This window comes from Artemia franciscana, chromosome 10, assembly GCF_032884065.1.
Source record: "Artemia franciscana chromosome 10, ASM3288406v1, whole genome shotgun sequence".
Lineage (NCBI taxonomy): Eukaryota > Metazoa > Arthropoda > Branchiopoda > Anostraca > Artemiidae > Artemia > Artemia franciscana.
In genome coordinates, this window is record NC_088872.1 from 3,570,279 (window position 1) to 3,714,457 (window position 144,179).

General features: G+C 35.2%; 2 protein-coding genes across 3 annotated transcripts; one reads left to right on the forward strand and one right to left on the reverse strand.

Annotated features, from left to right (window-relative positions):
- Window positions 1-14,840: 14,840 nt before the first annotated feature.
- LOC136031663 (cell division cycle and apoptosis regulator protein 1-like) lies at window positions 14,841-96,894 on the forward strand. Of its 2 annotated transcripts, XM_065711335.1 has the most exons (18): window positions 14,841-14,926; window positions 31,764-31,846; window positions 33,534-33,622; window positions 36,806-36,995; window positions 40,931-41,103; window positions 43,618-43,843; window positions 53,103-53,374; window positions 65,232-65,463; window positions 65,883-66,020; window positions 68,832-69,089; window positions 73,016-73,195; window positions 76,343-76,465; window positions 79,188-79,343; window positions 86,614-86,916; window positions 88,734-88,863; window positions 90,860-91,029; window positions 93,990-94,121; window positions 96,705-96,894. In XM_065711335.1, exons 1-18 carry the CDS (start codon window positions 14,902-14,904, stop codon window positions 96,804-96,806), a joined length of 2,982 nt encoding a protein of 993 aa, XP_065567407.1. In that variant the 5' UTR covers window positions 14,841-14,901; the 3' UTR covers window positions 96,807-96,894. The 2 variants fall into 2 exon arrangements, with proteins under 2 accessions (XP_065567407.1, XP_065567408.1); XM_065711336.1 differs by lacking the exons at window positions 33,534-33,622; window positions 36,806-36,995.
- Window positions 96,895-103,370: 6,476 nt separating this feature from the next.
- LOC136031664 (neurotrophin 1-like) lies at window positions 103,371-109,432 on the reverse strand. The gene is made up of 3 exons (XM_065711337.1): window positions 109,292-109,432; window positions 106,335-106,709; window positions 103,371-104,054 (listed from the first exon to the last, which is right to left on the reverse strand). Exons 1-3 carry the CDS (start codon window positions 109,304-109,306, stop codon window positions 103,590-103,592), a joined length of 855 nt encoding a protein of 284 aa, XP_065567409.1. The 5' UTR covers window positions 109,307-109,432; the 3' UTR covers window positions 103,371-103,589.
- Between the last annotated feature and the right edge of the window lie 34,747 nt (window positions 109,433-144,179).

The window sequence follows — 144,179 nt, forward strand, 5'->3', positions numbered from 1 at the left end:
GAATGTGAAGGCCTAAAGTGTTTTTGTTTTTATAGTTGAAAAAAGTTTTGAAATATAGGAAGATAAGTCTATGAACCAAGATTAGAATACTGAAAGCTACAGTGACAACAGTGGTCAAGCATGGTTCTGCGACATGGGTGCTTTGGAAGACAGAGAAGAATTTGTAACATGCTTTCTAGAAGAATTGACAATATAGTTTTGGGTACCCATTTGACTGACAGCAGGCTATTTCAAACAAGAAGCTCTACAAAACTGTGATTCTAACCCATTTTTATGGACTGTAATGAAAGAAAAATTGAGGTGGTTAGGACACATTTTGCAGATGAAGGATGACAGATTGCCAAAATATCATGCTTGTTGGCCATTCACCAACAACCAAACAAAAAGCATGTTATACCTAAATAGAGTAAGAAGAGGTTTCAAGGAAGGATTTAAAGGAAATTGAAACTTTTTGGGAGGGGATAAAGAGAAAATCTTTTAATTGACTGGGATATAGGAGGAGCATGTACAACTGTACTGGCCTTGGGCAGCTTGGGGCTGTCGTGAGGTGTTAATACTACTGGAAGAAGTGAATATAAAAACAAACTGGATAAATTAGAAATAGGTACAACCAGAGGATCATTTGAAAGAAACCCTAAAAAAATCTGAAGACTAGTAAATGGAAAAATTCAAGATTAGGCCCAGGGCATTTTGCATAGCCTATCTTGGAATATAGTAGAGTTAGGTGAATACAGCTGTCAGGAATGGATACACAGCCTTAATGATCTCCGGGGATGGTATTCCTACTCCTTCCTGCTTTCAAAGAACACTAATCTTTGATGACCTTTTACAATCTTTGTTTATAAAAGCAAAAACTTAAGAAATAGATCTAGGCTACTGCACAGATGAGACATAAGGAAGTGTTTTGAGCCTTATGCCATGGCTTAATCCTGATTTACTAAGAAAAATTATGGGTAAGGGCCTTCTCAGAAGGAGGCATGGTAAAATTCTAGTTTAGCTAATTTTTGCTATCTTGGAAAGGGGTTATTTTACGGGAAAATGCAGCTTTCAGTAATGAATCCAGGGCAGAAACATACCCTGGGGAGGTATTGCTAAGCTTCTATGTTAACCTTCTTCGGATTTTTAACCAGGGGCATAATCTGTCGAGGGGCAGAGGGGGAGGGGGTATTACTTAGTACTAAATATTACAAAATAGCTCATTTTTCAGTATTTACAGTGATTTCACTTGATTTGGGAAAATTAGCTCCCACTTTGTCCCCCCCAAGACTTCGACAAAATCACTCCACTGCTTCAAGTCTTAGAAATTTGCCTACCTGGCAGGCTTACAACCATTAAAATTTTAATTTTACCTCATTCAAGGGTGCCAGCAGGAAATTTTCCAAGGGGAGGAGACCAGACACCAAAATAGCAGTGGTGGTAGGTGATACTACTACTACTAATAATAATAACTCACAGCAGCACCAAGCCGCCTGAGGCCAACACAGCTACGCACGCTCCTCTTCCAAACTAGGGGATAGGGAATATATTTTAGGATTAAATTTTAAACAACAAGGATTCTGATAAAGGGATAAATTTGTTTAATCAGTAATGTCTTTAATTATTATGCATTTAATCTTAAAGGAAACTCAAACCAAATTTACCAAAAGATTTATAGCTTCTGTATACTATAACAGATGTAAACTTGTCTTTATGCAATTAACTAATCCTTAGAATAGTTTACAGAAGTAGTAATCCCTGCCTGGATAGATACCACGTTTTGATTTTGTAACGGCCATGTAGAATATATCATTTTCATAACAAAATAATTCCCCCCCTGAACAAAAATCCTTTATATGTTCAGACATTAAAAGAAAACAACAGAATAGCAAAAAAAAAAAACAAATTAAAAGTAATATTCAGCTTTCAAATTGACCCTCTTTCTTTTTATTGTTTTATTTGACCAAATAAGATGTACAGATTCTATAAAATTTGTCACAAGAGAATCTTATCAAATAGTTTGTGATAAAAAAAAAGAAGTAAAAAGTGACTAGGACCAATATTCACCAAAACGAAAAATGGAATTCTCCTGACAATTGATACACCAGTAGTATTGGTTTTTAATGTTGATTTAATAAATAAAAAAGTTTTTTTTTAAATGAAAGTAAGGAGAAACATTAAAAATTAAACAAACAAAAATTACTCCATAAATGAAAGGGGCTTTTCCTCCTCAACGCCCCGCTCTGTACGCTAAAGTTCCTTACTGTTTTAAAAAGTAGAGTAAAGAGAAAGAGTCAAACTTTAGCGTAAAGAGTGGGGCGTTGAGGAAGAAAAGTCCCTTTCATATACAGAGTAATTTCTGTTCGTTTTAAGTTTTAATGTTGCTCCTTACTTTCATTTAAAAAACCTTGTTTTTTTATATAATTTCTGGGCGTTTTTGAATTAATGCATGTTTTGATCTTGGCTCTCTGCACATAAATAATTAAAAAGAAATTTACATATTAATTAATTGCAATTAATCAGAAGATTTTGAGAAAAAAGGAGCAAGAGAGGAGGCCTAGTTGCCCTCCAATTTTTTGCAAACGTTTTCATTGGTAAAAAATATATGTAACTTACTAATCAATTTACGTTAAGAACTTCTATATTCGTATGTTTTTATTGCGTGTACGGGGAGGTTCAACCCTCGTCGAGACCTCGCTCTTTACCCTAAATTTTAAATGTTGTCCCAATTCCTTAAGAATGAGCTCTAAATCACAAAGGCCGTAAAATAAAAAGTTGAAATTACTAAAAATACTTTTGCGTAAAGAGTGAGGTATAACGAGGAGGTAAGCCCCTCATCTAAGTAATAATTTTTGTTCGTTTTAAGTTTTAATGCTGCTCCTTATTTACAGTAGAAAAAAACTTTTCATATTTATTTTTTCATTGTTTTTTCAAATAATGCTAGAAAATCCTGCACCCCCTTCATTGAAATTATCTTCCCCCAAGACAAGTTTCTCCATGGAAATATCCTCCCACGTACCCCCCTGAACAAAAAAAAAACCTGAGAACGTCTGTACACCTCCCAATAACCATTACTAAATGTAAACACAGGTGAAAGTTTATAACTTGCAGCCCCTCCAACGGGGACTGCGGGGGAGTAAGTTGTCCCTAAAGACATTAGGTTTTTCGACTATGGTGAATAAAATGGCTATCTCAGAATTTTGATCAGGTGACTTTTGGGGAAAATGAGCGTGGGAGGGGGCCTACGTGCCCTCCACTTTTTTGGTCGCTTAAAAAGGGCACTAGAACTTTTAATTTCCGTTAGAATGAGCCCTCTCACGACATTCTAGGACCACTTGGTCGATATGATCACCCCTAGGAAAAAAAAACAAACAAACAAAAAAACAAATAAACACACATCTGTGATCTGTCTTCTGGCAAAAAATGCGAAATTCCACATTCTTGTAGATAGGGGCTTGAAACTTCTACAAAAAGGTTCTCTGATACGCTGAATCTGATGGTGTGATTTTCGTTAAGATTGTATGACTTTTAGAGGGTGTTTTCCCCTATTTCCTAAAATGAGGCAAATTTCTCAGGCTCATAACTTTTGATGGGTATAACTGATCTTGATGAACCTTATATATTTAAAATCAGCATTAAAATATGATTCTTTTAATGTAACTATTGGTATCAAAATTCCATTTTGTAGAGTTTTGGTTATTATTGAGCCGGGTTGCTCCTTACTACAGTTCGTTACCACGAACTGATTGATTCTAAATATATAAAACTCTTTCAGTTTATTGTTACCCAGCAAAAACCAAAACCTGAAAAAATTTGCCAGATTTTTGAAAAAAGGGGAAACACCCCCCCCCCAAAAAAAAAAGTAAGCAATCTTAGTGAAAATACTTTTCTTAGATACATCATATCAGAAAACCCTACTGTAGAGGTTTCAAGCTTGAATTTTTAAAACGTGGAATTTTTCTTTTTTCAGAAGAAACATCATTGATGCATGTTTGTTTTGCTTTGTCCTGCAGGTGATTGTATCAAACTGAAGCTCTAGATAACTGGGAGGGAGCTCATTTAACATAAATTTAAAGATCTTTTTTAAGTGACCATACAGAATGGGACAGGAGAAAGTATTGTTTTCTGCCATTTTAGGGCACAAAACTGTAAATTTGCCCCAAAGAGGACAAATTTGCAATCAATTAAAAATTCTAAAAAGCTAATTTATTTAGCTTGATACTAAAAGTATCAATAACTAAAATTTAGGCAACCCAGTAGCAAAAGAAGTAACACAACATGGAGCCAGTATTGGATTCAACCAAGTTGACTCACTTTATTTGTAATGAAATTAGGCTATTTTTGGTGATCTGTAATTGTTTATCAGCTACAATGAGAGGGGCGAGTAATTGTTTAGGTGGGTAGAGTAGACTCCTCGAAAATCATCATAATGGATTAACTGCTTACTCTTCATGAGGTTTTAGATAAATGTTGAAAGAAGTAGGGGGGGGAGTAGGAATTAATTAAAATGTAACTCAATACTGTTAAAATGTTACATCCCCATATGTACCAGAAGAGAGCTGGAAAAGGCAAGGAAGGTTATCATTAGCCCCACCAGGAAATTTCTTTGGGGTGGCAAATAGTACTAGGAACTTAGTTTTCAGCAATTACATATGGTAATACTTTTCTTCTTCTATTTATATGAGGTATTTTAAATGTATGTAATGTATTTATAAACAAACAATTCTAATGTAGAGGTTTTGATGCCTTCAGTTATGTAGAAGATCAAAAGTCTCACAGAATTTCAATCCATACAAACAATAATACTCCTTTTCCTCCAACCAAAATTCTATAGTAGTAATATTAATAAGGACCTTTTACTGAAATTACTACTCATTGCAAATTTTTTAAGCATAGGCCTATTCAAATTTTATCCAAAACTAAAATTGCAAATTTAAACTTAGGATGGCACTAATCAATGGTTAAATTACAATAAATAACAAATAAATGGTTAAGTGACTGGTACCTCAAATTATTTGGTTAAACTTGAATATGATTTGGAAAACAATCAAATTAACTAGAAAAAAAAGAGCTTTTCAACTGAAAACATGGAACAGATTTGATATCTGTTTGAACAAATTATTCTTTGTATGAAGAGGATTGTCTCCTTCTTAGCTCCTTACTCTTTCCTGTGAAGTTTAACATTTTTCCAATTTTTAAAGAAATTTGCAATTGAAAAAAAAAGATTTTTCAAAGCACAAAAAAACTTTTGTTTAATGAGCAAGGTGCTAAGGAGGGGGCAATGCCCATTACATACAGTGTAATTTAAATTTGTTTGAAATTTTAAACTTGCTCCTTACTTTAGTTGAAAAATCTTTTCTATTTGTTTAATTAAATTTCATGAAACTGTAAAGTTTTATGAATAAAATACTTTTGGTAATTCAGAAAAAATGATCAATATTTCAATGATCTCTGTTTGGATCTTAAGGGGTAATCAAACAGTTTGTGGTAACAATATGTAAGTAAGGAGCAAACTGGCTCAATAGTAACCAAAACTCTAAACAACAGAATTTTGATGCCAACAGATATATCAAATGAATTGCCTTATTATGGTGATTCCTAATACATAGGTTATATTAAGTTTAGTGATATAAATCAAAAGCTACAAGCCTGAGATAACTCATCGGATTTTAGAAAAAAAAGGGGAAAGACCTCCTTGAAGTCATAGAATTTTAATGAAAATCACACCATAAAATTCAGCATATCAAAGAATCCAACACTAGAGGTTTCAAGCTTATATCTGCAAAAATGAGGAATTTTGTAATTTTTGCAAGAAGAAAAATTATGGATGTATGTTTATTTGTTGTTTTTTTCCCAAGGTGATTGTATCAACCCAGTTAACCTAGAACGTCGAGAAAGGACTTATTCTGGCAGAAATGAAAAGTACAGGTACCCTTTTTAAGTGACCCAAAAACTGGAGGGCAACTAGGCCCCCTCCTATACCACTTTTTTCCCAAAATTGTCTGATCAAAATTTTGAGAATTTTTTTGTGTTTAGCATAGTTAAAAGGCCTAATAACTATGTCCTTGGGGATAAAAGGACCCTCTACAACTCCTGGCAAAAGATTTTTGAGTTAAAAAAATTTGCCTATTGTTTTATTTGTTATTGGGAAGTATGCATACATTTTTTGGGTGGGGAGAGGAGGACAAATTTTCTGCTGGGAGGATTTTACATAAGGAGAATTCTCCCTGGAGAGGAAGGTTTCCAGGGGAATTTTACACTTGGCAAATTTGCCCAAGTTTCTCTACAAATGTTCTTTATATGTCTTGCTTTCTTTTTACCAATTCAATTTTACACATAGAGATGTTAAGGGTATTGTCTGGGGTGATTTTTTTCCAGGATTGAATTGTCCAGAGGATACTTTTTAAAGGAGGGGATTTTTCCATGGAGGTGGAGCCAGGAGTCCTGGCATTATTTAAAAAAAAACAATTGGAAATTAAATTAAAAAAAAGTTTTTCAACTGCAAGTAAGGAGCAACATTAAAACTTAAAATAAACAGAATTATTGTGTATACAAGGGGGGTTCCCCTCCTCAATACATCACTGTCAACACTCAGGTTTAAATTTTGTCCCAATTTTTTAAAAATGACTCTTGAAACACAATTACATAAGGGTCATTTAATTAGAACAATAATTAATTTTTTAAATGCTGAAAAACTGTAGTGTAAAGAGCAAGGTGTTGAGGAGGGGGACAACCTTTTAATATACATAATAATTTTAGTTTGTTTTAAGTTTTAATGTTGCTTCTTACTTTCAATTGAAAAAACTTGTTATTTTATCTGAGAAAGCTTAGAGACAAACACTTTTTCTGAAGGCAATGGTAACTTTTCTGTTGGTGAAGGCACTGGCCTTTAGACCCAGTTTCTATAAAAAGTACCATACTATCAAAGTAGTTTGATCAAAATAAGACATTAAAACTAATATTAAGAAAATAAAATAAAAGTTTTCAATTCAATATATTCAATTCAATTTTGAATGCTACAAATCAATATATTTGACACCTTTATACTTCATAATTGTAAAAAACTAAATCTTTTACAAAGTGACAACTAGATAAATACAATCACTCCTGAAAAAATTTAATAAAAAACACAAAAAAACATATCCATTCAGGGGGAAAATACAGAAAATCCCAGCATTCTGTTCAGGAGAAACATTTGTGACTATAGTGGCTTCATATATCAGCTCATGGGTACTCTTACAATGTAAGCAAAAGTTGATAGAGCATCTTTACCAAAATTACCCCTTAGTTCTATAATTACCAAAATTTCTATAATTATACAAACTCTCTTCTGTACTAATAACTGCAATAATTTCTAATACAAAAATGAATATTTGGAATCACCATAAAAAGCTGATTCTTTGATTGAATGTTATCAATAGTTAGGCTCTTATACTTTGTTATTGACAAGGATCATTACTTACTTACCATTCATTACTATGAAGAATTGATCTTTTTTTGTGTGTGTGTGTGTTACTCCAACCAAATCATATAGAGAAAATATTTGTGGAAAACTGGAAAGGGGTCACTCAGTTACAAATTAGAGCTTACATTATCCTTATTAAGGGTCAAAATCTATTAGCAGGCAGTCAACAATAGGGCAACATATATTTTTTCTACAGTTTTTCCCTATTCTGGCCTCTTTCCTTTGGTTTCCATATAATTATCTTATAGTCCCAAATTTTGCCCCTTCCAGTGCCCATGGTCTTAATTATTGGTTATCACTTTCTTTTTTCTAGTTTTATTTCTGAAAAAGCAATCCCTGTTATTTGAGTAGGATTTTAAGCTGTATCAATAGGCTTTGTCTAAATTTGTAAAATGTAGGCCTACTTGCAGTAAAATTCTAGTTTAGTGACTTCTTACTATCTTGGAAAAGGGTTAGGTTAGGAAAATGAAATTTTCAAGGATGAATCTATAGACTAAAGTAGGCCTATATCCCAGGAAGGTATTTTAAAGTACCCACCTCTACTCCTTCTCTCTCTAGAGGGCCCTGAAATTTGCCTACATGACAGGTCTATACCAATTGAAATTTTGACAAAACAATATTTACCTTAATTTTCGGTTACCAGTTGCTTTTTCTCTGCCTTTAGTTCTGAAAATGCAATTCCTGTTATTTGAGTAGAATTCTGAGCCATATCAATGTTGTTGTTTTTTTCAAAATTTAGGAAATGTATTTGCATATCTTTAAAACCTTGTAAATTGAGGTTAAGCAAAGTTTGAAGCTGAAAACAATTTTGTTGTAGGCCTACTTCATTTGAGCAGAAGATCTATTTTGCAAGGTATCACTTTCACACTTCACACATATATTTTTAAAGGTCATCAAGCATCAGGACCCTCTAGAGGGAGAGGGAGTGCATGTAGGTACTTCAAAATACCTCCCCAGGACATACTTTAGCATTTAGTTGTAGATCCATCCCTGAAAATTTCATTTTCCTAACCTAACTGCTTTCCAAGATGGCAAGAAGTCCCTAAACTAGAATTTTACCCAACTTGCATATCTATAAAACCTTGTAAATTAGGATAGAGCAAAACTGTGAAGCTGAAAACAGGTTTGTTGTGTAGAAGTGTGTTTAAGCCTATTCAAGTGTGTTTAAGCAAAGATCTATTTTGTAAGGTTTTACTTTTAAAACAAAGATTTAAAGGTCACCAAAGGTCACTACCCCCCTATATAAAGAAGGAGTGGAGGTAGGTACTTCAAAATAGGCCTAGCCTACCATCCCAGAGCATACTTTAGTCTGTAGACCCATCCCTAAAAATTTTGTTTTTACAACCCTAACCCCTTTTCCATATAGCAAAAAGTGGCTAAAGTAGAGTTTTATTGGAGACATCTTGGCATAAGCTTAGAGCTGGTGCTGTTGAGAAAAAAATTCTTAGTCTAGGCCTAGGCTGCTTCATAATAGCCTATATAGAATAACCTAATTGTAGTTCATAGTTTTACTGCAATTCTGCCATACTTTACTCCAAAACATCCCTCCCCTTCTCCTCAATAGACCTAATTCCAGGCTAATATTGAGATATTTCCTTCTGAAAAGGCCCTGGCCCAGAATTTGTTTCTTCTTTTTAAAGTGTTAGGCTATAGCCTTTAGAATTTAGAGATCTTCAAGTAGTCCCTTAAACTTAGGCAACTATCATTTAGAAACCTTTGCTGATATAAATGCAGCAGTTTCCTGATTTTATTTTATTGTAGGCTAGTTTACAAAATTTTGCCTTGACACAATATTACCAAAAATTCTAATCAGAAACTCACCCCACCATCATTCCTAATAAAAAATGCCCTCGTTATTCTTAAAAATGTCTTTCGTTTTTATATTCTGTCAGGACATAGCTAAGAATCTGCGGTTGCCTACCTTGAACTTGACCAAAGACCTCAAATTTCGATTTCACAAATCCAGAAACCATGTCTTTTGTTTTCGTAATTTAATTACTTCTTGTTTTTAGATGGCAGTGAAGTTCATTTTGTTAAGTGTACACCAACCCTATTAAATGGCCACTCTCTATGAAGAAGAGACAGTGTTCTTCTTCAGGGAGCTATTTTGATCATCTTCTTTCCAACATAGATGTATCAGAAATCTAAGTATCAACGTTTGGTCTTTGCGCTGACTATCTGACTGTTTGGAAATCTGGGAAGGAGATTGATATCTAGAGATTCCTTTCGGATTTTGGTCTCCCTGTCACAATTATTGCTACTAACTTTACCTTGTTTACTAATGTAGACAAGGGTGGATCCAAGGGGATAGCCCCCCCCCCACCCAAGATTTTCTGGCACCATCCTTCCGTTTTTGTTTTTTATATTTTTGTTTAATTAAATTGGTCAATTTATCGTTGCTTATTCACCCAACTAACTAAAAAAACACAACACAGTTTTTTGATGAAAGTTAAGAGCGAAGTTAAAACTTAAAACGAAACAAAAATAACCGTCTTCAGCCCGTTCAGTATCTATGCGTAAAATTGGCGAACAAAGGTTTGATTTTTGCAGGTTTCCTGTTTGAAGTTACTGAACTAATTTTTTTTATTGTTTTAAAAATTAGAATTGGGAGAAAAAAAGAAAAAAAGCAATAAACACGCATCCGTGAGCTTTCTTCTGGCAATAGTTACAAAATTCCGCATTTTAGCAGATAGGAGCTTGAAACCTATTTAGTAGGGTTTTCTGATACACTGAATCTGATGGTATGATTTTCATTAAGATTTTACAGCTTTTGGGGGGTGTTTCCTTCTTTGTTCCAAAATAAGGCAGCATTTCTCAGGCTCGTAACTTTTGATGGATTAGGCTAAACTTGATAAAACTTATATATTCAAAATCAAAATGAAAATTCAATTCTTTGATGTATATATTGGTATCAAGATTCCGTTTTCTAGAGTTTCGGCCATTATTGAGTCGGGTCACTCTTTACTTACAGTTTATTACTATGCATATTTTGAAACACCAAGCAAGCAGATAATACTGCAAATGCAGGAAAACGATCGATCAATCAATCGATTTATTATCAAACACCCTATATGGTCTTGTCGACGAGGGGCAGTTCTTGTCACAAAATATAGAGCACAAAAGATAAATAATAGTTATAGTCATAGCAATCGTCATGCAAATTTATGCGCACATGAACAAGAAATATTAAATAAATACAAAACTTTGAAATAAAATAAACCAAGTCAAACTAAAACCCAATATATTTGAAATTCAAAATTTGTGAAAAAATATGAACCAACTAAGATGCATAAAACATTTTAAAACTAACTATTTAAAGAAATTTGAATTCAAAGTAAAAAGAAATTTAAAATCAAAAACGACTAAAAAAGATAATAAACTGAAACAAATATATAGGTAAAATTATTGACAAGGGTCAAACTTTAGGATAAAGAGTGGCGCATTAAAGAGGGAACTGCCCCTTTCATAAACAGAGTAATTTCTGTTCGCTTTGAGTTTCATATTGCTCCTTAATTATAGTTTAAAAACTTGTTTTTTTTATTTAATGACCCTTAATAAGCCCCGGGACGATGGTAAACTCGATTGCCGATGCTGTAATTTAGTCGCAGGACAAAATACTGGAAATTTCCGTCACCTAATTTGGTGTCGGGGTCAGGGGGCGATTTGCTGCTTCAAGAACTTTTAACTACTGCACTTCAAAACGCAAAATATACTCGTATGTAGAACCAAAATGAACTAATCGGGAGGATTCAAGAACTTATAAAATTCTAAGCAATCAAAAAAGCAAACACAGCGAGAGCTCGGCGTCTCCTTGCTGACAAATCCAACAATATACAGACAAGGGAAGTCATGGTAGATGTTTGGCGTTATGTATACAAATCAGAAAAAGGTTACGTACAACATTTGACAATATTTTCAAAGGAAGGCTAGATGCTAAAAGCTTCAGCAAGCTAGTTTTAAGGGAAGTCACCAAATCCGGCTTACACATGACAAATGACACATGACACATGACAAAGTATGTTGGCCATGGTTATAACAAAGTAGCTAGCAGGTAAAGCTTGGAAAATTGCACTTATTGTGAAATTGAATGTGTCATAGTAAAATTATTTGATTATTTTCATTGTCCGAGCCATACCACCAATCTTTTGCGCTCGAAGAGAGTTTCCTTCCCGATTCTACGGATGCGCAAGATATCGTATGAGACAAAATCTCTCATTTCAATTTGAGTACTAAACAAACATGGCTTCTGAAGAAACATCTGATGTCAGACGATAACAAAGATAAGATAAGAAGATAATATTTATTTTCAAAAGACTATGTCAAGCTCTATAGAGCCAAATTTGCTTTATATGTCAGAAAAAGTTAAGAAAAAAATCGAATCAGTACATTAAGTTGAACACTTAAAATTAAAAAAAAATTTAAAAGGTAAAATCATCAAAGATAAAGGGCAAATCAGTAAACTGGACAATTAAGTTACAAAAACATTACAGTAAATCAACAATAAAAACGGCAATAGAGGAAAAGGGGAATTTGGCAAGTACATAATCACGAATTATTATTATTAAGGTGTTCCAGAATAAAGGGGATAAAACTTTTACGAAACCTCTCTGTAACAGCATGAATCGGAAAGTAAGTTGGGATTGCAAAGGAGGCTGACCGGGGAAGTCGGAGTCTAATGAGATTGTGAAAATCAAGGAGTAGGTCCTTAGTATGTGGATTGGAAATGACTGATTTAGCGAAAAGCAGGCAAGTTTTTTCCCTCCTGTCTTTTAGGGTGGTAATGCGTGCAGCTTTAAGGAGGAAGGAGTATGGGATTTTGCCTTCTCTGTAAATGATCCTGAGCAAACGCTTTTGGACCGACTCGATTTTGCACTAAGTTCATTTGAAAATTGTGTATGCCAGACCGGACATGCATATTCCAATAACTGCCTGATAAACGATAAGTAAACACGGAGGGAATGTATCTCAGGACAATTAAATTTGTTTAGCAGCTTAAACATGGATAGTGAAACATTTGCTTGTTTAACAATGTTGGAAACATATGTGTCCCACTTAAGATCATTAGAAATTGTAACACCAAGGAGCTTAGCAAGTTTCACTAGCATTTTGCGTGGGATCGGGTCGCAAAAAAAAACAGGAGTAGATTTCAAGAAGTTGATCGTCGTTATCTGTGATTTAGTGGGATTTACTGTCAAATGTAAATTCTTAGATTCATCCGAACATTGGGTTAGGATTTTAACGGGGTCACTTTTAATATTCCTATGACAAGCTTCAAGGATCGACAAATCATCCACATATTTTCATTTTTGGAGGAATTCCTTGCCAATTTCGTTAATATGGACAATAAATAAGAGGGGTCCCAATAAGGTTCCTTGAGGTATTCTACAGTACCTAGGGAGGGGTTAGCGTAAGTATTTTTTTTATTTTACAACTTGTGATCTGTTTGAAAGGAACGATGTAACAATGTTTACTAATAGTGGGTCGATTTCAAAGTTTTCCTGTTGTAAATGGATTACGATATTGTGGTCAACTAAGTCAAACGCTTTCATCCTTACTAGCAGGACAATAAATTTTTTAGGTTTTCCAGTACAAACAGCAGTACCAACTTTCGTGCATTTTTAACTGTTGAGCCAGAAAGCAACTTAAGATGTTTAATGATTGTTGATTAAAGGTTTTCTTTGTACTTTTTAAATTGTAAGTTTTTAAGTTATGATTTTTAATTTGTAAATTGTATTTTTAAATTGTAACTTTTTGATTGTACAATTTGCCTTTGCTTTCATTCACGCGACTTTTCCTTTAATGCCTACAATGTTGTTTTGCTCACTAATGTACCCTAGTTCATTTACTTGACCCACATAATAGTATTATTTAACCAGGTCAGAGAGATGACACATTGCAATGTAGTACTATCCGTTTCTGACCAAGCTACCTTCATTTAAACTACCGGTTCTAAACGATCTCAGTGTGGATAATAGATCAAAAGGTGGTGGGATGATAAAATTATTTTGAAAAGAGCCTTCATTTTATTGGTTCATTATTAAAATTCAATGAATGGGAAGAACACAACATTGAAATGACAACCACTGAAATTTCAAACTGCCAACATCTTGTTGTCAGTCTACAAATACAGTAATTTTGCCAAGTGAATTTCTAGATTAGTGAAAAAGACGATTTTGATACATTGTATGACGCTATTGTTTAAAATATATGACAATAATGACAAAGTGTTTACTATTATATAGACAAAATTCAGCAATTACAGAGGATTAGCTTAACAAAACACACCTAGTGATTCTGTAATGAAATAATTTCATGTTCATGTGCTTATCCGCTCTATGTGACGCTTAAAGATTTAAGTTATTTTTTCTGGGTCCCAAAATTAGAAGATGCGTAGGTAAAAATTAACTGTGTTACCATAATCAGAGGATGAATCAGATGGCTGCGTGGAAAATAGAACAATTTTTTTCAAGGATGATTCCATAATATAAAGGCAAATCACTGAAACTCATCTATGTTGTTTAACTCTGTAGTGTCCTCAGAATCATATTAGGAAATGGTATGGATGATGAAATCCAAAATGATCCCTTTCTTCTGGTGTCATCATACTATTGGAAAAAGTGTATTGTTTAAAATAGGTGATAGCTGTGAAAACTTTTCCTCAATATTAAAGTTATTTACGCAAAAAGGTCTGAATCTTCCAGAAATTAGACATCTTGTTCATACTTGCAAAGACTAGACATTATCTTTAATCTATATTCTGTAAGAATGTAGAAAAACAACACAATTCGTTAAGCTTCAAGGTTTTTTGACAAAATCAAAGGTTTTTCTACACAGTACATAAGGGTCAACAACTATCCAGTACTATATAAATAACCCTTCCTAGGTGACTAAATAGTTGTGCAAATAATTTTTACGATAAGCAGTTAATAAACCATATTCTAGGTTATAAGGTATGAAGATTATATGACATAATTTAACATTATGTGAGTTACAGACTGAACAAAACTAGTCGGTAAAAATGACCGTAAAGCAGGCAGAATGTTTTGCCCCACCCTGAAAGATTTTAAATAGTCATGTGTTACATAGAGCTGCAATATTATCGACATATATCACATCCTACTGAGGTGATGATTTCTGTATCTCTCTTTGTCCCCCAGTCGAAGGATTTTTTGCAAAGGACGGCATCACCATCGACGGCATAATTTTCTATCTTATGTGGAAAACATCCTAAATCCAAAAAAAAATTTGCCTCAAAGTTGTTTCAAAGACTAATATAATAAAAAAAATACACCTTTTTTAATATGTTGGAGAGTATAGCAGTCAAATTTCAAATTTAGGGATTTCTCGCTTACTTAGGGATTGTTTCCCAAGCTGTTAGCGATTTTATTTTTCCTTCATTCTCAGCCTTGCACACCTTTTCTACCTAAAGAAGAAAAGAAGAAATTAAAAATCAATTCGAAATGTATCAGGGTGGAAACATACATGGTAATGATGCCTATTCTTTCTCAACATTTATTAAAATGTGTTAAATAAATTATCGTGTAACTACAGGGTTAGTCAATTTCATATGAAAACATGTTAATCAAACAATTTTCATTTCATAATAGCCTATGCAGAATAATCCTGTTAACATAGGCCTATTTTGGAGGGGGGGAACCTTTTTTTTCACTATTTTCCTTTTATTTCCAGTAAATTATAATTTGTGAAACTAGTTAGATTGATAGGCTATGATATTTACCTAGGCTTGTTGACAAGTCTAGCCAATAGGCTTAGGACAAGTCAGAAGTTCTTCAGGGGGTTGCCTCCCTAAAAGGAAACATGTTAGTAGAAAGGTTAAATATCTAGAATAATGGCTCTTCAGAACAAGACATGCTAGAGCAACAAGAGAAATAGCCTAGGCTGTTTTAGTTTGCTAATTTCATGTTCATTTTTATGGTTTTGTTTATGTTTTTGACAAATCATCCTCAACCCCCTTCTAAGGGCCTAATATAGATCTAAACTATTTGAAAATAAAAAAATATGAATCACTTTTGGTCTTTCCCATTTCTCTGTTTTAAATCAGTTGTTGTCAATTATTATGATAGGGTAAACCCACCGGTTGTCGGTCACAGACTAAATCCCGGGCAGAATCTTTGATTGGATTGCAACATGCCCAATACTCGGTCTCTGAGCACCCAATACTCGGTCTCTCAAGTCAAGAGACTTGCTATTTCTGAGTCACTTCCGAAAAACCTGTTTAGATATTCTTTGCTGAGATCTATGACTCAGGCTCTTTGTCTGGTTATTAGACATTTTAATGTCTTGAAATTTGTTATTTTAAATTCGATTTTCAGAGAGAAAATAGTGGATCCAGGATTTTCTTTGGGGGAGGGCATAATAGGTTGCTTAGATAAACTTGCAAACAAAAAAATGCCCGCAAAATAAAGGGAACCTCAACAATTATGCGTTGTAGGGTAGAGAAATAGTCTAAAGTATTAAAGAGTTTGGCCTTTATTTTAATGTTTTAAGATGAACAGAGGAGGTGATATGTTGTATAATGCGGAGCTTTGATTAGATGAAAATAGGCAGTAAAGTGGCCATCATTTCTCACAAAAACTTAAATTAATAAATTTTGCGCTTCTCGTGCATTTATTTTCTATTATACAAATTCGCTAAAAAACTACTAGGCTGTGTTGTAAAAGCCATCCCTCTTTGCAAAACAAGCAAACCCAAAAAACCAAAACAGACTACCAAAAAAGTAATGATAGGCCTATCAATTTCTTTGCCTTAGTGCCATAGCAAGACAGACTCAAAAACAAATTTTTGACAGTAAAAAGAAGTTATGATTTTAATTTCTCCTCCTTGTTACTACAAAATGAAGATCTTCGCCTTGCAGTTGGCTTTTGTAGTAATACGGACAGATTCCGTTGATAAACCTAAATTTAATTAAATAATTTTTGGCGGTATGCAACATTAGTAAAACTTAACAAAGACTGAAGGACTTTTCAACTGAAAGTAATGAGGAGCATTAAAACTTAAAACGAACAGAAATTATTACGCATATGAGGGGTTCACTTCCTTCTAATACCTCGGTCTTTACGCTAAAGTATTTTTAGTATTTTCAACTATTTATTCTACGGTCTTTGTGATTCAGGGGCCATTCTTAAGGAATTGGGACACAATATAAGCTTTAGTATGAAGAGCGAGGTATTCACGAGGGGGCGAACCCCCTCATATAAGTAGTAAAAACATACGAATATAGAAGTTCGTTACGTAAGTTAATTCGTAAGTTACAAAAACGTTCATAAATAATTAAAAGTTCTAGTTGCCTTTTTAAGTAGCCGCAAATTGGAGGATAACTAGGCCTCCTCTGCTCCTTTTTCTCTAAAATTATCCGATCAAAACTATGAGAAAAACATTTAGCCCAAAAAAAAATATATAGGCAAATTTCGTTTTAATTATTCCAGTGTGGAGAGCCAAAATCAAAACATGCTGTAATTCAAAAACGTTCAGAAATTAAATAAATAAAAAACAAGTTTTTTTTAACCAAAAGTAAGGAGCGACATTAAAACTTAAAACGGACAGAAATTACTCTGTATATGAAAGGGGCTGTTCTCTCTTCAACACCCCGCTCTTTACGCTAAAGCTTTTTAATGTTTTAAAAAATGGAGTGGAGAGAAAGCGTCAAACTTTAGCGTAAAGAGCGGGATATTGAAGAGAGAACAGCCCCTTTCATATATGGAGTAATTTCTGTTCGTTTTAAGTTTTAATGTCGCTCCTTACTTTCAGTAAAAAAAAATGTTTTTTTATTTAATATATCTTAAAACCATATAACAAATGTATCTTCACAAATTTAGGAAACATCCAATGCGCTAATTCAGCCACATCAAGGAGTTCTCACCACCTGCCAATGATCTATCTTGAAGATGCAATTAAAGAGATTTAAACGAGAAATAAAACCTAGTAAGAGCTGGCTCGACAACTTATGGTTGATAGTATATCTTCCAACTTAAAAAGAACAGAAAATATTCTGTATATGAAAGGGATTGTCCCTCCCTCATCGCCCTGCTTTTTACGGTAAAACTTCGTATAAGAATTCTAGCAAATTCCCTTGGTGTTAAATTTCTCCTGAAAATTTCACCCCCTAGAAACTTCCCTCTCATTGGAAATTCTCCCCGTGAAAAATTTTACTAGCAGAAAATCTCCCCCACTCATAAAATGTATGTATACTTCCCTATAAAAGACTACGTAAGCAACAGACAAAAGGTATGACTTAGACATATTCCCAGGAGGATCGTGGTGTTACGGCAAAACTTCGTGTAAGAATTCTAGCAAATTCCCCTGGTGTAAAATTTTGTCATGAGAAATTTACCCCCTAGTAACTTACCTGCCATGGGAAATTCTCGTAAAAAATTTCACTTGCAGAAAATACTCCCGCATTCAAAAAATGTATGTATACTTCCCTGTAATAGGCTACGTAAGCGACGGGCAAATTTAATAACTTAGACCTATTCCCAGAAGGATCGTGGTATCTCGAAAGGTATAATTGTTCGGCCTTTCAACTATTCTGAACAAAAAAATACTTCTACTACTAACAAATTACCGCAGCACCAAGCCCTCTGAGGCCAACACGGCTAAGCTCAGTCCTCTTCCAATCCAATATATTCAAAACTTCCCTCTTTACACTCTCCCAGAAAATTCCCATTTCGTTTAAAGCTTTCTTTATGAAATCCTCCCACCCCAACCGTGGATGACCAGCTTTCTGTTTAGCCCTAGACCGCTGGTCAAAAAGGACAATCGTCGGTAATTTGTCATCCTTCTTCCGCAAAGCGTGCCCTAGCCATCTTAACCTTTCTCTCATTAGAGCCATAGAAAGCAGAATGCTATCTCAAAATTTTGATTGGACTATTCAGATAAAAAAATTCTAGTTGTGGATTCCTTCCAGAATTCTTTTTGCATAGGCTACGAATCCACCTCAAAAATAGCCTACTTATATTTGAAGAAAGATCTGTTTTCACTCAAGTTAATTACCCTATTTATTTATCTGACGGTTCAATGAGAGCTGGGATGTTTTGACATTAAAATGCACTGTTGTGAATCATCTCCCTGTCTAAGTACGAAACAATCAGATAACTAATCGCCTCGCGGGTGATATGCTATTGAATATTTTAAACCCAACAAGGAACCAAATAATTGCACATGAAACGACAACAGTAGCTTGTTGTCATTACCTAGGTTAATTGAAATTCATTTGTTTAGCCTGAAACTTTGTGAAATTTTTAATTTCCCAATGGTTTCTTGGGATTTCTGGCAAAAATAGGACGTTTATTAAGAATTAGATACATTTGTGAAGCCTTTTTTGGGGGATTTTACATCATGCAATTATCCGGTCAAGTCACTGCCCAATTATTAATACGTTTTCTGTCCAACTTTTTACCCTCTTTGAAGTAATTAGCAATTGTACTGTTGTTGTTTTTTTGTAAAGAGAGTTTGCTTTCCACGGCAAAATAGAATTATCCTTGATACTAGGGCGTTTATCCCCCCTTTTCAGGATAAAGTACAGCTTTTATGGATCAATTTTGGAAACTATTATTTTTCATTAAAATCTACGTTTTTGCATTAGGAGAACTACCCCCTGCAACACCCATATCGCACTGTTAACCCTAAAATTTCCCTTTCAGTGGGATATAATAGATTAATCACTGATTCTAAATCGCTATGAACACAACCTGAGCCTAAAACGTACTTTTGAGGCTCCAGTCTTCTTCCCCCCATCCGCTACAAGACTACAAATTAAAGTTAATCTGTATTTTCCGATATACGTGCTTTTTGCATTACTAAATAAAAAATTGCTACTTTATATCTGCTGTTTCGAGGTTCCCCCCCCCCCGAAAAAAAATTTCTTGCGTACGTGCCTGCTATATATATATATATATATATAAATCCTCCCCATATTCCCCATGAATCCCCATATTTCTTCATGAAATCCTCCCACACCAACCGCGGATGACCAGCTTTCTGTTTAGCCCTAGACGGCCAGCCAAAAAGGACTGTATTTGGTAATAATTCATCCTTTTTCCACAAAGCGTGCCCTAGCCATCTTAACCTTTCTCTCATTACAGCCATAGAAAGCAGGATGCTATCTCAAATTTTGGATTGAAACATTCTGATAAAAAAATTCTAGCTGTTAATTCCTTCCATATTTTTTTTTTTGCATAGGCTACGATTCCAACTCAAACATAGGCTACTCTTGTAGCATACTTATATTTGAAGAAAGATCTGTTTTCACTTAAGTTGTGATCCTTTTTAAGATCATGAGGGATCCCAACGTGCGACAAATATTTTCGGGAAATCGAATTACAAGCTAGAAAAAAAATTTTCTTAGAAAAACAAGTTAGAAAAACAGTCCCCTCCCTCCAAAAATTTCTCCAACACAAAGACGTTTAAAGTATAAAACGTGTGAGATCCAACGTTTAATGTATAAAAAATTTTATGGTCAGGGGAAGTGGGATACGTGAGAGGATGTTTCTATGGGTGAATTTACCACAGGGAAGAGCATTTTCATGAAGAGTTGCTGGATTTTACAGCATTATTTAAAAAAAAAAAAAACATTTTTGGTTACTTTTTAAGTAACCAAAAAAAAATCGGAGGGAATCTTCCACGCTCATTTTTCTCCCAAAGTCAACGGATAAAAATTTTGAGATAGCCATTTTGTTCCGCATAGTCGAAAACCATAATAACTATGTCTTTGGGGATGACTTACCATATCTACGTCTTTGGGGAGGGGCTGCAAGTTACAAACTTTGACCAATGTTTACATACAGTAATGGTTATTGGGAAGTGTACCGACATTTTCAGGGGAATTTTTTTGGTTTGGGTGTGGGGTTCAGGGGAGGGGGCTATATAGGAGGATCTTTCCTTGGAGGAATATTTCATTGGGGAAGAGAAATTCAATGAAAATGGCGCATTATTTTCTAGCATTACTATTAAAAAAAACAGCAATGAAAATATAAACATGAAAATTTTTTTTCAATTGAAAGTAAGGAGAAGCATTAAAACTTAAAACGAACAGAGACTATTACGCATATTAGGGGTTCTAAAAATACTTTACCACAAAGAGCGAGGTATTTAGGAGGAGATAAATACTTCGCTCTTTATGCTAAATTATTTTTAGTAATTTCAACTATTTATTCTACGGCCTTTCTGATTCAGGGGTTATTCTTAAAGAATTGGGACAAAACTTAAGATTTAGTGTGAAGAGCGAGGTATTAACGAGGGGACAAATCCCCTCATATATATAATCAAAAATATAAGAATATAAAAGTTTGTTACGTAAGTTAATTTTTAAGTTACGTATATGTTTTACAAATAAAAACGTTCGTTAAAAATTAAAAGTTCTAGTTGCCTTTTTAAGTAACCGAAAAATTGGAGGGCAACTAGGCCTCCTTCCCCACCCCTCATTTCTCAAAATCGTCTGATCAAAACTAAGAGAAAGCCATTTAGCAAAAAAAAAATTAATATGCAAATTATATTTTAATAATTTATGTATGGAGAGCCAAATTCAGACATGCATCAATTCAAAACTTTCAGAAATTAAATAAAAAAAAATAAGTTTTTTGAAATGAAAGTAAGGAGCGATATTAAAACTTAAAACGAACAGAAATTACTCCGTATATGAAAGGGACTTTTCCTCCTCAACGCCCCGCTCTTTACGCTAAGGTTTCTTACTGTTTTAAAAAGTAGAGTTAAGAGAAAGGGTCAAACTTCAGCGTAAAGAGCGAGGCATTGAGGAGAAAAAGCCCTTTCATATGCGGAGTAATTTCTGTTCGTTTTAAGTTTTAATGTCGCTCCTTACTTACCGTTACAATAAACTTTTTTTTTTAATTTAATATTCAATGAGATCCCAGTGGTCGATTCTTCTCGGCGAGTTTATTTATATTTGGTTATATTGATGTTAATGATAGTCGAAGATCACCCCTTTTCACAATGTCAAGTCTATTGCGATCTTTTGATAACATTTGAGAAACACGACTAAATGCCGCTTCAACAAGATAAGACGTAGGAAAAGTAATAACGTAGAACTGCGCTTTATCCCAGAGCAAAGGGTACTTTGTAGCAATGTCGGTTGTTTTCCATATATTGTACTTTTCATCTTTGAATTTTGCATGCATTATTTCATCACTTTGTATTTCGTTGAGGGGCTCATGCAAAGATATGTCTATAAGGAGCAGCATTAAAACCTCGTTATACCTCACTCTTTCCGCTAAAGTATTTTTAGTAATTTCAACTATTTATTCTACGGCCTTTGTGTTTCAGAGGTCATTCTTAAGGAATTGGGACACAATCTAAGCTTTAGTGTAAAGAGTGAGGTATCGACGAGTGTTGAACCCCCTCATATACGCAATTAAAACATACGAATATAGAAGTTTGTTACGTAAGTTAATTCGTAAGTTACGTATATTTTTTACCAATGAAAACGTTTGTAAAAAATTAAAAGTTCTAGTTGCTTTTTTGAGTAGTCAAAAACTTGGAGGGCAACTAGGCCTTCTCCTTCGCTTCTTTTTTCTCAAAATCTTCCGATTAATTGCAATTAATTAATATGCAAATTTCGTTTTAATTATTTATGTGCGGAGAGCCAAGATCAAAAAATGCATTAATTCAAAAACGGTAAGTAAGGATCGACATTAAAACTTAAAACGAACAGAAATTACTCCGTATATGAAAGGGACTTTTCCTCCTCAACGCCCCGCTCTTTACGCTAAGGTTTCTTACTGTTTTAAAAAGTAGAGTTAAGAGAAAGGGTCAAACTTCAGCGTAAAGAGCGAGGCATTGAGGAGAAAAAGCCCTTTCATATGCGGAGTAATTTCGGTTCGTTTTAAGTTTTAATGTCGCTCCTTACTTACCGTTACAATAAACTTTTTTTTAATTTAATATTCAATGAGATCCCAGTGGTCGATTCTTCTCGGCGAGTTTATTTATATTTGGTTCTATTGATGTTAATGATAGTCGAAGATCACCCCTTTTCACAATGTCAAGTCTATTGCGATCTTTCGATAACATTTGAGAAACACGACTAAATGCCGCTTCAACAAGATAAGACATAGGAAAAGCAAAGGGTACTTTGTAGCAATGTCGGTTGTTTTCCATATATTGTACTTTTCATCTTTGAATTTTGCATGCATTATTTCATCACTTTGTATTTCGTTGAGGGGCTCATGCAAAGATATGTCTATTTCGGCAACATTACTCACAACTTTCAATAGCAGGTGCTTTGACCAAACCCGAAATGCCACCCTAATATTTATTATTTCTTGATACATTACGCACAAACTTTATTCGTTATCTTTCCGGTCTTGTCGGTTTAAAACCATAACCTGTCATCGGATCTCAAAATGCAATTTAGAAGTCTATTAAAAGTTAAAAAAAAACTTGGGTTGGTTTATTTTAACTTTAATACCATTTAAGGCTTGCTGGGGGGAGGGGTTGCAAAAAGAAACCTTAAAAAACAAATGTATTTTTAATACGTCTCTTGTGTTGGAGAAATTTTTTTGGGGGAGCAGGAAGGTCTAATCCCTTCATCCTCCTTTATGGGTTCAGTATATGAAAGGGGCTGTCTCCTCATCAACGCCCCCACTCCTTACGCTAAAATTTATCTCTTTGTCACAGTTGTACTTTTTAAAACAATAGAAAACTTTAGCATAAAGAGCGGGGCGTTGAGGAGGGGACAGCCCCTTTTATATACGGAGTCATTTCTATCCGTTTTAAGTTTTAATGCCGCTCCTTACTTTCACGGAAACAAACTTTTTTTATTTAATTTCTGAACGCATTTGAATTAATGTAGATTTTGATTTTGGCTCATCGTAACTGAATAATTAAAACGAAATTTGCATATTATTTTTGTATGGCTAAATTGTGTTTTCAAACTTTTGATCGGACAATTTTGATCAATAAGGGGCGGGGGAGGTGGCCTAATTTCCCTCGAATTTTTTGGTTACTTAAAAAGTAACCAAAAATGTTTTTTTTTTTTTCAAATAAAGCTGGAAAATCCAGCATCCCCTTTTTGGAAATGCGCTTCCCCGTGATAAATCCACCCCTTGGAAGGATCCTCCCACGTATCCCCCTCCACCCGACCATAAAATGTTTTATACATAAAATGTTGGATTTCACACGTTTTATGCTTTAAACATCTTTTTGTGTTGGATAAACATTTTTTGGAGGGAGAGGGAGGGGACCTAGTCCTGGTTCCTGGGTTCGGTCTTGCTATCATTGATAGCCTATATTTTTATGGCACTTTGTATTAACCAAGTGACATATAGCAATAGCAAATTCTGTCGGTCTGTCGCGGTTTTGCTACTTTAGGCACTTCCAGGTAAGTTGGGACGATGAAATTTGGCAGACGTATCAGAGACCAGACCAGATTAAATTAGAAATAGTCGTTTTCCCAATTTGACCATCTGGGGGGGGGAGTGGGGGCCGGTTAATTCGTAAAAAATAGAAAAAATGAAGTATTTTTAACTTACGAACGTGTGATGGGATCTTAATGAAATTTGATGTTTGGAAGGATATTGTGTCTCAGAGCTCTTATTTTAAATCCTGACCAGATCCGGTGAAGTTGGGAGGAGTTGGAGGGGGGAACCTAAAATCTGGGAACACGCTTAGTGTGGAGGGTTCGGGATGAAACTTGGTGGGAAAAATAAGCAGAACTCCAAGATACGTTATTGACATAACCGGCACAGATCTGCTCTGTTTGGGTGAGTTGGGAGGGAGGGTTAATTCTAAAAAAAACAGAAAAAATGAGGTATTTTTTGCTTACGAAGGAGTGATCGGATCTTAATGAAATTTGAAGTTTAGAAGGATATCGTGTCTCAGAGCTCTTATTTTAAATCCCGACTGGATCCGGTGACATTGGGGGGAATTGAGGGGGGAACTTAAAATCTTGCAAAACGCTTGGTGTGGAGGGATTGGGGTGAAACTTGGTGGGAAAAATAAGCACAAGTCCTAGAAACATGATTGACATAACCTAAATGGGCCCACTCTTTCGGGGAGCTGCGGGGGGGGGGGAGGGTTAATTCTGAAAAATTAGAAAAATGAATTATTTTCAACTTACGAAGGAGTGATCGGATCTTAATGAAATTTTATATTTGGAAGGATATCATGTCTCAGAGATCTTATTTCACATTCTGACCGGATCCGGGGAAGGGGAAGTTGGGGGGCGGAACCTAAAATCTTTGAAAATGCTTAGAGTGGAGGGATCAGGATGAAACTTGGTGGGAAAAATAAGCACAAGTATTAAATACGGGATTGATATAACTGGGACGGATCTGCTCTCTTTGAGGGAGTTGGGGGGGGGAGATTTAATTCTAAAATATTAGAAAAAATGAGGTATTTTTAACTTACGAAAGAGTGATCGTATCTTAATGAAATTTCATATTTAGAAGGACCTTGAAACTCAAATTCTCTTATTTTATATCCCGACCGGATCCAGTGTCATTGGGGGGGGGGCGGAAATCTTGGAAAACGGTTAAAGCGGAGAGATCAGGATAAAACTTGGTGGAAAGAATATGCACAAGTTATAGATACGAGATTAACATAATTGGTACGGATACGTTCTCTTTGGGGGAGCTGGGGATTATTAATTTGGAAAAATTAGAAAAATTGAGGTATTTTTAACTGGATCTTAGTGAAATTTGATATTTAGAAGGAACTCATGTCCTAGAGCTCTTATTTCAAATCCTGACCAAATCTGTTGATATTAGGGGGAGACCGGAATTCTTGGAAAACGCTTATAAATGTCGTAGATACGTGACTGACGTGACCGGACTGGATCCACTCTCTTTGGGGGAGTTAGGTGGTGGGGTTCAGTGCTTTGGCGAGTTTGGTGCTTCTGGACATGCTAGGACGATGAAAATTGGTAGGCGCGTCAGGGAACAGTACAAATTGATTTGATTTCCTTGATTCCCCGATTTGGCCATATGGAGGCTGAAGGGAGGGGAAAAATTAGAAAAATTGAGGTATTTTTAACGTACGAGTAGGTGATAGGATCTTAATGAATTTTGATATTTAGGACCTCGTGACTCAGAGCTCTTATTTTAAATCCCAACCGGCATTAAGCCTCTGATTTTCCTTTTAAAACAATCTATTGATTCTTAGACTTTTGCTAGAGCTCATGCCATATGAGCTCTTGGCTCTTCCGACCTTGTCACAAGTGCCATATGAGCTCTTAGCTCTTGTTTTCATGTGTATCCCAAAATGACCAGTAAATTCAAGAAAAAATTTCAAGAGAATTCAAGAGATCCAATGAATTAAAATCGAATAGTTGCTGACGTCAAACCATGGCTAATCAAACAGTTCGTGGTAACGAACTATAGTAAGGAGTGACCCGGGTCAATAGTAGCCGAAACTAAAAAACTGAATTTTTATAACAATAGTTACATCAAAAGAATTGCATTTTAATGCTGATTTTAAATACATAAGTTTTATCAAGTTTAGACTTACCCATCAAAAGTTACGAGTTTGAGAAAATTTATAAAAATTTTGTTTATCCAAGCAGCCTATTATGCGCCCCCCCGCCCCCAAAAAAATTTCCTGAATCCACTATTTTTTCTCTAAAAATCCAATTTAAAATAACATATTTCTCAAATTTATCCAAAAATAATTAACCTTTCAAAAATTAATATGTATTGAGACAAAGAGCTGATGCATTGAGCAGTTTGAACGGTTTGTATTAATTAATGTATTAAATATAACCGGTTGTATTAAAATAAAGGCCAAACTCCTTACCACTTTAGACCATTTCCACTACCTAGGCCTATGTATGACGCATAATTGTCAAGATTCCCTTTTAATTGAGGTATTTCTTTGTTCGCAAGTTTATCAAAGCACCTATTATGTGCCCCATCCCCCCAAAGAAAATCCTGGATCCACTATTTTCGCTCTGAAAATCCAATTTGAAATAACAAATTTCAAAACATTAAAATGTCTAATAACCAGACAAAGGGCCTGAGTCATAGATCTCAGCAAAGAATGTCTAAACGGGTTTTTTGGAAGTGACCGAGAAATAGCAAGGCTCTGACTTAGATACTGTATTATTGCGTAATATCTTTGTCAATAGGAGAAACTATATGACGAGTATTAGCTGAACTGATAGCTTTTGCTAAATTCAAAAATATGTAGCGCTGTATAAGCAAAACTATTCAGATTAATGACCTACTTGTTCAAAAAACAGAGACAATTCTAACAGTAGAAAAATCAAATTTCTAGGTGGTATAATAAAGTAGTTATAGTAGATTGAATGTCAAAAAGTGTGAAGAGTGAACAAAGTGACCGAGTACCGGTCGTCTTACCCTACCTTAAATTACCATAAACCACAGCTTGGAGCAATATAAGGATTATCCATCCTTGTGATACTCCATGAAAAAAAGAATTTGTTTGGTGTAGATTGTGGCTGTTAGATTAGACTGTGAAGGATTCTGCAGCTTCCCAGTTGTAAAGGAACTCCAGGCAGAGCCATTCCCTATCAAGGTGGGACTTGAACATGTCAGCTGAAGTAGCAAAAACTGTTTCTTCAATCAGCTGGTTCCACATATTGATGATTCTTTGGCTGAAGAAGTGGCTTCTATGTCTACTCATGGAATGCTGCATGGAGAGCTTCAATGAATGTCCTCTAGTACCAGAATACAAGGGCTGTGCTAAGAGACTAGGAAGGGTGTTTTTAGAGAGGATCTTTTTTTGGTTAAAATAATGTCACCCTTTTTCTGTCAACATTGGCAGCTTCAAATAATGTAGTCTTTCTTTGCATATAAATTTATTCATGTTGCTAACCATCTTAGTGGCAAGACACTGGACATCCTCAAGCAACTTCTTATCTTTTTTGAAGAAAGGGGCTGCCAATGATATTTCAACCTCTAGGCATGGATGTGCAAGTGCCTAATATAACTTCATAAGAACTCTAGGGTGTTGGCTGGAGATGGTTCTTTTTATGATACCAAAGGTTTTATTTACAGAAGATGAAACAGACATAGCATGGCTGCTAAACTTTAATTGGTGATCTACAATAACCCCAAGATCTCTTTCATCAGAAACAGCAGAAAGGAAGTTTGTTGTGAACAAAATATTTATGATGCTTGTTGTGTTTGCCAAAATGGATTACATGGCATTTGTCAACATTGAAAGTCAGAAGCCACATGCTAGCCCATCTTCCTTGACTGTCAAGACCTGTGTGAATTGATTGCTGGTCAGAGGGAGTAGCTGCTTTTCTGGCTAGTTTTGAGTCATCAGCATAAAGGGTAATATGATTTGAAAGAAGGGTGGGTAGTTCATTAACACAGAAGTTGAAAAGTGGTGGTCCAAGAATAGTGCCCTGGGGCAGGCCACTTAATACAGTTATGGGAGAAGAGAAATGAGGAGTTTCTTGTGAATAAAACACTCTGACACTCTGTGATCTTTCAGAAAGGAAGCCCATAATCCAATGTACAACACCTTCATTGACACCTGCAGCCCTCAATTTGATTATGAGGAATTCATGACAAACTTTGTCAAATGGTTTGGACAGATCAAGAAGAATCATGTTGACAGGAAAACCCTTATCAAGCAGTGTAGTCACTAATTCATATGTTTGGATGAGATTTGTGTCCACAGATCTACCAGATCTGAATCTATGTTGAGATGTGGAAAGGATATTATTGACCTCAAGATGTTCAATTAGAGCTTTATTAACAAATCTTTCAAGCACCTTAACAACTGCAGAGGTGATGCTTATAGGAGGGTAATTTTCTGCTGAGTCTCTTCATTGCTTTTTATGGATTTGGGTTATATAAGATGTCTTCCAATCATGCAGTAGTTCCCCATTTTGAAGAGATAACTGGAGCAGCATGCACAGGGGGTAATGGAGAGCTTTTTGACACTCCTTAAGAAGATGTGGTCTGTCTGGTCCCTTTGACTTATTACCATTACTTCACTTACTGACAGATCAGGCATAGGGAAAAGCACTTCATACAATGGAGGATCTGGTGAGGAGGTACCTGAGTTTTGGGTAAAGGCAGAAGCAAATTGTGCATTTAGAATGTCAGCCTTATCTATTGGAGATGAGTGTAGTACACTGTGGTCAACAAGGTCAGGAATAGTATGATTATTTGGGTTTTTAGAAGAGACATGTCTCCAGAAAGATTTCAGGTTTAACTTGATCTCAGAAGCTAATTTTTCCTTGTAAGCAGATTTCAGTTTTTTTTACAGAATCTGTTACACAATTCTGTACTGCCTTATAAATTGATGGGTCTCCTCGTTCCTCTTCTTCATTTACTGTTTCCAAGCTATAGATTTCTGGTTAATCAGCTTTTTAACTTCCTCAGTGAGGAAGAAAAGTGTTTTGGGCTGTTTCCTAAAAATAACCCTGGAATGTTTCTTTTCAAGACCAAGGAGAGTTTTTTTTTGAAATTTAACTGTGACTCATTGATATATTGATAAGCATTGACCAGTTTGCAGATGAAAGTTCCTGCTGTATTGCCTTATAATTGGTGAAAGTCTGAGGACAAAATTTAGGTTGAGGACAACGTTTAAGGGACAACATAGGCAGAATAACTAGGTGGTCACTACTAGCAATTGGCAGTAAATAATCATTACAAATGAGGGAATCAGTATCATGCAATATGACAAGGTCTAACAGCAAGGGATTCTGATCAGCTCTATAGCATGTAGGCTTATCAATAGTCTGATGAAGAAAATTATTTGATAGGCAAGATAAAAAAAGGTGAGTCTCTACTATTAGATGAAAAATGTCCTTCAACCTGCTCAATTGTAGGAAAATTAAAATCTCCAGTGATTATTAACTCAAATGAGCTAGGAAGGGATATTAAAGATATCATTTCATCAATGATAGTTATTTTATTTTTTATTACATATTCCTGGGCTCAAGCATGTCTCCTTTTGAAGAGCCACTACTCTCTGCCTTTACTGAAACAAATAAGGCTAGTCTATAAAAATTTTTTTAGCCTATCAGTTTGGTAGGACTGTTTTACATGAGAAAGCATGTTTACAATAGGCCTACTAGTTTTGCTACTTTTGATATGTTGGAAAGGGGTTAGGAAAACAAAACATTCTGTAGTGTATCCAGGGCTATAAACATAGCCTACTCAAGGTATTGTTGAGCTTCAATGTTAACCCTCTACTGATTTCTAATCCTTAGAAATTTACTTGCTTGGCAGGTCCATTACCTGTCAGAATTTTGACAAAATATTATTTTACCTTGATATCTAGTTTTTGGTTTCCTTTTCTTTGATGTTAGCCTTGAAAATGCAGTTCCTGTTATTTAAGTAGATTTTTAAGCCATAACAATGTTTTTTTCTCCAGGAGATGTATTTACTGATATTTGAAACCTCTTAAATTGGGATTGAGCAAAGTTGTGAAGCTGAAAACAATTGTCTTGTACTTCATTTTAGCACAGGATCTATTTTGCAAGGTTTCACTTTTATTTTGCAAATATTTTAAAGGTCAGTAACCTCTGAAGGCAAAAAGAGTGGAGGTAGGTAGGCTACTTCAAAACACCTTCCCATGGCATACTTAAGTTTGTAGATTGATCTCTGAAAGTTTCATTTTCCTAACCTAACCCCTTTCTAAGAAAGCAAAATTTAGCTAAACTAAAATTTTATTAAAACATGATAAGAAACAATCCTTGTTTCATAATATGATTTAAAAGGTAGGCCTAATTCACAGTTCTTATGTAAACTACTTTCCCTGCCCTTAGGCTTATATTCATTGTTTTATACACAGTTGTTACCCTGACAATATAAAGAGCTGTCTGGCCTAGTCAAGGAGATGCCCAGTAGTTAGACAGCTAACCACCATCTGAACAATTAGGCTATCATAACAATTTTCATAACTGTTCTATTTTAGGTAGGGTAATCTTTAAGAGTTTTCTCTTTCCATTAGTGAATCCTATAAAATCTAACTAAGATTATCTGAAATATATATCTATCTCATTTGTAAACTTTGTTTTTTTTTTATTGAAAATTTTTCCTAAGATTTGAGAACCAATAAACACTTTTCATTGTATAGGTCACTGTTCTTTCTAAACAACATTACTGGGGGAAAATTAAAGTATTAGCAGTTATATTTATAAAGATTTTCATTTTTCTTCAATGGAAAGCTATGCCCTCTTTCTCTCACTAGGTATTAGGGGTATAAATATCAGAAGAGAGCTTAGTCAAACAACTATTAAGGTTCTATCCTCCCATTTCAGCAACAAAAGACCTCATGCTATTGCAAAGTGTTAATTTATAGCATCTAATACAACTATGTATACAGTGTAAAAAAAGGAACACTCTTTATTAACTTAATTGCCTTCATTTGCCCAGGTATGACAGAAAATATGATTTAACTATGTCTTTATTTTGATATGTACCTCTCATCTGTAATGAACAAGCCTAGGAATCCTTTGATACAAACTATGATAAGAATTAGAAGCAATGTTTGAATATACTTTTTTTGTATCAAGATCTCATGTTGCAACTAGAGGCTATATTCATAATTAATGAGCTCAAAATCCTTTTACACCAACTTTAACAAAAAACTTCCATCAACATCAAAATATTCTCTTATAAATCTTTTGGTTTCAATCAATTGTTTAATCATTTAAGACCATTCTTTGAAATATTCCTAAATGATCTGATGTTGCAATATGTCTGTGTTTATGATGTGAAGGTGCTAGCCTTGTTTTGTGCCATCCAATTTTAGTCTGGAAATAAGTCAAAATAGGTGCAAGATCTAAGCTGATGAATATAAAAAGAGGAGATCCTGTTTGGGCAAAAATACTATTTTTGTTGCAAAAATTAATATCAGCCAAAGTATCCTTTGGTTTTTACTCACAATAAACAGAATGATAAATACTTACTTTGTTTTTGTTGAAGACATCTATGAAATCATTTAAGAACATTAACAAAATGGTCTCAAGCTCCTGAAGCTTTAAAATACTTGCTCCATTTCCAGTTCCCACTCCTAACATTTTCTATGTAGAAGTAAGAACTCTGAATGTTGTAAGAACTCTGACAACACTGTAACTGCAAGAACTGAACTGTACTAGTACTTCATTAGTATGGTGCAATCAATTCCTATTCACTATAATTAGCCTACATTATTAATTTTGTTTATCATTGCCACTTTAGTAAAAGTTAAATGAACTTGGTTTGACTCTACCCTTTATGTGTTTCCATAACTCCAATTCAAAAGGGTGTTACATTATTTCTGTCACTCCACAACTCTGTTTTAGTTTGTAAATTTGATCTCTTCAAGACAATTTTTGGTTCAGAAACTACCTAAAGTTTGTTTAATTTTTAAATTTAATTTCTTCAAGGTAATTTTGGGTATGATAATATGGCAGGACAGAACTACCAAGCACCAAGAAGAGGACGTTCACCTCCAAGAAGAGAAAGAGCAGTAAGAAACTTCATTATGTATCCTAGATGCTTAATCTATCTTATGCATGAGCAACTACAGGTTTGAAACCAAGGGGAGGTGGGTTGTAAATTTGAAAAGCAACGTTTTAACCTACTTGATTATTTTCATAAGGAGTCTTTTTTGGTTAACATGTTTGATCCTATGACTGCTTAATAATTACTTTTCTAATTTTATTTCTTTAACCAAGGACTGTCTTTTGCTAGCCTTAAAAAAACTAGAACATTCAAGTTACAATCTTAGTTAGAAGTGAAGTTAGATGAACTATTTTTTTTTCTTTAGATTGTTATTTTGGGTTCTATATATATTTGTTATAGCAAGCTTTTGCTTTACACTTTAGCTTTTTTTAAATAAATAAATAGCCAAACAAATTGCAAATTCAGTCTGAAGGTTTCCTGGTTCGCTTGACTGCAAAAATAATGCCTTTTTAGCTGTATTGGAGTTTCTAATGGGAAGTAATAAAAAGAAGAACTGAATTGGCCCATGAAAAGACTTCAGAAGGTCAGCTCAAGATTTAATTAAAGCTTGACTTGTAGCATATCCTTGTTCAATTATCTTCTGGGATTTTCCAGAGACCATCTTGCTTGTTAGTAATTGATATTATGTTAATCAAATGAGGAATGACTTAATTAATATTTTTGTCACCAAAAAGTTTGTGAGACATGTAAGACAGCCCTCTAAAATTTAGCAAAATGTACTGTGTAATAAATAACCTATGGAAGCTTTCTAATAGACCTCTCAAAAGATGCCAATAAAAAGCATGTAGATGTTTATAAGGTTTTCATGCAATTTTTCGTTAGTAATTGTTTGCCCAGAGTGATGCAAAATCTTTTAATTAAGTCAATTATTGTCTTGTTTGGATTAGTATCTCTGTTGGCAGAACAAGGAATTTTGTCATTTAGTTGGATTTTCTGTTAACATTGATTTGTTTTCATGGGTGTTTGACTTGAAAATAATGACATGTCAACACCTTGTCATCTTTTGATGACAAAAAAGGTCGCCTGTTTTTCTTTTTGGCATAGGAATTATAAATTCAGTGGAAAAATTTAAAAAAAGAAAGTGGATTGCTGGCTTTTGTTAAAAAGAAAATGAATTCCTAAATTTGAATATGTAGTAAATTGAATTCGTAAATTTGAATTGTTTGCTACAGGAAATTTCTGTGAGTTTTGTCTAACTGGTCACAAATATAGCAGCATATAGTTTATGGAACACTTTGCAAACATCATGTAAGCTATGAACCTTGTGTGCAGGTCAAAAGTTGTACTTTACCCTTGAAAAGTTTTGTATCATAGGCAGATTACTCTGTCTAAGACTTCCTATATCATCTGAAATGTCAAAGGTGAGAATAACTTCTTGGTTGAAAATTTTACAACTTCAAGCAAACAATGAGAAGAAAAAGAATATTTTTTTAAAATGAATACTGATCAATTAAGTTTAACCTATAGTGTTTTTCATCATATGAATTAGTTTAAATGTTCCATAAGTAATTATAGTAAGAGGAAAAGGGTTTGTATGTAGTGCTGAACTGTAATGTAATCAGTTTTAGGTATATATTCTAATCAGACAGTGATTTAAGGTGAATGGACCTGCCATTGGTCACATCATGAACCTCAAATTGTTTTAATGTTGTATGTCTGTTCATGTAGTTATGTAATTTATTAATCACTAGCTAACTGGCCAGTACACAAGACAAGGTGTAATTACAAAGCTTCAACCGGATTATGGAATGATTGATGATGAAGTCTACTTTTCTATGGAGTAAGTAAACTTCCTGTATTCTTTGAGTTTTAGTACATTAAATTAAGATTTTGCATGCTATATTTTGTAATGTTCTATTAATAATTGTCTTCTTCTTATCGCTTTTCAGTTTTTATTTCTGGCTTTTTGGTTTTTACTATTTTGTCTTGTTTTTCCTTGGTGTGGGTGGTTAGAATGTCATAGGACTTTTTATGGTACTTGGTATTTACCAAATGACATATAACAATTGCAATTTCTGTCTGTCTGTTCGTCCCAGTTTTTCTAGTTTGGGCACTTCCAGATAAGCTAGGACAATGAAAGTTGGCAGGTGTATCAGGGACCAGACTAGATTAAATTAGAAATAGTTGCTTCCCTGATTCAACCATCCTGGGAGAAGTGGAAGGACGATTAATTCGGAAAAATAAAAAATGAGGTATTTTTATCTTACAAATGGGTGATCGAATCTTAATGAAATTTGATATTTAGAAGTTGACATAGGGGGGAGTTAGAGGGGGAAACCAGAAATCTTGGAAAACGCTTAGAGTGGAGAGATCGGGATGAAACTTGATGGGAAGAATAAGCACATGTCCTAGATACGTGATTGACATAGCCGGATCGAATCCGCTCTTTTTGGGGAGTTGGAGGTGGGGGGGGGTCCAGTGTTTTGGCAAGTTTGGTGCTTCTGGACATGCTAGGATGGTGAAAATTGGTAGGCGTATCAGGGACTTGCACAAATTGACTTAATAATAGTTTTTTCCCCAATTCGACTATCTGGGGAGGGGGGACTGGAGGGAGGGGAAATCATGAAAAATAAGGTATGATTATCTCATGAATGGTCGATTGGATCTTAATGAAACTTGATATATCGAAAGATGTCATGTCTCACATGCTCTATTTTCAATTAGGATCGGGGGCGTTGGGGGGAGTGGAAGGGGGAAATGGAAATCTTGGAAACCAGAGTACCGAGTCTAATTTTAGGTTCCGACCTTGTCACAAGTGGCATATGAGCTCTTGGCTCTTGTTAACTTTGTAGACACTTTGTCTGTACACATTTAAATATGAAATTGAATTTTTTAACTTCAGTTGGAATGACTTATGACTTTTTCGCTAGGTAGACATCTTCTTTATACACATTTAAATATCAAGTTGGATATTTCAACTTCAGTAGGAACAACTTATTCCTTTTTTTTCTTAGCTAGGTTGACACTTTGTCTATATGCATGTAAATATCAAATTGAATATTTCAACTTCAGCACTTAGGACAGATTTTGCCCCATTATGCTTTTGTAGGGAAGAAATAGCTTATCGGTTTGAATAAATTACAGAGAATAAGTTAAGCTTTCTTTTGTGGAAACATACTAAACTTAAAAAGGTAGGGTTTTGCTGCTGTTGTTTTGCTTTGGGCACAATGGAGAGGAGAAGGTTTTGAGGTGAATAATTCTATTTTGCCTATTTTCGAGGATATGGGGCACAAAGAAGCTGAGAAACAAAGCCAATCAAATTTAAGAAGGGTATAACTTCTTATTTCAAATGAGCAACCAAATTAATTTCTTGAACTCTTTTTTTTACCCTGCTGTGATAACTCAACTCCCAGCAACCAAAAACTCAGAAAAAAGAGAATTGAAAGAAATAAAAATAAATCCTATAGGATATTCTAAACAATATATTCTATCTGAATTTTCGAATATAGCCACAATACTCCAAAATCCCTTCTTTCCATATGTAGAAAATTTTCAGAGTGGTATTTGTCTGCGAAGAGGGGGGGGGGGAGGATTAGTCAGACACCATAATTTACGTTCATTTTTTATTATTTTTATTTTGTTGATATCTAATTGTAACTAATTGGCTTTAATATTATTTACGCTGATTTATTCTTGTCAGTCAATACTTTTGCTAGGCCAATATTTTCTTACCAATAGTCTGTGGTACGCTTGAGATTTGTTATCTGACAAGTAGGACAACTTAACTTGACAACAGTATATGCCACAAAGCTTGTTTTAATACTTGTCTTTTGCTTGTTTGGCAAAATAAGCTCACCCTATAATAGTATAGATTAGGCTGGTAATCTATTAACACAGAAAAGTAACTTCGGTACATCCAAAGTTACTTATGACGAAAAATATTAGCAGACATTTTGTAAAATTCCTAATTTCAGTAGAAAATTTGGCAGAAATCGTGTATCGATTCGGTAAAATATACGAAGTCCCCCCTCCTCAGTTAATGCTACATCCTCTCACATATTATAGAAACATCCTTGACATGGCTTCATAGCTGCACAGAAATGGAAGGGCTCTGGGGCATGCTTTAAAAACAGGATTTGTCCAATTTCTGCTTATCTCCCCTTGAAATAGGGGCCCCACTTTTTACAGTAACGCTTCACAACATTATAATGTTGATCATACTCTTGATAAAATATATTCAAACCCCAGATGTCCTTCAAGAAGCAATGGTTCGACATGAAGCAGGTAAGTTTGCAATTTTGGGGATATTTATAACAGTTGTCGCTGGATCTGTGACGTGATTAAAGATATATTTATTTATATTGTATTACATTTTCCAAATATATACCCTTGATAAATATATACACTCGATAAAATATATGTTGCACTCAAGCTTAAAGCATAAGGGTTTATGGGGTGGTAGCTCCTCTTTCATAGGATAATATCTGTTTGCTTAAAGTTTCAACGCTGCTTTTTTCTTTCGCTAAAAGTAAACCGTTTTTTAATTTCATTATGTGTATTGAAGATCTGTGTATTATTCATATGTTTTAAAACATTTTCCCATACAAGATCCAAGACACAAGGCCATATGACAGTAGGGAGGGACTTTATTTAGACCTCTCCATCTGGAAAAAAAATGCCTAAAGTTGCAAATACGACAAAATATATGAAGTCTAGTCCTTCCCACCCTCCACCAGAGTAGATATATGGCAGATTTTTTAGCAATTGTGTACTTTCATCCCCTATGGACCTGACTCAAACTAAGGTCCAAGCATTCAAGCAGAAGAAAAACTATGTTACTACCAATTCTGCAAAATTTTTAGGGATTTAGATACCCCCTCTAGATCAATCTAAATGACCCCCCTTGCAAAAAAAAAGTGATCATGTGGCTACTACATCATTTATTTTTCAAGCATACTAAATGTCATTTCCGGTGTTAATTGGCTGGCATGTATGATTTCATTATGTCTTTGTTTTCCCTTAGTACCGTTTTTGGCTTTCGACCACGTGTGGGACTGCGTGTGCAAGCGGAGGCAAGTTTCAATCCGGCTATGCAGCCGAGTTGGCAAGCGAGACGGGTCATATCATTACCTGCTCCTGCGAGAAACCGCTCTAGAGAAGAAGATCGAAGAGGCGGAAGAACTTTACCCAAGGACGCACCAGCTAAGGATACAGTAAGAGATTATTTTTGATATATCTGCACACCGAGAATGGGGAAAAGACCTAATACAGGTCCCTTCCTCTTGAATCATTGTCTGATTAGAATATGTACCTAAAATTGTATCCTTAGGGTAGCAAAACAAACTTCTGATAGTTTTTACAGAGCATTTATGAAATAAAAAGAAACCGAAAATCATATCATATTATCAACAAAAATACTTTACAGCCGAGCTAAGCGCGAAAGATGTGTCTCAGGAAAATGAACTTCTTGCAAGCAGCATTTATTTATATATTATTTATTTATAGTGCTTTATTTATATGACTTCAAAAGTTTGAATAAATTATTCATTCATTCAATTGAGAGGGTTTCATGTTTTCTATCTTGACGTTTTCAGACGTTTAAACATTAGAAAGAAAAGCATACCACATTTTCCTTCTAATGTTTTGTTTTTTGTTTTTGTTATCTTAATGCTAGACATAATGTTGTTTTGTTTTTATTGTTGTTGTTGTTTTGTTGTTTTTTCTGTCTAGAATTGACTTGTTGACTATCTTCCAGAGCCTAAAAAAATGAAGTTCAAGGTATAATTTATGAGTACTAAAATGCAAAATGCTTGCTAAAAAACTACTTATTCTAAAGGGTCACATAGGAATATTTGTGTATATTTTGCCTTAAGGGGATGGGCTACTGTAAAGGATAACCATATCCTGTCCATTATGTTTTCTTTTTAGTTTGGGAGGCTAAGTTGTTCTCAATTGATATCACTTGATGAACTTGGATAAAAGATCCGAGTAAATGACCTAAAACCCCTAAATTATAGACCTCTAAATTAATTTTTTTAGAATAAATTGGCATATTTAGAATTTTAATTCTTCTACTGGGTATTGCTGCTCTGTGGTGCTAGTTTTTAGTGCACAGGTAACCCTTGTTACTTTACTGAACAGCCATTGCTAACTACTGGGAGAAGGTCCAATTGAACTAGCCCTCTAAATTAAATTTTGTTTAAAACAAATTGGCATGTTTAGAATTTTTATACTTCTATTGGGTAATGCTGCTCTGTCAATATCGCTAGTTTTTAGTACTAGTTAATCCATGGTACAGGCTGCCATGGTAATTATATATATTACCATATTAATCATTTGATTAAGTAATCTTTTTTTCGTCTGTTATGGTTATTTTGGCATTGTTTGTCAGGTTTTGAGTTTTCTTGATTTTTTATTGCTGCTCGGTTTGGTTTTTATGACTCCAGAATTCGAATTTAGCCCTCGGGGGCTTGTGATAGTAATTTCTCGAAGTAAATATCTTATCTACAGCGCTGAAGAGTCATTGCTAATCAGTTTTCAATGCTGGCTGGTTAATTTTGTGATTAATTTTACCTCCTTTCTAAGTAATACACATATCTTTTATCTTGAAATTGTGCTGCTTTTTTCACTAACTATCTTTGTATGTCGAAAAAGCACACTCACTGGAATCATCGGCATTTGCCTTATGTACTTAAGGATAGTGGTTCGAGTCTTGCTGGTTACTTGGTTTGGGATGCGGGTCAGTGGTTTGGCTCTATAAGCTTAGCCGGGGTCGACCCTGCTGGGAATGGGTTACTAGAGAAATCAGGGGAAGATAAGCAGGAAGTGTGTGCAAGACTATGGGATGTCTGGGCCAAGGAACAGAGATCAGCACCACCAGGAGATCTAGAATCTAAGGACTTCTAGAATCTAGTGTCGCACTTTTTATTAAAATATCCTATTAAATTAAAATCATTTTTGCAAAAAGATTGTAAAAAAACTGTCTTTCTTTCATTTCAAAGAGTGGAGCTTGGTCCTCCGACTCTATGGATAAAATGAAAAATGTTAACATAAACAGCTGCTATTAAATAAAGAAATAAAAGAAACACAATGTTAATAAGTAAGATTATAAATAGATGAATAATTGAATTAAAGCTTTAAGATTGTTTAGCAGAAAAATACCATAAAAACTTGTTATTTTGATTATAGTTCTCTTGTTTGTAGATCCCTAAAAGTTGAGTGTCTATGTCAAGTAAATATAATCATCTTCTGAACCAAGTCCAAATGTTATATTTAATAAAAGCTGCCTAAATCAGATGTGTATTTCTTTAACATCCAGACATAGCTGACAGTAATGACTTTTGTACAACCCTTGTGAATACAGGGAAATAGGGGACAATATGCAAGGGGGTAATGAATCTGCTTGAAAACTTGGATACCAAAAGATGTAAATAAGTACTGAATTTGGTAAAAAAAAATCTTCTGTGGTCACAGATGTTGTATCTTAACCTTGTATTAATTGAAATAACATGGACAGATTAGACCAGATGCTATGTTACTCTGTTAAATGTGGTTAGGCCTCTTGTTCTCCCTGAAAAACTCGAATAACCCGAAAAACGACACAGTTCGTGTAGTGAGGACTTATTTACCTAGGATAAATGGGACAAATGTAATTGGGATAAATAAAATTGGTTTCTAACAAGTCAAAATTCAGGTATTTATTTAAATTAACTTACTTTTACACTTAATCGACTTTTCTGCCATTTGTTCATTTACTTTTTTTTTACCATGTTTGTCATTGACCATGAATCATTTTGATTTAATTTTCCGTTGTATATCATAATAAGATTGCTTCTTGGTATTCCGACTAACCTACTTAAAATCTGAAAGGCTCATGTCGTTTTTAAGATTTGCTCATGTGTTTATACCTGTCTTTGTTGCTGTATTTCTTCCCTCCTTTATTGATGCTCTTTCCTGTTATCATCGCTTTGCTCCTTCCTTCCTGAATTGCTTTGTTCTCATATTCACTCCTCTCTTCGTTCTTGTCTTTGTTGCTGCATTCCTTGGCTCCTTGTTTTTGTCGGTTTTAATAAAGGAATGAAAGTAGTTGTTCATATTGAAATCTTTAATCTAATCAATGGGGGTCTCACCACATAAAACCTGCTGCTGTTTTAGATAATATTAAAATAGAGAGATTTCATGTATACTTTCTTGGCAACTGGTCAGGATTACTTTTGAAAAATGTACAGTGGCTCTGAATTCGCTTTTTGTTGTTGAACCGTTTTCTAAGGATACAACTACATGTTGGGTTAAACTATTTGAGTCTATTTGTGTTGTTTATTTATTTTCACAGTCACCCAATTTACAATGTATGGAAAATCCATGTATGGAAAAAACAATGTATGGAAAATCCATGTTGAATATTACATAGCATAATGAGTATAGAATTTTACCATTAGAAATTAAGAGCAACCTTTTACAAAAAATTTTTTGTTTTATGGCTATAAAATTGTTTTACTAAAATGTTGCGCATGTTTAGATATCTATCCACAATAGTCCCACAAAATGAAGATGAAGCAAATACCAAAGTGGGCATTGATAGAAAACTAAGAATCGGTGCCAATGTCCCGTTAGGTGTTGCAGCAATCTCGACCAAAGAATTACAGTTGCAATGCAACACAAGTAACAATTTCCTAAACCGTTATCTAAAGCTACAATTACGTATTGCATTAAACTATTTGAGTATATTTGTGTTGTTTATTTATTTTTATGTTGTTTTATGTTGTTGTTTATTTATTTTATAAACTATTTGTGTCGTTTAATTATTTTCACAGTCAACCAATTTACAAGCAAAAATCTTTCCGTACTTGAAATTGAAAGGTAATCAGCTTTCAACATTTAAATTATTATGCTCAAAGGTTCAGATATAATATCTAAATGCAAGAAAACCATTCTGATGTCTCAAAAATCTTCTTATTTTATAATCAATAAAATTGACTCGAGTCAAACTATAGTTTTTGTTCTATAAATCTTTAGAGTTAAATTAAAAGTTCTAAACGGCCTAAAAATGCGTCATTTGACCCTTCAATTTTGAAATTTTCCGGGGGAAGACCATACCCACCAGGTGAATTAAAATTTAAATTATAAATTTTCATTCAAACTATTCCAGGTGGGCCGAGAGCCAAGAAAGCGTGAAGACAGGCGCGTTGAGAAGGGGGCAGTCGAACCGGCTCAAAGGAAGCGTAGTCGTAGTCCAAGGAAAGGTACGAGCTCCTCACCTCCCCGCCGTCGTCCTAGGGCTCCCAAGTATATGGTTGTCACGCCAAAATACAGCTCTGATCTGTAAGTATTTTTTTTTGAATTTCAGCACATAGTGGGAAAAGGTTTAGATGACTGAAATTTTATCACCCTCACCCCTCTGACTCCTCCCCCAAGAGAAAAATTTGATTTTTCATTAAAGATAGTTTTTTTTTGTCTGTGGCCATTGATAAAGATATATAAATATTTTTCAAAATTGGAGGGAGGGCAATTTGAATTTCTTTTTTTTTAACGAAAATGCCAAAAAAGGGGTTTTTTCAAAATCTAGGGGCGCAATCAACCCCTCACTCCCCCTTTGGTGCCCCTGAGGCATACAAAAGAAAACTTTTTTTTTATGAGACTCAAAATCGTTAAAAATAATTCATAGTATTTCTATCCGTTTCCTTTTTTACATATTGCTTTTGATATTTTATTTATTCCAAACCTACTATAATGGGGAGGGGGGATGGTGTAGTGTTGTAGTTGATGACATCAAAATCATGCAATTTACGTCAGTCTCCAACTGGTCAGCTTGTGATAAGCTCGCCAGCTGTGGGCTATTATTTTTAAATTTTGATTGTTCATTTATATTGTTATTGTAGTCTAAATAACTGTACTTTTTTTTATTATTAATTTCATTGATTTGATAATTTTTTCTTCCTTTAAAAAGTCTCTTTAGGGATCCTTGGAAGTTGCCCATAGTGCAATATTTCGAAGGTTGGGATTTTCGATAAGGGTATGGGATTTTGGACTTTGAATTGGGCTCAGGGGTCTTGAAACTATTGCTAGTTTGTTCCAAATAATAAAGTAGTTTGTTCGATTATTACTTTATATTGTTTTTCTATCAGATTTATATCTATGTCACCTTATATTAGCACGTAAATTTTCCCTTTGAATCGATTTAAGATATTACTCTTTTGCTGTTTTTTCTTTTCTTTTGCTGCTTCCTTTTATTCTTTCCAGTTTCTTTTCCAGTATTCTTTTTGTTGCTGAGTCAGGCTTTCAACAGAAACATTGACTAATTTGATTTGTATTATTGTTTCTTTTTTTCAGTTTGTTGTTTCTCTTTTTTTTGTATTATAATCCTTTGGTTTATAACCGTTTTTAAGTATGGCCAGATTTTGAAACTGTTATTTAAACGCTAGTCGCTGGTGAATTTTTTGGTTTATTTCCATAGAGAATGGTTAATAAGAATTAATTGTAAGATTAATTTGTAAGAATTAGGTTAATTATAAGATTATAATTTTTGGAAATTAAAGAGATTGGATAAACTATTTACGCCACTAACAGTGTGCGTCTGGTGACTCCTTGAAAAGAGAAGAAAAATTCAAAGAAAATACCTTAAATACCTTAAATCGCATTTGCCAGCGAGATAAGGTGGTAGATCCTCCTGTAGTTCTCGCTGGTGGTGAGTGATGTAATTATGTTGGCTTAGCTTCCCAGTCCAGCCTCCACTCGGCCCTCTCCCAGTCCCTGTCGACTCCAGCCTTGAAGGAGTAAGGAGTCTCAGCTTGGATGGTAGACTCGGATAGGCTATTCCAGAGGGGGACCACCCGAATGGAAAAGAAACCACGTCGTTCCCTTCTCCCACATCCAGGCAGGTGAAGCTTAAGACTGTGACCGCTTGAATTGTTAGCCAAAGAGGGGGTGAAGATCTGGTTCAGGTGACCGGATTTGAAAATTTTGCATACCATGATCACATCTCCTCTATATCTTCGATAGGTGAGGGTTGGAAGTCTCAGAGATCCTAGGCGATCCTGGTAAGGGACATTATTTAAGCCACGGACCAGTTTGGTTGCTCTCCTTTGGACACTTTCAAGGGCTCTTGTGTCCATTTTATTTTGGGGAAATGCCAAAGTCAAGCCAAATTCAAGGTGGGGACGGACAAGGGATTTATAAAGTTTTATAACCACACATGACTTTCTGGTTACAAAAGAGCGCTTAATGAGTCCGAGAGCTCGATTAGCTTTTGCAACCTGAGCCTGAGTGTGGCTGTGGAATTTTAAATCTTTGTCCACAATGACGCCTAAGTCTCTTTCCTCGGCAACTGCTTCCAAATGATCACTCCCTATATGGTAGGGATGGTGGGGGTTATTGTGCCCTAAGTGCAGTACCTTGCATTCCGTTGCATTGAATTGTAGGGCCCAAGTTGATGACCAAGAGGATAGCCTGTCAAGGTCCAGCTGAATGCAGGCTCTTTCTTCTTCAGTTTCAGCAGGCCCAATGAGCTTACAGTCGTCAGCATATAATGTTAAAAGGTTGCATAGATAAGTTGTACAGTCGTTAATATATATGCTGAACAACGTTGGCCCAAGGATGGTTCCCTGTGGAACGCCGCTTATAACCGGGGAAGTGGAGGAGAAAACTGGGATGGGATGATTGATATAATTATTCGTAATGTTATAGTATAAAAGCTGATGAATCAGCAAATTTTTGCTTTCAAGAATTATTTTTATTAGTTATTTATCAAATTTAGAATATTATGTAAAAGCCAGTTTCCATAATCTTACCTTGGGAAATTCTTGTCGGTTTTAATGTATGTAAATATTTTTTTTCCAGTTCTTTGTCCAGTGTGACGGATCTCCGACATCGTTATCCCTTCCTTTACGTTCCGTCGGATTTCTTTTTCACCAAGTCTAGATGGCAAGAGTCATTTTCATTTGAGAAGCCTCTCGGCTTGGATCATTTGTCCAGCTTTCATATATTCAACAAGGAAGTTGAACCAGTTGGATTTGACCCGACTGAAACACATCCACTGGACGCCGACTATAAATATTCAGCTAAGGTAAGACGAAAGAGAATTTCAACTTCCCCAACTCTTCCCTCACCCATTTTGAGGCATTCAATGGCTTTTTCTATAATTTTCATTTATTTTCCATGTCTTTGACATTTTTCGTTCATTATATTTCCTGTATTGCATCTTTGTCGTAAGGTACCTTTCCTGTAAGCTTGCCTATCCTTAAAAGTGTTATCCAAGATATAAACTTAGCTATTATGGTCACATGCGACTGTTTACACCTGCACTATCAAATATTCTACAGTAGTGTTTTTTTAGACTTTTTGCTTTGTTCGGTCACAAATTTTATATGATTCTATTTATGAGAGAGGGTGGAGGATTTTGATTTTATATCTTTTGTATGAAAGTTACTTACTCTCCCCCCCCCAGTTCAAACAAAAAAGTCTGCTGGACTCATTCCCCTCCTCTTTTGTCTCCATAAAGCGAAATCATTGGTCTTTGTCTGAGAGGATTTCTTTTTTGCTATCTAATCTTATTAAGTGAATAATATTATTACGTATATTCATGATTATATTCCGGGTAGTATTATTCATTGAATATAACCATTGGATGCCGAATGTATGTATTCAGCTAAAGGAAAGACTAAGGAGGGTCCCTCTTCTTGCTCGATTTTTTTTACAGATACAAAGTGTATTGACACTACTTAATTCCCCCTCCCCATAAAAAAGTGAAGAAGTATCGTTAATTTAATTATACATTGATAAAACCCTATCTTTAAGAGGGAAAATAAAGTAAAATATTAAAATGAAATTTGATGTCTACAGTCCAAAGCTGTACCATGCAAATGTTAAATTCATTCACTATTTTTGTTTCGTAAACCTTATGGAGTAAGAAGGTATACAGACCCAGTACAAAATAAATTGGAATGGTTAGATAAATATGACTAACAATCCTGCTTAATTAAGTTTTAAGATTGAGTTTTGTGTGTGTTTTAAGTCAATGACCAAGTTAATAATATTAATAATATGAATAGGGATTTACGAACTTGTTTATGCATGTATAACACGTTATTTGAGTTCTGAGTTCTTGATTTAACAATAAAATTCATAAATAAAAAAATTACTTCAAGACAATCTCCTCCATAAGGCTCCATGGCCGGGAAAGAACTGGGGAGAAAAAATACCAACACAGAGAATCTAAACATAATCAAAAACAAAATTGAGTCGTCCACCTTAATCCCCAAAAATGACAAGCTAGCTAGGGGGTAGCACATGATTTCACCAACTCAATTAAATATTCAACTCAATCCAGAGACATCAACTCCAAGGGAAACCGGAATAAAAAAAAAAACAAAATTATTTATTAGCATGAAAATCTCTAACATAATTTTTGAACATAACAAATGAGTGACAGCTTCGTACGAACTCTGGGAATGTGTTCCAGATCCTGTTGCAAGCTGTCGAAGGGTTGAAGTTAGACGTCACTGACGGAGTGTGAAGAACCAGTAAATTGTTGGAAGTGCGGAGATGATAAGTCGATTGATCAAAAACAAAAGATATGTTATTACATAGGACAGCAGGGAGATGGCCGTGCAACTATAAAAAAAATGAAAGAAGAACAAGAAAAAATTGAGAGATTTCAAATCAAGCAAGAGTTAAAGTGAAAATTGGTTAGTTTCCTGAATAAGAGTCCTTGCTTTATCATAAAGTTTTGAAAGTGGCTTCAGAGACAAGGGAAAAGTTGACGTCCAAATAACAGAATAATATGAAACATAAGACTGAACTAGGCTGCAGAACAAGATTCTATGAATCGACCCTGGAAATATATACTTGAATTTTCTAAGGATTCCGAGGCTCCTGGAGACTTTCATTTTAATATGGTCAATATGATGCTTGAACGAAAGATTATTGTCAAGCAAGATGCCTGGGAATCGAACTTAACGATCCTTAGGTCTATTTGTTAAATTATTATTAACACCTGTCAACGTATATTATAGAGATGGTTTGACCAAAATAGGAAAATATCTTTTTTAGATATACAAATTTCTTAAAAACAAATTTTTTGTTTAAATTATTTTTTAAAAGCTGTTTATTCAATTTTTTCGTTAACTTGAAAGAACAAATTCTTTCTGCTTTGTTTTATTTATAAACAACGTCTTTGATTAGGGGAGTCTATATTGTGTTCAGGTTATGCTGAAGACAGTTTGCTCAGAGAAAAGGTCAAAATACGCAATGCCATTTCTTCCTTATTAATAGCTCTGCCATTTAGAAGCTGAAACAGGGAAGTCCATTTAACAAGAATTTAAAGATCTTTTCCTGATCGTTTTATCTGTATTATACCCTAATTAATACCTAATTAAACTATCTAATTAATAGGGAAGGCCTTTGTATTAAATATAGAGATTATGCAGAAACACATTTTAGTATTGACTTTTTTTCGAGTTATCAGTAATGATTTTTGTCGTTTTTGGTGTCAATTCTTATTTCTAGAATAATATTTTTATGAATCACTTACATGCATAATTTTATATTTTTTTTTAGGGGGGGGGGGTGAAAAGAAAGAGAGAAGGAATGGTTTATTACACTACTTTCGTAGCTCTTGGCTAATTTACAGTTGCAAAAACATTACATGTTAAACATAGCAGTAAAAAATAGCACAACATTACTTGTTAAACATGATAAACATAGACATAGATAAACATAAACATTTCAAGATTACATGTTAAACATAGACATTAAAAAATGGCACATCTGAATTATAATATCGGTATGTTTGTGCACATACAGGTGTCAGTTTCAGTTTTCGTCTGGTTTTTATGGCACTTGGTATTAACCAAGTGACATATAGCAATCGCCAATTCTGTCGGTTTGTCTGTCGGTCCCGGTTTTGCTACTTTAGGCACTTCCAGGTAAGCTAGGACGATGAAATTTGGCAGGCGTATCAGGGACGGGACCAGCTTAAATTAGAAATAGTCGTTTTCCCAATTTGATTATCTGGGGGGGGGAGTGGGGGGCCGGTTAATTCGAAAAAATAGAAAAATTGAAGTATTTTTAACTTACGTACTGTTGATCAGATCTTAATGAAATTTGATGTTTGGAAGGATATCGTGTCTCAGAGCTGTTATTTTAAATCCCGACCGGATCTGGTGACATTGGGGGGGATATGGGAGGGGGAAACCTAAAATCTTGGAAAACACTTAGAGTGGAGGGGTCGGGATGAAAGTCCTAGATACATCATTGACATAACCGGAACGGATCCGCTCTCTTTGGGGTGGTTGGGGGGGGGGGTAATTCTGAAAAATTAAAAAAGGGGTATTTTTAACTTACGAACGGGTGATCGGATCTCAATGAAATTTGATATTTAGAAGGATATGGTGTCTTAGAGCTCTTATTTTAAATCCCGACCAGATCTGGTGACATTGGGGGGGGGGGGTTGGGAGGTGGAAACCTAAAACTTGGAAAAAACTTAGAGTGGAGGGATCGGGATGAAACTTGGTGGGAATATTAAGCACAAGTCCTAGATACATGATTGACATAACCGGAAAGGATCCGCTCTCTTTGGGGCAGTTGGGGGGGGGGGGTTATTCTGAAAAATTAGAAAAAATGAGGTATTTTTAACTTACGAACGAGTGATCGGATCTCAATGAAATTTGATATTTAGAAGGATGTCGTGTCTCAGAGCTCTTATTTTAAACCCAACCGGATCTGGTGACATTGGGGGGGGGAGTTGGGAGGGGGAAACCTAAAACTTGGAAAACACTTAGAGTGGAGGGATCGGGATGAAACTTGGTGGGAAAAATAAGCAGAAATCCTAGATACGTGATTGACATCACCGGAACGGGTCCGCTCTATTTGGGGGAGGTGGAGGGGGGAGGGCTAATTCTGAAAAATTAGAAAAAATGAGGTATTTTTAACTTACGAACGGGTAATCGGATCTCAATGAAATTTGATATTTAGAAGGATATCGTGTCTCAAAGCTCTCATTTTAAATCCTGACCGGATCTGGTGACATTGGGGGAAATTTTGGGTGGGGAACCTAAAATCATGGAAAACGCTTAGATTGGAGGGATCGGGATGAAACTTGGTGGGAAAAATAAGAGCAGAAGTCTTACATACGTGATTTACATGATTGGAACGGATCTGCTCTATCGGGGGGGGGGGGGGGGGCTAATTCTGAAAAATAAGAAAAAATGACGTATTTTTAACTTACGAAGGAGTGATCGGATCTTCATGAAACTTCATATTTAGAAGGATCTCGTAACTCAGATCTCTTATTTTAAGTCTCAACCGGATCAAGCGTAATTTGGGGGGGGGGGGCAGTTTGGGGGACCAGAAAATACTTAAAGCGGTGAGATCAGGGTAAAACTGGATGGGAAGAATAGAAACCTGTCTAAGATACGTGACTGACATAACCGGACCAGATCTGCTCTCTTTGGTGGAATTGGGGGGGGGGTAATTTTGAAAATTGAGGTATTTGTAACTTACGAAAGGGTGACCAGATCTGAATGAAATTTGATATTTAAAAGGATCTTGTGCTTTAAAGTTCTAATTTTAAATTCCTACCAGATCCTGTGACGTTAGGGGGAGTTGGAGGGGTACACCGGAATTCTTGGAAAATGTGAAAATTGGTTTTTTTTTATCTTACGAATAGATGATCGGATCTTAATGAAATTTGATATTTAGAAGGAATTCATGTCTCAGAGCTCTTATTTCAAATCCCAACCATATCTTTTGACATTGGGGAGAGTTGGAGGGGGAAATCTTAGAAGAACACTTGGAGTGGAGGAATCGGGATGAAGCTTGGTGGATAGAATAAACAAATGTCCTTGATACGTGATTGACAGAATCGTACTGGATTCGCTTTCTTTGGGGGAGTTGGGGGGATGGGTTCAGTGATTTGGCGAGTTTGGTGCCTCTGGACGTGCTAGGACGATTAAAATTGGTAGGCGTGTCAGGGAGCTCCACAATTTGACTTGATAAAGTCGTTTTCCCAGATTCGACCATCTGGGGCTGAAGGGAGAGGAAAAATTAGAAAAAATTAGGTATTTATAAATTACGAGTGCGTGATCGGATCTTAATGAATTTTGATATTTAGAAGGACATCGTGACTCAGAGCTCTTATTTTAAATCCTGACCGGCATCATGCCTCTTATTTTCCTTTTTAAATCAATCTATTGATTCATAGAATTTTGTTAGAGCTCATACCATATGATCTCTTGGCTCTTAGCTCTTCACGCCTCGTCACAAGTGCCATATGAGCTCTTAGCTCTTGTTCTGTTAGGTGGGGTATCTGTGGGGAGACTGTCACGGTGGGTTGGGTTTAACAGCAACGTTTTCCAAATCTCATGATGATATTGCTCAGTCTTTGCTTAAGGCACTGCATTTCAAGTTTATTGAGTGCTTCTTGGCAAGGAATATCAGTATATCCCTGGATAATCCTAACTGCCCTTTTTTGCACTGACTAGGTCTTGCATTAGGTGAGCAGTAGGCCCCACAAAGGACATGCATACACCAAGACTGGATGGATATAGTAAAGGTAGGCAAAAGCGTTACCCTTCCTAATTACATTGTCAACATGGGCGGCAAAGGAATTGTCTTTGGAGAGAAAATGACTCCCAGTATTTTCACTTTAGACAGAACAGGAAATGGAACTTTAGGGGGAGGTAAAGTCTTTTAGGGGGTTCAGGCGAAGTATTGTTGATTTCATACAATTAGTGCTTGGATTGGATTAGTTACAGTGGAAATTTAGCTCATCAAAAGTGTCACTAGCAAAAACGTCTACAGGAGTATTACATTTAAGTAGACAAGCAAGCATGAGAGATAAGTCATCCGCAAATGTATACCTTTCTTCTTGCTCGCTCGTGATGTGGTTAATCATAGCGAGAAATGTTATTACTGCAAGTTTGGTACCTTGTGGGGCCCCGCAGGTTATATCACTCGAGTCAGAGTCGGTGTCTTCTTCGCGGAGGGCGAATACCTTCTGCTGTTGTCCAGACAGAAATTCCAGTACAATTGTTAGAGTTTGACGCTTGGGTCCCATTTGCTTCAAGTTAAGGTATGCACCGAGATGAGAAAAAAGGTTAAAGGCTTTGCGAAAATTGATCACAGCTAGATCAACAAAACAACCCGGGGTCTCTAGTGACTTTAGAATGCGGTCTAACATTCTTACTAGGTAGACGGAAATTCCGCACTTAGCCGAGTCCTCTGTACTGATATATCATCTATGAGCATATCATCTAAGGACTAACGCACTTGAACCAACAGGCAGCGAAGTATGAAAGACTCTCGTCACTTTGGCAAAGCACGTGGTTGGAGTGAGGGATTTCAAGTCATCACATCCCTTAGGTGGGTTTACTTTCAGAATGACCGGTATGTGTGCTTTTTTTCAAAGCGAGGGAAGCAATCCGGACACAAAGCACTAATTAAGCTAGAATTAAAATCTCCCGTTTAAGAAAAAACAAAAGAAAAAAACTGCCTCCAAATGGTTTGTTCGGAGTAATTGAGAAAAATTTTAATATGTCACTATATATTTCAACCCTGACCATAAGTTTGCAGGGATTTCGCCAGGAAAAGGAGAGACTCCTGTTTTTATTTTTCTCAGCTCCTTGTACATATCTAACTCACTGAGTTCAATCCAACCTTCATGGGGGTAGTCTTCAAGCAGGTGCTCATTTTCCTGGGGAGTCTAAAGAGGAAATATAGTGCTTATAGAGGTTAAGAAGGTGTTTACAGCACGAGACCCCAGTAATCTTCCCCTGTTGTCTGTTATCGTAATAGTAGGTTTTGACGACTTTCCACTTAATTTCTTGACGGAATGGTGCCATTTGGCAGGCTCACTGTTCAAAAGTGGCACAATTTTTTCACGGCCATATTTAGTTTTCGCGTTGCGTACCATGCGCACTACTTGGATCTGTACAATTGCTCCTTGGTATGCTTTACCACATGTGTAAAGAAAATTTCGTTCACACATTTTAGCTTTTATTGCTGGGGTAGTCCATGGTCTGTCGTATTCGCTTAAGGTCACTGTCTTTGTTGTGAATATTTCAAGATGCTTAGAGTAAAGTACCTCGTTGAAGGTGCTTAGTCGCCTCGTTGTTACTCGTGAGAGATTAGGTTTCTTCACAGAAGTTTTGGCCTTGAGTATTAGAGCGTGGTGATTCGGCAACTTAAATGGTCCAAGGGAAATAGGGAATAGGAAATAGGAAGGTGTGACAGAAGTCTGCAGTGTTTGTTAGGACTAAGTCCAGGATGCTTCCGGATGAGTGGGTTGGAATGTTGACAATATGCTTTAAAGAGAGGCTGGTTGCTATCCAGTTTTTCTTTGTCCGGTTGAAATCCCCGGTGACGATAAAACAAGGGGCACTTTGTCTGCTTCTGATTAAATCAGCTGAAATTTGAGATGAAAAACAAGATCCCGCCTCTCTAGATGGTAAACCGATGTGAATATTAGACCCGAAAAACGACGAGATAGACAAGGGAGACGGCGCGTGGCCCAGATAACCTCGTGGTTCGGGCTAGTATGTTCAGAAAGATGTTTGCAGGAAATGTCTTTCCGCACATAGCTTCCAACACCGCCACCAGCTGGTTGACACCTATACTGCTAAGCCTACTGAGAAACGAATTATATCCTGTATTTTGTCCTGAGGCATCGTCAAGGTTCCAGATTACCGTTACAGCAGCAAGTGCTGCGTTTTCACCACGGAGTAAAACCTCCAAATCTTCCAGGTTATTAGGGAGAGATTGGCAATCTGCCCTCCTAGACTTAGATTATGCTAAGGATTTAAGTTTCCTAGGTTAAAATGTTAGCAAAATAAAGGATTTTTTCAATATTTGGAGAATTCAGGGTTCAAGAATATGGTTGAAAATTAATATTAAGAAGACGTAAGTCGCTTAGACTAGGAGCAAATTAAAATGAGGTTATGATTTTTGCTAACGAGAAGATCGATCAAGCGGATAGCTTCATTTACAAGTTAAAAATAAAATAGACAAGGCCCAAAATGTCATTTCACAACTGAAAGAAGAACAGGATGATAAGTCCGCGAGCCCAGATTACAATTTTGGAAACTGCATTGATGACAGTTATCCATTACGGTTCTAAAAATATGGGCTCTTCAAAAGGCGGAGGAAGATTTGTTAGATGTTTTTCAGAATTGTCTAAGGATAGTTTTGGGTACCCATCTGACCGCACATCCAATAGTAAGATGTATGAAAAATGTTGGTCTATCCCGCTTTCTAGGGCTATAATAAGAAAATGGTTGAGACGGCTATGTCAAGTTCTGTGGGTGATACTTGACAGATTGCCAAAAATTGACGTTTTTGGTCAAACAAAAAGTAGGTCATCACCGAATGGAGTGGAAAGAGGTCGTAATAAAGTATTTAAAGAAAATTGGGAATGCTTGAGAGGGTGTAAAGAGGGAAGCTTTGAACAGATTGATATGGAGGAGTAGCGTGCTTAGCTGTTTCGGCCTCAAGCGGCTTGGTGCTGAGCGAGGTCTTAGTAGTCGTAGCTATTATTTTTCTTTTTTACTTACTTTCCCAGGGTAGAGAAATGTCTGTGGTAACTAATGGCGCTAAAAACGGTATGTTCTAATAGAATTTAAAAGCTTTTAGAATCGAGGAATATTTTAAGGATACAAGTCTCTTTTTAAAGGAGGATTTCTTTTGCTGCGTCACCATTGAGATTTTACTTCTGGAAAATATGGCTAAAAAATTTCATTGTTTTTACAATTTTTAGAAAATTTTCTGAAAAAAATTGCTATTCTTAGAAACGAGCTAGCCAGTTAAAAAAAACGTGGAAGTATTGGTCGTGCAGTTAACCTGAAACTAAGCTGACTAATTAACCTGAAACTAAGCTAACTCGATTTTAAAAAAGAGGGGATATTTTCTCTTCAGAAATAATCAACTATGTGATGACTTGCGAAAATTCGTCACAAAAATTAGTCAATGGATTTGAAGTACACTTACATGGAAGTATAGGACATTGACATATCTTTTGTCCGAACTCTGAAAAATCTGAGGCTTGAATAATTACGAGATAGACTTGACCGCTTAGAAAATGTCGGTTGCCTTTCCTCAGCCCCGTCACACCTTAACCCCAGGTTAGTACCAAGGTCAAAGCTGAAACTAGAAACAGTAAAATTCAAGACAAGTCGTATCAAAACTCCTTCGTCGCTCATATTATGGTAGGTAGTGGATAATAACTCGGAGTGATAAAAAAGTAATGTATTAATTTCTTTATTTTGTAAATACTACGTAAATTACCCTTGTTCTAGAGTGTATTAAATACTAAGTCTGTAATTCGTTTTTAGGTTATGTTGCTTTCTCTGGCTGGACTAGAGGAGATTTACAAAAAATCATTAGTTTTGACAGAGGAAACTATTGCTAGAGATGGTGTACATCCGTCTAGCCTTATCCGATTTCTAGTCGGTACAAGAAAACACGAACACATTCCGATTGGTGGTCCATGGAGTCCCTCACTAGATGGGGTTGATCCGGCAAACAACCCTACAGTCCTCATAAAAACAGCCATTCGAACCTGCAAAATGCTCACTGGCATTGATTTGAGTAATTGTACCCAGTGGTGAGTCACTATGATTTTTATTAGTGTGAACAATAGGCTACTCGTGAAGTAAATGAAGCGCTGTAGATATTTTTTATATGTTTGACCTCTGTCTTACCTGTCTACATGTAGACTGTAGATTAATTTGTGAAAATTTCATTCACGTAAAGAACAAAATTTTTAGGCAAAAAAAGACTTCTTACTCTTTTCTTTTTATTAACTCCTTTTTCCTTGTATTTTAAAATGCCTATAATCTGAAGTTCTATTGCACATAGCATTAAAGACGGAACAAAAAGATTCAAGTAAGTTTATATGTTACGCGAAAGCATTTTGGATGCAATATGTTATTCAAATGTAAATCGGTCCTTAGTAATAAAGAACTGGTAAAGAGCAACCTTTGTATATGGTAACCGAAACAGAAGTAGAATCTGTAGAATCCGTTCTCGGACTATGAACCAGGATTTTTCAGGGAAACAAGACAAACATGAAGGCATGCCGTTTGCATTGATTATTTGAGAAGAAACACCTAGGAAAAAGCCCGAAGAGCTTGTGGCCCTTCAATCACTTTTGACTAATATATTGGCACTAGTCCATTCAATTTCCAATCGCATGTGCCTTTTTCGAAATTCTACGACAACAAATGGCCATATCAAAATTTCTATTAGGTGCATTTCGGGAAAATGTGAGGTGGGGGGCTGTGGCCCTTACTTTGAGGGCTGTGGGGGGTTGTCATTGTGAAAGACGTAATGTTCGGACCTTTCAATTACGTTGTACAAAATGTATATCTCAAAATGTATATTGATTGGATGTGATTTATGACCATAATACTTGTATTCTTAAAATATGCTTCTGTCTTCATAAATAAATAAAAATTGTCATCTGCAAGCATAAAGCATTTTATTCAGTTCGAGTTGCTTACCAAATGTTAGGAGGTTATTTGAAAAAATATGTATATTTTATAAGAAGGACCCCCATTCCCCCTGGAAAGCAAAATCTTGATTTAAATGTTGCCGCTAAATTCAGCATGTCTGTGAACCCTGTAAGAGAGGTTTCATTCTGCTATGGGAAACAGTAAGTCATATTCTCACTGATGCAGATACAATCTTTTTTTTTTCATTCATGATTGTCTCAAATCAGTTGTGATAAAAAATTGGAAGGGGGCTCAGTTGAGCCAAATTTTCTTAGTTCTAGCGCCTTGGGTTGTGATTCTCAAAGTGCCACTTTCAGATTTTATATACTGCTAAATTTACAATTTTGGTCTGAAAAGGGGCCAAAAAGATATCGATAAAAAAGCACATCTCCTTGAATTTATTGATTCATTTTTTTTTTTTATTTCGAAAATTTAGCTCTGGAATTTGTTTTCATGTATTGTGTATAGGCTAAAAGAAATTCGGATAAAAATAAAACATACTTCTGCCAGAGCATCACAATAGGTATTTTTGAGTATTTTTCGGCTAACCTATGTTTTGAATAAAGAATTAGCTGTAACTATTTGGTAATTAATCAAAACAGTTTCAAAACCTGAAGAATCTGCTTACTTTCAGAAAATTTCAGTTTAAATCTGAATAAACTTAGTTCTTTAACTGGAATTCAAATTTTAATTAATTTGATCCTATAAATCCTACGAAACTCCTGATTGTTTGTTTTATCAGTTTTCTATATGGCCTGATAGCTTCCTTTAAAGTCCGATAAGGCCATACTTTCCGTTATCAATTTCCTTATGGTCTGATAGTTTCTTTTGTGGCCTGGTAGCAGATATGTAGGCAATGACCTCCCTTTAGCTGTCTTCAGTGCCTATATACATATATTAAAAAAAATAATGAAGCTTTGGAAGTGACCTTTGCGAAAACAAAAAGTGAATGAATAATATCCAGTGTTGTCTGATATGCTCTGCCAGTGAATAACGAAACTAAGCAGATATTATATATATATATAATAATTTATAATACCTCATTAATCCAATTTTAAAAATACCTCATCTTTCCAATTTTTCCTCTCTCTTCAGTCCTTCCAGATGGTTGAATCCAGGAAATCAACTTTATCAAGTCAATTTGTACAGGTCCCTGACACGCCTACCAATTTTCATTGTCCTAGCACGTCCAGAAATACCGAACTCGCCAAAGCACTGGACCCCCCCTAACTACCCCAAAGAGAGTGGATCCAGTCCGGTTTCGTCAATCACGTATCTACGACATCTGCTTATTCTACCCACCAAGTTTCATCCCGATCTATCCACTCTAAGCGTTTTCCGAGATTTCCGATTTCCCCCTCTAACTCTCCCCCAATGTCACCAGAACCGTTCGGGGTTAAAATAAGAGATCTGAGACATGAGTTCCTTCTTAATATCAAATTCAAAAATACCTCACGAACGGTCACCCGCTCTTAAGTTAAAAATACCTCAATTTTTGTAATTTTTCCGAATTAACACCCCCTCCAACTCCCCCAAAGAGAGCGAATCCATTTCGGTTATGTCAATCACGTATCTAGGACTTGTGCTTATTCTTCCCACCAAGTTTCATCCTGATCATTCCACTCTAAGCGTTTCCCATTTTCCGGTCCCCCAAAATCCCCCCAATGACACTGGGTCCGGTCAGGATTTAAAACATGAGATCTGAGTTACAAGGTCCTTCTAATATGACATTTCATCCGATGAAATTCAAGATATGATCACTCCTTCGTAAGTTAAAAATACCTCATTTTTTCTAATTTTTCAGAGTTAACCCTCCCCCAAGTCCCCAAAAGAGGGTGAATTCGTTCTTTTTATGTCAATCACGTATCTAGGATTTGTGCTTATTTTTCCCACTAAATTTCATCCCGATCCCTCCACTCTAAGCATATCCCAAGATTTTAGGTTTCCCCGTCCAATGTCACCTGATCCGGTCGGAAGTTAAAGTAAGAGCTCTGAGACATGATATCCTTCTAAATATCAAATTTAATTAAGATCCGATTTAATTTTTCCAAATTAACCGTGCTCCCACTCCCCCCCCCAGATGGTCGAATCGTGGAAACAACTATTTCAAATTTAATTAGGTCTGGTCCCTGATACGCCTGCTAAATTTCATCGTCCTAGCTTATCTGGAAGTGCCTAAACTAGCAAGACTGGGACTGACAGACCGACAGACCTACAGAATTTGTGATCACTGTATGTCACTTGGTATATACCAAGTGCCATACAAAGTAATTTTTCTCTGGGGACGGAATATTTAGTTGAAGGTTGGCTTCAGTATGACTTATTTTGGAAAAGGGTTATTTCCAGGCTTTGGGCAAGCCATGGGTGGAAGTAGTTATAGGCCCTATTAAACTGAAGGAAAAATCGACTTTCTTAAAACTTGAAATTCCCTCCCCCTCGCCCCATTTTAGATAGGGCTTGTGGAATCAGAGCTCGATATGAGCCCTGATTCTATTCATCTTTGGTCTAGCTTTCATTTGGATCCGTTGCTCCATTCGCAAGCTATACTAAATTAAACCAAAAGCTTGACTTTTTTCAGCACTTAAAACCCACTCCCCTTGTTCTATTTGAGGTAGGGTTTTCATCTCAAAACTTGATGCCTGTCACGGTCTTAGGCACCTTTGATTCAATCTTCATTGAGATCCATCAATCTCTCGCAAGCTACACTGAATTAAATGAAAAACTCAACTTTTAATTAAGCTTGGGTTTCCATTCCAGAACTAGGCATCTTTATTCAATTTTCATCGAAATTCATCTCCATATGCAAGTTACAGTGAATTAAATGAGAAACTCAAATTTTTTTAACACTTAAAGCCCCATAACCCTAAATAAGCTCAATTTCAATCCAAGTAGTTCATTCAGTACCAATCTGACTGGCGGTACTCCCGCTATACTCGATTGCACAGACGGGCGGACAGACAGACAGATCTCAAAAACCTACCTTGATGGATATTTTCCACTATCCAAATAGGTGATGATACCTGGATGATGACATGCCATTGTTTTCCTTTTTTTGGATCCAATTAGCCAACATGGCTACCTAAGACGTTGCAAAATTCGTCCGTCCGTCTGGCTGTCTGTCCGTCCGTCTGTGTAATCACGTATAGGGGGAGAAACGCTGGTTGGATTTGGATGAACATTTTGATGGCCAGATTTGGTGCCAAGGATCATGAGACACATCAAGTTGGAAGATGAAGACCCTAGCCCAAATAAAACAGGGGGGAGAGGGCTTTACCTGCTAAAAACAGTTTTTCGTTTAATTCAGAGTAACTTGCGACCGGAGTGATGGATCTGAATGAAAATTGAACCAAAGAGGCCTAAGACCATGACACATATCAAGTTTTGAGATAAAGACCCTAGCTCAAATTTAACAAGGGGGAGTGGGTTTTAATTCCTGAAAAATTTAAGTTTTCTGTTTAATTTAGTATAACTTGCAAATGGAGTAACGGATCCGAATGAAAACTAGACCAAAGATGCCTAAGATCAGGGTTCCTATCAATCACAAACCCTATCTCAAATTGGGCGAGGGGGAGAGGGTTTCAAGTCTTAAGAAAGTTGAGTTTTCCTTTAATTTACTAGGGCCTATAACTTATGAACGGAGTGACAAATCTGAAGTCAGATTCGTCTGAATACCTGAATTTGCTGGAACAAATTTGACAGAATACCACTGCATTGGATCCAGCTAGAATTCCCTAGACTTGTTTATTGCAGACAACATTTAGATGGGCAAAGATTCATAACTTCAATAGTTGTACCAATAATATGGTCCTGAAGATGATGAAATGGTAGAAATCTGGTTCAGTTGACAAGATGACAAAACTTAAACACTAATGCCAGAAATTTAAGCCCAAATGTACTACAGTATGCAACATTTAGCACAAAACAAGGGGTTTTAGCTCACTGTCGACTAGTGAACTGTGAAATAATTTCAATTTTCTTTGTTATATAACTTTTAAACAAAAATTAAACCAAGTGTTAATCATGCTATAATTTTTTTTTCGTCAAAAATAAATACCTTATTTGATATCCAAAAATAGGGCATGGAGCTATATCTGAATTTACTCTAAATCTAAAGGGTGATGTTTTCTTGTACATTGCCAAAGCACAGACACACAAAAGCTATATCGGAGTTTGCTCTAAATCTAAACGTGATGTTTTCTTGTACATTGCCGAAGCACACACATACACAAAATTTTCGTGTCAAAGGTAAAGTATTTGAAAAACAAGTACATTAAAAGTATCTTAAGTAATAAATATTTCGTAATATTACTTAAATATCAAGTAATAAGTACACCCTAGAGTTTTTACTTAAGTAGTACTTCTAGTAAAAGTACTTCAAGTAAGTGACAGCACTGATATATATATATATATATATATATATATATATATATATATATATATATATATAATAGAAAAGGAAAAAAAAAAACTTTTGGAAGTAACCTTAACGAAAACAACGAAGTGATATAATATCCAACAAGGTCTCAGAGCTTATTTACTCATATTTTTTGATATTATTTTTTTCATATTATCATATTTTTGATATTTTTTGACATTTACTCATATTTTTTGATATTATTTTTTTCGTATTATCATATTTTTTCATATTATTTACTCATATGTTTTTCTCAAAACACAAGCTAGATCTAATATATGCCTTAGGTCATATTTTGTGGCAGAATTATGTTTAAAAAGGTTTATTACAACTGGATTTTCTCAACTAGAATGTTAGTTCTTGATAATGAAATATTGTCTGCAGGTAACAAGGTCTCTTTTTCAGCTTTAAAGAAGCTTCAGCACATGATCAAATAAACATTTTTGGGATATATGTCAGATATTCTAATTTATGACAATGAGTTGGGGGGGGGGACGAATAAAACTGTTGCTAAAGTATTTATTTATCGAAACAGATTCAAAATTGTTTATTTCTTAAAATCTTTTAGATGGCTATCCTTTTTAGCTACAATTTCCAACCAATCCTTTATAAGTTCAAGCCAAGATTAAAATAAATCATGTAACAATTAGAAATCGCTGTTCTTTTTAATTCCATTGTTATATAGTAAGAGTTCCTGTTTCAGCCTATGAACAATATGCACACCCAGTTGGTAAGCTATGATTGTTTACCTTACCGTCTATGTTGGTTGATTGATAAGGATTGAAAATATTAGAAACGGTTCAGTGACTACTGTAGATAAAAATATCGCCTTGATTTGAATACTTAAAGAAACATATTGGTTTTGTATGACTTGTGTATCATACGCAACACACTCTAAAAACATCATGGACATTTGTGTTTACCAGATGATTGGTGCATTATACTAAGAAGTGAGGGATTTGCTTCATTTCAATGCATGGACCGTTCGCCACCCTGCAAACTGGACCCTGCTAGCTTCATTCCAGGTATTCTGGGCCCTGTTTGGTATGGTTGAAGCAATTTTGTTGGTTTTATCGTGGTTACAGCGGTAGCTGCCACCTAGTAAAATTATTAATAAGAGCTCAACAAAAAAGGATGTTCTACCCTGTCATTACAGTCCACACAAAGTGTTCGCTTTTAGAGCCAATGGTGTACAAATTGGGATCATTTCTTTGTTACTTGGGCTATGCTGTAGAAAAAATATTGCAATGCGGGAACAGGTAAACGGTTGCTACTCATCTAACAAGCATGGTGGTAATCAATTGTAACAGATAATCAGGCCTAAACGCAGTGTTTGATGACATTTTTCTTGCTGCTCGACTGCTTCAGACACTTCGAAAGAAACTCAGGAACACTTTGCTGTATGGAAGAAAAAGGGGGTGGAGCTCATGCCACCCATCCTGCTTGAAGATCCTATGAATGAATATATGAATGTTCTTTATCACCTATCTATAAACAAAAAAAGACAAAGCAATGGAGTACATTAAAAGAAAGAAAACAAAACAAACATGCCATAAAGATGTACCCAAATTACTAATAATACTCAATTTAAAATATCGTGCCCTTCCAAGGGTGAGAAGAGGATTGGTTGTTCAGTTTCTGAAACTCTTCAGTTTCTGAAACTGTTCATGAAACCGGTTCCACCACACCAAAACTGTTAACGATTTTTCTGTTCTTGAACTATTCACATAACACTATTCTATAACACTATTCTTAACTATCTATTCACATAACACTATTGGTTAGTGCTGCGACGAGCACTATGGTGCCTTCTTCTTATGATTAATATCCAATGATTGAAGTGAGACTGGTAAACCACGTGGTTCTATGTCTAAAGTTCAGATTCCTAATGGGAAGTGTCAAATCGTGACGAATTGGTGCTGTCGGATCAAAATAAAACAGTTTGCCAATACGAATTGTAAGTAGAGGAGATAGCATAAGTAATATACATTGAAACTCATATCTGCACAATGGCAAGGGAAAGAAGTGTCAAATAGTGCTGAACTGGTGGAGTTGGGTCATAATATAACAGTTCGTTACCAGACACTGTAAGTAGAGGAGATACCAGCACAAAGACAATCCTTATGGAAGGTTGTTCCACCAAAGCCATAAATTACGTTCCTCAAACCCACGTCTATCAGGAATAGGGTAACAATAGTGGCAGGCACTTCGTTTAGGTTATCGAACCCAAACATAGTTTTCGGTCTTCAACTCTTGTCTTCAAACACCAAGGAAACTGGAACAAACATAGCCTTTGCTGTTGATGGGGAAGAAACAACAAAATGAGCTTGTCAAAACACATTATATGCGTAGGATATTATAAATTAAGAGATCTACGATTGGACATTTACGAAGCCTTAAAAAGTGTTTTTATCTACAGTGGTTTATTGAGCTATTAATTTTTGGAAATGTTGAGAGCCTTCTACAACGACTAAATTTAAGTAACAGTGTAGGATGCATCTATGGTATAAGAATTATGGCTATTTTTGTAATTCAATTTGTAGTGTGCCAAAAAATTAACAGTTTTTTTTTTATAACCTAAAACTAACTAATTTATTAGACATCAAAATCTAACCAGAAGTTTCTGTTTTTTATGGCACTTGGTAGATACGTGATTGACATAACCGGAACGGATCTGCTCTGTTTAGGGGAGCTGGGGGGAGGGTTAATTCTGAAAAATTAGAAAAAATGAGGTATTTTTAACTTACTAAGGAGTCATCGGATCTTAATGAAATTTCATATTTAGAAGGATCTTGTAACTCAGATCTCTTACTTTAAATCCCGACCGGATCCAGAGTCATTAAGGGGGGGGGGAAGCTGGGGGAAAACCGGAATTCTTGGAAAACACTTAAAGCGGAGAGATCAGGATGAAACTTGGTGGGAAGAATAAAAACAAGTCCAAGATACTTGACTGAGACAAACGGAACGGATTTGCTCTAGATCCAGTAACATATGGGGGAGTTGGAGGGGGAGAGCCTAAAATCTTGGAAAACGCTTTTTTGGAGGGATCGGGATGAAACTTGGTGGGAAAAATAAGCAGAAATCCTAGATACGTGATTGACATAACCGGAACGGATCCGCTCTATTTGGGGGAGGTGGAGGGGGGAGGGTTAATTCTGAAAAATTAGAAAAAATGAGGTATTTTTAACTTACGAATGAGTGATCGTATCTTAATGAAATTTCATATTTAGAACGACCTCGTAACTCAGATCTCTCATTTTAAATCCCGACCGGATCCAGCGTCATTGGGGGGGGGGATCTTGGAAAACACTTAAAACGGAGAGATTAGGATGAAACTTGGTAGGAGAAATAAAAAACATGTCCAAGATACGTGACTGACATAACTGGACTGGATCCCTCTTTGTTGGAGTTGGGGGGGGGGGGAATGAGTAAATCGGAAAAATTAGAAAAAATGAGGTATTTGTAACTTGCGGATGATCAGATTTCAATGAAATTTAATATTTAGAAGGATCTTGTGTTTTAGAGCTCTTATTTTAAATCCCGACCAGATCCGGTGACATTGGAGGGAGTTGGAAGGGGGAACCGGAATTCTTGGAAAACGTGAAAATTGAGGTATCTTTATCTTACGAATGGGAGATCGGATCTTAATAAAACTTGATATATAGAAGAATCTTATGTCTCAGATGCTCCATTTTCAAATCGAATCGGATCTGGGGACATAGGGGGTTGGAGGGGGGAAAGAGAAATCTTGGAAAACGCTTAGAGTGGAGAGATCAGGATGAAACTTGATGGGAAGAATTAGCACAAGTTATAGATACGTGATTGACATAGTTGGAACGGATCTGTTCACTTTGAAGGAGCTGGGGGGTGTTCATTTGATTAAATTTAAAACAATTGAGGAATTCTTAACTTAAGAACGGGTGACCAGATCTTAATGAAATTTGATATTTAGAAGAACTCATGTCTCAGAGCACTTATTTCAAGTCCTGACCAGATCTGTTGACATTGGGAGGAGTTGTAGGGGGAAACCGGAAATCTTGGAAAACGCTTAGAGTAGAGAAATCGGGATGAAACCTGGTGAGTAGAATAAGCAAATGTCGTAGATACGTGGTTGACGTAACCGTACTGGATCCACTCTCTTTGGAGGAGTTAGGGGGTGCGGTTCAGTGCTTTGGCGAGTTTGGTGCTTCTGGACGTGATAGGACGACGGAAATTGGTAGGCGTGTTCGGGAGCTGCACAAATTGACTTGATAAAGTCGTTTTCCACGATTAGACCATCTGGGGGGGCTGAAGGGAGAGGAAAAAGTAGAAGAAAATGAGGTATTTATAACTTACGAGTGGGTGATCGGATCTTAATGAATTTTGATATTTAGAAGGACCCCGTGACTCAGAGTTCTTATTTTAAATCCCGACCGGCATTAAGCCTCCGATTTTCCTTTTAAATCAATCTATTGATTCTTAGAATTTTGCTAGAGCTCATACCATATGAGCTCTTTGCTCGTCCGGCCTCGTCACAAGTGCCATATGAGCTCATAGCTCTTGTTTTGTATTAGCAAAAAAAAAATAAGAAAAACATGAAATAATATTTGGTTACTTGTATCGGCACTCCTACCTTTTTAGCGGTTGTAACGAATTGACAGACTAAAAATTAATTTTTTGCAGGTTTTTTAGGCTATGAAGTTTTCGTACAGAAATTAAGAATCATAGTTAGTATTTATAATCACAAGATAATCCATGGAATGGAACGTTATATTAAAAATATGTTGCTTCTCTATGTGTGCTTATAGTTTAAAATTAATCAGGTTAGATTAATTAAGTTCAAATAGAAATAGCGGTTCAAACTCGAAATGTGTCAGTTTCCGTTCGTTTCTTTTTTTCTTTTTTTGCTGTTATTGTGCGCGCATAAATGACTGTAGAAGTTATAGTAATTGGGGAAATAAATTTTGGGACGATTTATGAACCACTTCTTAATTTCAAATTTATGGGAAGTACAGACTACTAGATTGTTATCCTTTTGACTATTCGTGTGGAAAAATGTTCGCATATTCTAAAATTTACAGTGAAGTGTGTGTTATATGGTAAATGGTATTTTTTCATTAAATCGTTGCCATTGATAGAGTATTCTTTGCTCGAGTCAAGAACATTTAAAAAGTTAAACTTGATTGAATTTTTCCTTTAAAAATGAATAAAATCTCCTTTTGGTGTTGGTTGAATAGTAAATAATCATGTGTATTAATTTAATTTTTATATCGTTTGGTCCCACTGATTCTGCCGAAACCACAGGTAAAGTATAAAAAAAAGAAACAATTGAGATTTTCAGTTTTATATCAGCTTTTTATTTGTTTTTTGTTTTTTATTTCTTCATTATGAGCTTTCCTAAAATAAAATCGTTTTGATTTTATTTTAAGTACTACCTTAAAATTGAAATAACATAGATTTTTTTAAGATAGATTTGTTTCGTCAGGTTTTTAGAAATACACCTAGTAATATATTTTATGTCTCTACATTAAAAGGAATTCATTTTCCTTTTTATATTTTGAAAATTTTTCTCTTTTCTTGTTGTACTTTTTTGTATTAGTTATTGCGTCATAATCTTTCGTCTTAGTCTAAATACAGTTCGTAGTAAAACACAATGCTATTTATTTCCACTTTTCCTGGGGCCATGACTTGGCTGGTTACCGAGCGTCAGCTGCTTAATCTTTTGAATTTGGGGTGGTGGTGTTCAGCAAATGCTTGTAACATCTCCGCCCTTGGTGCTGCAGTTCACCAATCGGTGTCAAACTAGTTTTTTACGTATCATTCCTGTTCCATTGTCCACTGAGCAAGGGGCTTGAAAAGTAACACCCATTTGGTGAGACCGTTATTTAGCATCCTACAGACGGTTCCTCCTCAACTCGGCACGTGCGAAAATTACTAAATATATTTAAGTCCTAATTTTTGAGCGATTTACGCACCCCTTACTTCAACCAAAATTAAATACAATATCCATGCATCTTGAACTAATACTTTATATCTTGTCAGCCCAATCTGCGTGGTGTTACCTGGAAATCTTTATAATGGTTTAGTGTATGTTGGTGTAACATTTGATTTTATTGTGCTTACTGCTGTCATTTTACTATCAGCTTACCCTCCTCCTCCAAGCAGCTCCCCCTCACTCCCTCTTGACCGTCTTCTGTCACTTCCTGTCGTTTCGTGCCATTGTCTGCGTTAAGGTTGATCACCAACATGAAATCCATGTCTTACGTAAATTATGATTCAAAAGTAGGATTTCACAAATTTGTCTTCCTCCAAATCCTCCCTCCTCCTCCCTCCTTCCTTACCTGTCGCATGAACCCTTCCTTCCAGAGAGGGTTGCACGTGCCAAGTTTTTATCCCAATTGGTCCATTTGTTTAGGATGCGTAAAAAAAAAACAAAAAAAAAAAAAACAACTAAGTGCTTTATAGAATAGATGTAAGACTAGCTTAATTTCTATCAAATACTTAAACTTACTTTTGTTTGTGCTGTCAGTTTTTTTCTCTACTGAAAAATGTCAGTGACTCTTGTGCTCCCTCAGGTGTCGTTTCATGGAGATACATTACGAGCGACCTCCCACCTCCAGCAAGCCCGCCGCTGTGGAGACAACTGTGATCTACTTGCCTGACATATGGAACTGCATGCCGACAAGACTTGAGTGGAGTGAGATGAAGGAGGGATACAAGAACCTACTCGAGAGGAAACTCTTAGGAGATGGAGAACCAGAAAGCCAAGCTGAACCAAAGGAGGAGGAAGAACCAAAGGAATCTAAGGCACATAACTGGTTTTCATCTTTTGCCTGGGCTTTTCTTTTTTTATATGTCAGGGGGATATAAATATCCTAGATGGCGATATTACACGTGGATTAAACAAGTCCAATATCCATAAAGATGATATATGGAGTGGTTGATGTTTCAAAGGCTCTCTATTTTAAATTAAATTTTTCTTTCTGTGGGAATAAGCTTTCTCTTCATTTGCTGAAATCTATCTAGAACTCTCTACTACTTTTCTATTTCTTCTTTATTAGTGTCTCGGTAAAAATCTTGTTCTACAAGGAAATGTTTAGTTTATGTTTTATTTTTTTTTTTTAAATTAGTATTTGATTAATATATAAAATATAAGATTTTTACCATTCTCATTACTTGGAGGCAGAAGATTTTAAGAAACTGTAATAATCATTTGCCAATTGTAGGAAACATCTGAAACATCAGAGGAAACTTCAGTCCCAGCTGTTACTGTCAAGGAAGAAGGAGGAAATGGGGCGGAAAAGAAAGAAGAAGACCAGGCTGTGTATTCTCAACTTGTTCGAGAGGAGGTCTCCAATATGAAGGTTTGTTCTTCTTGCTCTCACTACATTCCCTTTAATCCCTAGGATTATAGAAGCATAATCCCTATATTAGCATAATCCCTAGGATTATAGAAGACCGGCTGCAAAGCATGATATTGAAAGCATGATTGAACCAAATGCCTTTCTAACTTTTTCTTGAATATTTAAAATTAACAAGAGTCAGTAATACATATCACAACTATATGTCAAGAGTCAGGTCACACGGTTCAAAAAGAAAACATTCTCAATATCTATGCTTTTTGCTCGTGGTAAATAAAAGGCCAAGGACAGGGACAAAGAGTGAGGATAACTTACAAGATTTGAAACTGGTGCTAGTATCAACAAAAACTCAACACCATCCACCGTTTGGCATTTCTTTGCATTTTTTCAATATAATAATAAGAATATATAAATTGGTTTGTGTAGTTTGTAAAATTAGTGTAGTAATAATTTCGGATCTCAGTTTCTGACAGAAAAACGATTACAAAGCTTGAAAAAATGCCAAGAGACGCCAAACGCTTGATGATGTTATTTTTTATTTTTTTTGTTATTATTTTTTTGTTTTGCTTACACTAGTGCCAGTTTCCACTCTTGTAAGCTACCCATGCTCTTTCGATAGGACTGAAATCCACAAAACTTTAAATCATAGTCTTATCGATCACACTCTGCTACCTGGGCTGTCCTCTTCCTTAACCTTCCTATCAAGTTTTCAAAACAAAAAAGCTGAGCTGACTTCACTTTACTTTAAAGTTACAAATTTGTTTTGTTTTGGTTGACGTCCTTTTAATAGCGTGACAATACATCCTCTTTCTTGGAAAACACATCCATGTGTTAAAATACGTATGGCTTGGTACGCATAATTTGTTGTATTTCTTCGTGCTTGTAGATTCTGTTTCTTCATCCTTGTTTATTCTTAGTTTAAGCAACCTAATATTCCAAGCCTATTCTTTCATAATGAATTCGTAAACCTTCAAATGTCCATTAATTTTGCTCACCATTTATCTAGAACTCGCATATCCTCTGCATAATCCAAGTCTAGGGAACTTCAACGTCCCATTCGATACCAGATTCTACATTAGTCTTTGCTATGTTCCTTGAGACAAAGTCGATGAAAATAATCCGTATAAGCGAGTTTGAGACACTGTACTACTTAATTCGTGACTCCTCCCTTCCTCGAACCAACAACTTATCTCGTTCCCTACCTCAGCTGCATCGATATCATTCTTTTACGTAATAATAGTTTTGTGCATTTTTATAGGAGTCCAGTAAATATATAACCTTCACCAACGATATAACCTTCAAAGAAGCCTTTATAGAATAAATGAAATACCTACTCGTAGTCTATAAAATCAGGACAAAAATTTTGTTTGGCACGGGGTCAGTGGTATGACTGACAATTTTTCAATGGTTGTTTCCAAACTCTCTGAGTCGTCCCAGCCAAGTGGATGGCGTGCTAGATTTGATTCCTTGACCGAAAGGCAGTGGTTCAATTCCTGGTTTTGCCAGTTATTTGGTTGGGGACGAGGGTCAGTCACGTGACTAAGCTCAGCCAGAGTCGACCCAGCTATAAATCGGCGCCTGGAGAAATCGGGGGAGGGGGGGAAATAGACAGAAGGGGAAAGCGAAAGAATAGGGTGGCTGGCCCCCATCGCCCCAGTGTACTTCACGGCTGAAAGACCTTGAGACGGAGATCAGCACCGCTGGTTCGGACTTGAAGAAGTCTAGTGCTGCGTCCTTTTTTTTTTTACTTTTATTCTTTTGTTGAATATGAAAGTAATGAATTGCTATTTCTTAACTTATTTTCTTTTACTTTCTGTGAGTATGCTGCTGAAAACTGTTTATACATGATCACTACATGGATTTCAGTATATGAGCTTGAGAATTGAGCTGAATAAACATCTTGTTGAAACGCTTCCTGAAGATATGCTGGTGCTTCAGGAACTTAAGCAAAATATGCCATACGACAGAATGCTCTACCCTCCCCCACTTCTCCACTCCTAAGGGTCAGACTTGAGTCCTGCTATGGTATTTCTAGCCCTTAAAGTCCTTGTGTAATTTTCTGTTGTCACAGGCTACTGAGCTGGAAAAGAATTGTGCTCGGTGGATTGGAAGCTAAGGGCTTAAAAGTTGAGCTGAATGACCATCTTGTTGAAGCGCTTAAAAAAGATCTGCTGATGCTTCAGGTACCTAAGCAGAATATGTAATACGACAGAATGCTCTACCCTTTCCCACTTCGCCACTCCTAAGGAACAGACCCGAGTCCTGCTACGGTGTTTCTAGCCCTTAAAGTTCTTGTGTAATTTTCTGTTGTTACAGGTTACTGAGCTGAAAAAAGAATTAGAGCTCCTTGGATTGGAGGCTAAGGTTTTAAAAGTTGAGCTGAATGACCATCTTCTTGAAGTGCTTTCTAAAGATATGCTGATGCTTCAGGAACCTAAGCAAAATATGTCATACGACAGAATGCTTTAACCCCCCCCCCCCACTCCCCTACTTCTAAGGGTTAGACCTATGTCCAGCTATGGTATTTCTAGACCTTAAAGTCCTTGTGTAATTTTCTGTTGTTACAAGTTACTGAGCTGAAAAAAGAATTTGAGCTCCGTGGATTGGAGGCTAAGCGTTTAAAAGTTGAGGTTAATGACCATCTTGTTGAACCCCTTTCTAAAGAAATGCTGATGCTTCTGGAACTTCAGCAAGATATGTCATGCGACGGACTGCTCTACTCTCCCTCACTCCTCTACTCCTAAGAGTCAGACCTGTGTCCAGCTATTGTGTTTCTAGCCCTTAAACATCTTGTGTAGTTTTCTGTTGTTACAGGTTACTGAGCTGAAGAAAGAATTAGAGCTCCGTGGATTGGAGGCTAAGGGTTTAAAAGCTGAGCTGATTGACCGCCTTGTAGAAGCAATTTCCAAAGAGGCAGAAACAGTTGCTGAACCTGCTGAGACTGAAATAAAAGAAGAAAAAATGGAGGTAGAGGAGTCTAAACCGGATGAAGGAGTCAAGAAAGAGAATGGTATAGAAGGGAATGAAACCGAAGAGAAGCCAGCTGTTGAAGAGCAGAAGGAGCCTGAAAAGGTAAGTGATTAAACGTAGATGCTGAAAAAGGTAGATGGTAAAAAAATAATTTGAAACATAATCTTAGCGAATATAAATATGGAATTAATCGTGACAACTGCAATCGTGACAAACCTTGCTATTCTTTTAATACTCAGGAAATTTGTCTCTTTCATTCTATCTACCATCCATATCTCTTTTTCAATTTTTTTTTTACCATACATCTCTCGCCTCCATTCATTCAATTTGACACTTTCACGCAAAAATGTATCAAACTTTCATCCTGAGATCCACACATAGGACAAGCAATAGATTCTACTTATATTATCGGTGTGGTTTCCCGGAATAAAAACGAAATTTCATTAAAGAAAATATAATATAAAATAAAATAACAAAATAAAGAAAATATAATATGGTTTCCCACTACAGTTTTTACTTTCAATTTTATAAGAATAAAAATCTTTCGTTCTCAAAATGGGGTAAGATAAGTCATATTTTTTATCTGCAATTTTATTTCTTCTCTTTTTCTTCCTCTTCTCTATTTTCGGTCTGTGGCCTGAATTGTTTTCGGTAATTATCAGTCAATAGCAACCATTCATTCTTAAAATTAACAACTGAGGGATTACATTTTAATTTATCAACCTTGAAGAAGCACTTGCTGCCTTAATTTTTTGTGTTACTATTTATTTATTCATTTTTCTTTTTTTGATCCTTGTTTGGTTTTTCTTTTTTTCATGACATGCTCATGTTTGCTCCAGCTATTGTAATGAGCAAAATATATTTTTTTCTTTAAAAAAATCAATAAAGAGGTAAACAAACCCACATTTTTTAGATATTTAAAAGAAAAAGACTACGAAAAAATGAATAATATAGATTCCATTTAAACAAAGACAGCAGATACAATAAAAAACAGATAAAGATCTTAGGGAAGAGGATAGATTTAAAAAGTGTTTAGGGTAAAAAAAAAAAATCCTTTTCAATAAAGAAGCTAAGTGAAATCACAAACTTTTCTAGATTTAAAAATAAAAACTTAAAAGATACATTCTAGAGCAGACAGATTTCTATTTTTCCAAGTGAAGAAGCAAAAATCTAAATTTAAAAAACATTTTATGTAATATTATGACGAGAAAGTAGAATTATGCATAAAATGTAAAGATGTTATGTATACTAAAATACATTAGATATTAGAGTATATAGATAGTAGTAATAATAGTAGTATATATACATGACTTCAACTATACGACAACAAGGGAGAGAATGTCCTCCCTCATTCCGGACGGGTGCCAAAAAGCTCACCTGGAAATTTTTTAAAATAAGAACCTGAAAATATAATTTTTTTTCTTATTTCAACACTCCCCAGCGATTAGGAATGTACTCTGTCCCCCTTTCCTTTCAGACCTTTATGCACCTATATTGACAGAGTACATTAATCGTATTTAAAGATGTGTTTTTTATATCAACTGGTATCTACCAAGTGACATATAGCGATCGCAAATTCTGTCAATATATCGACTGTCTGTCTGTCCCGGTTTTGCTACTTTAGACACTTTCAGGTAAACTAGGACGGTGAAATTTGGCAGGCGTATCAGGCACCAGACCAGATTAAATTAAAAATGGTCGTTTTCCCGATTTGACCACCTGGGAAGGGGGGGGGGAATAGGGGGACGGTTAAATCGGAAACATTAGAAAAAATGAAGTATTTTTAACTTACGAAAAGGTGATCTGATCTTCATGAAATTGATGTTTGGAAGGATATCGTGTCTCAGAGCTCTTATTTGAAATCCGGACCGGATCCGGTGACATTGGGGGAGTTGAGGGGGGGGGCCTAAAGTCTTGGAAAACGCTTAGAACGGAGGGTTCGGGATGAAACTTGGTGGGAAAAATAATCATTAGTCCTAGATACGTGATTGATATAACCTGAAGAGTTCCACTCTCTTTGGGGGAGTTGGGGGGAGGGTTAGTTTTGAAAAATTAGAAAAAATGAGGTATTTTTAACTTACGAAGGAGTGATCGGATCTCAATGAAATTTCATGTTTGGAAGGATATCGTGTCTCAGAGCTCTTATTTTAAATCTCGACCGGGCCCGGTGACATTAGGGGGAGTTGGGGGGAACCAAAAATCTTGGATAACGCTTAAAGTGGATGGATCGGCATGAAACTTGGTGGGAAAAATAAGCACAAGTCCTAGATACGTTATTGCCATAACCGGAACGAGCTCTCTTTGGGGGAGTTGGGGGGTAGTGGTTAATTCTAAAAAAATAGAAATAACGAAGTATTTTTAACTTACGAAGGAGTAATTGGATCTTAATGAAATTTCGTATTTAGAAGGACTTCGTAACTCAGATCTCTTACTTTAAATCCCGATCGGATCCAGTGTCGTTGGAGGGGAGGGACCGGAAATCTTGGAAAACGCTTAAAGCGGAGAGATCAGGAGGGAACTTGGTGGGAAGAATAAGTACTAGTCCAAGATACGTGAATGATATAACGGGATCGGATCCGCTCTCTTTGGTGGAGTTTGGGGGGGAGAGAGTATTTCGGAAAAATTAGAAAAAATGAGGTATTTGTAACTTACGAACGGGTGATCAGATCTTAATGAAATTTGATATTAGAAGGATCTTGTGCTTTAGAACTCTTACTTTAAATCTCCACTAGATCCAGTGACATTGGGGGGAGTTGGAGGGAGAAATCGGAATTCTTGGACAACGTGAAAATCAAGGTATCTTACGAATGGGTTTAATGAAACTTGATGTATAGAAGAATCTTGTGTCTCAGTTGCTCCATTTTCAATTCGAATCCGGGGACATAGAGGGTTGGGAGGGGGGGGGAAACAGAAATCTTGAAAACCGGAAATCCTGAAAAACGTTTTGAGTGGAGAAATTGGGATGAAACTTGATGGGAAGAATAAGATGAAAATTGGTAGGCGTGTCAGGGAGCTGCACAAATTGACTTGATAAAGTCGTTTTGCCCGATTCGACCATCTGGAGGGCTGAAGGGAGAGGAAAAATTAGAAAAATTGAGTTTTTTTAAACTTTAGAAGGACCTCTTGACTCAGAGCTCTTATTTTAAATCCCGGGCATTAAGCCTCTGATTTTCCTTTTAAAGCAATCTATTGATTCCTAGAATTCTGCAAGAGCTCATACCATAATCTCTTTTTTGTAATCTCTAAAAAAGAGACAGCTCTTTTTTGTATCTTCTCAAGTCTATCTTATTGATCTTTCGCCAAACCCGGATGCCAAGCTGGACACGCATACTCAAGAGAAGGTCTAACATAGCTGCACTATACAGATTTCAAAACCGCAGTTGGCATACCAAATCTCTTCAGGTTGGAAAAAGATTGTAAAAGTGAGGTGCCTTTTTTAGTCAGATAGTCAACGTGCGAATTCCATTTTAAATCTTCTTCCTAAAGTACTCCAAGTATTTTAGCAGTTTTCTCTATCGGCTGTAGGGAGATAGAAGAGTGCCTGTCAACCTTTAGGAAGGAAAAAATCATATAAGACTTAAAGCTCTTAGTCATATATGACTTAAGTCATATATGACTTAGTCATATATGACTTTAAAAAGTCATAAAAGAATTAAAGCTCTTAGTTTCGCTGACCGTCAGTTTTTCCTTCCCTAATTCAGCTTTTAAATCATTAAAAATTCTCGTCAAGTCAAACTTTTCAGTAGTCGGAGGGTTTAGTTGTAGTGATAAGACAGTTAAATCATCTTCAATTTAAAACGCTCACGAACTGTTGCTAAAATACGATTAAAAACAAATACGATTTTGTTCAACCTCTAAATCTTTTTGTTATGTCTAAAACCTGGTGATTACACTTTATTTTTTTTTTACTTAATCTTTTGTTTCGTTTTGCTACACCTATCTAGGTGTACCTAGTTTACTTTAGATCTTAGTTTTATTTTCTAGTTCTATTGTTGTATTTTCAATTAATATGCCTTTAATTTTTGTAGACCCCCAATGCTATTGATGAAAAGCAGAAAAAACACTTGGAGCGAATTTACACCATTTCAAAGGAGAATCCAGCAATTATTGTTCATCCATCTCGAGTTGCCAAGAAAGGAGAATTTGACTGTGCTGTTTTATCCCTAAGATCCCTTCTTACGTTACAACCCCATAAGGGTGAAGTCAAGGTAAGTTACGCTTTAAATGAAGTTGTAAAAAAAATACATAGTTTGGTTTTATTTCACATTCACTGGTTTAATTTGATAATTTAATGTCTTAAAATATAATTGTTAGTGGCACTTGTATGGTTGTAGAAGCGCCAATATTTTTGTCAATATCAAGACAGCAAGTGGGCCACCTTCAGTATTCGTTATTTAGTTCACTATACATCTCTATTACTATCCGTACATTATCCACATCATGTCCTTGTTTTACTATCTGTAATTTAGCTATGGAAATTTGGAAAAATTCAGATATTTCCAATATTGTAGGATATTCAGATTTTTTTTTTTTATTTATTTGGGGGCTGAGCACACTGGTTTACTCAAAAATTGATTAACATTGTTTTTTTTTTGTTTTTTTTTTAATGTTGATCTATTGTTACAATTTTTTATAGAGATATTGTTAATGGGATAGAGCATTTTTATCATTTGTTTTTATAAATGATTGATTTATCTGTTGAAAATCCTCAACTCTCGGAGAAATGATAGAATTATACATTCAAGCATGAGTTCTTCAGCTGAAAATATGTTGAAGATGGGTGTTCCCTTGAGTCTTCGCTACATGACTTATAAATCTATTTGATGTGTTTTTAAAGTTTTTTTCAATGTTGATCTATAGTTGCTTTATTATTTTCTTAGAGATAATGTTAATGAGAGAGAGCATTTTTGTTTTTATAAAAGATTGATTTATCCGTTTAAAAAAAAAAAAAAAAAAAAAAAAAAAAAAAATGCTGCCGTCTTCTGTAAGAAAATAATTTCTTAGAGCAGGCTGCCTATCCATCTACAAATAAAACGAAATGAACATATCGAAGAACGGGTCTAATATTTCAAATAACACAATAAATAACACAATCAAACATACTAAAATAAAAGAAAAGATACAACGAAAATGGAAAACAAAAACACAAACGATAAAAAAAAATTTCCTGACTCCCCGTCTTCTATCACAAACTGTTTTCCAGATAGTAATAATAACAAGCATGTAATTTTGGTAATTCACTGTACAAATAGCATGTAAAATGTCAGTACATAGAATAATTTAATTTCAGTAGTATTGATTAATTTTCTAACTAAATTGACCAACTAAACCAAATAAATTGTAAAAAATTAAATTGACTACAAGCGACTAAAATTTTTGTTTTCTAAAAAAAATTAGCTTAATAATGGGGACAGAGTTTGGATATTGTGTCTGTCATATAAGCAAGATATAGTATGTAACTTATCTCTCATTGTCTTTTTTGGAGGGAAGGGGGGGGGGTTAAGATGTTTAGGCTATTTAATAAATAGCTATTTCGAAATTACTAAAAAATATTGGTGTAAAGAGCGAGGTATTGACGAGGGGGCGAACCCTCTCATATGCGTAATAATTTCTGTTCGTTTAAAGTTTTAATGTTGCTCCTTACTTTATTTGAAAAACTCGTTTTTTTGTTTAATTTCTGATTGTTTTTTAATAATGCTGGGAAATCCGGTGCCCTCTTCAAGGAAAATCCCCTTCCTGCATTGAAAGATCCTCTAACATAACTTCTGGCAAAAAAAAATACAGAATTCCAGAATTTTATAGATTTGAAACCTCTACAGTAGGGTCCTCTGATACGCTGAACCTGATGGTAGGATTTTCACTAAGATTCTGTGACCTTTAGGGGGCATTTCCCCCTTTTTTGAAAATCAGACAAATTTTTCCAGGCTCGTAACTTTTGATGGGTAAGACTGAACTTGATGAAACCTTTTTTTTGGAAATCAGCGTAAAAATTTATTTCCTTTTATGTATCGATTGCTATCAAAATTCCGTTTTTTAGAGTTTCGGTTACTATTGAGCTGAGTCGCTCCTTACTTACAATTCGTTGCCACGAACTGTTGATCAAAGCCAATCAAGGCAAATTTTGGAAGATGTATTGTGTGCTCTGTTTTTGTGTTTCATTCACGCTATGTCTGAATGAAATTTGTATTGAATCAAAGCCCTTTATAGAAATTTTGCCCTTTATATCTATAAATCTATAAAGCTATTTATAGAAATTTTGAAAATTTAAAAGAAGGAAACGAGAAATGAATAACCGAAGAAGAATTTTTTACCTGTCTCACCCAGCATAAAAAAAAATGCAAAAAAAGAAATATATGGTACTAAACTGGTGAAAAATTACTCATGTAACCGCTGAAACAGCATATAACTGGCGAGATGAGTTAGATAGCACCGATGTATATTCCTCAAATTAACTTTTAGTCAGATTTATTTTCAGATTGGGTTTAGATAGGAAGTTTGTGCCAGTTTTGTGCCAGAAGAATTTTTACTTGTCTCACCCAGGATAAAAAAAAAATGCAAAAAAGAAATACATGGTACTAAACTGGTGAAAAGTCACTGGTGTAACCGCTGAAATAGCTTAAAACTGGCGAGATGAGTTAGATAGCACCGATATATATTCCCGAAATTAGCTTTTAGCCAGATTTATTTTCAGATCGGGTTTAGATAGGAAGTTTGTGCCAGTTTCGCGCCAGAAGGAATTTTTTACCTGTCTCACACAGGATAAAAAAAAGTTGCAAAAAGAAATACATGGTGCTAAACTGGTGAAAAGTCACTGGTGTAACCGCTGAAATAGCATAAAACTGGCGAGATGAGTTAGATAGCACCGATATATATTCCTGAAATTAGCTTTTAGCCAGATTTATTTTCAGATCGGGTTTAGATAGGAAGTTTGTGCCAGTTTTGCGCCAGAAGGATTTTTTACCTGTCACCAGGATAAAAAAAAATTGCAAAAAAGAAATACATGGTACTAAACTAGTGTAACCGCTGAAATCGCATAAAACTGGCGAGATGAGTTAGATAGAAGCGATATATATTCCTCAAATTAGCCTTTAGTCAGATTTATTTTCAGATCGGGTATAGATAGGAAGTTCGTGCCAGTTTTCAAATTTTTCTTTTCTGGTTTACTTAGAACTTAAAAAAAATTTGAGTTCTAATTTTAGCAATAAAAAAAGGAAAAATTTTGGGTTTAATTCTCTCGCGCAAAAAAAAAGAAATGATGATAAAATAAGAGCCTTGGTGTTAAATACTCGGGCGCTGAAGGACCTGAGACCTTGAGCATTCTTGTCAAGGGTAATAATGTTTGTCGTTTTTAATAGGAGCATAGCTTCGAAGTGTATCTGTTCGCCCATGTGTTTGAAGAAATGATGATGCGTGACTGTGGCTTTGAAATATACCAGGCTCTTCGCAAGTGTCCAAATATGATTGAGGAAGAGAGAAAGGTAATATATTCTTTTATTTGATTTCATGCTTGGATTTTCTTATTAGTGTTATCCCAATTTGATCTGAGCACTTCGCTGGTGCCTGTATTATTTTTCGCCAAAAATCAGATTTACTAACATACTATTTTTTGGCCATGATAGGATAGGAAGCTATGCAGAAATGAGGATTTTAGAAAGCAAATACTGGCAAAGGCCATATTGCCTTTCCATCACACAAAACAAAAGAATTTAACGAGGAAATATGTGGAGACAGTGAATAACGCAGTAAATACAAGGAGATATTTTAGCTATATATGCAACAACAATCATTCATCAAAATAAAAAAATATAACTGGCAAGAAGAAATCATATTTACTCAAAATATCTCATCTATGAAATATATTTTAAACTTAAAATAGAAAAATTTTCAATTTTGTCTTTCTCAAAATTTATTTTATGGTTTTATCTTTAAAATTTATTTTATCGATTAGATTTTTTGACTAAGTTTGTTTTGCTTTTTATTTGCTTTGTATCATATTCTGCTGATAATGGCTTTTGCATATGTAGCCGAAACAACCACTTGTATTTTCTTTGTTATTCACTGTTCACAGATTTCCTCGTTATCTTCTCTTGACTTAAAAACATAACGACTAAAATCCATCATGAACAAGTTGTTTGGCTTTTCTGGCTGTTGTTAATTCCAAGCCAATTGGCTGTCACCAAGCTTGAACTCTAACTCACTTGCTCTAACCCACTCTGATCTTCTAGTAGTGTGGATTCTAACTGCTATGTCATATGTCTGGACGGGGGTCAGTGGCGTGACTCTGTAAGCTCAGCCAGAGTCGACCCAGCTCTAAATGGGTACCTGGAGAAATCTAGGGATGGTAAGCAGGAAGGGTGTGTGAAAGACCAGGATGGTTGGCCCCCCCCCCATTGCACTTCATGGCTGAAGGGCCATGAAACGGAGACCAGCACCGCCGGTTTGGACCTTAAGGGTCTAGTGCCGTCTTAGTTATTTTTTTTTCCTTTTTTTAACTGCTATCTTTATCTCCTTCTTCTGCTTCTATTAAAAACTAGTTTGTAAAAAAGACAAGAAAAAAAGGATTTGTAAAGATTTATAATTCTATTTATGTGTTTACTATTTATTTATTTGACATGCAGTCGTCCACCGGAACATTTTAGTTGTAAGTGTTCTTGATACCGTCATTATTTTTCCTTTTTCTTGTCTTATGCCCTGCTTACGTGCGTGTGGAGGTCTTTCTCATTAAAAACTAAATTGTAGAATTTTTAAAAAATTTTCAAGGTAAATTTCGTTGTGTTAATGTTCGCTAAACGACTCAGCCCTCGGATTTCTCTTTCACTGTCCTTGGTACTTGGAAGGAAGTTAGAACTTAATGGAGGCATTGGAGAGGGTATCTATAGTAGAGGGGGTTAGACGAGGAGCAGTTGTGTCCATATGGCTTTTTCATTTATTGGAAAGAAATTGGCAAGGGTCTAACCTATATTTTACCTATGATGAGATAAGGGTCTAATTGGTAAGGTAAGAGATTGTTAAGGGTCTAACCTATATGTAACTAATGGAAGTGCTAAGCTTAGGCTGGAAATATGGCATTTCATTTTAGAAAGTTGCGTATAAATCTTGCCTGGGGCTAAAAGAGAGGGTTTTCATTGTCCTTGAGGAATAGCCTAATGTACCTGATATGAAAAGAAATATTTCAGTTTCATAAAGAAGATTATTGTAAGTTGTTCTTTTCTTCAACCTATCAGTCTTCAGTAGTAGTATTATGCACGAGCTTTCCTTTACTGGTATTTTCGGTCGTATTGCCTAGCAGTGAACTAAATACTTCGGTGGAATGCATCTTCGAATTATTTATTTTTCAAATTTTTATCTTCCACATAACCTAATATTATAAACAACATACACAACACATAAGGCACCACAAACTAAATTACACCATAGCAAGGTTTAAACTATAATTAGCATCCAAGCCCGCCGCAAACCGATCACGCCGATCTTTTACCCGCTGAACTGGTTCCGTGAGACTATTTTTTTACAACATGTATGTTTCTAATCCAAAGTGGCAATTTAAGAAAAAACTTGGCATATAGCATATAGCTTGGCAATAAATAAAAACTTGGCAATAAGTATATAACTTGGATTTTTTTTTTTACATAAATAAGTTGAATCTACCCATCTAATGGAAGCTGTACATCGTCACTCTTACTGCTAGAATTCGCGACACCCTATGACACTTCAAAACGTTATATATTATTATAAACGTTTATAACGTTATAAATGTTATAATATAACGTTATAAACGTTATATTTAGGACGGGACAAGGCCCGTCCTAAAACGGGCCTTATCCACTGGTAGTATTTGCAAAGGTATATTTACATCAAAAATGGCTGAACCAAAAGATTCCTAAATTTTTGAGCTGATCAGATTTTGATCATAATAAATCTAGACATATGGAATAAATGACTATGAGATATCGGATTTTGAATCGAATGGTATATTATAGTCTTAGTTCTACCAGCAAAAGAATTAAGAAAAGGATCCCTTTAAGGTTCATATTACCTGTGTAGGCTATCGTGTTTTTATGCTTAAACTTAAACTAAGTTTACAGTTAGGTTTTTCTTATTTAGCTTCTAAATGCTATCTGAAGAATATATGAATTTTGTTTGTATCTCATTAAAGTCTTTCTTCTAAGTAATTTGTTGAACTTGTATTTTATTCTCTAGCAAAGAAAAATGGAAAAAGAGGCTGAGGAGAAGAAAGAAGCAGAAAAAGCAGCAGCAGCTGCTGCTGCTGCAGCCGCTGAAAAGGCTGAGCCTGAAATTGCAGAAATCAAAATCCTTGATGAAATACCGGTTGAAGAAGCCATGGACGAAGATATGGTAAGTCAGCTCTGTCTCATTATGTTTTCAAAATTCTTAGTAATTATAAGAAAACTAGCTTACTTATTAGCATGTTTTTACACAAAATGAAAAAGGAGGGGGGTATTTTTACGAATCAACGCTTTGTTAATAGTTGAATTTCTATGGACGAAAAGGTTTGTCAAATTAAAGAAAAAAGAATTTTGCTTATTTGTTTTTATGGCTCAACGTGGCAACACTGATGAAAAATGTGAAACTGCCCAAAAAATTATCAAAATTTATAAGTAAAAAAAAGAAAACTTAAAATAATGGTTTTCATGTATTTATAGACTAAAGAAGGGTTTAGGGACAAATAATTTATATTTTGTTGTTGTTGGTACTATTTTGAATACACTAGTATTTTATGAGTACATTAAAGGCTATTAAGTCTGTCGGAAAGTGTAATTGCCTGCCCCCCTTTAATAAAGAACCCGCTTACTTACCTTAATAGGATGGATTTCTCTCTTGATAATTGGTCACACATGCAAGGTAAGTTTTGATTTAAAATCCGTGTCATGAACAAAAAATCCAAGAAGAACATAAAGCTTGGTTAAAGATCTATAACAAATATCGGTCAGAAAATTAAAGTAAATACAAAAAACTACGATTTATGCCTAGAATAGGACCTATAGAGAAGGAAACGTGTTAAGAAAACAATTATTGCTGCATAATATTGAAAATAAGTATAGATAACACGTTTTGTCTGCAGCTAAACCTTTTCTCCGCTTATTTCAGTGTTTTTCCTTTTTTCTAAGAAATTTATAAATATTTATTATTTAAGAATTAACGACGCTTCTTGACTACTAAGGTCCCTGTGTCGGCCCTGAAGTGCATTCCTGCAGCGTGATTCGATCTCTGGGTCCCGTATTACCAAGCTAAGGTCAAATCCACTACGCGCCACCACAGGACAATTATAAATATTTCATAATAACGTTTGTTTATTTTGAAAAGTCTGCTGAATTCAGCACTGTCAACTCAATAAATGAAAGATGAAAAAGTATTTCCCACGGAAGATGAAAGTATGTTTGTTTTGTCGATTCTGTTCTTGTTCAGACACAAACTGACTGAAAGCAAAAGAAGAAAAACACTTTCTCATAAAGTCATTGTTAAATATTACAAATATCTATGTCAGGTTGGGAGAGTGGTGGTAACTACAGGTGTGACGTCGTTCGGGTGAGTGATCGTGTGGTGTAGTTAAATATTACATGTATACATGTCAGGTTGGCAGAGTGGTGATAACTATAGGTGTGACTTCGTCTGGGTGAGTGATCGTGTGGGGTTCAATTCCTGCTTCTAACAAAATTTTTTATCAAACCTCTTGAACTTGTTATTTAAATGTATTTTCGTCATTGCAAAATTGCTCCATATTATTTTGGCAATTGACCTACTTATATTTTTTTGCTCGAAAATTTTATCTGGATTGGACACGACAGTGGGACAGTTCTTTTTTCTTCACTGATGATCGTTTTGAATATGTTTTAAGGGTGACCATTTTGATATTCATGACGCCATCCAAAACTAAACAAGACATATATTGAGTTTATGTTGTTATTAAATTTTAAATGAAAGTAAGGAGCGACATTAAAACTTAAAACGAACAGAAATTACTCCGTATATGAAAAATGCTTTCCCTTCTCAACGCCCCGCTCTTTACGTTAAAGTTTGCCTCTTTCTCTTAACTCTACATTTTGAAACAGTAAAAAACTTTAGCGTAAAGAGCGGGGCGTTGAGAAGGGAAAGCCTCTTTCATATACGGAGTAATTTCTGTTCGTTTTAAGTTTTAATGTCGCTCCTTACTTTCATTTAAAAATACTTGTTTTTTTTTATTTAATTTCTGAACGTTTTTGAATCAATGCATGTCTTGATTTTGGCTCTCCGCAGAGGAATAATTAAAACGAGATTTGTATATTTATTTATTTTGGCTAAATGGCTTTCTCATAATTTTGATCGAATGATTTTAAGAAAAAAAGAGCGGGGGAGGAAGCCTAGTTGCCCTCCGATTTTCGGTTAATTAAAAGGGCAACTAGAACTTTAAATTTTTTTACAAATCTAAGTAAAAGATATACTTAACTTATAAATTAGCTTACGTAAAGAACTTCTGTATTCTCATGTTTTTATTACATATATGAGGGTGTTCGCCCCCTCGTCAGTACCTCGCTCTTTACACTAAAGCTTAAATTTTGTCCCAATTCATTAAGAATGACCCCTGAATAACAAAGGCCGTAGAATAAATAGTTGAAATTACTAAAAATATTTAGCGTAAAGAGCGACGTATTAGGAGGAGGTAAGCCCCTCATATGGGTAATAATTTATGTTCGTTTCAATTTTTAATGCTGCTGCTTACTTCCAGCCGAAAAAAAACTTTTTCATATTTATTTTTTCATTGTTTGTTTTTAAGTAATGCTAGTAAATCCTGCGCTCCCTTCATGGAAATTTTCTTCCCCCATGACAAATTCCTCGATGGAAAGTTCCCCCAGCATATCCCCCTTCTTCTCAAGCCCTGCCTCCAACCAAAAAAATCCTCCTGAAAACGTCTGTACACTTCCCAATAACCATTACTATATGTAAGCACTGGTCAAAGTTTTGAACTTGTAACCCCTCCCACGGGGACTGTGGGAGAGTAAGTCTTCCCCAAATACATAGTTATTAGATTTTTCGACTACGCTCAATAAAATGGCTATCTCAGAATTTTTATTCGTTGACTTTGGGAAAATAATCAGCGTGGGAGGGGCCTAGGTGCCCTCCAATTTTTTTGGTCACTTAAAAGGGCACTAGAACTTTTCATTTCCGTTAGAATGAGCCCTCTCGCAACATTCTAGGACAACTGGGTCGATACGATCACCCCTGAAAAAACAAAAACAAAAAAAAAGAACAAAAAAAAAAACAAACAAAAAAAACAAACAAAAAATAAAATAAAATAAACACGCATTCGTGATCTGCCTTCTGGCAAAAATGTAAAATTCTACATTTTTGTAGATAGGAGCTTGAAACTTCTACAGTAGGGTTCTCTGATACGCTGAATCTGATGGTTTGATTTTCGTTAAGATTCTATGACTTTTAGGGGGCATTTCCCCCTATTTTCTAAAATAATGCAAATTTTCTCAGGCTCGTAACTTTTGATGGGTAAGACTAAACTTGATGAAACTTATATATTTAAGATCAGCATTAAAATGCAATTCTTTTGATGTAGTTTTTGATACCAAAATTCCATTTTTTAGAGTTTTGGTTACTATTGAGCCGGGTCGCTCCTTACTACAGTTCGTTACCACGAACTTTTTAATTTTTGAATGAAGCATTGTTTACTTCTTGAAATGGGTTTATTATTGCGTTTGTTCAAACGTTTCTGGATGATTACTAAAACAGAATAAAACGAACAATAACCTTGTTATATATATATTACATGTTCCGTGCTCTATGATTTTTAAATTAATGTCTTGGAAACGTTGAAATCCATATGTATATAGGATAATTGCATATTTTGGATGAGTATAAAAAAGATTATGTTTGCCATCATCCAATTTTGATTCGTCGTACTCTATTCAAGTAATTGACTTGGTTAAATCTTTTGTGCATAATGAGCAACCTAGAGTGGTTCATTCACCAAAATCATCACTTAATGGCAACCTATTGAATATATAACCCAGAATCTCATGGCATCATGAGCCCCCTACAGCGGTTCATTCACCAAACCACTTGACACAAACACATGTGCGCCTACTCCTCTACTCCTAACCAGAACTTTGATTGTGAACAGTCTTGTTATATGACATTGAGAAACAAGGCCCTTTAAACAAGCTATAGCGTAGTTAATGAATCCTAAAATCTATTTAAGGGGGGTTACCTTAGCTTCGACCCGCCTATTACATCAGAGGCATCTAGGTTATTCATGAATAACCTAGATTGACGTCGTCAATCTAGAGCGAAGTGAGAAGCTGTGTAGATATCTTGCTATTCCGGTTGAAGTGAAGTCTTCAGGTAATGCATGTCATTGCCGTGTGTCGGTTCTGATATACTGTGACGTCTCTCTTCTGGTTACCACTGGTTGGATTTGGCCCTGCTACATCCTGACTGGAAGCGGCGTATAAATATGTTCCCTTCTACCGTATATAGAGGTTAGAATGGCAAGGTTAGAAACAAGTGAAAGGGTTGCTCAATTATCACTTTATTTTACTACTGTTTCCTGCTCGGTAGCTATATTTTAACGGCCAGTTTTGTTGCGTCAGACTTCCAAGCAGTGACGTTATAGGATCATCGGAAAATCAAACGCAAATAAAATCGGGGATTCCACCTCAATAAACATGGTAAGAAAATTCCTTAGTCAAATATATTAAAAGTTGTAATAAATCGACAAAAATCAGAAATGTACAATAATTGTTCAAAGATAAAGCTCCCATCTGTATTAGAGAGATAATATTTGTTGACTATGAGAAAATACAAAACTTAATTTTGCCAATAGGCCCAAAATTTGCGGCAAAAATGCCATCTACTGCTCCTTATTGTAGTTGGTGTCTAATAAACAAAAGAAGGTTGTGGTCGTTCACAAGCTGACCAAAAAAAATGTCAATTTTTAACAGTCACGTTGAGAAGTACAAAACTTGTCTGAGGGGGGTAGTAAATTACATATACTGCAATAATGTAATCTGATAATCAAACTGCAGGTTACATCTGTGGCACAACAAATTATTTAAGTAAAGAAAACAATGATATTCATTCTAAGAGGTACCCCATTCCCAAAAAGTAATACTTAACTCATTAATTCTCAATATTAAACTCAAATTTAATGTTTTATAGTTAAGTGTATATTTTGCTTCCTGTTTTAGTGTTATGATCACTATTTCTTTGTGTGTAGTTGAAAAGTTTTGAGCAAAATTCACTGTCATCAGCAGGTGTTGTGAAAACTGTGGTCAGTCTTGCCTATTCATAAATGTTGACTTGCTTTACGGACATAAGACACATGTTGAGTGCCGGCGTCGTTTAGGTAGTATTTGGTACTCATAAATTGCCAAAAGTGATACTATGCTGAGCCCTTAATTCTATAATAATGAGGGTTGGGTATAATTGATATATAATTGGGTATAACGAGTGTATAATTAGTAGGGTTGCCACCTGGAAGGGTCTAGAAGATTTCTTTTAGGTTATTAAGTGGAATGCTGGTTATTACTAAATACGAAATGTGGAAAGCAGAAGAGATAAAAGTAGCTAATAATTATTGGAAAATGTTAAAGTACCAAGGACTTCAAAACGAAAATTATATTTTGCCTCCTGGTTCCATCTTAAGTTTATGCGTACCTAAAAACCAGTATTACTAAGATTTTTCTTTGGTTGTTACAAAATTATGAAGATCACAAGTCTTGCGTAGAGTTTAACCATAGTTGCCAAGCTGACCTGTGATAAACATAAAGCTTAAACTAATTTGGTAAATTGGACAATGTTTTTCATTTTAATAATTCAAACACCGACAATCTTAACGAAAGTAAAACAGTTCAAAATAGGGATGATACCTTTTTATTGACAGTGAAATATAAAATTATTTAACTGGATATTTCGAACACATATACAGTGTTCATCATCAGCAGTAAAATTTTACTGCTGATGATGAACACTGTATATGTGTTCGAAATATCCAGTTAAATAATTTTATATTTCACTGTCAATAAAAAGGTATCATCCCTATTTTGAACTGTTTTACTTTCGTCATGGAAAGGCAGTGTGGTCTTCGAAGTTATCTACCGACAATCTTGATTGCCCAGTGTGTTAATCATAGAATATTTCTTGTTTACACGAAACCGGAGTCAAGCCGGGCAAATATCCCTAAGGGTAGCACTTATATTTCGATGTGCTTTTATGACACTGAAAATGCATCAAGCCTGGGAGATGTTCATCATGGTGTCAGAAGCAAAAATTGAATTCAATATTTATGTTTTATATAATGAAAATTAAGTAATAAAAGGGATATTTTGCAATCAGAAGGGAATACGAGCTCTGTTGTTAAGCGACTAAAGTTAAAACACTAAAAGGATAAACATGACAAAATAGGATAATTTTTAAATAAATTAATAAAAGGGATAATTAATAAAAATTTAATTAATAAATAATTAATTTAATTAATAAATTAATAAAATTAATTTAATTAATAAAAGGGATATTTTTGCAATCAGAAGGAAATACAAACTCTGTTGTTAAGTGACTAAAGTTACTAAAAGGATAAACGTGACAAAATAGGACATTTTTTCTTTGCAAAAATGTGTGTTGTTGGTAATTTAATTGACTAATAATTTGACGTTTTTATTCTTAAGTAATTTTAGAAACGATCATGTAAATGCGTAGCTTAGGTTTCTAGCTATTCAAATGAAACGTGTATTTGGTTTCAAATACTATTTGGTTACAAGATGTTAGGTTATATTCTTACATTATTTTACTCTTTCAATCAATTTTTTTCCAGTTTTCTCCCTATTAATGGCAAAGTTTGTCTTTCGCTTTCAGGAAAGTTATAACCAATCAGGAAAGTAATGCAATCTGGAGCTTCATGCTGATACATTTTTTCACTCATTTTCTGCTGATCTGTCACACATGTTCCTTATTTTTAAACTTAGTGCCAGCTGTTAAAATTACGCAACTACATATGGAGGTCTTTTTCATTAAAAATTGAGCTCCCAAATTTTCCTAATTTTGAATACATAAATAGTGCGTAAGTTTTCATTCTACCAATTTAATGAATGAGTTTTAATTTTTACTACCCTTGGTACTTTAAAGGGTTTGAAACGTTTTCAAACCCTTTTGAGGGTACTGAGGTACTTTTAAGGGGTTGAAATCTTTTATTTGATTCTTAGTTCTTGGGTGTCCAAGTTTTTTGTTGTTTCTCCACTCGACGGTGGTGAAAATAACCTGGAAGCGTTGAAACCTTCCGTTTTTATTTTAGGTTTTATTTATTACAGAACAGATAGGGAGACTCCACCATAACACTGGACCTTAAAGAATGTGATGTGAAAACAAATTAACTGGGCTTTCAAATTCCCAGAAAAATTAAAAACAGAAAAAATAATGCTAGAGCTTAATAACCTTTTTATTTTAATAACGTTTTATTTTATATAAATTTTTATTTATGTCCAAACTTTTTTCTGTATTCCTTCCCTTTATTTGGTTTAATTTCTTATCTGTCCAAATTTGTCGTTGTTGATGCACTCAACGGTGAAGAAAATAACGTTGAAACGTTCTGTTTTTATTTTGGTTTTTATTTATACTAATTTTATAGCTGTCCAAATTCGTTGTCGTTGATTCTCTTGACGATGAGGAGAATAAGAAAAAGGAAACAACAAACAAAGAGACTGAAACTCCCAAGAAAACGGAAGTGGCAATATTCAAAGAGAGCGAAAGGCCGTCCTCTAGATCAAGCTCAGCCACTGAGAGTGCCAAGAAAAGAACGAAATATTACACCGCTGATAAGCATCTGCTTTTCTCCTTTATATACTTTGATCAAGAACAGTGTGGGTATATTATTGAAAAGGATATGGAAGAAATTCTTTTGAATCTTGGGCTAAGACTGTCAAGGGCTCAGGTGAGACTTTCTATCTGCTCTAGTTTGTAAATATTTATTTTCTTTTAATCTATATATTTTAGATTCTGCTAATTCTTCTGAAAAATATGCATTGGTTTTGCTAAATTTATTAATGTCACAAATATGTTTCTTCCAGTAGCGTAAAATTATTTCTGTACTTTTTGAATAACAGAAGATACGATTATTTTGCAATTTAAAAATTAATTTATTTGACTTCAAAAAGTATGCTTTTAATCCTCCGGTTTCAGCTTTATTTGTTTCGTTTTGTCTGGTTAATTTCATGAATTTAGATCATCTCTTATTTTTATCTGCTTTTCAGATGAATTTTTGGTGTATTTCTAATAATTATATCAGTATGATACAATTATGGCTCTTAGTAAAGTATGACGTGGCTTCTATACGTTTTTTTTCTCCAGCCATTTTGTATAGAAGGAGTGGTCGTAGAAAATTAGAATAGGGTCCATTCGATTTGGAATTGTAGGTTCTAATGTCCTTTTCAAGAATCAAAATTAATACGATTGAAGCAAAAAATACGGTTTCTTAGAAGAAATAAAACCGTATTTTTGGGCATTTGAATAACAGCCTGCAGTATGTTCTCAAGTTGCTATAAAGGAAATTACAGTACTGTTGAAGCTGTTTCTGGCTGGTTGCGTAAAAGGCTAGTAACCCTTTACTTAGAGTTTGAGTGTGGCAGGTACCTTTGGGTACCCCTTGCATCTCTCTCAGGGCTCTCTTTCTGAAGACTTCTTGTAGCTTTTGAAAACGCTTGAATGCGTTTTTTTTTTTTTTTGTATCCCTGAACGCTGATTAGTGATCAAATCAACCATGTTCTATTTCCTGAAGTCTATTCTGTTCTTGTCGACTATTAATAGTTTTAGAGATCTTGTAAAAGTATAAAGTAAAATGTTGTTATGCATAACTGTTTTGCATAAGCAAATTTGTTATGCATAGCAAATTTTTCGTTTAGTCTACAATGTTAGTCAACTTTTAGTTTTGCTCTTTCTGTAAAATGACAATCTCTTAGTGAAAGTTCCCGGTGGTTATTTATAGCGTCACTAGAAAATTGTGTCATATTGACATATTTTTTAGTTTGTTGTTTGTTATGTAGAGTTGTTATTTAGAATTGCGTTATTTTGCAAATCTTTTGCTAAATGTTTCCAAAGGATATGTCTAAGGAGAACTTTAGACACTCGTTTGAATGGTAGTATTTAAAATAACCCTGGGATAGATGTAGCTCATAAGATGGCTAGGATTTGCTTCACGGATGGAGGATGAGAGGTCACCAAAAGTGTGTGCTTTTTTGCCACTCATAATGCAGATTACCCCCCTGATGAGGTGAGAGATAGACTGGATTTAAAGGCAGTTGAAGCCTCACGGGGTATAGCTTTGAACACATTGGAACAGAACAAAAGTGTGTGATATTGTGTTACCCATATGTGGCTTAGAGTTGCTTATCTTAGACACTAGATAATCCTATGCCTTTAGAGGCACTTAGGGTATTTAAGAAGAATCGTCAGTCATCGCTGCGGCCACCCAGACATCCGCCTATTTGGTTTGAATTCGAGTTTTGGGCAAGCAGGTTACATGGCCGAGGCATGTCCACTTTCTATATTTGATCCATTCAGTTATCAGTGGCTGAGACGTCTTCAGTCGTACAGTAGGTTAGAATTTCAGTGAGTTTCCCTTTCTCCTTGCCCCCTTTCTCATTTTATCTCTCTTCCTCTCCCCTCCCCCTTCTCTTTGTCGTTCTCTGTCTCTCTTTTCCTGTCTTCCTCCATGTTTGTTTCAGCACAGTATTAATACTAGTGGGATTTCAGGTCAGAAAGTTGCTCTCGAAAATGATTGGTAAGAACAATCTATATTACCGAAGACTCACTGATAAGCCTATTCTCGAAGAGGGTCAAGCTGAAGTTCCAGTTACTGAGGAAGAAACCCTTCCCAAATTCGGTAAGTCGCCCTCATTTTCTAAATTTGGTATGTCGCCGTCATTTTCCATAAATAAATACTCTGGAAATATTCCTTCGTTTTTGACCAATTTTTTTTTTTGAGGGGGTAGGGGGTCGCGCTCGTTAACGTCTTTAGTTGGTATTGATTTAATGTTTTTTGTGGAACTTCGGATTGCCGCTTTAAAAAAAAAAGAAAAGATTTCCCGTTTTTTACGTGTTTTTTTTTTCATAATTGATCCTCCTTATTTGAAATCCATGCCAAGTATTAGTTGCACCGCATAAGGAAAGCAATATGAATTAACTATGAATAAATTAGATCTATAGATTAGTAGTCATAAATCTTTCATTCACTCATGCATTCTAAAGGGCACTGCTAGAAAAACCCTGTCTTTGAAACTTCCTGGAAAACTTCCGTAGCTCAACCCCCTTCTCCTCAGTACCTTGTTCAAGGTCATTTACGCCCATACTAATTTTACTTTTTATGTAATATAATTTTTTTTTATTCACTACAATAGTTGGAGCTAATATGAGCATGTTATGACACAAAAATATGCCTGTTCAAACGGCATATAACGGGCAAGGCATTTTTGACCATCGTTGTCAGGAAGCATTAATGTTGGACTTAAGATCAAATACTCTTGTGAAGTTTATCAATTACAAAGTTGACTTTCTCTCTCATAAGATCATTTTTTTTGTTAAAGTTTTCCAAAATATTTTAAAATTTATATTAAATCTAGATTTAATATAAATTCTTTTTATGAAAAGAATCTTTTTTTTATAAAAGATTCTTTTTAGCACAATTATTAATCATGCTCTGCTTCTTCTTGAAATTGACTGTCAATTTAAAGTAAAATCTGTGGAAAGGACTATTTGTATGTTATAAATTTTACTAAAGTGAGGAAACATGGGAATTAAAGGAAGAAGTGATAATAAATTCTTATCTGATGAATTAATTTAATAGCCGTTCACACGGCAAGTAACGAGCAAGGAAATTTTAATAACCGTTTTTAAGTTGACAATATTGTTGGACTTGGAATCAAATGTTCTAGTGAAATTTTAACAATTACAAAAATTTTTGGTATTTTTTTTTTATTAAAGTTTTATGAAATGTGAAGTTTATATTTATCAAATTAATTATTCATAATTTTCTACTTCCTCTTGGAGGTAATTATCAGTTTCAAATAAGATTTTGTGGAAAGGTTCATTCTAACGCTGTAATTTCATTTTTAAGGTAGGTTCTCTGAAACGTACGATTACGTTGCGAGCCGTAGCTGTTTCTTCAACAGAAATGACAAGATGCTTACATCGTCGAGATTCTTAGCTTCAGATCTGTTCAATCACCGAGCCAGAATTGTGGATTTTTTGCTTGGAAGCGATGTAAATTTGTTTAAAAATTGGAAAATGTTACCTTTTTCACCGATTTTCTACGTGGTTTTCAATATAAAAAGGTGTAAAACAAATTTCAAAAATGTAATCCGTCAGATTGACAAAGCCGAATTTCGGCTATTGAAGAATTGCAAATCATTTTTCTCACGTGGACAAATTAAAACGACAGGTAACATACCAAAAACTTGCACGATGAACATAAACCTTAACAGTTCAACGTTGTGTTAAATTTTAACTCCGGTTCAAATGTTTATTACGCTATTTTTCTAGTCTCCCACGATTTTGATTGGTCAACGAAAGACGGTTACATCGCTATCGTTTTGTAGCTGAGATTTAGCTCAAACTTGGAAACCCAGAATTATATGAAAGTCTTCTTCAAATATTTTTATTTACTTTATTTTTCAAATATTTTCAACCAATTTTCCACATAATTTTCAATTTAAAAAGATGTAAAACAAATTTCAGACATGTAGTTCGGCAGGTTGATTAAGTCGAATCTCTGCTATAAAATGATTGCAAACTATTTTTCTCACGTTTACAAATTAAAACCACAGGCATTATACCAAAAAACTTGCACGAGGAACATAAACCTTAACGAAGTCATTTTATAGGTAATCTTCATTTAATTCCGGAAGAGACAACGGTTACTGCAAAGGCTCAGGAGACAACTGACGCGGCAATAGTCACTTATGACGGACGCACATTTAATTTAGAACAGCTATTGCAACAAGCCGAAAAGAAAGAGAAGGATATCCTCCTTGTTGATTCTGAACTAAGAAAGGTATTTTTATTTTTTTTATTTTTAGTTTCTTTGTTTTGTTTCTGTCACTTAAAATTGAAGTTTAAGAACTGTATCGCTTCCTTGTTGTTTCTGAACTAAGAAAGTTATTTTTATTATTTATTTTTTTTAGTTTCTTTAGTTTGTTTCTCTCTGTTAAAACAGAAATTCAAGAACTATATTGTTTTAAAGATCTGTCGTTTAAAGGTTTTTTTTCTGTTAAAACGGAAGTTCAAGAACTATATCGTTTTAAAGTATAAACACTGAGGACTAAAAGCAGATATTATCAGAGGACCAAATAATGGCTTCTAAAAAAAAAGAAAGAAAGAAAATCTTCATAACACCGAACAAATAGAGATTAGTTTCCAAAAGGAGCTTTTCTCCTTCGGAGGAAGAAAAAAGAAGAATATCCTCCTTGTTGACCCTGAACTAAAAAAGGTATTTTTATTTTTAGTTTCTTTAGTTTGTTTCTGTCACTTAAAACTGAAGTTCAAGAATTGTATTGTTTTAAAGTACAAACACTGATGGCTAAAAGCAGAGGTTATCAGAGGGCCAAAATGGCCTCTAAACAAAAAGAAAGAAAATCTTCATTACACCGAACAAATAGAAATTAGCTTCCAAACGGATATTTCTCCCTTTGGAGGAAGAAAAGAGAAAGATATCCTTTTTTTTTTACCCTGAACTAAGAAAGATATTTTTTTGTTTACCTTTTTATTTATTTTCTTTCAGTTAAAACTAAAATTCCAGAAGCATATCTTTTCAAAGTATAAAACTTATTATTTGAACCAATTCCTTCATTTTCGTCCGTTTTTATATTTTTATTGACTATTTTCATCTCTTGGTTTATTGGTTTTTAATGTTTTTTAAATGTTTCTGCTTTCTTTTCTTCTTTTTATGACATGACGCCTCGACCTAATTTATTTAACAAACGACTCGCTCGGCGTTGTTAGATGTTAATGTCGTCTTTAGCTAGTTTTATCCTGTTGTATTTTTATTTTAGGCATTTTATATTTGTGATACCGAATTGTTTTGCCTTTTTAATTTATTGACCTTTTGCTGTTGCTGTTCTTCTTTCTTCCTTGTTTTGTTTTTTGTTTTCATTTTACTTCTTTTTTTATTTTCATTGTTTGCTTTTTATTTGAACCGTTTTATGTTCTGATGCTAAATTGTTTTACCTTCTCTTTAAGTTATTGCCCTATTCCTTTTGCTTTTACTTATTCTTTTTTTTACTTTTGATTCCGAAATAATAAAAAAAAAAATTATCCGATCCGGGAACGTGCCACACACACACACTTTGAGAGGCACGAAACCTTTGAGAGGCGTGGACAGATACTAGAGAGTTTTTTCCTGGGGTTGGGTCAAAACATGAAAAAATGAATAATCTAATGTGGATTAGTATCTGATTAATGATCAGGATTAAATTAGTATGTTAAATAAGATTACACCGACAGGCATATGGTAGTGGCAGATATTGCTCAATTGAAGGTGAGAAGAACAATCAAATGTCAGATTTCTGGCGTAAGAATGTGAAGTATCTCCAACAAAATTTTCAGGCACGTCACAGCATTCTATTAGATTATTTGTCTGATTACCAAAGTTTTTTGGTGCTTGGTGCTGAAGTGACTCGTTAATAGTAGTAGTATCAAAGTATCTGTCTCTTGGGAGAGTACATACTTTGTTTGGTAAATTGTAACCGTATTTTAAATAACGCAACCCTAATGCAGATGAAAACCAATCGTGCAGAATCGTAGAATTACTTTACGTATTAGTGAACTGACTGAATGACAGATAGGACCGAATGACTAAACAATGACTAATGACTCCCTAATAACAATGACTCATTAAAAATGACTAAATGACCGACTGAATGACTAAACAATTTTAGGAAATACATGACGAGCCGTTGATTTTTTAATTATAATGCAATTGTTGTGGGCATCAAGTCATGGATAATTGTAGAAAAAGCCAAGACAGATAGTCCAATTGAGTGAGAGACGATTCTGGCATTAATCGCCCCCCTCCCCCTTCCCCTTATTAGGATTGTATAAAAATGATATTAGGTCATTTATTAATAGATATGTCTATCTATTAGCATTCCATGCGTCATTTCTAGGGCAGTAGAAACAAGGTATATAGTCATAGAGCTAAGATAGTGATAAACTATAGTTTTCTAAGTGTTTGGTTAAATGTCATAGTTAAACGGCGGGAGTAAGTGTGCCTCTCTTATTGGACCAATATTAGTTTGCTATCTTTTAGCAAGTCACGCCAAGTCTCAGGCAGGTTGACCAAGAATTTAAAATCGACATAGGACCATTAGAATGCCTGGAATGAGAGGCAAACAAGGGACGCCTACCTATGGTCTTAGGCAGGTTGAACTAAGAATTTAGAATTGACACAGGACCGTTAATTTGGGTGGAATGACAGGCAGACAAGCGTCTAAAGTCAACATTGGGCCATTCTGCAATGAGGGTCAGGCAAGGCAATTGATTCGATTTATAAACTTAGACATTTGCAGTAATAAAAAAGTTAATTTAATGTTAGTTGAACAACAAGTTGACTGAAATTGCAAGGGGAATAAGCGTCCAAAGCCTACAAGGGCCTCCTGTCTGCCTTGAATGTGTTGTTGAATGGTGTCGAATGCTCAATTGAAATTAAAACAATGAGCAACATTACGAAAGTATGTATTAATTAGATTAGTACATTAATTAGTAGATATAGTATTTAAAATAGTATAGTATATATATATAGTATAGATATATTAATTAGACAAGGACTAGGAGGGACCTTAAAGTTCTCTATTACCCCCTTTGTCTTGGTTTCAAGTACTAACGATATTAGAATGGTATTTTAATTTCAGTTAAGGGTATGTTTTTTGGATTAAACGTATGGCATCGAAACAAAAGAACCATAAACGTAACATGTGTGTCTGATGTTAAAACTCACCTTGTAAAATTTATTTTCAGAACCAAGATGAACTTTCAATTGTTCGCTCAAAATATGAATCAACCAATGAGAAGCTTAAAAAAGCTGAAGATGAAATTAAATCCTTGAAAGGAAAGATGACTGGTGTAGAAGGCAAGCTAAAGGACACTAAGGTATGGCTTTATTTTGGTTGATATATTCACTTTTTCTTCTAAATTCTGCCCCTAGGATCTGTCAAAGAGTTCACTTTCGGCTATAGAAACATTTTTCCCATGACTTATTTAACACTTTTAAACCTCATATTTTTCCAAAGCGACAATTGGAAAGTCTACGCTAGACAGTTTGGTAAGCATAGCTATATTTGTCATTAGAAGTAAGTGGCCATAGTGCAGTAAAACTATTTCTTGTGTCAACTTTTTAGATTTAATTATAGGATGAATACGCTTTTCCACAGTGATTTAGTTACATTTTTATTTTACCACTTATATTTTCATTTATTTTCTTTTCCGTGTTCATCACCTACATCCGCACTTGTGGTTTAATAATAATAAAAAGTGCTTTGCTATTTGAGGAATCTCCTGCTATACAGATTATTTTTAGTCTAAATTCAAGAACGAAATCGAAAGTTTTTGTGTGCTTTTTTGCATTTCAAATGAAAAAAGATTTTTTGCGCGAAAATTAAGCTCTAGAATAAATCAAATTTCGTTTTTGAATTTAGTATCAAAATTTCATCGGAAGAACAATTTTTAATTTCATTAAAAGGATAATTGCATAGGAAACTTTTACAAAAATGACTTCAAAAAGTATCTGACACAGTTTCTGCTAGCGTGGTTTCCAGTTGCAATGAAAAATAGAAGTATCTGGTACCTAAAATGGTACCAGATCGGTACCTAAGGTTGTTGGTATTATCTCCTTGAAAATTTATTTTGGGGATTTTTGAGAGCAAAAAAAAAAAAAAAAAAAATCAAGGAGGCAACAGAAAAATATGTCTTTTTGGGACCAAAACGCAAAATAGTCTATTTTAAGGAGGTTTTAGAACCAACCTCCGGGGATTAATACCCCTGTTATTCCATCTGGGCATTTATTTTTGTTCAGAACTCTGAACCAGCTTAAACTTGAGTGGTTTTTTTTTTTGTTTTTTTTTCTTATACTTCCATTCCTGACCGACAAAAACTATCCTCAAGTCTTTGCTAAAAGTGTGTACAAACACGCTAGTTTTATTGTAAACTACTGAATAACTTGAATTTTCGTGGTACAATGCATCAACGTACCATTTGTGATACATACTAACGATGATAATGATGTAACCGTCCAAAAGATTTTTTTTTTAGAGCAGTCAGATTTGGTTTTCACTGTCCTTGGTACGTAAAAAACTCGGGTTTTGGCATTTTTAAGGGAGGTAAAACGTCTTGACTTCATACTTTGTTGTGCTTTAAAAGAGACATGTTGTAAGTGATGTCGCTTTTGAAAGTTCCACATGAAATGTCGTTAGAACTACACAAAAGTCAACCTCCCCCTTCGGGATGAGACTTTCTTTATTGACCACTCCTGGTCAAATTGTTGAAGGGAGGAACATTTTATTTGGATATGCCCTTTTCACCTCTTTTTTTAGGTACTAAGCCTAGTAGTTGGATTTCAAATGAACGAAATTTTTTTTTATCTTTGACTTACACAGACAATGTGTATTCGATCAATTAATTTTAATCCGTCAAAGTATAAAATGATAAATTAACAATTACATCGGAGTTTGTTATTTTTTTTTTTTTTTCTACGAAGAAGCTAACATTAATTATAAATTAACAGGTGCACAAGGGGTTTAGATGTTGTTGGTTTCTTTTTAGAAAATGGAGCAAACCCAAATGGAACCAATAAATCTCTGCAAAGACAACATATAAAGTTATCTTATACATAAAGAGCAAGACTTTCCTCCCCTATCAGAGCCTGATTGAGTTGTTAAAAAGAAATAACGAGGCATATTCAGAAGTGTCATTTTTCGGATATTTCGCGGTTGTCATCAGCCAAAACACTAAAGTATTAAAATTAAAACACAGTTATACAGAACGAAGTAATAACTTCCGGTTCATTCACTAAATGAAGGTATTACGTTGAAAATCCGTATTACGTTTACGTTGGTATTACGTTGAAAATATATGGTAATATATGGCTTTTATATATATATATATATATATATATATATATATATATATATATATATATATATATATATATATATATATATATATATATATATATATATATATATATATATATATATATATATATATATATATATATATATATAAAGGTATTGCGTTGAAAATATATGGGGAGATGTGACCAATCAAGTATATAACTATAAGGTCAAAAACATTCATTTTGCAATTAGAAGAAGAAGATTTTGCTCCCTTCATTAAAAATTAAGCTTACATTTAGGTAAAGTCAAAGAAGAAGTTTACAACTCAAGACTTTGGATAAACCCAGTTTTTGAACTCTCAGACAAATCTAGTTAATGAACCAGAAGCTATTATTTTGTTCTTTATAAATATGTTATTTTTAGTTTTAATACTTTAGTGTTTCTGCTGGTGACGACTGCTGTGTATTTGGTCGAAATATCCAGAAATTTGTGTCTGTTTTCAATGTCTAATAATCGGACTTATCCCAGTTTTAATATTTATTTGTTCGTCATAATTGAAATACCTAATTGAAGGTTTAACGTAGAAAATAGGAAACTAATTGTATTCCTATTATTTTTTCAGATTACATGCGAGAAGTTTGAATCCGCACTCAAACTTATTTATCATCATGCAGCTCCTTTTGTTGAAGAAAAGAAGAGTGGAACAGTAGAGGAGGGGATATAATAATTTTTCGTGAAGGAAGTTGGCTTATACATTCTTTCCTTTTTTATAATGGTCCATTCTATTACAAGTAATTCTTTTCTTTCTTGGATTTGCAGCAAATTCAGTTGTTATTATGGTCTAGTGGTGGTTGTCAACCTCTCCCTTATCTCTAGAAGACAGTACCCAATGAATTGCTCCCCCTAGTCCCAATAAATTGCTACCCCTAGTCCCTTTTTTACATTAATATTTGTTTAATAGTCACTAATCTTGCAATAAGTGTAAATTAATAGGAAGAGAATGGGTTAGGGACAGGAGATAACTTGAGGTTACGCAGGGAGACTAATGGTTCTTTCACACTGTGTTGTAGAATCATTCGCATTAGTTTAGACTTTACGTAACGTTGTGTTACGAAGCAATTTCTTTCCGTAACTTAGGCAAGTCTAAGGAGACTCGATTTCTTCTTGGAATTTTATGTTGTGTAAGTTTATGTTACGCTATGAAGAATTCAGCGCATCAGCAACAAAATAGAGTGTGTGGATTTGCAGTTAATAAGTTAATATACATTTTCTAGCAAGCTTCATAGCGTGAGAGCATGATCAGGGCTTGAATCCTAATCTCTGTTTATACATTTCTTAGTATACTTATGATGATTGGGATGATTTTAGATGATGATTCTGATGGTTTGTGGGTTTCTAAAATAGCCTAGCATAAAAGAACTCGTGTAACTGAGAAAGGTTGTGATTCAATCACGCAACGTAAACGTAACAGCAACTTCCACACTACGTACGTCATTTCTCATGACAAGTTGCTACAGACTTAGCATAGAAAATTACGTACGCAGTGTGAATGCTGCTTAATACCTGAGAAGATGTCAAAGTGGTTTACAACTATGAAATTTGGTAGGATTGTCTAGATTTAAGAACTGGACATTCCTTAAAAACAGGATTATGTCAGTTTTCTTACTAATGAAATATATATATATATATATATACATATATATATATATATATATATATATATATATATATATATATATATATATATATATATATATGTATATATATATATATATATGTATATATATATGTATATGTATATATATATATATATATATATATATATTTCATATATATATATATATATATATATATATTTCATATATATATATATATATATATATATATATATACATATATATATATATATATATATATATATATATATATATATATATATATATATATATATATATATATATATATATATATATATATATATATATATATATATATATATATATATATATAAGAATGTGTAAGCGTTCGAAGAAAGTTGCAAGAACAAATATATATATATATATATATATATATATATATATATATATATATATATAAATATAACGAAAAGAGAAATCACATATGCAACAGCACAAACACATTAAAAAAAAAGAGACAGAAGGAGAAAAGGAGGACTATTTTCCTAAATTAGTGATTAATATAGACCAGCACTTGAATGAGGCCTTAATTCTACTCATCCATACAATCACATAGGTCAAACAGCATAGCCATACACAATGAACCATAAAGAATAATCCATGGACAGGCAGTCATGTCGTCAATAAGTATAAGTCGTCATTTACCAAACAATAAAAACAGTAAAGACAAATAATTCAGAGGCAACAACCCAACACAAGGGCTCATCAGGAGAATACACTTGCCTAAAGGGTTTCGGCACTTTATATATATATATATATATATATATATATATATATATATATATATATATATATATATATATATATATATATATATATATATATATATATATATATATATATATGTCAGTTTACTTATTAATGAAAAATCGATTTGCAAGTAAATGTTCACTTTTTCTTGCAACTTTTTTCCAACGTTTACCGGATTTATCCTATACTGGAATTTTTTCAGGGGCAGGGGGATAAGTCGTCAAAACACCATAAAAAAGTATATGGTGGGAGTAATCTAACTGTTATTTCTGTTATCGTTCTTGATTGGGCCTGAAAGAGCAAAGAGGCAGAAATATTGCTTATCTGATTCGTCAACTTGTAACCCCAAAATGGAGTCGAAGTTGCTCTGTTTTTGGGAATAGTAATTTTTTTTTTTTTTTTTTTTTTTTTTTTTTTTTTTTTTTTTTTTTTTTTTTTTTTTTTTTTTTTTTTTTTTTGCATACAAAAACTTAGAACATACTTAGACTGTAGGACCCACAGTTTTGATAGATTTTAGATACAGTATCCTGTTTAATTTTGTTGGAAGTTTTTCTGGGGATAATTTTTTTTGTATTTATTTAAATTTAAATGTATAATCCAATTTAAATGTAGTTTGGCTGTAGGATGTCCCGCGTCCTTGGTATAGGTTAGAAAAATGTGGCACATAAGAGTAAACTAGATTTTGTTGTTGTTGCTGTTGGGCCCCCTCAAAATATCAGTGTTTTAACTTTCGTTCACGTCTGATCTTTGTTCAGGAAGTATTTAGCTTTACTGAAAGAATAAAGTGTTTTATGCTTTGGAAAACTGGGCTGTTGAAGACAATTCATTTCTAACGAAAAGAAGTAATTACTTTTCTTTCAATTCTATGGTAACAATCCTTCTATGATGTAGCCTTGACAAAAAGGATACAATGATTTGAAAGAATTCCAAAGCCATGTTTAGGGGAGATACATGAATTTGTGGTTGTAGGAGGGTAGGCAGTTAATGGACAGTATAAGTGTATTGGCGTATACAAGATCCAAAAAGATAAAGGGGTAAAATGTCTTAAGTGGCAGGAGACCAGGTTTTCAAATTGTGCCACTTTTAGAATCGTTTTGTAGTTCTAGAAAAAAATGTCATATTTCGGCACATTTGATTGATGTGCCAGATGTATTGAAAAAATCATACCCTCTTCAGAATTTTTCCGAATGTTAGTCCAATCTTCTTTTAAGACTTAAACCATTTATTTGCATAAATCGTCTATTTTGAAAACCAACATGACTAGTTTTCCGTAGTAAGGATCGATTCTTCTTTATAGTCAGAGCGCCAGATTCTGTATCTCGCTTATTTCGATTAGTACCCATGCCGGAAGGTACAAAAATATTAAGGGTGGATCCCATGGTAGTCGACCGTGCTGAAAACGAATATCGTAGGGCACATGTTCGCCGTCGGGGCGTTTCTGAGATATAGGCCAAAAACACCAAATTTGGCCTATAATGCGGTTCGATGATTCATTTTTTTTTACAGATAAGATTGGTCGAATCCAGTGTACCCTTACATCAATAGAAAGAAGTGACTTGGGGCTACACGAATATGATTTTTGTTTGTAAAAACAAAAAGAAAATAGTACACTTTTTAATTACTGCAGTTTTAAAAAAAGTGAGATTTTTGTCAACAAATTTGTAACAGAAAAGCTAAAAACCCGAAATTTTGTTAAGATAAAGTATTTTTTTTATATTAAAAAAGAAAGCCCGTTTAACTTCGAACACATTCAGCTAAGAAAAAAAGTTTAAATTAATATATCTGGGGGGTCTGCAACTTTTTTAGCGAGTGTACCCAATAATATGAATTTTGTTTAGTAACCTACTACCTAGCGGGGAGTTGATTGATAAGCTAAGCAGAAGAAATTGGTAAGCAGATGATGAAAAAGAAAAGTGAGTCAGGTAGGCCAAGATAAAAAAAACAGTTACTTCAGGTTGATTCAACATGTGATTCTGACGCAAATACTGATTTGCTGATGGATGATAATGAAGAATATGACACAAATTTGGAAGATAAAAAAAACAATTTTTAAAGAAATGGAATTTTTAAAAGAACTTTTGGTGTTGTAAAGTTGGCTGGAAAAATGAGTGTAATTTTTTTTGCAGAAGTAAGAGACTTAATGAAAATAATTTACAAAATTAAATATCACAAGAAACTAGGTGATACTGACTAATTTAGATTTATAAAGACTGATAAAAAGGCATGTTACATTGATCAATCAGATTTAGTATTGGAACTTCAAGTTCTAGTGAAAATGCTTGTCAAATGGAACATCTGTGATTTGAAATTGATTTGCCAATATTTAATCTAATATCTTGCTTTCCCTTCATGAAGCACCAAACAACCATGCAACAGTGGAAAAATCTCTGCGAACGTTCACGGCGATAAGTAAAGCTGTCGGATGTGACGATACGGTGGTCACGTAAGATCTCTTCATTTATCAGCTAGCACAGGGAGTGAAAAGTAAATACCCGGATGACTTCAAAAACGTAATCCTACGGATGGGAGGCTTCCACCTCCTGCTCAACTAACTCAAGGCAGTTGGTAAGATAATGGACAGCTCCGGACTCAAAGAGATTATAGTGCAGGCAAAGCCGCTGCTACCTTGTACATGCGAAAAGGTATTTCAAGGGAAAGGCTACAACCAAGATATCAATGCCTACTGCATACTGTACGAGGTCTTGCTAGCCCTCTACTGGGAGTCCTTGGAAGAGTATTACTCCGAAGCACAAGAAGACTTATCCCGTCTTGACCAGCTGGGTAGTGCCATTGAGTTATTCAGGACGTCATTGGCAAACGGTGCTAACGCGTGAATTGCACTTCAGAAGGCAAACGATACCTTAATCACTTTGGCTCGCATAATGAATGCCTTCGAAACCGTTCGAAATGAGTCACCCACGTTTGCTTTCTGGCGGTAGTTCTTAGGAATACTTGAAATAGCGATGCAATTCATTCATGCTGAACGAGACTGTGACTGGGAGTCTCATTTGACAGCAACTGCTTGGATGTTGCCATACTTGGTGGTGGCTGACCATCCTCAGTATACAAGATGTCTCATACAGTACCTATATGACATGTGAAGTTTACCACAAACCTTTCCTGATGTACACAGAAGGCTCATGAAAGGATACTCTGCAGTGAAGAGAACGCACACCAGGTTTACGGCCACCTGTTCCGATCAGATACTGGAATGTACAGTGAACAAGGATGCAAAGACGACGGCTGGAATAATAGGAGAACAAATGGATGAGAGACAGACTGAAGCTTGGATTCTTTCCTTATCGATTTCCGCTGCCATCAGCAATGGTTTCCTGCAAGTAGTCGACGTATCCACAGAGACATTGAAATATCACGAAGACAATCAGTCGACGACGACGCGATTACAACTTTCACTAGATAGAGTTCGAGACATTTTCACTCCATGTGGCAATCCGTTCAGCAGAGTGGACTTCGACCTAGAGGATATTGTGACCTCAGAAGTTGTGGACGATGAGAAGATTGTTTCTGATATTACTTGCGTAGCCATAAAAGGAAAAGAGGTGGTTGAGGACTTTCTGTGCAACAGGAAAGACGATGTGAAAAAGGTTGTACTCCGAACTTTCCCTTCAGAGAAAAAAACTCAGAAAGTGAATGGTGTCCCTAAAACCGATCTTCTGAGCTCTGAAGTAACAGCCTTGAACAGAATTATTACTGCTCAGTTGAGCTACATTTTTTTAAACTTTTTTTTTATTTTTAAGTAAAAGTTAAAAACTTTAAACAGTTAGGAAGTTTGAAGTATTCCTACCCTTTGAAGAAAAAAAAATATTAGCCTATGTCGCTTTTCACAATACGGCTAGTGATCATTTCAGTGACACTACAAAAAAAATCGCAGACCTTTTAAAAATACAATTAGTTTATATGTTTTTGGCTCAAATTGTACGGAATTGAATGCACTTTTTTTCGAATATGAAAAAAAAATTTTTTACCTTGAAGAAATTTCGAGTTTTTAGCTTTTCTTTGAGATATTTGTTGAATTTTACAGCACTTATTTTGAAACTGCAGTAAATAGAGAAAAAAATAGTGTTTTTTTTTCAATTTAAAAATCATTCTTGTAGATCTAGATCTGTTCTTTTGATTGATATAACGTTACGCCAGATTCCTCATCCCAATAAGTCGCAAAAAAATCCTGAATCGTCACACTTAGTTATAAGCTAAATTTGGCGTTTTTGGCCTATATCTCAGAAACGCCCCAACGGCGAACATGCGCCCTACGATATTCGTTTTCGGCATGGTCGACTATCCTAGGATCCGTCCTCAGTATTTTTGTACCTTCCGGCATGGGTGGGTGCACGATACAGAATCTGGCGCTCTGACTATTATATAATTCATGTTAGGTTATTAAAGTTGACATAAAGTAGTTTATCTATCGCTTATCAAACAGTTCGTGATAACGAACTGCAAGTAAGGAGCGACGCGGCTCAATAGTAACCGAAACTCTAAAACAGTGATCGGAAATCAATAATTCTAGCGCCCTTTTTAAGTGACCAAAAATATTGGAGGACATCTAGCTCCCCTCCCACGTCCCTTTTTTCCCAAATTTGTCCGATAAAAAATTTGAGATAGCCATTTTGTTCAACATAGATGTAAATAACTATTCTTTGAGGATGATTGACTCCCCACAGCCCCCAGAGGAAGGTCTGCAAGCTATGAACTTTGCTTATTGTTTGTATACCGTATTGGTTTTTCGTAGTCTGATTCTCTTTAAATAATTCATGTCAGGTTAATAATGTTGACATAAATTGGTTTATCTATCGCCTATATAGTGTGATAAACTCAAATGATTCTCTACGGAAAAATATATTTCAAGAACTTTCAGCAGCTCGCAGTCGGTGATGTAAAAATAAAATAAAATTTTGAAAGTAAAATACACAAATCTGGAAAATACCAAAAATAATCTCTGTGACGAAGGCGGTATTTCAAGAAAGCAGTACTTGGTTATTTTGGGCATTCTCCAACGGTTGTGCCTATACTATAAAAATATTCGTCTGTCAGCAAAGCATTTAAGCAGGGATGTGACAAGAGCAAGCAGATGGAAGCTTGTAGATGTCAATAAAGAGACCTTTGTATGGGTCACATGGGTCGAAAGACAACATACGGTGGTAAACATATTTCTGCAGACATTGGCTTTTGTAGCATGGGGCCAATGTACGGCAAGCAGCACCAGCAAAAAGACAAGTTTCCATGCGCTGAGTTTGGGTGTAGTAAGCTACATCTTGAACGATGACTCTCCATTCTCCTTTGGTGTTCTGGGCACGACGAGGGCGTGCGTATTGGACGTTGGATGGACAGATGTATCCAGCTGGTCCAATCCAGTGGGTTTTGTCGAAGGTGAATGCGCCAGTATAGAAAGAGTAATCAAATGCGCTTTCTTCAGCCTTGGTCAAACCGTCAACAAGATCATCGGCAGATTGGTCAGCAATGTCGCTGTATTTCTTGGCTGCGTGATAATCAGCATAGATGGCATTCTGAAAGAGAAAAATAAACTTAAATACTTTTTCAAGTGTATATGTACATATATGTCATGTCATGTTACCAGTCCCAAAAGATGCGTACATCTTCAGAAGGACACAACGTTGTCTATTTCTTTCTCTTTTTCTCTGTCTCTCCTCTGGATTTATGTACACACACAATTACAGACTCAGGTCAGTTTCTTATTGAAAACATGTACTTTGAAATAATCTATTTATTCTAAAAAGATTTCTTTAAATAATTTACATACACTTCATGTATTACAGTCTATCTGTAGGCCCAAATAAGACTGAATTAGGTCTGAACGATTGGCTCAGTTACTAAATCATTATTTACTGAAAGCACAGCAAAAGCTAATAGCAAAGTCTTATGGCTGGGTTTGATTACAACACACAATTGTTCTGAAAATTCATCTAATTGTTGCTGTTTTTTATCGTTTACCTATACGTACGTATGGAGATTTTTTGTAACGCATTTTAGGATGGACCCAATCTTACTGGTTTCTAAATAGGCTATTTACCTATTGTAGCCCCGGCTGGGTGGGAGTATGTAGCAAGAAAAGATTTAAGCGAAACGGGAATTTCCTTAGAGGGTGTAAAAAGTGAGGCTTTGAATATATTGTGATGGAGGAGTGTGCGTTGCTGTTGTGGCCTCATACGGCTTGGTGCTGCAGTGAGAGGTTAGTAGTAGTAGTAGTAATTTCCAAAATCTCAGTCTGGATTATATGTTTTTTTTGTGGTCCGGGGGGTGGGGGTATTCGCCCTCATTTTATTCCCCTGTGAGCATAAAAAATAAGTTGCTGAGGCTAAAATCCCAAATTTCTCAAATTTTCATTCTTTAATTAGCACTTGAAGGGTTCAACACAAAGTGCTGTTTCTATAAGATATTGAAAATTGTATATAATTTTACATTAGAAGTATAAAATAATGTTTCGTTTGTTTTATTTAAAACAATTGGTTTAAAACAGAGTATTGGATCTTTTATCCTAGCACTGGCGGATCCAGGGGGAGGGCGTAAGACCCCCAAGATGTTTTGTGGTGCCCTCTTTCCCTGTTTTTTTCTTTTTTTCAGTCTTTATTTAGAATATATTTGTCAATTTGGTCAAATATTGGCACCTTTTTCGCATTGCCCCCCCCCCTAAGATTTTGCTCATTGGTACCCTTGTCACACGGAAAAATTTTATCGCTTTAGCTCTTTCACAAATTTGAGCTTTTTGAGGTTATGTGTAATGTATTATAGATTTTTACTTAATAGATACTTTATACTATAATATTAAAATTTTTACTTTTACTGTAATAATATGTACTTAATTAGGTACTGATGTCGGAAAGTCGTTTTACGAAACTTGGAGAATTCAGTCTAAAATTTACCCCGGTAAGATAATAGTGAATCCTATAAAGTGAAGTATTGCAAACTTTCCCTCGATATAGACTGAAATTGATTAGTATGAATTAATATGTTAAAGTTAGTATGTATTTTGTATATTTTTTTTAGTGTATGCATTTATCAAAGTAGTTTTCGCCTGATAAATACTGAAGTTTTGCTTTGAATATATCCCCGCTACTACCACCACTAACAATTCACTGCATCACTAAAGAACCAACGCTTCTCCTCCACCCCAATATATTCAAAGCTTTACTCTTTACCTCCTCCCATGAAGTTCTAATTTCTGTTAAATCCGTTCTTGTGACCTCTCCCCACCCCGTTTGGAAGCGACCCACTTCGTCTGGCCCTAGATGGATGGCCAAGAAGGACAATTTTTAGCAATCTGTAATCCTTCATCCGTTGGTGGCCTTGCTATCTAAACCCGTCTTTCCTTAAAGCCATAGAAAGTGGGATGGAACCACATGTATTTCTTATCAATATTTTATTGCCCTCCAAGCTCGTTTTGACGAGTTGAAATCATAAAACGATCATTAATCCTTCTTATTCGCATTTATGACGGCTAAAACTGTTCATTTTGTATATAAAATTTATTTTGGTTTAGTAAAAAAAAAGGTGACAGTACCGTTGTAACTCCCTCACCAATGTTTCGCATCCATCAGAACTATTGAAAAGTTATCATTATCGTCTGCGCAAATAGATTTTAGTACTACTATTCTTATCTTCTTTTATATTATACCTTTTGAACAGTTTGCTTTGTACAACAGGCTATAATGTTGACTAAATGGATTTCTTTTTTTTCTTTTTTTTTTATTCTAAGGGCATTTTAGCTTCTTCCTTGTGTGATATTATATGTACCAGTCTGAGATCAACTTTAACGTTCAATGTTTTACCTTGATTTCATATTCAGGATATTCAGCATCGTCTAAGCAGAAATTCAAAGTTGAGTTCTGAGCGCATTTTGGGGCAGCCTTTGGGTCGCAATAGTGGTAGTCATGTCCATAAGATGGCTTTTCGTAGCCATAAGAAGGTTTGTGTTCATAACCATAGGATGGTTTGTGTTCATAACCATGAGAGGGTGCTGGGTAGTCGTGCTTGTAACTTGGCTGTGGGTACTCCTGCTTATAGGCTGGTGCATGGTAGTCTTGCTTGTAGCTAGGGCTGTGTTGGGCATGGTAAGATGGCTTGCCATAGCCATGTTTTTGGTACTGAGCTTCAGCCTCTGCTGAGACCAAGCCTGAAGAGGCTACCGACAGAACGACAAGCGACTGGAAAGAGATAGATGAATCACTTATTGTAGGTGCACCAAAAAACATAATAGTGAACCTTACAGTGTGAAATCTTATAGATTTTACTTCTATATACATTGAATTAAATTAACAGGAATCTATTTGTTATATTTACTACCTGTATAGTAGATATGTGAGCTAATAAAAGAATATACAAAATGTACACATGATAGCACACTATAAAACCAAAGAAGAAAGTCTTGTAAAAACGACAGGTCTATGACCAGTAGGTAGTAAAAAGAGGAATAACCACACGGATATTTCGCCTGTATGCGACAAGGCTTCGCCAGCGTCGAAAAATAAAGGATACATAATAACTTAAAAAAACGGAAGAGATAAAAAATAAAGATCAAACTGATCATACAATTGCTATCCGAAGAACAAACTTTGGAAGTAGAATTTATTGAAATTTAATAAGGCACTTCAATAACACACAGGGTTCCCAGCCTCTAGTGATTTATCACTATTTCTAGTAATTTTAATATTGCCCAAAGACAAAAGTCGCTAAATCAGTACACAAATCACTAGATTATTGAAGAAAATCACTAAACTAACCAAAAATCAGTAAAATCTAATGATTTCTTTTTTCAGATGGGAACCCTGATGACACAGAAGCAACTGGTGTTTTTGCTCGTTGTTTTTCTTCTTATTTTTCAAGATTTTTTTCTTTGGTTTTGTCATGGTAGGCCTGTTTGGCTTTGGATATTTATAAAGTAATATACAAATATGTATGATAATATACACTATGCATGCATATAATGTATCATATAAAAATTACAAAATGTTACTAAATATACAGATATCTGTTATAATATACAAAATGTATATATGATATACAAAATATATTACATTTTTTGGTGGAATAATTTGCTCCTACCAGAACAGATAAAATGCGTTAGGTTTACATGAAAAATTATACGTAGTGAACTGGAACTTGAAGCTTCGTCAAACTTGACTTGAGCAAGATACGTGTTCCTGTCTCCAACATAGAATCAACAGTGGTTACAATATTTAGACTGCAATTATTAAGACTAATGAAATTGTCATAATCCCCGCCGTCTACAATTAGGAGCTAAAATTTTCAAATTTAATTAAAAATAATGACCTATGGTCATATAAAATTTCAAGATAGGTTGAGAGGGGACTAACCTCAAAATCTATTCATTTAATATGAAAAGACCTATCAAGCTCTTTTGGTATTATTGGTATGTATGACACAAGAAGATAATTGGGGGGATGGGGGTGGATCTAGAAACGTCTATACTCATGTAAAATTAAATTTCTAGATTGATGGTAGCTAGTACCATAAGCTCAGAAGTACTGCATTTTGGTCAAAGAGTAGCCTACCAGGATGCATTAAAAAAAGACTTAACGGTCCAATGGAAATTCCCCAAAATACACATTAATACCATGGTTGGCAACCCTGCCCTTACATATGCACATGGGGTAAAGGGGAATATAGATAAGGGTGATCCCCAGTCCTTGGGTTTCCCATTACTGGAAATGTCTTCTTCATTTAGATTTAATCTAAATGTTCTTCTTCATTTAATGTTCTTCTTCATTTAATGTTCTTCTTCTAGATTTAATGTTCTTCTTCATTTAGATCCACCATCATGGGTGCAGTGATAGCTGCAACCTAGTAAAGAATGAACCATGGCCCATAGTAACCCAAAATATAAAAACACTTTTTGAAGAAATTACCCATAGGGATTGGTGGAGAAGGGCTGGTGAGAACCAAGCATGAGTCCAGGGATAAATACTCAATAGTTTTGTCTGTCAACAGTGGTTTCGATTCATGGGAATTAAAAAATAGTGGGCAAAATGGATTCCTTAATAATTTTCAATTTTTATTTATGCTCATTGTGCTGATTTTTATGTTACCAGTATTTTTTTGAATCATTAAACTAATGTCTTAAATTGCTAGTTTGTCACAAAGAGGACAGAGATTCATTTTTCTAAACAAGAAATCGCATTTGATAGCACGTTTAAATTTAGCATACAAGAAACTGAAAAAAGATGAAACTAATTGATTTGTGCCCATTCCCTTTGCACCTTAGATCCCAGAATTTTTGTTTTTCCCACCCCTTTCTCTCTAACCTTGTGTCCAAGACATCCCCAAAGCTGGAACTAAGACTGAAATATTTTTTGGAAATTTGTTGACATGGGCATAAGAAGCAGGTAGTACCCCCTCAAAAAAATAATGAGATGCGACTGTAATGCTTAGTTCTCCAAGAAGACGGTAAATTTATGCCCCCTCCCCTCTTTGCCATTAAAATATCCCTCACTACGTAGATGCAGGGTAAGAATTTTCTTTTCGACATTCTTTTTTTAAAGATACGAAAAAGTGTCTCCACGATCTAGGGCGGGACATTTTTTTTCGTTCTAAAAATTAAATGAAAATTGTCAAAAACGTATTTTTGAAAATATAAAGGGGGGGGGGATTGTCCCCAATTGATGCCACTGAGTCGAAAATTTGTAAAATATAAGGTTTTATTTCTTTTAAAGAGCTGAATAACATGATATTAAAAATAAAGAAGAGAAATAAAAGCTAGGAAGCTTACCAGAAAAAAGGCCATGATACACACTGCTGCGAGAAACTGATAGTTCTTAGCCAGTATCTTGTTGATAAACTATATATACCATACTGAAGAGATGGGCAAGTACCCATTCGTCGTTCTCTCATTGGCTGGTAATATGGGTGGGGTGTTACGGCAGAGAAACTGTCAAGGTCTTGTAGTAATGTGCGCTTGCTCTAAATTTCAACCTAACAATTTGTTTGATTGATGGTCTACATACATGTCAGTTAACACACTTGTTTTATGCTATTATTTTCTGCAATTATCTGCAAATTTCGCATGACGAATTAAAACAAGAATAAGGAAGCTGATAATTGCTATATTATGTAAAGAGATATTGGATTGACGTTTCTGAAAAAGTTATTAAATGTACTTTTAACCTTGTGAATAGTAAAAAAAAAAAAAAATGTTACGTCTTTTCTTAAGAGCTAATTTTTGGAGTTAGTAAATTATTGGCATGGATAGTTATCCTCCTTCATAGCTAAGGAGTGAAGAGCTAAGATTTAAAAAAAATACAAAAAATATAAAAGATATTATATATAAAACAAAAAATATTATATAAAAATGTCATATTATTTACGTAAAAAAGGACTGAGCCTAACATAGGATCAAGTTTTACTGCTCAAACAGAGCGTTGCTCAAAGGTTTTATCAGTTTCGTGAAAAAAGAAAAGGTTTAAAATTTTCTATTGATAACATAATGAAGTACGATAGCGAAAATGATAACGGTAAAGAAATATGTAACAAAAATTATAACGAAAATATGTTATGGAATAATGATGACAAAAATGAACAAGTTTGACAAGAACATCACTATACTCCTCTTATTGGTTGAAGGATAAAGCAACAGGGATATTTTTTAGATTGATTGGCTGGGAGCATTACGCTCATATTTGAGAAATAACAAAAGGGTTAAGATTCTCTATTGATAACATGACTTCCTATTTGCTAGTTTTTTTTTTTCATTTGTCAGTTCTAGGGTTTTTGGTGACTGCGTAATTCAATAAGTAAAAATATGTAAAAAACACTTTCATTCGCTATACCAATGCAGAGCCAAACTCTACTTGTTTATTAAATAAAAAAAACTAGTTTTTTTTAACTGAAAGCAAGTAGTGACATTAAAGCTTAAAACGAACAGAAATTACTCTGTATATGAAATGGGTTGTCCCCTCCTCAACGCCTCGCTCTTTGCGCTAAAGTTTTTAATTGTTTTAAAAAGTAGAATTGTGGCAAGGAGTCAAACTTTAGCGTAAAGACCGAGGATTGCGGAGGGAACAACCCATTTCATATACGGAGTAATTTCTGTTCGTTTTAAGTTTCAATGTTGCTTTACTTTTAGTTAAAAAAACTAGTTTTTTTTTATTTAATTTCTAAACATTTTTGAATTAATGCATGTTTGATTTTGGCTCTCCGCACATTAATTATGAAAATGAAATTTTCGTATTAATTCTTTTTTTGGCTAAATGGCTTTCTCTTAGTTTTGATCAGACGATTTTGGGAAATAAGGTGTGGGGAAGGAGGCCTAGTTGCCCTCCAATTTTTCGGTTACTTAAAAAGGCAAATAGAACTTTTAATTTTAATGAACATTTTTATTAGTAAAAAATATACGTAGCTTAAGAATTAACTTACGTAACAAACTTTTATATTCTTATATCTTTATTATGTATATGAGGGGGTTTGTCCTCTTCTTAATACCTCGCTCTTTTCACTAAATCTTTAGTTTTGTCCCAATTCTTTAAGAATGACCCCTGAATCAGAAAGGCCGTAGAATAAATAGTTGAAATTGCTAAAAATACTTTAGCATAAAGAGCGAGGTATTTATCTCCTCCTAAATACCTAGCTCCTTATGCCAAAGTATTTTTAGAACCCCTCATATGCGTAATAATCTCTGTTTGTTTTGAGTTTTAATGCTGCTCATTACTTTCAATTGAAGAAACTTTTTCATGTTTATTTTTTCATTGTTTTTTATGGTAATGCTAGAAAATCCCGCGCCCTTTTCATTGAAATTCTCTTCCCCCATGACATATTCCTCCAAGGAAAGATTTTCCCACATAGCCCTCTCCCCTCAACCCCACCCCAAACCAAAAAATCCCCCTGAAAACGTCTGTACACTTCCCAATAACAATTACTGTATGTAAACACTGGTCAAAGTTTGTAACTTGCAGCCTCTCCCCCAGGGACCGTGGGGGAGTAAGTCATCCCCAAAGACATAGTTATTATGGTTTTCGACTATGCGGAACAAAATGGATATCTCAAATTTTGATCCGTTGAATTTGGGGAAAAAATGAGCATGGGAGGGGGCCTAGGTGCCCTCCAATTTTTTTGTCACTTAAAAAGGGCACTAGAACTTTTCATTTTCGTTAGAATGAGCCCTCTTGCGACATTCTAGGACCACTTGGTCAATACAATGACCCCTGGAAAAAAAAAACAGCAAAAAAACAAATAAACGCACTCGTGATCTGTCTTCTGGGAAAAAATACGAAATTCCACATTTTTGTAGATAGGAGCTTGAAATTTTTGCTATAGGGTTCTCTGACACGCTGAATGCGATGGTGTGATTTTCGTGACTTAGAATCTTATGACTAAGATTCTATGACTTTTAAGGGTTTTTTCCCCTATATTCCAAAATAAGGGAATTTTTTCAGGCTCGTAACTTTTGATGACAAAGAATAAATTTGATGAAACTTATATATCAGCATGAAAATCCTATTCTTTTGATGTATCTTTTAGCATCAAATTCAGTTTTTTAGAGTTTCGTTTACTATTGAGCCGGGTCGCTCGCTCCTTACTACAGTTCGTTACCACGAACTGTTTGATTCTTATGATTTGTCAGAAAAATCTGATATACGCGCAGCAAAAACGTTTTTTTTTTCACATTTCAAAAAACGTTTTTGCATGATCTAATAGAACTTGGCTACTTATTTTATATATTGGATGAAATCTGTTTTTTTCTTTCCCTTTTTTCATTAATTGATGAAAGCACAATTTCTTTGCCAAATCCAGAAAAAGACTTTGCAAGGCGAATGTTTGTCAAGAAACCAATGCCGACTTTTAATTCAGTTTTTTAATTACACACAAGTGCCAAAATCTGCATTATTTTTTCGACACTCCTCCCAATTGGAATTGCTAGAAGCTTCCTGGTTATCAGAAAGGTACATGTTAAAAAAAAAAAATCTATTGAGAGGCAGTGGCACCAATTCACAAAAATGTGGAGGGGGTCGGGTTGAGGAATTATTTTGATTTTGAAAAATAAAGACACAAAAAGGATATTTTCAGTGTCTAGGTGGGAGGGTATATTGTTTTTATTTCTAATCAAAATACAGAGAATGTATTTAAATATTGGGGGGAGGACAAATACTCTTCCCCACTGGTGCCCTTTTTGAAGTATATTCATGCTGAATAGTCACTTTTATGGGGGCTTAATGCCCAATATGGTAACAGGGGAAGATTTTGAGACACTCATTTCAATCAGATCTGTCAATAGGTACAAAAATACGCCTCTGAATTTAACACGACAGGCTTAGCCTCTATGTCGAGGGCTTACATTTCTGTTAACAGCCTATTGTGAAATGAAGACTTCATAGCTAAACTGTAGAAAAGGGTGGGCACTTTACCTTTTGTTAAAATCTACTACTGCTACTAACAAATCACCGCAGCACCAAGCTGCCTGAGGCCACTAAAGCTGCGCACGCTCCTCCTCCATCCCAATCCATTCAAAGCCTCTCTCTTTACATCCTCCTAGGAAGTTCTCATTTCCTTTAAATCTTTTTTTATGACATCCTCCCACCTCAGATGAGGACGACCTGCTTTCTGTTCAGTCCTAGACAGCTAGCCGAAAAGAACAATTTTCAGCAATCTGTCATCCTTCAGCCACAGAACATGCCCTAGCCATCTCAGCCTTTCTTTCATTATAGCCATTGAAAGAGGATTGAATTTACATTCCTCGTACAGCCTAATGTTTGAAATACGGTTAGTCAGCCGGGCACCCAGAACAATCCGTAGGCAATTTCACTGGAAAACATCTAGTATATCTTCATCCGCTTTTCGGAGCGAATGAGGATTTGACCATTGTCATCACTGTACCTTTTAATATTCTAACCTTGGTTTGCAGACTTATCTTCCTATTCTTCCAAACTTTTTTCAACTGTGAAAGCACACCCTGAGCCTTGGCCATTCTACTTTTAACATCTTCATTGCTCCCACCGTCTGTACCAATAATACTACCAAGACAAGGGAAGCTGTCCATCTGATCAATCTTTTCGTTACCCAACGTCACCTTTTCACCTTCACTTATTCTTAGCCTTAGTTACTTAGTCTTCTTAATATTAAGTTTTAAACCTATTCTAGCACCCTGAACTCACCAAACCTCTAAAAGTTCATTCATTTTGTTCACACTTTCATCTAGGATGCTCAAACCATCAGCATAATCTAAGCCCAGGAGAGTTTTTCCTCCCCATTTGATTCCGTGGTCTCCCATTGCCTTTGCCTGTACTCCTTAAGATAAAGTCCATCAAAATGATCCTTATAAAGGGGTATAGAACACAATCCTGCTTAACTCCTGATTTAATAGGAAATCAGTTGCTAACCTCATTTCGTACCTTAACCACGTCAGTGTTATTCTCGTACATTGCACTAATCACTTTAATGTATTTGTCTGGTATACCATATAAGGATAAGACCTTTTTGTTAAAACATTTCTATCAAAAGAATAGAGGGCTTGCTCATAATCTATAAAGCTGAGGACCGAAAGTGTTTGACAGCTAAGGTACTTCTCAATTGTTAACCTTAGAGTGAAAATTTGGTCAGAACATCCTCTACCTTTTCTAAAATTGCACCGTTCTTCTCTTCAAACTTTGTCTAAAGCATCTCTCAGTCTCAAATGTATTATCTTACTAAGTAATTTGCTACCTACAGAGAACAGGCTAATGCCTTGAAAATTACGACACTCACTCTTATCACCTTTTCTCATACAGTGGTTTAATTGAGGTTTGTCTGAAATCGTTAGGCACTTCCTCTTTTTCAAAAATCATATTCATAATCTTATATATTTTAATCCTTTTACAACTGTCGCTAATTCCTCTTCACAAAGAAAATCTTCCTTCATATCCAAGGTATCAGAAACTTTTGGATCGCGTAAAGATCCCAATCTGCACAGTTGCCCGATCCTGGGACCGATTTCCTCTTCTTTTTATTCTTCCCTATTGTTGCTCCTTCTCGAGCTATAATTGCTCGGGGATCATTCAAGGAGTCGTCTTGTATAATCCGACTACTAAGGACGCATCCAGGAATGTTTTTCGGGGGGGGGGGGTACAAAAAACGAAAAACGTATCAAAAATTTGTTTATGTTCATTTTTGTTAAGTTCTTACGAGTTGGACAGAAATTTTGCAGTGGGGGGCCAAACTCCCTAAATCCCCTGGATTACAGGGGCCAAACTGCCTAAACCCCCTGGATTACAGGGTTAGAACTTTCCTGATTACAGTTCTAAATCAAACCACTATAAATACGTATTTCATAAATGGTGGTTAAGTTCGATCGAAGTCAGTAATTAATCATTTTTGGAGTCACTGATCACAAACATCCGACTAAAGTTGTAATTTTAGAACAATAATTGTCTTTGGTGTCTCAGAGAAGGATTCCAAATCATTAAAATAGCCTATATTAAAACAGAAGTTTTGTAAACAAATTTTAGCAGAGCAATTGTTATTTTACACCTTGTCAAAATTTGATCATGCATAGCATTTTGATCTGCATTGTATTGTGGCCCAAACAGGGTCTTGCGGATCAATTCCTTCCCCTCCCCTCTTTTGTTGCCAAACTTCATAACCATAGACATATTGGAACTCCTTAAAATTGTGATTGCTTAGGGTTCGTTATCAACCTCTGAGCAATATTCTCAATAGGGAATAATATCATTAGTTAAAAGTATTAAACTAAAGTTTCAACATGGGCGTTGTTAATTAAAACGTTAAATCTATCTTTTTAACAATCAACTTTCAACTTCTAATTGAACTTGTAAGGTAGAATTCTTTCGTCTGTATAATTTTAAGCTTGCATAACTGGGGGGCCCTTGGGTCTAATTTTCCTCTCACCTACCAATTAAGCTAATATTACAATACCAGTGTCTTAAAAAGAAAATATTTCATGTAAGCTACGCGTTTAACAAAAAAAATTCCATAGTCTGTGCTAGTTTGTATTAACGAATCTGGATAATATTTGGTCTGAGTAACTGAAGAAATCAAATTAGGGGTTTAAGTCCAAGCCCCCTTGTTTCCCTCGGAATTGAAAAGCATAAATAAGTAACAAATGGTTTGTATCCTTATAGCTCAGCAATTTCGTGTGTAGAGGGGGGTGCATTTATTTTCTGTTGTAAATAAAATAATATAAGGACTTTTAGTCAGTAGAATTGGAGGGACCTAATTGATAACATTTAGTCTTAGCCTCCCCCCAACAACGTACACTTCTGTTGGTTCTTGATTATAAAGGAATATACCACCACGGCCAATCCTACCGACACAGTTTTTGCGAAGGTAATTTCTACCTTGACTACTCTCAGCCTAACCATTCCCACCTTGACCACTTATGTCACGGAAACTCCTAAAACTACTGATTCTATGACAGCTTTTACTTTTGCTGTAAATTTTACCACAACTATACCTAGTACTACTTATACTACCATAGCTGCTTCTATCAGGATTTACCACGGCAATTCATGTTGCGACTACTTCTATCATCATTGCTCCGACTACAACTACGCCCAACACGACTTTGGATACCATGACCAGTTCTACTACTAGCAATCATTCCCGCAATTACTCATGCCAAAACTAATCCTGACACGAATATTCTTTTCAAAAATACTTTTAGCATGACACGGCAACTCTTATCATCTCTGCACTAACTGTCACCAAGTTACCAGTGAGACGAGGTTGGAGAGATTTTTGGCTAGTGTTGTGTTCTCATAACATTTTAATGAAATTTCAGTCCTCTTAGATTTTAACTAATCCTTTTGAGCCCATGCCATGAATGTTTTGAGGTCTTCTAGATGACTTTTCTGCTCAAAAAGGCTATTCCAGGGGAGTGGAGTAGCACATATAGCGAAAAACTTTTATCGCTCCCTTCTCTGATGTAATTAAGATCCAGCTTATGGATGTGGCTGGACAAAGAGGGAGGGTGGCAGAAATTTACATCTGGAAGTTGACCCATTTTCATTGACATGACTCCAAAAACCCTTTTCATCCTTATACAAGAATGAGCAATACTTTTGTTATTAAAGCTGACATTTAAAATTGAATCGAAAATATTTTTCAAACCTTCCTAAGGTGCATGGTTTAGTAAACTAAATTTTGAAGCACATGCATATAAACTCCCTATTTTAATTTTAAATTAACTGAAAAAGTAAGTTTTTTCGCTGAGAGTAAAGAGCAAAACTAAAATTTAAAACAAACATAAATTATTCCGTATAAAAGGAGGGGCTAGTGAGGAGGGCTACCCTCTCCTTAATACCCCTCTCTTCACGTTAATGTCTTTTAATGACTTTTTAAAAAGGTTCCAATTCTAATTACAAGGTCTTTGCGTTTCAGGAATCGTTCTTAAGGGATTGAGTCAAAAACGTTGAGCTTTAGTGTAAAGAGTGGGATAGTGAGGAAGGAACAGCCCCCTCATATAAGGAATAATTTCTGTTCATTTTAAGTCTTAATGTTGCTACCAGTAGAAAAACTTTGTTTTTTAATGTAATTATTTATCGTTTTTCAAATAATTTAGGGACATACACACCCCTCTGCGGAAAATCCTCCCCCGGTAAATTCCTGCATAAGAAATTCCTTCCACCTGGTAAGTACCCCCAGACAATTCCATCCTCGCTGCGAATTCTCCTCAGAAATATAACTCCTTATCCGCCTCCTTATGCGAATTTCGCCTGAAAAACACTCCTTAGCATACTTTCATTTGAAGAAAGACTTGCCTTTATTTAATTTCTAATCCTTTTTAAAGTCTTGGTGAAATCCCCCTAGCATGGGCTGTGGTTATGTGAGAAAATACTTCGCAGAAATCCTCCCTCTAAAAAATCCCCCCAGAGAATTCCAACCCCACTTAAGATGTCTAACGGACAATTCCCTTAAAGCATCCCCACATGTAAAATACCTTCGCCAACGAGAAAGTAAAACAAATAAAACAAATTCTCACACGAATTCTGGAAAAATCCCCCGTGTAAAATTTCCCCTGGAAAGTTCGCCCCCGGAAAGTTCCATACCAATGGGAAATTCTTCATGTAGAAAATCCATCTTCAGAAAATCCCCATCTTGAAAAATGTCGGTATACTTCCTTATAACAAATACCATGTGTAAGCAATGGGCAAATTTCATAACTTGTAGCCCTTCTTCCAGTAGTTCTGGAAGGTCATGTCACTTCCAAAGACATAATTACTATACCTTTCAGCTATACTGAACAAAACGGTTATCTCAAAATTTTGACCAGACGAATTTTTGGAAAAAAGGCGTGGGAGGGGAGCTAGTTGCCCTCCAATTTTTAGTTAGATAGAAAGGGCACTAAAACTTTTAATTTCCGTTTGAATCATCCCCCTTACAATATTCTAGGACCACTGGTTTGATAGGATCATCCCTAAAAAAAAAAATGTCAAATAAGCCGGCATCCGTGATCCTTCTGCTGGTAAAAAAAATACAAAAATCCAGATTTTTGCACGTAGGAGCTTGGAACCTTTACAGTAGTGTTTACTGATACGCTTAATCTGGTACTTTGATTTTCATTAAGATCCATTAAGGCACACTTTCTCTGGCTCGTAATCTTTGATGGGGGACACTAAACCTAATGAAAATTATATATTTGGAATCAGCATAATAAGCCAATTTTTTTTATATACCTGTTGGTATTAAAATTCCGTTTTTTAGAGTTTTGGATACTATTGAGCCACGTCGCTTTTTACTTCCAGTTCGCTACCCAGAACTGTTTGATTAAGAAATAAAGGGTAAATTAGAGACAAATTATTGTTTAATTCATTGACTTTCTAAGATGTATTATTGCATCACCAAACAGAAAATGTTGGCCAAATTAAGAAATACTTGGGCGTGGCACAGCTAACACAAAACTTCACTTGCGCTAAGAAGTATTGTTGCTACGTGAAGACAATCTTCATTGCATATTCCTCTTCTTTAAAATTCCTTGGACCCAAAACTGTTTCTTAGTTATACTTTTCTTATTTTCCGACTTTTTCTGCTGGTTGTATGTTTGGCATTAAATCTTTTATTTATTCCAGGGGTGTAAATTATGGGACGGTTAGGAGGGAGTGGCAAATGCCCTGCTAAATCTTGAAAAACGCACTTGTTAGTTGTTTATCAGAAAAAAAATCATAGATTTTAAAAAAATACCTTGGTACTTGTGCACTATATGGTACATATTCGAGATTGTGGATCTACAGATAAGGCAATAACCGGTTTTTACCTGTCAGTATCCAGAGAATATTAGCTTAGGTTAAGTTGAAATCTACGTTGTAGGTATATTTTTATTAAATATCAAACAAGTCGTGGTAACGAGCTGTAGTAAAGAGCGACCCGGCTCAACAGTAACCAAAACATCCAGAAAATGGAATTTTAATGCCAATAGTTACATCAAAAGAATCGCATTTTTATGTTGATTTTAAATATATAATTTTCATCAAGTTTAGTGTTACCCATCAAAAGTTACGAGCCTGAGAAAATTTGCTTTGTTTTAGAAAATAGAAGAAAACTCCCCTTAAAAGTCATAGAATCTTAACAAAAATCACACCATCAGATTCAGCGTATCAGAGAACCCTACAACAGAAGTTTCAAGCTCCTATCTACAAAAATGTGAAATTATGTATTATTGCCAGAAGACAGATCACGGATACGTGTTTATTTGTTTTTTTCCCAGGGGTGATTATATCGACCCAGTTGTCCTATAATCACGAGAGGGGTCATTCTAACGGAAATTAAAAGTTCTAGCGCCTTTTTTAAGTGACCAAATAAATTGGAGGGCACCTAAGCCCATCCCACGCTCACTTTCTTCCCAAAGTCACCGGATCAAAATTTTTAGATAGCCATTTTGTTCAGCATAGCCGAAAAATCTAATAATTATGTCTTTCGGGACGACTTAATCCCCCACAATCTCCGGGGCAGGGGCTCAAGTTACAAACCTTGACCATTGTTTAAGTATAGTAATGGTTATTGGGAAGTGTACAGACGTTTCCAGGGGACTTTTTCGCGTTTAGGGGAGTGAGGGTAGGGTGGAGGATATTTTCATGGATATTTCATAATTAACCATGAGGGAAGAGGATTTCCATGAACGGTCTGCAGGATTTTCTGACATTATTTAAAAAAAGAAAAAAAAGTTTTTTCCAGCTGGAAGTAAGTAGCAGCATTACAACCTAAAACGAACAGAAATTATTACCTATATAAGGGGGTTCGCCTCCTCCACAATACCTCACTCTTCACGCTAAAGTATTTTTAGTGTAATTTCAACTATTTATTCTACGATCTTCGTGATTCAGGGGTCATTCTTAAAGAATTGGGACAAAATTCAAGCTTTAGTGTAAAGAGCGAGGTATTGACGAGGTGGCAAACCCCCTCATTTACGTAATAAATATATACAAATGTAGAAGTTTGTTATGTAAGTTAATTCGCAAGTTACGTTTATTTATTAATAATAAAAACGTTCGTAAAAAAATTAAAAGTTCTAGTTGCCTTTTAAGTAACTAAAAACTGGAGGGCAACTAGGCCTCCTCCCCCATCCCTTTTTTACAAAAATCATCCGATCAAAACTATGAGAAAGCCATTTAGCCAAACAAAATTATTATGCAAATTTCGTTTTAATTATTCATGTGCGATGAGCCAAAATCAAAACATGCATCAATTCAAAAACGTTCAGAAATTAAATAAAAAACAAGTTTTTTTTTAAAGCAAGTAAGGAGTACATTAAAAGTTAAAACAAACAGAAATTATTCCGTATATGAAAGGGATTGCTCCCTCCTCAACGCCCCGCTCTTTAAGCTAAAGTTTTACTCTTCCTCACAAGTCTACTTTTTAAACAATGAAAAGCTTTTGCGTAAAGAGCGGGGTGTTGAGGAGGGGACAACCCCTTTGATATACGGAATAATTTCTGTTCATCTTAAGTCTTAATGTCGCTCCTTACTTGCAGTTAAAAAAACTTGTTTTTTTTATTTAATTTAACATATAGAGATGGTATTTTGATTGAGTTAGAGTAGATTAGGTTTGGTATTTAATATAGTGTGTTCTATGTGCCTCCCCCCCACCATGATTCTTTGCTGTAGTTTTCATGATTCTGTAACTAAAGTATTGTGTTTTCATCATATTTCGTTGCAATTGACCCAGCTTCAATTCTCGAGTTTGTACCAAACAATACACAAGTACCAATACCTCTTTAGTATATCCGTTGAAAAATCAGAAACCCCTCCCCCCTACGTTTTCATGAAATCTCACCACTGGTTCACTTTATATCAACCGCCTGTAAATATTCTTTATCATATGTTAATGCAAATATAACTACTACTACTACTACTACTAATAACTCACTGCAGCACCAAGCCGCCTGAGGCCAACACAGCTACGCACGCTCCTCCTCCAACCTAATTTATTTAAAGCCTCCCTCTTTACACCCTCCCAGGAAGTTCCCATTTCCTTTAAATCTTTATTTATGACATCCTCCCAACCCAGACAAGGACGACCTGCTTTCCGTGTAGCCCCAGACGGTTGGCCAAAAAGGACAATCTTCGGTAATCTGTCATCCTTCATCCGTAGAACATGGCCTAGCCATCCCAACCTTTCTTTCATTATAGCCCCAGAAAGCGGGATTGAACCACACTTTTCGTACAACCTACTGTTTGAAATACGGTCAGTCAGCCGGGTACCCAGAACAATCCGTAACCTACAATTACTTTTTCGCTTTGTTGATTTTTGGAATTGCTTTAAGACTATTAACCATTTTAGTAAAAACTGTTGATCTCTGTGGTTAGAGGAAGGGCAATAAACTTTCAGCTTTACAGAAGAAGCTTCAATTGTAGAGCATCATAAGTATCATGAGCATCATAAATATTTCAAGGAAACACGGTTCTTTTATTGCACTTTAACAAATTGACAACGACCTTGAACTCTGATTTGTATAAATGGCAAAGTGATTGTGAAGAAAGGTTACAGAAATGTGAGTTCTCCTCTTCTTTGAGATAGACTCCCTTCCCCCTCCTGCAAAAAATAGATAAAATTATTCTACCTAACTTTGATAGGATTTTCACAGCCTTCCCCCACAATGAAAGATATTATGTTCCCCCTACCCTCAAGGGTCAGACTTGTGTGGACCATCTAACCTAAATAACTTAATATTTAATCATTAAATTTTCTCCTTGTTTTTGGAGGGGGCTATATTATTGTGAATTCCGTGTGATGCAAATGAATATATTGTTTACTTGAAACCCCAAACTAAAAATATGCCTCAAAAATAGATTCTAAATAAAGTAATAAGTTGGTGAGAAATATTCTTAATAGGGAAACTTCCATTACTGCTCACAAAAGTGTTTATAATCATGCCTATATATTGTGAGACAGAAATATTCTTCTTTAAGTTGGTCCAAAGCTTCATTTTTTTTGTAGCATTGATTTCCAACTACAACCCCTTCGCTCTGAGAAACATTTCCTAATCCCTACTGCAGTCTGACTTGAAAAGAAAGAAAATCGGTAGGCCCCTTTCTAACATTGATAAGTAGAAGACCTCTCCCGGAAAATTCTTTGATAATACGATAAGATCATTAAAAAAAAAATCACGATATTCCAGGCTTACCCTCCTCTTTTAAAATTCCTTCCATCCACCGAATTTGAACAGAGATTTTGAAGATCATCTTGCCTTTGACCCTTCTTATTTTATTCCTACCTACAATCTTTATCATAGATGATTACTGACTAGTGATTAGTCAAATATTCTATTATGTCTTTTTGCAGTCGAAGCGCAAAAATGTACATAGATATCAAACAGTTCGTGTTAACTAACTGCAAGTAAGGAGCAACTTAGCTCAATAGTAACCCAAACTCTAGAAAAATGAATTTTAATTAACAACTAATATATATCAAAAGAATTTGCTTTTTATGCTGAATTCAGTTTAGTGTTATCCATTAAAAGTTACGAGCCTGAAACCCCTCAAAAGTCAGGCAACCTTAATAAAATCTGTCCGTCGGATTCAGCATATCAGAGAATCCTACTGCAGAGGTTTCAAGTTCCTATCTGTAAAAACATGAAATTGTGTATTCTATGCAAGACGAAAGATCAGGGATGCATGTTTATTTTTTTTTCCAGGGGTAATCGTAACGAACCAATAGTCCTAGGAGACCGGAAGAGGGCTAATTTAAACGATCACAATTGATTTTTGGAAAAAGTTGCACGTGCTAGTGCCCTCTTTAGCCTACCAAAAAGATTGGAGGGTAACTAGGCCCCCTTTCACGTCCTTTTTCCCCCAAAGACATCCTATCTAAATTTTGAGATCACTATTTGGTTCCGAATAGTTATGCATCAGAGGGCGATATTAGGTCTCCAAACTCAATGGGAAAGGGATATGTGCTTCGGAAGGGGATATTTCCTGCGGGAATAATTTATCCTGGGGGTGGGGAATTTTATTAAAGTAAGGAGCGACATTAAAACTTGAAATTAATGGGAGTTATTCAGTAGTGGTTGGGGCTGTCCTCTTCTCAATTTCTCGCTCATTGCGCTAAAGTTTTTAATACTTAAGAAAGCTTTTTATTCCAATTCAATAACCCTTGTACTTCAAGAATTGTTCTTAAAGAATTGGGACAATAAGTCAAAGCTTTTGGCGAGATCATATACGGAATAATTTCTGTTTATCTTAGATTTTAATCTTGTTCCTTACTATCAGTTGAAAAATATGTTCTTTTTTAATTTAATCTCTTCAAAATGGACCAGCTTGGGTACAGACTCCCTAAGCGTCGCGAAAGTATTTTCAACTTTCCTTTTAAACTTTTTAGTTTAGATGTGTTGTCTACGTAGTTGAGATATTATTTTTCTTGATTTTTTTTGTTAGTGCTTTCATTTTTCTTTCTGATACTCCTCTAAGTGTATCCATCTTCTGTAAAGAGGGTTGAAAGATATTGCCATTATTACTTCAAAGGGCGGAATTGTGACTTTTATTTTGCTTGACAAGCTTCTGAACAATGTATGGCAGCCTCCCATACCAGAGTAAAATTTTTAGTGCTAGCCTTCCTCCTCTGATCTAATTCTTAGGTTTGTCCTTGTATGTGCCTCACCTCCATTTGTTTGAACGTATATCAAAGTGCCAGATCAATTTGATCGATTTAACGAGATTTTTAGAAAAAATGTAAATACGAAAACCAGCAATTAGCAAAATATTGTTTCCTTAGGGCTGAAGGTTAACCGATAATCATCAGTCTAATACGTAACTCCTAGTTTAAAGTATTTTAAGGCAAGGTCATATTCAAATGGAGGGCCATAGGATAAAAGCCCGAGTATTCTCATTAAGTAAAATAAATCCCAGGGTTTTTGACCGGAGAACTTTTTCTTTTTAAACTTTCTTTTGAAAAGTTTTCTGATTCAAAATGTGTGCAAAACCTTCGCGAAATTGCTTCAGAATTGTTTCAATGCCTAAAATTGCTTCAGATACTTGCACTGGAGGGAGGGACTTGAGGCCAGCCTGCAGTGGCGTAATTTTGTCAAGATCATGGAGGGGGGGGGGGTGAAGTTGGAGATAATTTTCCCAACCCATGATAAAACGACAGGCAAAACTGAAAAAGATCCATATATTAACATAAAGGCAAAGATATACAAAAGAAAACTGACCTGTTTCTCTGGATACTTGAATTATGCAGGCTTATCTTAGTTTTGACCAGATTTTTTGCAGAAACTGTATTTTAGCTTGGGAAGGGGCAAACTTGAGTTTGGAAGGGGAATTTGACTGCCTGAAGTGCTTAGACCTTGCAGTTTGAGTCTGGATCTCATTAGAGTCTCACTTACCAATAGAATCAAATTACAGACGATTACAGCGCCAATGAATTGTTCCGTCCGTAATTTCTCCATAGTACAAGTAGACAAGGCTGGGAGCAAATTAGCATTGATAGAAGCTTTTCAGACCAATATCTTGCCAGCTTACCTTTTCGCTTCTGAAACAGCGAAACTTTAAATAGAAAATCATAACTTTAAAATCATGAAGAAACCCGTATCATTTTTAAAACCTCAATGGTTCAGTCATTCATAAATTTAGTTTTTGTATAAAAATATTATAGAGTTTTTAGTGAAGAGCATTGTTTTAAGTTAAACCTATATTATTAAACGAACAATAACTGTGTATATGAATACATATTTGTCTCGAAAAATAGCACTTAATTTTCTCTAAAAATTGATGTACCAGCATTTTCCGGTGTGAAAAACAATCTAGAAAGATTGCGACTTTGGGAAAATTCGTTTTCCCGTTACAGCACCCTTAGTATATTTTTATTAAATTATCTGCTGACTGAAATTAGAAACAAATTTCAACTTGAAGATTGACAGTTCACACAAAAGCGATGACGTCATTATTATTCTTAAACTTGCCGAACAGGGTTAATAAAATGTATGCAGCGAGTTTGTGTACAAGATGATACAAACATTGGATTGTTTCAACGACATTTTTTTAGGACAATTGGAACTTCACAATGTTTATTTTTCAGTGTGAATAAACGATTTAGATGGACTCTAACTCTGGGAAGATTTGTTTGGGGCTTTAATTTTGGGGAAAAAACATTTTTATAATAATGATGTCACATTTATATACGTTTTTGTCATTATATTTCCTTTATTAGTGTATGGTTTACATCTTATTGAACTTCCTTGCAGCACCTTAGTGAACTGAAAAGCCTGCTTACGCGGGGAAGAGTGTATCGGATTTATAAATCGAAGATCATAGATTCGTGTCCTGCAGCAGTCAAATTTTTTCACTGGAATGTCGTTTTTTCCCAGAGTCTAATTTTTTCAACATCTTTCATACGTATGGTATCACGAATGCTTGCAATAGATATAATAATTTTCTAAAGATGAATATATGTACTAAATATTCTAAAAAGCATATAAAAATACAAGGGTTGCAGAAAAAATTAAAGCTTTTAAAATAAAAACTGCCTTTCTTTTCATCGAGCGTTGTCCCCTGGTACTTACCGATTAAATACATTGGAATGAATCAGTGAATTTAAGTGGACATTTGCTTAATAGTGGCGGTGATGAGCTCCTACTGGGGATCCTTAAACCAACCTCTCCTAGACATATAGTGTCAATATGCATTAAAAAAAGAGTTTATATGTATGCATTGTAAAGGAAAACTTTAGAATAGCCAAGCGTAAATACATAGGCCTAATTTTTTTTATTGAAGGACGAAATCATAATATAATCATAACATGATGGCTTGAAGTCATACTAGCAGGCTTGTTTGCTCACGGGGTGTGGGGGTATTCTTTGCGAATTAGCTATCCAGCATTCTCGGGGTTTTACAATTTTTAGATATTTCTTCTGATTTTTCATATAGTTTGCCTGTTTACATGTTGTTTTTTAATTATTAGTCCCAAAAATATTTGCCACGTACGTGCCTGCTCACATGCTATAGTAAATTAACGAAATAATTTTTCTGATTGATTGATAATTGATTCATTGATCCATTGATTGATAAACTCTTCTGCCGTGCTAATACCCTAATCACGATTTTGCAAAAAAAAGAAAAAATCAAATCAAAGGGCGTTTTCCGGAACCTGTTAAGATAACTTGCTTACTTTCGGCCGTATAAAAAAAATGGAATGAAGCAATGTTTTGAACGTGCTATGGTCATTAGATATTCAAAAAAGCAGGTAATGATAGAATTATCGGCCAGTAACTGACATACTTAAGGAAGGTATCGGGTATCCTAAGTAAGGTACAATTATGGAGCGAGGGGTTTCCATTACTATTTTTCTGTTTACCAAAGTCAAATTAATGGTTTTTTTATGGCACTTGGTATTAACCAAGTGACATATAGCATTCGCAAATTCTGTCGGTCTGTCGGTCTGTCTGTCTGTCGGTTCCGATTTTGCTACTTTAGGCACTTCCAGGTAAGCTAGGACGATGAAATTTGGCAAGCGTATCAGGGACCGGACCAGATTAAATTAGAAATGGTCGTTTTTCCGATTTGACCATCTGGGGGGGGGAGTGTGGGGCCGGTTAATTCGGAGAAAATTGAAGAAATGAAGTATTTTTAACTTATGAGCGGGTGATGGGATCTTAATGAAATTTGATGTTTGGAATGATATTGTGTTTCCGAGCTCTTATTTTAAATCCCGACCGGATCTGATGACATTGGGGGGAGTTGGAGGGGGAACCTAAAATCATGGAAAACGCTTTGATTGGAGGGATCGGGATGAAACTTGGCGGGAAAAATAAGCAGAAGCCTTAAATACGTGATTTACATAATTGGAACGGATCCGCTCTATTGGGGGGGGATTAATTCTGAAAAATAAGAAAAAATGACGTATTTTTAACTTACGAAGGAGTGATCGGATCTTCATAAAACTTCATATTTAGAAGGACCTCGTAACTCAGATCTCTTATTTTAAATCTCAACCGGATCAAGCGTAATTGGGGGGGGGGGCATTTGGGGGAACCGGAAATCTTAGAAAATACTTAAAGCGGTGAGGTTAGGATGAAACTGGAAGGGAAGAATAGAAACCTGTCTAAGATACGTGACTGACATAACCGGACCGGATCTGCTCTCTTTGGTGGAATTGGGGGGGGGGGGTAATTTTGAAAATTGAGGTATTTGTAACTTACGAAAGGTTGACCAGATCTTAATGAAATTTGATATTTAGAAGGATCTTGTGCTTTAAAGTTCTAATTTTAAATTCCGACCAGATCCTGTGACATTAGGGGGAGCTGGAGGGGGAAACCGGAATTCTTGGAAAACGTGAAAATTGGGGTATTTTTATCTTATGTATAGATGATCGGATCTTAATGAAATTTGATTTTTAGAAGGAATTTATGTCTCAGAGCTCTTATTTCAAATCCCGACTAGATCTTTTGACATTGGGGGGAGTTGGAGGGGGAAATCTTGGAAAATACTTTGAGTGGAGGAATCGGGATGAAGCTAGGTGGATAGAATAAACAAATGTCCTTGATACGTGATTGACAGAATCGTACTGGATTTGCTCTCTTTGGGGGAGTTGGGGGGAGGGGTTCAGTGATTTGGCGAGTTTGGTGCTTCTGGACGTGCTAGGACGATGAAAATTGGTAGGCGTGTCAGGGAGCTGCACAATTTGACTTGATAAAGTCGTTTTCCCAGATTCGACCATCTGGGGGGCTAAAGGGAGAGGAAAAATTAGAAAAAATTAGGTATTTATAACTTACGAGTGGGTGATCGGATCTTGATGAATTTTGATATTTAGAAGGACATCGTAACTCGGAGCTCTTATTTTAAATCCTGACCGGCATTAAGCCTCTTATTTTCCTTTTCAAATCAATCTATTGATTCATAGAATTTTGTTAGAACTCATACCATATGATCTCTTGGCTCTTAGCTCTTCTCGCCTCGTCACAAGTGCCATATGAACTCTTAGCTCTTGTTTCTGTCAAAAGATTGGTAAGCTATCGAGTGCATTAAGCAGAGGGATCAATTGGGGAGGAGCAGAGATGAGTCACGGGTGCAATGGCCACCTGTATTATCACACCCCCAGAACAACACAATGATCACCCTTAGGTTTACCTTTTCTTAAAACATCCCTTGGTTTTAAACAACCTACTAACATAGTATTATCCAAAATAGCGTCAAGCGTCTGTTTTGGTTTGAGCATAGGCTAGATTATTGGTTTTGGTCAACTGAAAACCTGACGTTTTCAGTTGACCAAAAAAAAAAAATGACGTTTTCAGTTGACATCTCTAAAAAAATGTCATTTGAAAATAATATAGCTTACACATCAAAAGAATTGCTGCTAACTGCAACAAAAGAACTGCAGTTTCAAAAGAAACTGCTATTGCTGCCAGCTACTCCGTGCAGCACCGAACCGCCGAGGCCAACACAACTCCTTACGATCCTTCTCCATCCCAATCCACCCAAGCCTCTCTTTTTACACCCTCCCAAGAACTTACATTTTCTCTTAAATCCTTCCTTACGACCTCCTCCCACCCCATTTGAAGATACATGCTTTCTTTTGGCCATAGATAGATGGCCGAAAAGGACGATCTTTGGCAATCTATCATCCGCAAAACATACCCTAGCCATCTCAAACTATCAATTCCATATATTTCGAATTTGTTAATTTTGAATTAACGCATTAAAACTTATTAGTGTTAGATTAATTGAACTATAAAAAAAAGAAAAAGAAAAGCTTCCCAAAAATGAGGTGTGTTCCTGATGGAACCAGCAAAGTCAACATAATGTATTTTTTTTTTTAGCGGAAGGGTCAATAGAAATACTAAATTTTGTATTCTTTTCGAACAAATGATCATGGATGCGTGTCTACTCGTTTGTTTTTTCCCAAGCCTTGGCGTTTACCCCCTCACCCTGGAAAATACCCCCACATAAAATGTACCTCTCCCCCGAAAATACACCTATGGAAATTACTCCCTTCCCCCGGCAAATTCCCGCCGTGAAATTCCTCCCGGATAAATCCCCCATATTCCCTTGGATAGTTCAGGATGTTCATTAGAATGGAAACGGGAAGTTCTGCTCACACGTTAAAGAGTCAGAAGTAATCCTTCAGCATTGACTAAAGTAAAGAGCCATAGCTGTTCAGTATAATAATATTTATTTATTTTTTAAGCTGCGACAGCAAGTTTTGATCCAAAAGTTTAAAGAACATATATTGTAACTAAAAAAATAAAAAAAGGGTATTATGCCCAAATAAAAAAACTATCTACTTTAAGGGACTTGCTTCTTTTATATCACGTAATTTAAAGAACATGTAGTATAAAAAAAAAAAAAAAATATTGGGTATTATGCGAAAAAGAAAGAACTATCTACACTAAGTGCCATGCTTTTTTTCTTGTTAATATGATTTAAAGAACATGAAGTCTAACTAAAAAAGGCGTTGGGCATTAAACCGAATCAAAAGAGTTATCTATTTTGTACTTTCTTTTTGCCTGCTTAATTTTCCATGCGGGGGAATTTTCTATTAGGCGGAATTATCAAGGGGAATTTTTCGGACGGAATTTTCGGTGGGAGGCACTTTTGAGGACTTTTTACGCAGGGGGGTGCTATCTGCGGGGGTTATATTTTTGGGGGTATTTTCAGGGGTGTATTTTCCAGGGGGGTATCTCCCAAAATTAGGTGTGTTCTTGATGGACATTATACCAGCAAACTCAACATATTGTAAATTCCTTCAGTGGAAGGATCGAGATATTATCAATCGAAATATTAAACTTTGTGTTCTTCCCGAGATGGATGATCATAGATGCGTGTTCTCTTGTTTGTTCTTTTGCCATGGGCGATCGTGTTGAACCGGTGATTGTGCAAATCAGGAGAGGGCTCATTTCGACAAAGTTTGGAAATTAAAATAAGAGATTGCACCAGATCAAAGCGCTTGTTTCCCATATATCGGACGGCAAAACAATAAGAAAAATCCTGAGATATCCAATCTATTTAAAGCTATTTAAAAGCTATTTACATTAGCGTCCAGTTCCAGAAGCCACAATGCCGCGTTGGAGTAATGATTCCTAAACATAAATGCTTTTTGTACAAAATAAAGAGATATTATAGGTGTTTGAATTGAAAAAGAGACACTATTCCACAAATCAAAAAATGGGGTAGCCTTCCCTAAAAGTTTCCAAAAAGCTAATGTGCTAGTTTTATTTCACTAAACTAAATAGATTGCTTAACTGATAATTGTGTTCAGCCAATTATTTTTTCTACACGTTTGAGTTATAGAATTCGAAATGAATGAAAAAGTGACGCAAATACGGCTTATTGAAGTATGAACTAAAGCAACTGCCATAAATGTTTTGTTTCGAGAAATATAACCACAATGGATTGTGGTTGCTATGGCTATATTGTCATTTCGTTTCGAGAAATATAACCAAATGAATTGTCATTCATTTATTCGATTGTCATTCATGAACTCGAATTGTCATTCATTTATTCGATTGTCATTCATAAACTCGAAATGTCATTCATTTCGAGAAATATAACCACAATGGATTGTGGTTGCTATGGCTATATTGTCATTTCGTTTCGAGAAATATAACCAAATGAATTGTCATTCATTTATTCGATTGTCATTCATGAACTCGAATTGTCGTTCATTTCGAGAAATATAACCACAATGGATTGTGGTTGCTATGGCTATATTGTCATTTCGTTTCGAGAAATATAACCAAATGAATTGTCATTCATTTATTCGATTGTCATTCATGAACTCGAATTGTCGTTCATTTCGAGAAATATAACCACAATGGATTGTGGTTGCTATGGCTATATTGTCATTTCGTTTCGAGAAATATAACCAAAATGGATTGTCATTTCATTTATTCAATTGTCATTCATGAACTCGAATTGTCATTCATTTCGAGAAATATAACCACAATGGATTGTGGTTGCTATGGCTATATTGTCATTTAAGCGATAATAGCTTATAAACAAATAGCTCAATAAATACATAGATATATAGATTGATAAGAGACACACAATTTTTTTTTCTTATACATATCATCAATATACAAAAGAACCACATCAGCCACTTTAGAAAGTCAAAGACTTGTTAGTAGTGGCTGATAAGCATTCAATGAACAACAATACCGACAACATTAACAAAGCAAAAATGAAATGAAATGAAACAAAAAAGTGGCAAAAAATGAAAATAAAGAAGAAGAAGAGAGAGTAAGAGAAACAGAGAAAAAAAAATACTAACTTAAAAAGCAAAGCAATAAGCCATCCCACTTAATTTATTTACTTAATCTCTTCCCAGAAGGTGGTTCTTCAGTCTACTCTTAAACTGGATAACACTTGCAGATAACCTCATACTCGTTGGTAAACAATTCCATACTACTAGTCCAACAAACCTGGGACTAAAACTTACCCTCTGAGAGCTGCGACACTCATATACGAAATCATCCATAATTCTAATCTCATAACTGTGGTATGAAGAATTCCTTGTAAACATTTGACGAAAAATTTCAATGGATTAGACATAAATACTCTCAAATACAAAAATAGCAAGTTGATAATCATGAAGATGGCTAATATTACGAATCATGAGTTTCCTACAATAATTAAATGTATCATTTTCACCAAGGACATAATTTCCTAATAATCTAATAACTTTGTTTTGTAAAACCCGAACACGTTTAAAATTTGTATAAAATCCAAAGAAATATTTTTCCACTTAAATCTCCTGGACTTCCTTTCCTACTAAATAATATAAAGTAAGTATTTAAAACATTCACTGATAAACGGCTAATCCTTGTAAAAATTAAAAGACGACTTAAAGCTTGATTAATTTTCTCCACAAGATCATCAGCATGTCTTGCTGCAACTGACAATATCGTGTCATCAGCAAAAGAAGTATTAACAGCACCCAGAACATAAAACTGCATAGTATCTACATATACAAGACATAACAAAGGACCCAAAACAGAATGTTGCGGAACACCGCAATTTATAAAAAAATTATTAGATATAACATCATCAAAACATACACGTATCGACCTCGCAATCAAATAAGATTCAAACCAATTTAAAATACTACCTTTGACTCCAAGTAACCTTAGCCTATCAATGAAAATTTCAAAATCAACCATGTCAAATGCTTTTTTTAAAAACTGATAAAATCATTTACTATTTTCCATAAATGCATTCAGAAAATCAAAAAAATGCTGCATAGCATGAACAGTAGAGTGGCCTTTCCTGATTCCGAACTGACTACCACTTAAAAAACCATGTTTTGTTAACTGTGAATAAAGCCTTTTATGCATAACTTTTCCGTATAACTTCGAGAAAACCGACAGAAGAGAAATCGGTCTCCAGTTGGTCATGTCAGTGTTTGAGCCAGCGATTCACTATGCTCTGTTTGTCTTTGTAGACTTTTCCATCCACAATTAGTGAAGTTGGTGTATTTTTCTGTTTATCGTTACCCAACACTTCTCTCAAAACCTTCCATGTTCCTTCTGAATCTCCTTTTGTTGCTTCAAGTTTCGATTTATAATAGCTATCCATAGATAGCTCAACATGGATTACGAGAAGGAGTTAAATGTAGGGCAAAATGTTTCCGATCAAAGACCCAAAAAGGTATGTTTGCATGTTTTACGAGTTCGAATACACAATATCATTAGTTGTTGGTTCCAATGAAATTGTTAAGGCTGTCTTTGAACATTTTATGTTGAATGCAAGAGATGTCTTTTTGGAAATATAATGCACATCATCTTCCGTGTTTGAGTTATGCAAAGAGTTAACTATGGGTTAACTATGGGTCGCGACCCAAAGGGGGTCGTGTAACGAAAATCTGGGGTCGCGAGAGATTCTAAACTTAAATATTTAAATACGGGATTTTATAGTATTGACGCTCATCTCAGTGTTACTATATTGGGTTATTTCCCACCAGACCTTCTTGTTTTGATGGACACTGGCCAGAAAATTCTTGAATTTACTCGCTGGCATAAATTTTGGCTAATTTTATTATAATCTGGCTTATTTTTGTATTGCAAAAAATACAATTTTGATAATAAGTAGGATATATAATGTTTGTAACTATATTAAATGCAATGAAATTTTAAATTTCTTTTATTTTTGTATGTTTCTAAACAAATTCTAAAACTATATGTCTTCATATGTATATGTATATTGCTATCTAATAAATAAATCATCAAAAGATATTTATTTATCTTTCCTTTATATTTCTTTCCTTTCGTTCATTGTTCATCGCTAGAAAATGTTGAAGAGGTCTTACGTCCAGCAGTGTCAAACATTTCACCAAGATTTAATTTGTTATGCAATAAAGAACAAGCAGATCCACCTCACTAAAGTTTTTCCTTTCATTTTAATTTAATCTGAACCACTCACAGACTGCGTTCAAATATATTCGATCGAACTAAGACGGCGAGAATTTTCTTTTGTTTATGTTATTGCAAAAAAAACTAATATGATGAAAAAAAGAGCTCATAATTTTTGTAAGTATAATAAAGACAATTTTCAACTTTTTACGGAATTTTTTTTTGGATTTTGTGTGATTCTAAACGAATTCTAAAGCTTTGTTTTTTCATATGTATATGCATTTTTTTACCTAATAGTTAAGTCATCAAAAAACATTTATTTGTCCTCTTTATATATTTTTATGGGGTCAATAGGAAACTCCCAATCATGAACGGGGTCGTGAATGAAAAAAGTTTTAGAAGTCCTGGTCTAAATCAACCAAAGCTGAGCCTGAGCCTATGGTTCTCCCAGTTGATCCTTCAATATAAAAATCAAACAGTTGTATTTTCATCCGGGATGTTATGAGGATTACCAGTTCTTAGAATACAATATCGATAAAGATACTGCCTTCTGTTTCCTATGTTTCCTTTTCTCCGGCGGTCCCAGGAGTGACCAATTCAAAAAAAACTTGAGTGGAAGCCGGTGCGGCAATGGCACAAAATAAACAACAAAGAAAAGGCGAAGAAAGGAAAACTGGCACGTCATTTCTGTTCCGAGTCACGAAAAGCAGCTTTGTTCTGTTTTGGTCATTTCGTCAATAGCAGTAGTCATGGGGATTTCTTGCTTAATAAAAGCGCTCGAACTAAGATTTTGCAGCAAGCATAACGTGGAGAGACAAACAGAAATTTAGACGCTGCAGTTTCTTAGAAGCTGCAGGGACCCTAACAAGACAGGGTGTTGGCCTTAGGATAACTAAAGAACAAACAACAACTTTATTTAACGTGGAGAGACAAACAGAAAAATTGTGAAGTTTTTTAGACAGTGCAGGCACCCTAACGAGACAGGGCGTTGGCCCCAGGATAACTAGAGAACAAACGACAACTTTGTTCAAACTGTTCAATTTCTAGCGAGATATGTGGCTGTTCTTAGTGCGTTATATAGACCATACAAATTTACCTATGTACCAACAATCTATCAGAACGAGTTCATTGACTTTCTTTCAAAAGAAGTTACGGAAAAGATCCTCGGCAACGTCTTTTATTCAGAATTTTGTCATGGAATATGATACCGGATTCTTCACATTCTGGTCAGCTTGTGGGCGTAATCCGCAATACCAGCTAGGAAGGGACACCTAGAAAGAAACTATTAGAAGTCAGTGAGGCTAATAACAAACCAGGCAGGGCATGGCAGAAAGTATAATAGAAACATTGTCAAGGAAAGGCATTCCTCTGGATAAACTAGCTTTCCAGTCTTTTGACTATGCAAGTGCGAAGTTTGGTCAATTTAATTGCGAAGTTTGGTCAATTTAAACTTGTGCCTTCGACTTCACATTGGTGTTCTTTATCTGTTTTGTTTCGTTAATGACTGAAACTATTGTTTGAAACTAAGTAGCTACTGCTCGTATGGTTTCAGCCCTTGCAGTTTACCGAGTTTTTGATAAGTTTCAGAGATTTAAGCTTTTTTGAATTGGAAAAGGGTTTCTTTTAAAGGTGGCAAAATACTTTGTAGATGAAGAGAAGAACACAGAGATGAATTAAAACTATTTAAAACGTCCCTTGTTTAAAAAAAACTTGTTTTTTTATTTATTTTCTGAACGTGAATTAATGCAGGATCACCGCACATGAATAATTAAAACGAAATTCGGATATTAACTTTCTTTTTTTGGCTAAATGGCTTTCTCAAAGTTTTGATCGGATGATTTTGTGGAAAAGGGGGTGGGGGAGGGGGCCTAGTTGCCCTCCAATTTCTTGGGTTAATTAAAGAGGCCACTAGAACTTTTAAGTTTATTTACGAACGTTTTTATTAGTAATAAATATACGTAACATACAAATTAAATTACGTAACGAAGCTCTATATTGTATATTTTTATTACGTATATGGGGGGGGGGGTTCATCCCCATTTCAATACCTCGCTGTCTACACTACACTTCGAATTTTGTTCCAATTCTTTTAGAATGACCCCTGAACCACAAAGCCCGTTTAATTAGAATAAAAAGTTCTTTTGAAATTACTAAAAATACCTTAGCGTAAAGAGTGAGGTATTGAGGAGGGGACGAACCTCCTCATATACGTAATAATCTCTGTTTATTTTAGGTTCTAATGTTGCTCCTTATTTTCAGTTGAAAAAACTTGTTTTTTTTTATTTAATTTCAGAACGTTTTTAATTAATGAAGATTTGATTTTGGCTCACCGTGCATGAATAATTAAAACGAAATTTGTATATTAATTTTACTTTTTTTTTGGCTAAATGGCCTTCTCAAAGTTTTGATTGGACGATTCCCCCAAGGACTGCAGGGGATTAAGTCGTCCTCAAAGACATATTTCTTTGATTTTCAACTATGCTTAACAAAATGGCCATCTCAAAATTTTGATCCGGTGACTTTGGAAAAAATGAGTGTGGGAGGGGGCCTAGTTGCCCTCCAACTTTTGGTCACTGATAAAGGGCACTAGAACTTTTAATTTCCGTTAGAATGAGCCTCTCGAGACATTCTAGGACAACGGGGGAAAAAATAACACGCATCCGTGATCTTCCTTCTGTCGAACAATGCAAAATTACTTTTTTTAAGCAGATAGGAGCTTGAAACCTCTACAGTAGGGTTCTCTGATACACTGAATGTGATGGTGTAATGTTCATTAAGATTCTATGACTTTTCAAGGGGTGTTTCCTCCTTTTTTTGATAATAAGGCAAATTTTCTCAGGCTCGTAACTTTTGATGGGTAAGACTAAACTTGATGCAACTTATATATTTAAAATAAAAATAAAAATGTGATTCTTTTGATGTATATATTGGTATCAAAATTCTGTTTTTTAGAGTTTTGGTAACTATTGAGCCGGGTTGCTCCTTACTTCAGTCTGTTACCACGAACTGTTTGAAACTCTCTAATTTTGGTTATCTTTATTTTTGAAATTACTCTTAATAATCGTTTGATTTTGGGAAGGTTTCCCATCCCAAGGGAAACCTTTTGGATTTCGTTTGTATTTCAAAAATATAGGTTTTGCGAGTTCAGGGCCTGAGAATAGGTTTGAAAATTAATATTAAGAAGAGTAAGTCGGTAAGGCTAGGAATAAGTGAAGATGAAAAGTTGACATTGGATAACGACAAGATCGATCAAGTGGACAGCTTCACATACCCTGGTAGTATTATTGGTAAGGACGGTGGGTGCAGTAAGGATGTTAAAAGTAGAATAGCCAAGGCAAAGGGTATTTTTTACAGTTGAAAACGGTTTAGAAGAATAGGAAGATAAGTCTGCGAACCAGGCTTAGAATATTGGAATCTTTAGTTACGATAGTGGTCAAGTATGGTTCTGAAGGATGTGCGCTCCAAAGAAACCAGGAAGATTTCCTATGATATTTCCCAGACAAATTGCCAACGGATTGCTTTGGTTACCTGACTGACTGACCGTATTTCAAACAATTGGCTGTGCGAAAAGTTTGGTTCAATCCCGCTTTCTTGGGCTATAATGAGAAACAGGTTGAGATGGCTAGTGCCTATTCTGCAGTTGAGGGATGGCTATTACCAAAGATTATCCTTTTCGGCCAACCGTCTAGGGCTAAACAGAAAGCAGTTTTTCCTCGGTAGGGGTAGGAGGATGTCGTAAGAAAAGATTAAGGGTAATTGTGCTTCCTGGGAGGGTGTAAAGAAAGAGGCTTTGAATAGATTGGGATGGAAGAAAATCGTGTGTAGCTGTGCTAGCCTCAGGCTGCCTGGTGCCGCAGTGAGTTGTTAGTAGTAGTAGTATTTCAAAAACAATTAATTTCGGAAATAAAATTGACTTAATTCCTTATTAATCGACATCTAAGGGTCAAATACCTAAAAAGAATGAGGTAAAGTGTCAGGCCCCTCCCTCACTTTATTAAACAGCTGTTTACCTGATGAATCCTATAGAAATTAAATTCAGTTTTTGTCTAATTATGACTTACATTATTAAAGACAAAGTAACTTATTTTTCTAAGTTTTTGTTGTTTTAGTGAGTACACTTGTACGTACGTATGACTGAAATCAATTGATCACCAAATGAAAGGTACTTTCGTGTCTGAGCGTTTAATTTTTTAGAACAGATAGTAGCCCATTGTGTACCGGATCACAACCCCTTCCCAAGATAAAAGCAACGGGGTAAATGACCAACAAGAAAATAGGATGCAATGCATAGGGATTGAACAGTGCGAAAAATCATTCGATTCCTAATAGAGGGGAACGTTTTTCCGGGTATAGTTTTATGTACATCTAGATTCAGTCAAACTTTTTAGCACAAAACTTAGAACAAGAATTGTATCCTTATTGTTCTAAAGCTGAGCTCTCCTGAGAGCAAAAAAAAAAAATCTTTTTGATCTTAATCAAAATTCACAGCATGTCTGTCAGTGGCTTTCTTCTTGTAAGTTCAGAACTCTGGCAAAAGACCAGTTCCTTTAAATTAAAATGAAAAATTGGAGCACATGGGTGGGTATAGAGAATTTTAGGGTATGGAGGGAGGGGTATAGAGTATATAGAGATAAAGGTATAGAGAAGGGGCGACATTGAAACTTGAAACGAACAGAAATTATTCCGTCTATGAAAGGGGCTGTTCCCTCCTCAACGCCCTACTCTTTACGCTAAAGTTCCACTCTCTCTCTCAACTCTACATTTTAAAACAGTAAAAAACTTTAGCGTAAAGAGCGAGGCGTTGAGGAGGGGGTCCATACGATCACCCCAGGGAAAAAACAAATAAACAAATAAATATGCACCCGTAATCTGTATTGTGGAAAAAGTACCAAATTCCACATTTTTGTAGATAGGAGCTTGAAACTTCTACTGTAGGGTTCTCTGATACACTAAATCTGATGTTTTGATTTTTGTTAAGATTTTATGACTTTTAAGGAGTGTTTTCCCCTATTTTCTTAAATAAGGCAAATTTTCTCAGGCTTGTAACTTTTGATAGGTAATTCTAAACTTAATGAATCTTATATATTTAAAATCACCATTAAAATGAAATTCTTTTGATGTATTTATTGTTATAAAAATTCAGGTTTTTAGAGTTTCCGTTACTATTGAGTTGGGTCGCTCCTTACTACAGTTCGTTACCACGAACTGTTTGAAAAACCACAAATACAAGTTTTGTGGACCTAAGACGTATTTTTGTATTACAACATCGAAGCTGCCTCTCCCCAAGAACTGGTCTGGTGTTCTATAGATTTGAACTGTACGATTCACATACCAACTCAAGATTGTGTCTCATAGGAGGGAAAGGGGGGACGGATATCAGGTCATTAAAGTAGAAAAAGACGTGTGAATCAGATTAGAAATATGGTGCACTAAAAAAAAAGATTTCCTTCCGTGGAATACTAGGGCAAGGCTCTCTTTGTGTGTTTGTCTGGTGTGTATCCAGATAAGTGTTCTAAAATTAACGAAAACGTAAGTATACCATATTAAGCAGATGGCGAAAGAACATTCCAGCACACGGGTCGGGGTTAGGGTGTGTCTCCTTATCTAAGGTTCATAATGTCCTTCAACCTATATCTTCCTCCATAGACATGCTTTGCCCTTCAGTCATATCTAGCCTAAACAGCGAAAAATAATTACTTTTTTGTTCTGAACTATCATTAGCATCAACTACGAGAATAAGATATTAATTATAATCTACAAATGCCAATAAAAGAATATTACTGACTCATATTTCGGTTCTAATGACAAAGCCACTTAGCTTGATTTGTGTTTCATACATGGTGCCCGTTGCTGAGAGTAATAAGTTAAGATATTGGAAATTATGCATCCGACGGGGGTGTCCAATTTCAGGAATCTTGTATACCATGTGGCGCGTGCCAAACGTTTTGGAAACTGTGTCAAGATTGACGGAAACGGGGCCAAGCGTGGCGGGACTTTGTGGAGCACGTAGCGTTGTGAAAGGCACACCAGGTGGTAGGAAGCTAACAACTTTTCTACAAGGTGGTAGAAATCGGAAAAGTAAACATTTTTTATAAGCTCTTTACTTTCGTTTGAAAATACTTTTTTTTAACTTATGATTGTTTTGACACCATATCGAGGGTAACCCTAAACATTAAGAGGGCCACTGCCCTCTCAGTCTCCTCTCTTTGCTTAAAAGTATAAATTTTTTCGTTGATTTTAAATCAAAAACAAATGTTGATGAACTGTGATGAAGAAGTTAAGAGCCAGGGCTAATCAAACAGTTCGTGGTAACGAACTGTAGTAAGGAGCGACCCGGCTCAATAGTAACCAAAACTCTAAAAAATTGAATTTTGATATCAATAGCTACATCAAAAGAATCGCATTTTAATGCTGATTTTAAATATATAAGTTTCAGTAAGTTTAGTCTTACCGATCAAAAGTTACGAGCCTGAGAAAATTTGCCTTATTTAGGAAAATAGGGGGAAACACCCCCTAAAAGTCGTAAGATCTTAACAAAAATGACACCATCAGATTCAGCGTATCAGAGAACCATACTGTAGAAGTTTCAAGCTCCTGTCTACAAAAATGTGGAATTTTGTATTTTTTGCCAGAACACAAATCACGGGTACGTGTTTATTTGTTTGTTTGTTTGTTTGTTTTTTTTTTCTTTTCCCCAGGGGTCATCGTATCGACCAAGTGGTCCTATAATGTCGCAAGAGGGCTCATTCTAACGGAAATGAAAAGTTCTAGTGCCCTTTTTAAGTGACCAAAAAATTGGAGGGCATCTAGGCCCCCTCCCACGCTCATTTTTTCCCAAAGTCAACGGATCAAAATTTTGAGATAGCCATTTTGTTCAGCATAGTCGAAAACCATAATAACTATGTCTTTGGGGATGACTCACTCCCCCACAATCCCTGGGGGAGGGGCTGCAAGTTAAAAACTTTGACCATTGTTTACATATAGTAATGGTTATTGGGAAGTGTACAGACGTTTTCAGGGGGATTTTATTTTGTTTGGGGGTGGGGCTGAGGAGAGGGGGCTATGTTGGAGGATCTTTCTTTGGAGGAATCTGTCATGGGGGAAGAAAAATTCAATGACAAGGGCGCAGGATTCTCTAGCATTACTATAAGAAAACAATGAAAAATAAACATGAAAACGTTTTTTCAAATGCAAGGAAGAAGTAGCATTGAAACTTAAAACGAACAGAGATTATTACGCATATGAGGGATTCTAAAAATACTTTAGCATAAAGAGCGAGGTATTTAGGAGGAGATAAATACCTTGCTCTTTATGCTAAAGTATTTCTAGTAATTTCAACTATTTATTCTACGGCCTTTCTGATTCAGGGGTCATTCTCAAAGAATTGGGACAAAACTTACGATTTAGTGTAAAGAGCGAGGTATTAACGAGGGTACAAACCCCCTCGTATACATAATAAAAATATAAGGTTATGAAAGTTTGTTACGTAAGTTAATTCTTAAGTTACGTATATTTTTTACTAATAAAAACGTTCGTTAAAAATTAAAAGTTCTAGTTGCCTTTTTAAGTAACCGAAAAATTGGAGGACAACTAGGCCTCCTTCTCCACCCCTTATTTCTCAAAATTGTCTGATCAAAACTAAGAGAAAGCCATTTAGCCAAAAAAAGAATTAATATACAAATTTCATTTTAATAATTTATGTGCGGAGAGCCAAAACCAAACATGCATTAATTCAAAAACATTCAGAAATTAAATAAAAAAAAAACAATTTTTTTAGCTGAAAGTAAGGAGCGAAATTAAAACTTAAAACGAACAGAAATTACTCCGTATATGAAATGAGTTGTCCCCTCCGCAATCCCTTGCTCTTTACGCTAAAGTTTGACTCTGCCATAATTCTACTTTTTAAAACAATTTAAAGCTTTAGCGTAAAGAGCGAGGGATTGCGGAGGGGACAACTCATTTCATATACGGAGTAATTTCTGTTCGTTTTAAGTTTTAATTTCGCTCCTTACTTTCAGCTAAAAAAATTGTTTTTTTTTTTATTTAATTGAAGAAAAAGCCAAGGCAGATAGTCTGAGTGAGAGGCAAATTTGGCAAAAGCCTTTTTCAGAATACACTGCTTCAAGAAAATGTGCTCATCGATGGGTTGGCTTGTCGAATTTGTGCAAAATCTTCCAGAACTCTCAAATTGCCAATTGCCAATTGCCAAATTTCCAATTACTAATTGCCCTTGTATTTCAGCAGGTGTTCTTAATACGCTGTGTGCAAAAAGTCTAACTTTAGTATAAGGAAGGGGATTGAGGAGAAGCAGCCTTTGAGGTGTTAACTTTCTTACGATACGATATATTCTACGATACGATACGATACGATGCGATAGATAATTTCTTTCATACGATAGTTTCTCTTCAGATTAAGCTTTAACATTGCTCTTATACTTTCATTTGAATAAACAAGTTTTACTAATTTTGTATCTGTTGGTTTTAATATCATATCGAAGGTTTCTCAAAATATAAAAAGAACTACAGCCTTCTTAGACCCAACTCTTTACATAAAAAATAAACAAAAAAATAAGTTTTTTCAACTGAGAGTAAGGAGCTACAAGAAAGTTCGAAACACTTCTTTGAGACTTTAGGTAGATAATAGTTCGTTGCATGTATTTTTAGGAACAAATTGTGCAATGGTATTTTTTTTTATTCAGTTTCAATTAACCTTTTGTCTCATAACGATAATCTATCGTTTCCACTTTTTCAGCGTGTCGTTACTATGGCTTAAACGTCAGTCCCAATGTTTGCTATTTCACTCTGGAATTTAGTATTTCCGTTGTTGTTGTTTTTTTTTTTTTGGGGGGGGGGGGTAATTATACAGAAAAACTACACTGGGGGAATTTGCCAAGATTCCTTTATGAAATTCTCTTTATTTATCTTGATTTCCCTTTGCCAAATCAATTTGACATTTGGAGATGTTAAAGGAAAATGTCCGGGGGGAAGAACTTTTACCGGTTTTAATTATCTAGAGTATCTTTCCGTAGGGAGGGGGGTTCCACCGGAGACATTCTCGATAAGAAAGTTATCCACGGGGTAAATTCTCTAGAGGGAGCTTTCTGTGGGATCAACTTTCTACGGGGGGGGGGATATTTCCGGGAGGAATTTTCCCAGGAGAGGGATTTCTGGCAAGATTATAAAAACTATAAGAAATTAAAGTCAATTTTCCAATTAAAGTGTGCTAAGAACAAAAAAAAATTTTCAGGGGGATTTTCCGCTAAAATAGGATTGTCTGGGGCGATTTTTTCTGGTGAGAGGGGGTATTTTACATAGGAAGAACTTTCCACAGAGGAATTTTCCGTGAGCGGAAGGAATCTTCCGTATAGGGGGGGGGCCAAACTCCCTGGCGTTATTTCAAAACGATCCGAAATTAAAGGAAAAAACAAGTTTTTGAACTGAAAGTAAGGAGCAACCTCAAAACTTAAAACGAGCAGAAATTAATACGTATACGAGGGGGGTAGGTTCCATTCGCAATGCATTGGTCTTCACGCTAAAGTTTTTTCTAGAAATTTAAAAAAAGATTATTATTCTAATTACACGCGCCTTGTGTTTCAGGAGTCGCTCTTAAAGAATTGGCACAATAAGTCAAACTTTAGTGCAAACAGTGAGGTATTGAGGATAGGGCAACCCCCCTCTTATGCGTAACAATTTCTGTTCGTTTTAAGTCTTAATATTGCTCCTTATTTTCAGTTGAATAATTGTTTTTTATTTAATTTTTAAATTAAAAACCTTTGTTTGGTTACTTCATCCAGCATAAGTTTGCTACTAAAGTGATAGTTTTTCTTGTATTTTTTTAATATGTTCAGTATCTGTTAAGTATAATAAATTGATTGGATTAATTATGTATAGTTGACCAATTGTGTATTAATATAATCCAAAGCAAAGACTGTTAGTCAATATAAAAAAATTAAATGCTTTTTTGTTTGCTCTAGTGCCTCTTTTATGACCTTATAATCCCGATAGATTAATACGAGTTTTATCGATACGTTGAAATTGGTGTTAACATTTGGGTAAAGTAATGACTGGCTAATGCTTTGGCTAGATTTAAAAAAGATAACTAGGATTTTGTAGTGGAAAGCTAGACTTAGTTTATAAGAAAAGTATCAATGTTGCACAAAATACACGTTGCACGCTACCCAGAAGTACAAGTTGCCCTTATAATCCAGAGATATTCGCAATAAGCATGGTCAATTTAGTACAAAACTGCCGTCCGGTCACTTTTACCCCTCAGATCACTATTTTTTAAGATTCTCCACACCAGCCCCCTGGCTGTAGGGTTGAATACATCAGGGTGCTATATTATGACCACTGAAGCTGAAAAACTCAATATATAATCTTTTTGGTAATTCTAAATCGATTGGCAATCTCGAAAATTTTAGTCAATAGGATTTTGGCCTCTTTGGATTAAAATTGTTGTTTCGCACCACAAAATTGCAGAAATCGCCCCGTTGCCGTAGTACAGTCTCTTTTGATACATAAAAAGGGCATTAGAACTTTCGCTATCCACCCAAATGAATCCTGTCTCGAGATTGAAGTTCGATACTCGAGACTGGTTCGATAAGACCACCTCTTGAAAAAATGACCAAAAATATTTCGTCTCTATTATCACGAGTCACTCCCTAGTTACAGCTCGTTAGAACGAACTATTTGATAGAGTCATTTCACACACGAACTCTTTTACAATAAACTCTTTCACAATGTGGGCAAGCCTATTGTGGTGGCAGCTCCGACATTTTGGGTGGCTACCTATACAAAATGCTATATTAGAAATATACAATCCATTTTACGGATAAAAGGGATAAAGGGGACAACCTGTGATCCTAAAGTTGTATACTTGGGACTGAATTTTGTGGGCGTTTTGG

What these genes read in the sequence shown, in the direction of transcription:
- LOC136031663 (XM_065711335.1), top strand. Translation starts at nt 14,902, where the DNA reads ATGTATCAGGGTGGAAACATACATG. An exon ending in TGATTGAGGAAGAGAGAAAG is followed by an intron (nt 76,466 to 79,187) that starts GTAATATATTCT and finishes TTTATTCTCTAG; the next exon opens with CAAAGAAAAATGGAAAAAGA. An exon ending in AGAAACCCTTCCCAAATTCG is followed by an intron (nt 88,864 to 90,859) that starts GTAAGTCGCCCT and finishes GTCATTTTATAG; the next exon opens with GTAATCTTCATTTAATTCCG.
- LOC136031664 (XM_065711337.1), bottom strand. An exon ending in ATCCTGAATATGAAATCAAG is followed by an intron (nt 104,055 to 106,334) that starts GTAAAACATTGA and finishes TTTCTCTTTCAG; the next exon opens with AATGCCATCTATGCTGATTA.